Genomic DNA, 144179 nt, shown 5'->3' with positions numbered 1-144179 from the left:
CTGTCACGTAAAAAGGGTCCGGGCGAGTCCCTGTCCATCTTGCCTAGGCGAGACTGGCTCGCTTGGGCGAGGTTATCAGGTCTAGCTACTGTTTTTCTGCAACAGTCACCCACACTAGTCCAAAACAACAGATTCATGCGTTCATAGCTAACATAACATCTCACCAACCACGAAATCTCGAAATAACAGCTAAGCAACATGGAAAAACGGAATATGTGAGTAAGCCATAGCTTCCCTACCTGGACAATGCTAGCTGGAAACCTCGACACCCAAACTGTGGTGCACAAACAGTTTTTAGGAACAAACTCAGAGCTAGAAACAATGAGTAAAAGTGGGTCATTACGAAACCCTGACAACAACCACGAAAACAGACCAGAGAGGGAAAAACTATGAGTTGAAGAGCACTTACGTGAGCTAAGGATGGGGCCAAGCTGAACGCGAACTGAAAGTACTGTGGAACCCTAACAGAGATGACGGTTGCGGCTCTAAGCACCAAGAAAGCAGAAATCTGAAAGTGTGGAATGAGTCAATTAGGTTAGACTTGGGTGGTTTTATCTTTTGAACCAGCCCTTAAGCCCAATAGCTTAAGGGCAACCCTTAAAACTTTAGGGCAGAAAACTGGACTTTACACAGTCTGTGATCGTTTTATTTCATATAGTCAAAATAAAAGGCTTTAGGTTAAGAAAGATATATGAAGCTTTTTAACTTTACATGCTGCAGCAGAATATCAATAAACATATTTTAGAGTGGGTTCCACAAGTAAGCGAAATCAACAAAGATATAATGATATAAAATAAATCATAGAAAGAAATTAAAACCATTATTGAAATATCCATTTTGTGTTTAAATCAGAATGTTTGCTTCTGTACACACGACAATGCTATATTAATCTTTGCTGCATAATTGAGTCATCGAAGGTTCAGCTATTTTACGAGGATAGGGTCAGTATTTTGATGTAATGCACTAAGTGTCGCAGAATAGCTTCAAATTTAATTGAGACTTATGAATATTTTCCATGAGACTTGTGAAGATTTTCCACGGAAATTAATGATATTAGCATAAGTATTGATGGTTGATGATTAAATTTTGTTGAAAAATTTTATTAGTTATTTGTAGTGAAAATTTTCCTTTCAAAATTTTCATTTACAAAATTAAAACTTAAAACCTGATACAAAAACTAAAATACCCTCTGTTTAGAAACCTCATTCCCATGGGTAAATTCTCCCAGTTTAACTTGTGTTTTTGGATTTTTTGTTCCATCCTTGTCCTTCTTTTTTGTCTCTCTCCATGCATTTTATTCTCAGCCGACTTAACTATTTTCGTATATCTGACCTTAAAATAAGCAAAGAACAACTCTTTCTCTTTCTCTATTTGTCTGTTTTGAATTGTTCAGTTGTGCTAGACGTCTTATCCTTGAGTGTGGCACAGTTTTGCTGAACAAATACCAAAAGTGACATTCTTATTACAGTATTAGTGCAAGTGTTATGGATTATTATTTTTTATATTTGATATTTTTAGAGGTAATCCACTATTAAATTGACTCAAGCTCGGGTGATCATCATTTTTTTTATCAATTTTTAAAGATTCAATCCAAATCCATTTTAAATCTAAATAATTGGATTAAATTTTATATGCAAATTCATTTTTGCTGTAGAACTAGTTTAGATTTTTTAAAAATTGAGATCCAAAATATTATCAATATTATATAAAAGAAATTTAAATTAAATTATTTTAATGCCGTCAGGACCAACTTTGTCAAAATTGGTCGAATTTCAGCTCGGGTTGACTTGACCAAATTATAGTAGGGAACGATTCGACCCAATTTCGATTAGACTGACTAGGCCAAATTTCGATCAACGTCAACTTGGCTGAATTCAGCCGAATTTTTGGTTAGGGCCAACTTAATCAAATTCAGTTGAATTTCAATCGGGGTAGACTCGATTGAATACCGTTGGATTTCGTCAAGGATCGACTAGACCAAATTTTTGCACGTACCGACTTCGCCAGGGCCGACTTGGCCGAATTTTGATCGGAGTCGACTTGGACAAATTCGGTCGACTTTTGATTGTAGCGGACTAAGCTGAATTCGGCTGAGTTTCAATTGGTGCCGACTCGATCGAGTTTCAGTCGAAGTCGCCTTGGCCGAATTTTGCCAAATTTCAACTTGAGCCGCCTCGGCGAATTTGGTTAGAGCCTTCTCTATCAAATTTCGGTCAGGACTGACTTGACCAAATTTGGCTAAATTTCGACCGAAACTGACTCAATCGAATACAGTTGAATTTCAATCGGGCTGATTCAATCCAATTCGATTGGGACAAACTCGACCGAATTTGACCTTGAGCCCGGTCCGGCTTGACTCGACCTTCGTTCCGTGCTGACCTATTTCGATCTTGTGTCCAAACTGACTTGTCTTGACCTTCGGTCTGTATGCTAGTCAATCTCGATCTTCAGCCCAACCCAACTAAAACTTTGGATTGTATATTTTGTATTTTCCATATTTGTGAATTTGGATTCAAATAATGAATATTCAATAAAAAAATTTATAAAATATAGATCACATTAAAATTCAAATTTAATAAAATGGATTGAAAGTTTAATAAAATTTATTTTAAATTGATCGGATTACGACAAAAGTGTATCGATCAAGAAATTTGATTTTTTGCCATCCCTCACTCAAACTTAAAATAAGAAAAACAAAATAATGAATCTTAAAAAGTAACATACGAAAATTTAGTATATTTAAACAAATAAAAGCAACAACATTCTCATTATTTCACACTCTACACATATAACATTCCTCCCTCTCCCTAGCAACCTCTTCACACACCAAACTTCAACTAACCAAAATGGATTTGTTCCTTGCGAATACCCTAAACACCACTGTACTTGCACTCTTTTCTCTAACATTACTCTTAGCTTTCTCTCTGTTTCTCTTTCGTCCCTCCAAAACTGGTCGTAATAATCTGCGAGAACCTCCAATGGCCTCACGTGCATGGCCCATACTCGGCCACCTCATGCTTCTCGGGGGCTCACCAACACCCCACAAGACGTTGGCAGCCATGGCTGACAAGTATGGACCCCTCTTCACCATCAAGCTCGGTTCCAAACGCGCTTTGGTTCTCAGCAACTGGAAAATGGCGAAGGAATGTTACACCACAAACGACGTCGTCGTATCCTCTCGCTCCAAGCTCGTGGCCATCGAACACGTTGCTTACAACCAAGCAAGTTTCGGGTTCGCACCCTATGGTCCTTACTGGCGTGAGATACGGAAGATTGTGACCGTGTTCCTCTCCGACCGCAAAACGGAGCTTCTAAGCCGCGTTAGGGTTTCTGAGATTCGAAGTTCTGTTAAAGAGCTCTTTCATGTTTGGTCGGAGAAGAAGGGGAGTGATGAGTGCGTGGTGGTGGAGATGAAGCAGTGGTTCACTGAGTTGGTGTTCAATATAGTTTTCCAAACCATGGCTGGGAAGCGATTATTCGGTAAAATTCACACAAATTCAAGTTTTCAGTTTAATCTTTCTGTCCCAAAACAAGAATTAGAAGCACTTGTCTCTCAAAAAAGCTTATAAGACAAGGCATAATAAAAAGATTGTTGTTACCATTTTTCTTGTTTGAATTTAAAGATATATGATATCGTTGAAGAGGGGTTTGTTTTTGGCAATAGGTAAAAGCGCAGTGGTTAGTGAGAAAGAAGCAGAGAAGTGTGTGAAGGCTTTGAGGGAGTTCATGCACATGTTGGGAGTGTGCACAGTGGCTGATGCTGTTCCTGTTCTGAGATGGATGAATTTGGGAGTGAAAGCCATGAAAGAAACTGCCAAAGAATTGGATGTGATCTTAGATGAGTGGTTGGTGGAGCACAGCAAGAAGAGGGAAAAGGGTGTTGAAAGTGACGACCAAGACTTCATGGACATGATGCTTTCAGTGCTCGAAGGTGCCACCATCGATGGCTTCGATGCTCCTACTATAAACAAAGCCACAACTTTGGTATGTGTGTTGAATATAACAATTGTGCATGCACTTTTTATATAGCTAAAATTTGTCCTCTTCTTGCATCTCAAAAACACACACACATATATGCCACATAACATTCTTCTTAACTAGAGAACTTCTGCAGGCACTGATCTTGGGTGCCACTGATACAAGCACAGTTACTCTTACATGGGTGATATGTTTCTTGTTGAAAAATCCTCTTATATTAGAAAAGGTAAAAGAAGAGATCAACACTCACATTGGAGAAGAGAGATTCATAAATGAGTCAGATATGAACAAGTTAGTGTACCTTCAAGCAGTGGTGAAAGAGACACTGAGGTTGTATCCACCAGGTCCTCTTTCAGCACCTCGTGAATTCACACAAGATTGCATGTTAGGTGGCTATCACATAAAAAAGGGAACTCGATTAATCACAAACCTGTGGAAGATCCAAACTGACCCTACTATTTGGTTGGATCCGTTGAAGTTCAAACCTGAAAGGTTTCTCACTACTCACAGAGATGTTGATGTTAAGGGTCAGAATTTTGAGTTGTTACCGTTTGGAAGTGGCAGAAGAATATGTCCAGGAATATCCTTTGGCCTTAACATGATTCATCTAACTCTGGCTAATTTTTTACACTCTTTTGAAATATTTAATAAACCCAATGAAGGTATTGATATGAGTGAAGCCCTTGGAATGACCAACGAGAAAGCTACTCCTCTTGAGATTCTTGTTAAACCACGTTTGTCTTCAGAGTATTATGAATCCATGTGATGTGGTAGAAGTTGTGTCATCTGTTCCAATAAATCAGTTGAAACTGCAATTTGTAATCTTAAATTTGTAATGTAACACACTGTTAAAGATTGCCATTGGAATTTCTATATCAGCGGAAGTGAGTGAAGAATAGAGATTTTCTGTTGTGTATATGGTTTTGTATTGATTAGATATTTTTGTCTTATTTTTTATCGTATTTTCTCAGTGATAAGAATTAAATTCATAATCTTTCTTTTTTCGCCATTAAAAAACTCTTATTTTCAGTTATTCTTTTTTAATTTTTTCTAAAAGAATACTTATAAAAATTTTTATAAAATAAAATTTGTAAAAAAATTGCTGTCAATTATTTTACAAAATATTTTATATAAAATACTTTTCGTAACAAAGTTTATAAAAAATATTTGCAAACTTTATAATTTTATAAAAAATAATTATCAAAATTACATGTCAATTAAAATACTTAAAAAAATAATAAAAAGAAGTCTTTTCTTACGATTTTTTTTAACAAGAAAACTTTTATGTAATATAAAAACTTTTATGTAATATGAAAACTTTTGTAATATGAGAAATTTTAGAAATGTTTCATTTTCTATTTTTTCTTTCAAATCCATCGATATAAGTTTCAAATGTTAACGTAGAGAGTTGAACATATTTATGCTAACTTGTATGAATCATATTTTCATTTTAATTTATGCTTGTCCAAAACCGGTGATGCTTGCCAATTTTGACTATTTCATTATTTTTTCTACATATTTCCCAATTACAATTCAGTACTAGATAATATAAAAGAAAATCAAATTAACTTATTAGTATAATTAACTTGCAACATTATTTCCTTTGTTAATTTGTGGGCACAATTTAATTACATCAATATCATATCTTGAACTATTTTACGATTATTTTTTTTAATGAAATTTAGTAGAGTTTAGGTTGAACGAATATAATTTATGTTCTCTCATTACCACGTTATATTTTTATTTCCTATTTTTCCATCAAGTTCGTCGGTCAATGTAATGTGGTAAAAGCTTTTTGGATAAAGTTGTTCAGACACATTATTTTGTAATAAGAAATTTAATAGAAAGTGTTGATAAATTCAAAATAGTTGAATATTAATGGTATGTTACATAATTCCCATTTTAAAATGTATGTTTTTTCATAATGTTTCTAAAATATGCAATTAAAAAAATTCTTAATATATTTCAAATTGTATTTTTCACAAAATATAGAAAATTTCATTTTCATCTATAGTATAATAAAAAAATTAGACAAATGAATTATGTGAAAGATGCAGAAAGCAATTTCCACTTAACGAATTATAACAATTTTCCTACTCTTTCCTTTTTCTTTTCTTTCTTTCTTTCTATTTGATTATAATCGTTATAATCAATGTGAAAGATGCATGTATGCGTTGGTCTGTTTTTGGTCACATGAGTCAATGTCACTACTATACAATCTTATCCTTCCTGGTCAATTATCCTTGGTCACCAAGGTTATTCAATTATTCGCTTTAGCCACCTTAAAGTAAACAAGTGGGGTTTGGTCAATATAAAACTTTCGGAGATTCCAAAAATAAGTTTTATGTACAGTAAAAATAAATGTTATAAGAATAGAAATACCGAATTTTAGGTTTTTTAAAGAACACAAATAAAATAATATTACAGTAATATGAAAACTTTTTTAAAATTCTTTAAAGAAATGTATTTTTTTCATAAAAAAAAAATTCAATCTTTGAACATTTCATTATAACCCTTGTTCTGTCTCCTATTTTTGTTTCCATTATGCAGAACTATCCACTAATATATTCTAATACTTGCAGATCAAGTAAACAAAAAGTTGCCCAAAATAATTCATACACAACATTACAAAAATTTTGACTATTCCACAAAAGTTTCAACTCATTATTCTAAGCAAAAAACGACGGCATATTGGTCCAACCATGTGGCCATGCACAAACCCAGAGACCCATGCTTTCCTTATAAAAGCAGAGAGAAAAACAGTTTCAAGTCATTCTTCCACCATAACAAGCAAAAATGGACTTTCTCCTAAATTGCTTAACCTTAAACACCACCACTGTTATTGCATCGTTTCTTTCTCTAATATTCTTATTTTTCTGTCTATATCGTAGAATTTCTTCTGAGAAACGGGCTCCAATAGTGAAAGGGGCATGGCCAATACTCGGTCATCTTTCACTGTTGAATGGCTCACAAACACCCCATAAAACTTTGGGTGCTTTGGCGGACAAATATGGAGCCTTGTTCACCATCAAGCTCGGTGTGAAAGAGGCTTTGGTGCTCAGCAACTGGGAAATGTCAAAGGAACTCTTCACCACAAACGACCTTGCAGTTTCATCACGCCCTAAACTCGTCGCCGTGGAAGTCATGTCCTACAACCAAGCCTTCGTAGGGTTGTCTCCATACGGACCCTATTGGCGAGAGCTCCGAAAGATTGTGACTTTTGAGTTTCTCTCCAACCGCAGAATAGAGCAACTCAGCCACATTCGTGTCTCCGAGGTTCAAACCTCATTCAAAGAGCTCTGCAATTTATGTGTAGACAACAAGAAACAGAATGAATCTAGTTACAGTTGTGCTACTTTGGTGGACATGAAAGAGTGGCTTGAACATTTGACTTTCAATATAATAGTGAGGATGGTGGTGGGGAAGAGGTACTTTGGTGTGGTGCATGTGGAGGGCAAGGAGAAGGCAGAGAGGTTTATGAAGAATTTAGATGAGTTCATGAAATTGATGGGAACTTTCACTGTGGCTGATGGGGTTCCTTGCTTGAGGTGGTTGGATTTTGGGGGCTATGAGAAGGCCATGAAAGCAACGGCTGAGGAAATGGACAAGCTGTTGAGTGAGTGGTTGGAGGAGCACCGTGAGAAGAAGGGTTTGGATGGAAAGGTCAAAGGTGATCAAGACTTCATGGATGTAATGATTTCAGCACTTAATGGGGCTCCCATTGATGGGTTTGATGCTGATACCATTTGCAAAGCCACTACCCTGGTAAGTAGTATAATGAACCATTTATTAAAATGCTGTGAACATTGACATAGAAGAAAATTCTATAGATTGAGTATACGTAGTATTTCCAGTTTATTTGTTGATGAAGCTTGAACATGTTTGCAGGAATTGATTTTGGGTGGGACTGATTCAACTGCTGTTACTCTCACATGGGCACTTAGTCTGCTCTTACGAAATCCTCTTGCAATGGAAAAGGCTAAAGAAGAAATTGACATGCATATTGGCAAAGATGGATGGATAAAAGAGTCAGACATAAGCAAACTTGTTTATCTTCAAGCCATAGTTAAGGAGACATTAAGATTGTATCCACCAGCACCTCTTTCATCACCTCGTGAATTCACACAAAATTGCACCTTAGGTGGCTACCACATCAAAAAGGGAACTCGACTAATGCATAACCTGTGGAAGATCCACAGAGATCCCAGTGTTTGGTCAGATCCATTAGAATTCAAACCAGAAAGGTTCCTGAGCACTCACGAACATGTGGATCTCAGAGGTCGACATTTTGAGTTGTTACCCTTTGGAAGTGGGAGAAGAATTTGTGCTGGAATGTCCCTTGGCTTAAATGTCATACATTTCACTTTGGCTAATTTGTTGCATTCCTTTGACATCTCAAATCCTTCGACTGAACCTATTGATATGACCGAGTTCTTTGGATTTACCAACACCAGAGCTACTCCACTTGAGGTTTTGGTTAAGCCTCGCCTATCTCCAAACCATTATGAAGCTTTGTAATCCTTATGTTAGTAGTGTGCATGTTCTAAATTATTGTTGCCATCGAGGCTGGAGTTTGTCACTAAAATTTTACAGGTTTGTTTTGCGGCTACAACTGCAGCAGCTGATTGCAGTTTAAAAGTAGTGATCTGAGTCTTGATTTTTAGATATTTCATGTTGTCCATTAGAGTGATAGTTTACGGTCTATTTTAAGTTGATTAAAATGGAGTCTTCCTTTGAAAGTGTTATGTAACAATGTGATAGTTTTGTTCGTAGCTAGATGAATTTGGCACTCATTTAGTTGCCATGAAAGAATGTAACCCTCTGATTTCATTTCCCTGTTTCATTGTAATCGTGTTTCGCACTCAGTTTTAGTAGCCTGCTTCCTTTTCTTGTCATTCCTTCAAATAGCTCATATGCTAACAAGAAGACAATAACTTTAACCTTTTCTGATAAATTGGACAGATGCATAGAGTGAAGGGTGTACTCAGTTAGTAGCAGAGCAAAAAATAACTTAAGAATATATTTGTCACAACCACAAGCAGAATCTGGTTGTTATACCAATCTGAAGTAAAGAACTTTAGGAATCTATTTGTTATCCATACAGATTACTCTGCATCAGTCTCTTTCATTTCAATATATGATGTTTGATTCCAAATCCATCCGCTGACATTAATTTGAAGTTTTTGTAATGTATTGTACCTAAAAGTACTAGCCTCTGTTTTCTACTAGAGTGTGAATGATATATATATTGATCTAATTACAAATATTTTTGTGATTACTTAAAAGAAACAACATAGAAACAAAATAAAAATGAATATTTTTGAGAATTAGAACCAAAACTTTATAATATTGGGTTCTTAATTAAAAAAAACAAACAAACTGATAGAAATTTATGTCTCGATCTTCCAAAGTCACAGAAATTCAACCAAAATCTGAAATATTCATCTTTGACCTTTCCTGGAGTGACATTCAGACACTTAAACGTAAATGCTTGAACTTCACGGATTCAACTTCAGATTCACCCTCTGAGATTTCAACAATGAAATTACAGTACAAATTTCTTATTTCAGCCCATCCTGCAGTCAGTCAGGTTGCATGACACAAGTTTAAAAACATCAGGTTACATAAGCTTAAGAACATCACAGCATCAAGAAATACCAGAAATTAAAATAAATGTCAGGTAATATTCAAATAGTACCAAATTAAAATAAATTAGGGTTTCCAGGCTGGGTACAAAGGGAAACAAAAACCATGCAGAATCGATCAACGCTACGTTCGTCAGACGATGTATGGAATGAGAGAGGAAAGAAAGAACCGATGAGATCGGGAAAGGCGTTTTTCCCTTCTCTCACTCCATACACCTCTGCCAAATACTACGTTGAGACATTGCCGCCGAAGGAATATTCCGGTGCGAACTAGGGAGGCTCAGATCTATCACAAAGACAGATCGGAAGTCGAAAAACAACTCCACCACCGATGGCTGCAACAAGATCACACAAGCGATAACGTTGCCTCGCCACCGGCGAGCGATGTTTGACGGCGACCGATGCATCGGGTCCACACTCGCAAACAATCTTCACAGCCTCTTTTGGTTAGAGGAACAGAAGAGAACTGCCATAGATAGAAAAGAAAAAGATAAAAAGAACAAGTTCCTTGCCATTGTCGATTGAGAGAGAGAAAGAGAGAAAAACAGCCACACAGGACCAAAACATATTTAACCATTATTATTATTATTAAGAAATTATGGAGGTGCAGGAAGAAAGAAATGGAATAGCTACGAGATTAGGGTTTTGTTGAAGCATCAAAGCAGATACATCTCATTCAGAAAGCGAGTGTGACGGCAACAGAAACCCTAATCTGGTTGAACATCTGCAGTGGCTAATATTTATATAGGGAACTGCAGCAAAGGTTGTTCCGTGTTTTCCAATTCTACCCTGCCAGTGCCATGTGGTGTAGGGCTAGGGACGAGGTATTTTAGTCATTCTGCAAAAACTACTAGTTATATATTGTAAGAGTAGATGTATTTATTTATCATTGTTATTGTTATTATTTATTGTGAAAGAAAATATATACGTTGTGTCTTTAATTTTTTTTTTATCTAAAATGAATTTTAAATAAAAGCTATAATTATCGATTTAGTCTTTAAATTTTTTAAGTTTGGTTCAATTTAATTTTTTTATTTTAAATTTTTATCATCAAATTTTAATATAAATATTAAAATATTTAATTTTGTAAAAAATTTATATTTAATTATTTTTAATTTTACAGAAAAATAAATTAAAAATTATATTTTAATTATTAAAAAAAATTGAAACAAAATTAAACAAAGACAAAAACTAAATTAAATAAAAATATATATATGAAAACTAAATTAAAAGTATCACACCTTATAACAACAACAAAAATTTTGAAAAGAAATTAAAAATTAAAAAAAGTTTTAAAAAGAATTTAAGAAAAACAGAAGTTAACATATATCATACCAAACTTGACACATGCTAATAAAAAATTAAAAAATCAAATCAAATAGAAAAATAAAAAAAAATCAAACATTAACACGTTATACATAATTAAAAATGTTAATAATCCTTTTTCCTAGAAAGACCTAATTAACTAATTGAAATATTTTTCAAAAATTAATAAGCATCTGACATTTTTTAAAATGCGGATATCAAATAGATTTTCGTACCAAAATCAATATGATTCGAGTAATTTAACCATAATAATATAACAAAAGTATTAAATTAATGAGAAAAAAAATGGTTAGGTTTGCGTTTCAGATTCTTCTTTTCCTTCACGCCCCCTTCCCTCTGCAACTGCAAGGCCACCGTGTCTGCGGCGTGAACTCCACCTTTCTCTAGCGCTTTTTCCATGCAGACCGTGTCATCTCTGCGCGTCCAGAAACAAGGCCGTGTCAGGCCTAAATAATTGTATCCGACACCGCGTCGTGCACGCTTTCTACGCGTGTCCGTGTCGGCCACGGGACTCCGGCACGGAGGCGCCATGTTTGTGGCGTGTCGGAGCAACATAACTGCGAAGCTGCCAAAGCCGTGAAATCAGTGGTCGTCGTCCAGGTTGGCCCTCCGTTCTCTTTTCTCACATCAAATCAGTGACTTAGTGTTTTGTTTTTTTGGGTTGATTTTTAATGTTTGACACTTCGAATCCGATCCTTAAATTTGAGCTGAATCTGATTCGATATATTTATTACTGATTTGATTCTGAATTTTGGCAATAGGTTGGTGCTGAAATTTTTGATTTCATTCTGATTTTGTTTGGTGACCAATCTATGTCAGCTTTTGATCATGAACTCTCGCATATTATCATAGACTCATACTGTTATTGCATTGCAACTTGCTGCTTATAAGATTTGCCGTAGATTATAGTGCTTACTTATATTATAATCCAATTTCATGTTAGTCCAATCCTCAAGGTTCATCTATATTTGGAAGTGAAGAAAATGCAATTCTTATAGTATTTTTAAGAGGTGCTTTTGCATCGTGTGTAGTTAAGTTTGAGTTACTCTTCAGCAGAGAAATTGTCCTTTTCTCTCCAATTTTGCCGCAGGCTTGTGCAGGAAACGCCGTGAGTTCTGCTAACTGTATCATCAATATAAATCAAAGGATCAGAAAGCATTATTTTGGAATTGCTGTTTGCACGCATTTGGGAGTTTTTTTTTTTATTTTTTATTTTTCAATTGTTAAACGTGATGCACCGAAGGGCCCCATTTCCTCGTCTCCTCCTCCATAATGTGTCATGTATGAGAAATGCACAACAAGTTCTGCGTCATGTGAATGTGTCTCTTCATGATGGAGGGGCGCTTGTGCTAACAGGCGCAAATGGGTCGGGGAAGACAACTTTCCTGCGTATGTTAGCTGGGTTTTCTCGTCCTTCTGCTGGCCAAATCCTTTGGAATGGCCATGACATACAACAATCTGCAATATTCCATCAGTATAAGCTTCAACTAAACTGGCTCTCTCTCAAGGACGCCATTAATGATAAGTTCACAGTTCTTAACAATGTACAGTGGTTTGAAGTTCTTGAGAACAAGGAAGGGAAGGCTATGGCTGCTGTGGAGTTGATGGGACTAGGAAGATTAGCTAATGAAAAACCAAGGATGCTTTCTATGGGTCAGCGTAAAAGACTACAACTTGCCAGGTTGCTCGCAATTGATCGCCCCATATGGTTGCTGGATGAGCCTTCAGTTGCATTAGACGACGAAGGAGTAAAGTTACTTGAGTATATCATCGCAGAACACAGGAAACATGGAGGAATTGTGATTGTGGCGACTCATCTACACATTGAGATAGAAGATTCCATGGTTTTGAAACTTCCACCAAGGTTTCCCAGGAGGATGACCCATGTGGATATGCTTGATCGGGCAGATATCACTTAAAAATCAGGTTTGGATGTATAATTTGTAGGTTTTGAAAAAGTCCAAAGCTCTTAGCATAGCTCATGTAGTTTGCTTATTTGTTTTAATCAGGAGCTGAATAATGTGAACTTTGTGTATCTTAGCATATGTGCAGCATTTGAGAATGCAAATTAGATATGGTTTTCCAATAAGCAAGTTTTGCCTTGTTCATGCTTTCTTGATACATGTAGTTAACACAGTACACTGACGAACACATGTTTATCGGTCCCTAACTTTTTACTACTAGGACCTCTTTCACTTAGCATTTGGAATCCTGAACCCGCTCATTGAGCTTCTTCAACTTATCAACAGTACTAATTCAAATGCGAAAGCAATATAAATAGATATAGTAGTCACTTGTTAGAGAAAAAAACGATTGTAGGACATGAGAGGCGATGATGATGCCGACGAATCCAAAGCCGATAAGAGAAACGGCGAGAGCGATATCTTTTATCGGTTGCTCGGTGGCGTTGCTCTCCGTGAACGCTGTTTCCATCAGAAATGGAGAAGGCGTGATCCACGTACATTTTTTCCTCCACCTCTCTCTTTCTTTCTTTCGATGTTCAAATTTGGCTAAGGTTTTTCAAGATTGTTGGTAGAAATAAGAGTTTTGAATTTTACTTTGCTTTCTGTTGAAGTCCCACCTCTCTCTACACTTGTCAACGATGTGTTAATGGTTACGCAAATGTTCAATACTCATAACTAGTGATCGCCTTATATAATATTTCTCATAAAATCAACCTCCAATGTCTAATAAATTATAATTTGAATAAATTTGTATAATTTTTTTATTTAATTCAATTTTGAAAATTGATTTAGAGTTTGAATAACACTTATATGTATAAAATATTTTTCATGAATAAAAGTAGCTTATACATATTATTCCATTTTTTTTTATTTTCAACTTTTTTAAAAATAAAAAATTTGACGCTCACACTTAGTTTAAAATAAATACTTACCTGCATAAAAAAATATATTGCACCGATCACGTTTATATAAATATTTATATATTTTTTTGTTAATTTTCTTTGTGTGTGTGATTATTTGAATTTTATCTTTTTCTAAATTTATTAATTTTATTAATTCGAAAATTGATTTTTAATCTCTTGATCTTTATCATATTAAACATTGTTTGTTTTATATTAAAGAATATGGCATCATTGATGGTGGTTTATTTCAATATTTTAATGGTATAATGTGATTGCATCATTAAGAATTTATTTGAATTTTGGTTGGTTGCAGAAGAATATGGCATTGCTAAAGGTGGTTTATTCCGATATTTAATTGAAAAAATATAAATGTTTACGTTATCTTATTTCATGGATAATGTTTTCAATGGGGAAAATGATAAAAATTTGTTTTCTTTTTCTACTTTTACAATATTAAAAACATTACAATGAAAAAAAGACTGTATTTTAAATTACGAGAAAATGATTTAATTGAAAATCAAACAATGTAATTCTAAATTATTAAGTGGGTAAGATTTGTTCAAAGTTTGTTAAAATAAGAATTAAATTTTGAATATCTCACAAATTGGAATATGTTTATTTAAATTCTTATTTTAAAAAAATTCATTTATAGAATGTTTATTTTTTATTTGGGTTAAATATATTTTTAGTCTCTACTTTAATGCGAAATTAGTAGTTGTCACTGTTCTAAATTTTAATATATTTTGGTCTTCAAACTTAAAAAATAAATGGATGTGATCCTTTTAATTGTTTGATATGTTCTCATTTCAATGTCAGCTGAAAAATGTGTTTGATACATACAAAAATTAACGTAATTAAGTTAAATTGACTATATCCATCCATTTTTTAAATTTGAAGACTAAAATGTATCAAAGTTTCATGGACGTTCATATCAAAGTTTAGAAACTAAAAATCAATGTCAGCTAAGAGACGCGATTAACACGTCAAAAAAATTTAAGGTAATTGAGTTAATAGGACTATATTCATTTTTAAAGTTTGAAAACTAGAATGTATCAAAGTTTCAAACAAAGACAAATTCCAATTTTGTGTCAAATTTTAGGAACTAAAAACATATTACCCTTTTTTATTTTTATGTAATTAATTATTTATTTGATTTTGTTCATTGAAAATAAATAAAAAATATATGGAAACGCCCAACTTAAAGGGTGAAAAAGTTGTTTTTACCCAACACATTTGCTACATCACTTTACTCTTTTTTACACATTCTTCTCTTGTTCAAATGTAGAATAAAAAATAACACTATTTAATGTTTAAAAATACAAATTCTACCTGCACCAACACATCAATACATATTCCACCTACTTAATCAAACCCAAATGTTGTCTATGAAACCGATCATCACCATCATATTTTAATTAATCTCCTTCGCCCAAACTATTCATACCCATTTTCATCTCGTCAAAGTAATAGTTCGTACAAAACTTTAAATCAACTATTTGCAAGGAAGACTTGGACTTGCAAGGAAAATGAATCTAGAAAACACAACAATCTAACACATTTTCATCTCGTCAAAGTAATAGCTCGTGCAAAACTTTAAATCAACTATTTGCAAGGAAGACTTGGACTTGCAAGGAAAATGAATCTAGAAAACACAACAAGCTAACACACCTCACACACCATTTCAAGAAAACCCAAAAAATCAAATATGAACAAAACGCATCCAAGAATACCCAAAATGTAAAACCTAAAATCCATCATAAAACCCCAGATAAATAAGACAAATAGACATTACAATAAACATTTCGAGCACTTACTTTAACAAATAATTTTTTTAAGGGTTTATGCTTCCTCAAGATTAGGCTTTCTGCTTGGTCTGGTTCATGAAGGAGACAAGTATGGTTGGTGAAGAGTCCTAGTTTTGGTTCGTCAAGCTCGTTTGTGAAGGGGTTGACCTCAAGATGGTTGTGAATGAGCTTGGTTGTGGTTCGTAGGGAATGGTTCGTGAAGTAGTTGAAATTGGTTCGTGAAGTAGTGGCCTAGTGCTAGATGACCTTGTACTAGATGGTTTGTGGCAAGTTTAGTTGTTGGTGAAGGGCGAGAGCGACTTTGGTGGTTTCAAAATTAAAGTTGTGAATCAAGTCTCTATTAATATCTTTCCTAAATATTTCATGAAAGTGAATACTTGAGAGGGAAATAGCGTGAAATTTGGTAGGGTAATTTTTGGTAAGTTAAAAAAAAATAACATACAAAATAAATAAAATTGTAATCGATTTCATGACTGTTATTTTATGACTGAAAAACCAATCATTACATCAGTCACTCATTTAAGAAAAGAATATTTGGTTATTGATCCAGTCACTAATAGTCACAATCATTAAAATCAGTCACTATTTCCCATTTTTCTAGTAGTGTTTTTCACCCGATCTATTTTTCAAATAGAGTAAATGCCTATTTGCTAGGAAAACTATTGATTTTTCTTTATTTCATTTTAAATTTGTCATAAATTTTGATGGAGTTAGTTGAACAAAGTGATTCTCTCAACTTGGTTAAACTTGTTGTAAAACTCATATTAGTCATCATTACATACTTTGAAATATCAACTACCTTACGCTTTTATTTAGTTTTTGTTATGTTTAGATAATTTGCTTTAGGTCTCTAGATTTTCAATAATTATCTTGCTTGAGTCGAAAATTACTTGAGAGTAAGAAATTATAAGCAAAAAAAACTATCCTTAGAGATCTTTTGAGGATGAATTTAGAATATGATTTGGTTTATTATATGTTATTTGACTTTGAAATTAAATTGAATTCTTATATTGTAGTTTGTATGAGATAAGGTTGTGTTTTAGAGTAAGAATGCCATTTTGAATTGAAATATGGAATTGATTGTATGTTTAATTTAGGCTTAATTTATAATTTGGTTACTATATTTAGGTCTATGATTCACTTTGGTCTCTATATTTTCTTTTAATTCAACTATGTTTCAATGTTTTTTAAATATAGTTGATTTAGCCCATTCCGTTAAATTCACATTAACGTCGTTTGAAATGTGTCAGCTGTCAAAATCTATAAAGTGTCACACATCAAAGAACAATTCCAAGATAAAAAAATGACTCAGAATTTGAAAGTTAATCACTATAGTGACCTTTTGTATATATGTTAATGAATTTTGATAAAAAAAAAATTGAGGACTGATAGCAATATTTATATTTTAATTACGATATTTTTTTACTTACTTTTCTTGGAAGCTTTTAAGTTTCATTTACTTTTGATACACTTTTCTCTATGATTCCTTTTTCTTTGAAGTTTTAATGTGAATACTAACACTTAATATTATATTTGAATCGTCTCCTTATTTATTTAACCTTTCAAAATTGAACAAATTTTCTTTCAATTTTTTTAATTTTATTAAATTTAGATTTTATTTCAACTATAATTTTCAATTATCTTTAAAATTGTTGAAACACATTGTAAGTGGTTCTAATAGTCTTAACATATTTATGTTTATCTTTGAAAGTTATTAGTTTTAATATTAAGTTACATGCGTGAACGTGGTGCAAATTATTCAACGATAAACTAAATACACCAATGCATGAAAAGGTTTTGGCCACAATTATTTTTGTCATTTTGCCATGGTTCCAGAACCGAGACATATTAATGCGAGATAAAAAAAAAGGGTTAGCTTTTGTCTTCGGTTGTGAACCGAAGCCAGAAACTTCATATTCTACTTCGGTTCAACAAACAACCGAGACCATATGTGTGGCGATTTGACTTCAATTAAGGGTGGAACCGAGACCATATATCAACTAATTTAATATCTTATTTAAATTTAGATGATGCTTTTGGTTTCAGTTTTCTTATAAACTGAGGCCAAAAGTTGGTTTCTCGACATACAACTTCCAAGCATAATAAAAAAAACAGCATAAGCGCTCATTAAAAATTCTATAATGTTCTCAATAGTATACCTCTAAACTTTCATTGTTTGAGCTCTCCACTATGACTTCCATTTGTTATATGCTCTACAGGTAAGTTATGTACTACTTCAATGCTTTTTTTATCAATTGTGTTAATGTTTATGTAGTGTTTGAATAAATGCCTCATTAAGCATTGTGACTTTTATGTAGTATGTGTGGTCCATCAACATGAGTTTACAATTGCAATGCATTATTTTTTTTTCTTAATTCTCTGTTTGCGAAGTTGTGTAAATAGGTTCCCTAATATTGATTTCTTAATTCACCCTCCTTTTGTGTATGTACTCATATATGTAGCACTTTTGGTCATCGATCGAAGTCTCGGTTGACAGTCCTACTCGATTCTTCTTGGTCATCGATCTGAACTTATTCGTCTCAATTATCAACTCGAACCAACCTGTCTCGACCGATGGCTTGGGCTAGCTCATCTTAGTCGTGGGCCCTAACCAACGTGTCTAGGATGTCAAGTTGTCTCGGATGTTGTATCGGTCCGACTCGGCCGTATGCATGGCTTAACTCTTGTCGGTCATCAGCCCAACTCGACACGTCTCGATTATCAGACCAAGTTGACCTGTATGGACTGTCGGCTCTGTAAGATCCGGGAAAAATTAAATAGTTATTTAATTAATTATTTAAATAGGACGGGTAATGAGAATATTTAAGTAATAAATATGAGGAGCTATGATGTGGAAAAGTACTAGCTCAAGTGGTTGAGAGTACTTTATTGTGTGTGAGGACTTGGGTTCGAGTCCTATGTGTGTCACGTGGATGTTATTTAAATTATGTATTTTTATGTAATTATATATTGGATGTGTGGTGTGATGATAAATTCCTAGAATTGTAGGAGTTATCATGAAATATGGATTGGTTGAATGGTTTGGCCTTGGTTAGGTATGTGTGCATGAGTGTGGGTTCAAACCTTGATGAGAACTAAATAATTTCTTTTTGCCAAAATTTCCTTTTGCATGAATGTGAAAGGGCTAGAAACTTAGCAGCCAAAGGAGAGGTAACCTAAGGGCTGGAAAACAGAGGGTTAATTGAACATTGGACTAGCATTGGTGTAATTCTTAATTAAAATTCGTGTAAGGCACTAAAAGGGTAATAAGTGAGAGTGATTGTGAGAGAGAAGGTCATAAGAAGAGAAAGAGTGCACTGTAAATTCGTACTCACCATAAGCAAGGGTTTTTCAGAGTTTTGGGGCTGATTGAGAGAAGTGGTGGGGCTGAAATCACCAAGGATTGGACTGGAAACAAAGGCTAAGAAGGTTTTGTGAGGGGATAGGCATACAGATTCGAATTTGGCAAGGAATCCAAGTAAGGGGAGTTGTTTTGTTGATATTTTGATACATGTACGTTGTACTGTGTCATAACTGATTGAAATTGCATGCTTCCACCTGTTTTCTACACTATTCGATTGGGTTTCTGGGTTTTTTTCCCAGAAACCGCCTGGCGGTTTAATCCCTACCGCTAGGCGGCTCATCAGAGGTGGGCGAATGTTCTTGTTTTGGTTTGAGTCGCCTGGCAGCGATGAGTTCCTGCCCGGTGGCGCAACCTTGGTTGCGTTCTGGTTGATGGTTTTTATGCTAATTTGGGTGAATATAACAAACTGCGGAGTCGCAAATGATTTTTATATAATTGTATGATGGATGATTGCCCTGGATTTCTTGCTTGGGATGTTTGTGATCATATTGGAATTTCGTATATGGGATTGTTGGGATTGATTAGGGAGTAACTGGAATTTAGGAATGCGAAGAATATAATTTCGTTAAGATTGGGTGTTGAAAAGGACGTAAATGTAAGTATGGTGATTATCGGGGAAGAAGAAGAGTGAGATAGGTTCGTGGAGAGTGCAGAAACGCATGCTGGAGGCCTGGTGCTGGTATGCCGCCTGGCGGTTCCGTGTTGTCCGCCAGGCGATGGGGTGTGGCAGTTCTGGTTGGGTGCTATATTGGGAATTTCTATGAGAGAGAGAGAACCTTGATGAGCGAAAAGGTTGGTGTAGTGGAAGGGAGAAACTTATGGGTGAGAAGTTGGGAAGGAGAGATAGCTTGCGAGGAGGCAAGGTCAAGAGATAGGAGATGGATATTGTTTGGGTGTAAGGTAATGAGTAAGAAGAACACCACTGGAACGTTTTGTTGTTGAATAGAAACTGAACCTGACGCTAAAGTGTTAGTGGATATTGTGGGTTAATGATAGTGAGGAGGAGTTAGCTGTGAAGAATGGTAGATAAGTTGGAACTAAGAATTCTAGTGAGATGGTTAAGAGGAGTGGGAAGATAGGGTGAAGGATGGATGAATACATGTACTGTTGAGTTAGCATATGGGGTTTATGAACGAGTGAAATTGTGAAAATGGGGAGGTATGAAAATGGGGTCTGTCATTGGTGAATTGAGACTTGACGTCATGACTTATGTATAAAGGAATCTCTAGTTGAAATGTGCGAATGATAAAGATGGGCTATAGCGACACCAAAATGTATTGGGGTTGGCAATAGATTAGGATTGAGTACTGAGACCCAAAGGGGAATTGGCCTTAGAGGAATTTGAATTGTAGAACCAACCAAATCGAGTGCCAAAACCAGCTGCAGAGTGCTTCTGGTATGGCGCTTGGCGGTCCACTGATAACTGCCAAGCAATAGACTTAGCGTGAGAGAACACTGCACCGAGGAGCGCCTGGCGGCACGATGTGCTCCGCCAGGCGGTGACGAGAAAACAATGACTCTAGAATGACGCTGGCGCCGGGCGGTCGGTGGTTACCGCCAGGCGGTCTGGAACAGTTTAGCCTGGCGGCGTGTGGGTCGAGCCAGGCAGAAATGTTGTTGTTCTTGCTTTCTTGGTGTGTTGCTTTTAATTAACGATGTTGCTTCGCTTGGATCGGGAGATGCTGTGCCATGAGCGGGTAGGTTCATGGATGGTGGAGGACAAGTGATGATATGAGCGGGGAGGTTCATATCCAGTTACTCTCACGTGGGGATACGAGCGAGGTAGGTTCGTATGTTTCGTGCTCACGTTGAGAGATGCCACGTGCGGGGAGGTACGGGGCTGGTGGATCACATGTGTTGGACTACGGGCGGGTAGGTCCGTAGAGCAGGACTACGAGCGGGGAGGTTCGTAGAGGCAGGACCACGAGCGGGTAGGTTCGTGTGAGCATCGTGTTCCCGAGTCCAAGGCTAACAAATTGTATGATTTGAAGACTGATAAGTCTTGGGGTTAAGGTCTTTGCCAAGAATTATATATAATGAATAAGATGGGTATATGATTTATCTTGTGTTGTATATGCTTGTTATTTTATTTTCTCAGCTCACCCTTTCTGTTTGTGTATGACGATGATCGTGTAATTCGTTACACGGGAGCAGATGTTGATACAGGTGGTGCTGAGGATGTTCAGATGGCGGAGTGAGGGCTAGCATGGGATTAGAGCTAGGATTTTCTCTTACATGTATTATTTTACGTTTTTACTATAAACACGAATAATGGGAACTTGAAACATTTGACTAATTATGTTATAAGTTTTGGCGCATGCTTTCATGAATTTAAATTTTCCCGCGTTGAGATTTTTATCGAGACGACTATTAATATAATTATTTCTTTTATTATTTATTTTTTTTAAGTAATATTCCCTTGGGATGTTACAGCCTCGACCCCTCTTAGTTGTCGACTTGGATCGACTTGTCCAGGCTGTCGGTCAAACTCGTGTTGGCCCGACCCGACTCAACTCTGGCAACGGGTCGACTCGTATTAACCGTCGATCCAGGCTAGAAGTTATGGTCGTCAACTTGGGCAGACTCATCTCTACTAGAGATGGCAAATAAATTTGTACCTGTGGGTATCACCTGAACTTGTTCCCGTTTTGACGGAAAATTCCTGCATTGACTAGGTATGAGTATGGGTATGAATAATACCCGAAGTTTTCAATTGGGGATGAGGATGAGAATATACATATCCCCGCCCAAATACCCATCCTCGTTTTAATTACTAAAATATTTATTTAATTACTGTAACGCCCCATTTAATTTAATGCGTAAAATTAAAGGGAACGTCACACAGAGATGATCAAAGTAGCGTAGTCCTGGGGTTTTAAACACAACCCCTACAACACTAGGGCATACCACGATGCCAAGGAAAACTGAATACAAGTTTCACCAAGAGCGTAGAGTAGAAATGCATAAAGAGATACAAGGGCCATAACCCTAAAGAAAACATGAAGAAAACTCCAGCCCAGATGGCTAAGCAGCGGAATCACCATTCCCTTGTTGGCCACGAGAACCTCGCCTATCTGCTCCCATCAATCGAATTGATGACCATCGCAAGAAAGAAGTACCACATACAAGACAATCATACAATAAACAGGGTAAGCTAGAGCCAACACATTTTCATCATACAGTCAAATACAGTATCATCATCCCATATCCATATCACAACCAAGCATGTCATGACTCTTCATTCAATACACTACGACTCGACTCGACACATCCGGATAAGTATAACTTAGTCGGATTCAGCGGATGCTTGCACTTGTGGTGGATACCCCTGCTCGACCCTGACCTGCTAATCTCCGAGCTATGTGTTACAAGTGTTACGATGAATCAAATCTCCCTCACCACAAGGTTAGCCCTTAATGAATTTCAGGCCTCCTGCTACTCTCACCACAGGAGTCAATCTGCTCTAAGTGAGACTAACTGGCCCCTTAGAGCGTCAGGATGCAGTCCTTACCTTGAATCCTTACCTAGTTATACAGATGGGGCACCACCATGGACACCCACTAACAGGGGCCATGGAATTACGTCCCGACCACTGAAGCGCGACCTCGGAGGTCTCACCTAGAGACCCCAAGGACTTACGCACTGACACTGACCAAGCGTTCTTAATTTATCAAACAGATTCGGCATGCATACACGCAATATACATATACATATACATCTCATACAATTTCTCATTGTCCACATCTTTCATGTTCCCGACCAAACCTTGCCAACTCGTTATTCTCGAGCCCAGAATATGGAGCTCTGTCTCATACCATTACCATGTCACATTGATACCCACCCTTTCATATCTCATGTTGAACTCATACCAAACTCATCATTTCAATTTCATGAATCATTTCATACAATCATCATGCTCACATCATGTTAAAGCCCACAAATCATAACTCATACACCACCTCATTCACAAAGGCCATCCAGTTCATAAACTTAAAAGAATACTCATACAAGCATGCTGTCCACTTTTGAAATCAAAGAAAATATCAATTCCAACCACATTCTCGCCCAGCATCTCGCTCAGGCAGAAGGGTCTCGCCCAGGCGAGGAAGACCCTCGCTCAAGCGAGCTCCCTTCGCCTAGGCGAGAGCTCGACCTCCAGAATTAGAACCCTGCGCGCGTTCTCGCTCAGGCGAGACCCTCCTCGCCTAAGCGAGACGTTCGCTCGCCCAAAAGTGCAGTGGGTCGCCTGGGCGACCCTTCGTGGAAAAATACACAGGCGAGTCCCTGTTAATCCCGCCTGGGCGAGGCAGGCTCGCTTAGGCGAGTTTAATAGACTCCGCCACTGTTCCTCACTGCTATCAATACAGTTCATGCCCAAACAACAACACAAATCATGCCATATAATCGCAACCACATATAAGCACGAAAAATCACAGAACACCATCAAAATCACCATCATTTCACCAGACAAAAGGGTTCTAGCTTCCCTTACCTGGAGATAAGCTAGCAAGACAACCCTACACGCCCTCGACACCGAAGGTAAGAGCACAACAGCTCAAGGAAGGAGAACAACGGCTATAAGGAACCCAAAGAAAATATAGCAGAAGGGGGTCATCAAAAAGAGTCTCACGGAAATGCCACAGAAGAGTTAGTAGAAAATACAACGAGCTCGGAAATAACTTACATGGAGTGGAGAAGTTGGAGTTCGCTCGGAGGGGTGACGACTAACCCTAGCAGAGCTCTGAAACAGGAGGGACAGTGTTTAGGTACGAATTTGCAAAAAGTGAGGCTGACAAAGGGAACCCTAGCAGCTTTAGGGCTTTTGCACCCTATGCGCCGGCCCTTAGGCCCAAAAGATTAAGGTCAACCCTTACACATTAGGGCAGAAAAGAGAAACTCATTTTAATGGGCCTTACAATTACTAAAATATCTACAATTTATTAGATAATCTAAAATATATTTAATATATATATATATATATTAAATATATTTTAGATTATCTAATAAATTATAGATATTTTAGTAATAAATTACGCATATACATATAATATATATTTTAATAATCTATAATTTATGTATATATATTATATGTATATGCGTAATTTATTACTAAAATATTTATAATTTATTAGGTAATAATATATATATATATATATATATATATATATATATATATATATATATATATATAACCTATTTATTTGGTATGTCTAGTTTATTTTTCAAGATTTAATTATGAAAGAATGGGTGGAAAAAATTCGAGAAAGTGTAGCATATTGGACAACAACTCCTAAAAGGATGGAAAAATTTGAGGAAATAACTAGACAATTGCGAATTTCTTTCACTAAAAAGTTAAGTTAGGATAGCCCAACTAGATGAAATTCTACTTAAAAGATGCTTAATATTGCCATATGTTATAAGGATGTGTTTTTTAGGTTAAAGCAACGTGAAGCTCAATACACTTCTTTGCCAACTGATATGCAATGGGAATTGCAAAGGATGTTTGTTGAAGGCTAAAATTGTTTAGTGACATCACAAAAATCATTTCTGGCTCCACATACCCAACTGCCAACATCTTTTTCCCAAAGATTTGTGAGATCAAGCTTGCAATAAATGATTGTGTTAAATCTCCCGAGACAGTGATTCAAAATATGGCAATACAAATGTTAAAGAAATTTGAAAGTTACTAGAATGTTATTCATGATATATTGGCAATTGCTTCAATTTTAGATCCAAGGTACAAGATGGACATGTTAGAATATTATTTTTATAAATTGTATGGTATTGATTTTGATCTAAAACTTAGTAGGATTCGTCAAATGTGCCATGATTTAGTTTTGGAATATCAATAAAAAAAGAATGAAACTTCTTCTTATAGAACTACATTGTTGGAGTTGGGAAAGGTTTTTGATAATGATGTAAATGAATTTTTAGAGTTTATGGCAAAAAAGAAAAAATCTAGAACTACAATTATGAAAATAGAGTTGGATTGGATTATTACTTGGAAGAAGATAATTTACCAGTTACACAAGAATTTGATATCCTATCATGGTGGAAAACAAATGGGTTAAACTTTCCAAACCTTCAAGCAATTGTAATGGATGTTTTAGCTATTCCAATAACAGCTATAGCTCTTGAATCTACTTTTAGTACTGGTGGTCAGATATTAATTTCTTAGCGTAGTCGACTTCATCATAATACTATAGAGGCTTTGATGTGTACAAGAAGCTAGATATGGAACTCAAACCATTTAGGTAAGTTACTCAAATTTATTAATATTTATTGTTAGTATTTTTTTATGAATTGTCATTTAATATTCTACATTTGGTCGTCGACTCGGCCAAGCTAATCTCGTCCCTTGGCCCGACCCGACACTTATCGACTATCGGGTTGGCTTGTTTTAGCCGTCGATCTAGACTTTCTGTTCTTGGTTGTGAGAATAAGGCGACCCATCTTGGCCGTCGGCTAGCCTGTCTCTATTGTTGACCCTATCGGGTCTCTCTTGGTTGTCGATCTGGGTTGGCCCGTCTTGGCCGTCTACTAAACTTTCTAGGTCTTTGACCCGACCAAATCCTTCTCGACTCTCAGCCTGACCCGTTTCAACTGTCAACCATCCTGTTTTGGTCATCGGCCCGACCCAATATGTCCTTGTCTCGGATGTCGGTCTGTCTCGACCCTCAGCCCTGCTCATCTTGGAAGTTGGCATGAGCTGTTTGTGGTGGTTGTCGGCCCAGGCCAGCCTATTTCGGTCATCTAGTCTCGACTTTTGTTTTGGGTTGGTCCGAGACGGCTTGACTCAATCTTTGACTCAAACTTAGTATTGCTTTTAAGAATTAGTTAAAGTAATTTAGTGGATCAAACCCACCTTAATCCTAGTCCTAACCCACTTATGAGGGGCCTTTGGGGGCTATGACTTTTTTTTGCCCCCTTCATTTGGAGACGCCCTTAAAGGAAGGCTTAATGAAAAGTGGGGTAGAACTGGTCCATAGACCATTGGCCAATTTGATAGCTCTACTAGCTATATCGTGGTTGAAGCGTAAAATTCCAAACTAATCCAATATCCATAGTTTTTCTAATCGGATGAAATTGTGAATTTTCAATATTTAGATTATATCTTAATTTGCATATTTTTTTTGGTTCAATTAGTAATTTGCTCTCTTTATTTAAGCCTTTAATTTATTTTATTTTTTATATATTTTTTACTTTATTGAGTCCTTATTTTTTGAAAAGGCTAACTGCAACAAAACCTAATACAATCCCTTACGTTAAATTAATGTTAACATAATTTGGAAGTGACACCTGAGACCAAAAGTCATTCCCTTTTGACATCGTCCCAATGTGCCTCGATTCTAAAACCGAGAGAGAATAATGAAAACAATCGATGCCAAAAGTCCTTATTCCATTGGTTATATGTCAAAATCTTGGTTTGTCATATATCAAAATCTAAGTCATATTTTATTTTGAAGATGTCACATGTCAAAATTAAAAGAATTCTAAGATAGAAAATTATCCATATTTTGATACATAACAAATCTAGATATTGACCTACGAAATCTTTAACTTTTAAATGATGCTAACATCAATTTAATTTAACATAAGTGACATATGAGTCATTTTATAAGAATAGATGCACCAAATTACAAAGTATTTTTATTTCTTAATTTTCATAATTTTTTTATTGGTGGTTATTCCCCGTCTAACGTATTGGAAGAATGGCAATCAAAGTTTTGTTTGATCATGAATTTCTTAATTTGCATATTCTTTCATTTGACAGATTATTTTTCTTCTTTTAGCATACATGGAAGAATGACGATGAATATTTGGTTTCATCGAATATCATTAATTTCTTAATTTCCAGATTCTATCATTTGAAATTGAAAGATTATTTTGCAAAGAAATAACTTATTTGGTTTCACAGTATCATACTTCTGAATTTAAGCATGGTCATGTGATTACTCTTGCGTCGTTCTCATATTATCACGTTTATTTCACACTCGGTTGCCCTACCTTTTTCCATTTCGCTGATGTAATAAAAATATCTATAACAATATATAAAAAAATTTATTTTAAAATATTAATTTTATTTTTTAAAATATAATTATTTATTACATTGACTGTTATTTTTATAAATATTTTTAATTTTTTTTATGTTTATTTTTTTTATTTTTCTTTATTTATTAATAATTATTCTCTATTTTTTTAATATATTTTCCTTTATTTTTAATAACTATAATTTTATTTTATATATTAACTTAAAAATATTATATTATTATTATTTACTAATGTAATATAATATATATTTAAAAAATTATAAACACTTTGCGAGAAGTATCAGTAACAAAGTTTGTTATGATTAATGTGACTGTCTCATTCATGTTGCGATTTTTTCTTCCAAATTCATGTCCATATAATACAGAATGCTTCGTCAATCCTTACCTCTCTTAAAGCATTGACAGCAAATATCAGAAAAGTTCCAAATTTGGACAAAGGACAAATACTTTCAAAAGTCATACACAACTTATATTTATGTTTTATATCCAATTTGATTATTTTATCTTAAATTTGATCTCCATTTGATTCAGAGTTTTAGATATGGATATAATATACAATATTCAAAATATCTTAATATTTTTGTAAACAAAACTAAATTTTAAAATTGTTGTTAAATTAGTCCATCTTAATTTAGGTTAGATTTTTAAAATTTGAATTCCAACACAATTTATCTATTAGGTATAAATACACTTTTGGTACCCAAACTTTTTCGGAAAGTTCAATTTGGTACCCGAACTTTAGAAATGTTCAATTTAGTACCCAAACTTTTTAAACGTGTTTATTTTGGTACCTTCCGTTAAAGACTACATAACGCTGTTTGCCTTCTGTTGAGGTGGCACTGTGCATGGCATACGTGGCAGAAAGAATTGTTCAGATAAAATGAGTTGGAATCCCCTTTATTGGTAAACTTTAAGTGCACTATTTTTTGGAACCCTAATAGGTGGTTTTCTCTTCTTCTCATTTTTCTCGACATTGAAGAAATGTCAAGGGCTCAATCATCTTCCTCTTGCTCTCACAATTCATGGTTGATGCGAAATCAAAGCTTGTCCTGTAATAGTGGTGGGTGTAGAGGGTTGGGTGAAGCACCCACATGCAATTGCGGAGTGGAAGTTGTGTTGAGAACGGCTAGAACTGTGAAGAATGGTGGGAGAGAGTTTTGGGAATGCCCTAATTTCAAGGTCAGGCTTCTGTTTTTGTGTTTAGATAAGTTTATGTTTGTGTTTCCATGTAGTTGCATAGTAAAGTAATTTTTTGTTGTGTTATTTTTTGAATAACAGGGTGGAAGTGGAGCTTCATATGGGTGCAATTTCTTTAAATGGTGCATTGAAGATGGTGATGACAAAAAGGATGCAACTATTCTGAGGCAAAGGCAGAAGATTTATATTCTAGAGAAAGAAGTTAAGGGATGGAGAAAGTGGGTCAACTTGTTAATTGGAGTGGTGTGCCTGTTGGTTGTAGTTAATGTGATTTTAGTATCCATGATGTTGATGTAGAATGATATGATATTGTAGAGAAAGATTAGCTGGTTCAAGTTGTTGGATTTCAGTTCAGGTGTTTGAAAGGTTATTTTGTAAGATCAAATTTAATGAAATGAGTTAAAGTTTGAAGTTATGAAAAATGTGAATCACCTGTGAAAGTATTGCATTTATTTTTCTGCTATTTGAAATGTTACATGGGCTGTAATTACAAGAAAGGACCTAAAATTTGAACACAATCTGTCAAAGTTGATAGAAATTCATTGATAATGGAGTGCAGGGCTGCCTTGCTATCATATACAACAGACAAAAGAATGATAGAAATTCAAAGTTGATAGAAATTCATTGATAACACGAAATATGATATAAAAAGGACATTGTTCATAACCTTTTACAGCAGACAACAGTATTGGTAACACAATACCAATCCAAAATAACAAAATCGTAAAGTCATTACAAAATGTGCAGCCTCAAAATATTGGTAAAGTCATTACAAAAGGTGCAGCTGCATTGTTAAAACTAATCCTACAGTCATGGTTTCCAAACAGCTCCACGCCTATGCTGCAGATTTTGCCTTGAAAAAGGTCTACCACGTGTTGGATGAGGAATGAGATTTTGGTGGACTGGTTGGGATGATTCAGCTTCATGTTTATCTTTCTTCTTCGTACACCTGATCTCTTCACAGATATAACATGTTTATCTTTCTTCTTCATTTCCCAAGCTTCTAGACGTCTTTTCTTTTTTGGCCTCCCTGGTAGAATTCTTTTTGGTGGAGGTAAAACATCTGGATATTCTGTGACATCCCACTGGTGCTGTCCATTGGTTGGGTATATTATTGGTTGATAAGTTTCCTCATATGTTGACATCTTGAAGCATAGAGGTATGAACTCTTCTTCATCCAAATTCAAGAATTTCATTGCACCCAACGAGTGACAGCAAGGCAACCTTGTGATACTCCATTTTCTACAGCTACACTCCCTGGTATCTAGGTTGACAACAAATTTCTCCCTATTGAATGTGTGCCTAACCTCAAAATTTTTTTCTGCAGACCACCTGGTATGATAAAAGCAAAATTGATTCTAAATTAACCATTGAAAATGTAAAGATTACATGATACTAAAAAACTAATTACAGGAGCAAATACCTTGGTAACCAGTTTTTGGTTTCTTTAGATTCCTCTTTCATTCTTGATTTAATTCTTGGGCAGATTGGCCCTTCTGTTGTAGACACCTTTGATCTATTGCTGGCCCATCTATCCATCAAATAAACTCTAATTTGTTCCATCATAGTTATGATAGGCTTGCTCCTCGCCTCAACAATCACACCATTGAAAGCCTCACTCATATTATTCACTAATGTGTCAGACATAGGCCTTGGGCTGAACCTGGACCTAGACCAATACCTGTTTATGCAAAACAATGAGAACATGGTAATGGAAAATTGGGTACTGAATAATAAATCATAGCAATATCGTATAAGTTCACTCACCTAGATGGTATGGCTATTAGATGCTTGAATGCCTCCAAGTTAACTTCTTTAATCATTCGCATAGTAGTTTCCCATTGTTGTGGATAAGTACTCACTGCAGCCTTCCACATCAGATTCTTCAGATTTTTCCCTGGGAATTTTTTCCTAAAGTTTGCATACAAGTGACGCATACAAAAACTCTGATCAACTCTTGGCAAAATGTCTTGTACAACAGGCAACAAACCCTATTCAACAAATCAGTGCATAAGTGTTTTATCCATGTGGTTGCTAAACAAAAAACAAATAACTTTTAACATACTTTCTGTTGGTCTGACATGAAAGTGATGGAAGAACATATATTGGGCCCACCAAGATCGTCCACTAACAATTCCAAGAACCAAGTCCATGTATATTTATTTTCTACTTCCACCACATCCCATGCAATTGGCATCATTTGATCATTTGCATCCCTCCCAATAGCTGTCAACAATTCACCTCCATATCTCCCTTTGAGAAAACACCCATCCAAACCAATAATAGGTCGACAAAAAAAAAACTATCTTTGCAGGCTTTAAGACACATATAAAATCTCATAAAGTATGTTTTCCCTTCAATTGTATCAACTTTAACCTTTGCAGTTGATCCCAGATTAGATCTCAGAATTTCATGAGCATAATCATATATTCGTTTAAATTGTTCATTAAAAGAACCTTCAACTTCGTCATTGGCCAATGCCCTTGCTCTACGTGACATTGACTTAGTCACATTCACATTCCACTTTCTTGAGATTTTCTTACGAATATCCACAGCCCTAGTACTTGGATTATCTCTCATTGTGTTTTTTAACTGCCCACTTAACCACTTTGCATTTATTACATTCACATTGAATTCTCTACTACATGTGTGCTTGTCAACTACTTTCCTTAGTTGCCAAATGTTTTTAGCAGGGACATATCCAGAATATGCAAACCACTTGCATTTTCCCTTAGCTCCCAAACAAATAACTCTAAGTCTGCGGTTATCATTTCTTTGAATTTTCAACTTCAAACCAGAATGCACACCATACGTCCTAATTGTATCTACAAATTGGGCCTTATCTATGAAATATGTACCAATTTCCCACTGGTAATCTTCCATGTTTATGGGCATCCGAAAGGTCATGAACCTTGACTTAGTGTTGTCTTCTTTCTCCACTGACTCCTCACTTTCTTCACCATTGTCCAAGTGGTCTAACACCCATTCATTTTCAGATAATCCCCTATCATTAATCTTAACTTTACCAGTTTCATGACTTCCCTCACTCAAATACACATCCACTTCAACACTGCCCTCACACAAGTTATGGTCATCTGTACCATTTCTATCATAAGCAATGTTGACATCAACTAAATCTTCGAAATCCTGATCTCGTGTTGCATCAGCAATATCAGCTTCTGAATCAGTCCAACTCCGGACTTCAACATCTTCAACTCCCTCATCACATTTCTGATTATCATGTCCCTCCTCCTCACCCTGAACATCATCCTCCCTTCCATCTTCACATGTCTGATTTTTACCATCATCCTGTAATTGAGGATCAACTACATTATCCCCTTTGTCCACCTGTTCATTATTACCATCATCTTGCAATTCAGGATCAACTACATTATCCCATGCATCTACTTGTTCATTATTACCATCATCCTGCAATTCAGGATCAACTACATTATCCCCTGCATATGGCTGTTCATTATTACCATCATCCTGCAATTCAGGATCAACAACATTATCCCCTGCATGTGGTTGTTCATTATTGCCACCTATACAAACACTATCACAATCCATCTGCCCCTGTACCTCAACATTTCCATTACCAGTTTCATTGTTGTCATCACCTAAAGGGTAATATTCCAAAAAGTTATCAACTACTTCAGCCTCAGAAACTGTGTGAACTACAAACAAATGCACATTCCCATCTCTTCTCGCAATATTTACCATGTGCAATGCTCCCTTATCATCACTCAACAACTTCAACTTATTCTCTAACATTGACCCTTTTCCAACTTTATACCACAATTCCTTCACAAGATGATAACCCATCTCTTTAAGTTTCCCTATAATCTCAAAGAAACTCCACCAATCCGGATCACATACCCATGTACTTGTTAACCCATCACTATAAATTAAGCTACCATTCTGTATAAAATGGCCACCATGGTGGAGCAAACTTCAAAACAATCATCAGACATCACAACCTATAAAGTAAAACCATTTACCCAGTTTAAAAAGAATACCCAAAAAAACGCCACAAATTACAGCCCATACCCCAAAGAAAACAGTATAAAGTCATAGAGGGGACCACAACCGACTCACCCACCGCATACTTTACTTTACACTTTACACTTTACAGAACCCCACAACATTTATGAAATTCAATCCCTCACCCCACAACATTTATCAAGTATATCACAACTTCGCACACACAAGGACCCCTACAGCACAATCCCCACAACAGAACCCCCACATTTACGCAATATAATACAAACCCCAAAACGAAAGTGCAGCTTCGAAAATCAAAACAATCAGAACGCATTCATCAACTCAAATATAAAAAGCAGAAAAGAAAACTCACCTTCCACTCGAAAATCAACGCTTTGTCTTCCACTGCCAAAGCTCCGTCTTCCAACGAACGGAAGTAAATCGTCGCCCTTCTTCTCCGATCACCGAATGTAAATCCACCACCGAACCCTAACTCCCAAATTGACCCTCTGCCCTAATTTTCCCTTCTGCAAAATTTTCAATTTCACTTCCCTAAACTTCCCTAATTTTGCCCTAAATCCACAACGATGCTCTTCTCGCGCAATATTTACTTCAAAAATTATTTACCTCGTTCGATTTTTTTTTACCACAAATAACACGTGCCAAACCACTCTTTCTGCCACGTATGCCATGCACAGTGCCACCTCAATAGAAGGCAAACGACGTTATGTAGTCTTTAACGGAAGGTACCAAAATAAACACGTTTAAAAAGTTTGGGTACTAAAATGAATATTTCTAAAGTTCGAGTACCAAATTGAACTTTTCGAAAAAGTTTGGGTACAAAAAGTGTATTTATACCTATCTATTAATATGAGGTTTCCTAATTTTAATTATTTCTCTTTATACTTTTCAACTAAGTTTTAAAAGTCTTGTCTTTTCAATCTCTATAGTAATATAATAATGTAATACATATTTATGGTTTTGGTACACCCAGTGGCAGACCATCGTTTGCACAAGGGACCATGGTCCCAATAATTTTTTTTACACTTATATAATTTAATATTTGATTTTAAATAATTTTTTAAATTTAATATTTTTAATATATTTTATATATTTGATATTTTAATAAAGTTTTATAAATTTATATTTATATATAAGGAAAAGTTTTTTTTTACATTTATTTTTCAATTTTATCTCTTAAATATTTTTTAAATAAAAATAATTATTTTTTTAATTTAATATTTTTTATTTTTTAAAATTTAATCATTATAAATAAAAATTAATTATACTAAAATTATAAAAATTATTTATATCTAATTTTATAATTATAATAATAACAATAATTCTAATTTTATTATTTTTTACTATATAAAAAATAAATAGAATGTTTTGACTAGTTTATATAAAAATTCTCTTTTGATTCCTTTTTCGTTCAAAAGTATTAAGTTAGTTCTTCAATTTTTTTAATCTCAATTTGGTCCAATTTTTAAAAAATGATGTAATTTTGTGTGTTTTTTTAAATTTATTGAATCAAATCAAGAATTTTTCATCAAAATTGAAGTTGTGAATTAGAGGGGTTTGATTCGTTGGTGTAATTGACATAGTCCTAATACTAATTTTGATGAAAAATTCTTGTTCTGCTTCAAAAAATTAACAAAAAAGATAAAATTACATTAATTTTTATAAAATCCAGATCAAATTAAAACTAAAATAATACTGAAAAACCAACATAATATTTTCAAACAAAAAACGAATCAAAGAATAGTTCAACAAAAAATTTTACATTTCAAAATATTACCTAAAGATGTGCCACTGAGTACACCTAATAAATCTTCCACTATTCAGGTCAAACACAATTTATGTACTTCTTTATCCTTCTAAAGTGCTTTTTAAAAATAAAAAACGTGACGGAACACTTTTACCCCATTCACTACTTTATTGTTTGATAAAATCTTATCGGGAACAATAATTTAGTGGTGCACTTATGGTGGATTTTTCCTAACGTGGGGTAATTGTGTTTTTCAAATTATAAAAAATGGAATAATTTTTTAAAAGTTTTGAAGTTAGATAAGTCCTATCATGTTGGCTCAATTTTGTAAAGATGTTGTGTATGTTTAAAATGATTTCACTAAATTTGACAACACGACTTCTTAAATTTTATGAAAATAAAAAAACTATACTATGTTATCACTTGAAGGTCAAATTTAACTAAATCGTTTTAAATTTATTTATTTTTTAAAAAATCGTGTCGACATTATATAACTTATTCATTTTTCTTTTAAATTCACCGTTTTATTAAGTAAAAATTCCCACTTGTGCAATTTGTAGAATCTCTCTGTCCCACTTATCTTATGTCAATTAACATCACTCAAAAAGCCCCGCCACTGTTTTCAGTTCCCAGTCTAGTGGTTTCCATTTCATTATCAATTAAAATCAAACTGGTAGATATTTTGGGCTCTGAATTTTCTGCTCACTTTTTTATATCTGCTGAGTTGTTGATAATATCTTTTTATTAAATCTTTAAAATATATTTTTTAATATATTTTAAAACATCAAATATTTTTATTAGTATATTTAATTTTTTTTTAAAATATACTTATATCAGTATATTAATTTTTTAACATATATTAAGATATCAAAACAGTATTACATAAAACTCAATTCAGATATCTAGTTGCCATAGTAGAACGGAGTCAAAATATGGAAGGGACCACTCATCAATACATTTTGTTTTACGTATACTTAATAGGACAAATTAAATTTTGACAATCTTTTTATAACATTAGATAATATTTTTTTAAGTGATTTTAAAATTTAAAAAAATAAAAAATAAAAAATAATTTAAAAGATGCTGGCTAAAGATATGTAGAAAAGATATCAAAATTTCTATAATAAAAAGGTTTATCGTAGACGGGAAGTAATGTAAAGGAAAATGACTTTTTTGATTATTAAATTTTAATAATTTGTGGGTTTTTCTAAGTGGTTTTATATTTTTATATTTTTAATATTTTAAAACTATTTAAAAAATGATAGTTGTCAAAATTTATAAAGGGTGGCAGAGAGAGAGAGTGAGACACTATTAAAATCCAATTTGTGTAGCCTCAAGTATACTACGCATACACAATCTTCTCTTCGATGGATCTAAATGTCTCTGCAAATGCACTTGTTCCTCTGATAATTCTTTTCTGTTTCTTTTTCTATCGTCTCTTCAAATTTTCTCGAGGAAAAGAAACTCCCACAGTTGCAGGTGCATGGCCAATACTCGGTCACCTTCCATTGCTGAGTGGCTCAAAGACACCCCATAGAACTTTGGGTGATTTGGCTGACAAATATGGACCCATCTTCACCATCCAACTTGGTTCCAAAAAGGCTTTGATAATCAACAACTGGGAAACGGCAAAGGAATGCTTCACAACAAACGACATTGCCGTTTCCTCTCGCCCCAAGCTCGTTGCCATGGAACACATGAGCTACAACCAAGCCATGTTCGCCGTAGCACCATGTGGTCCCTATTGGCGAAAAGTTAGAAAGATTACAACTTTAGAGATCCTCTCCCCTCACCGGGTGAAGCAGCTGCGTCATGTTTTTGAGTCAGAAGTTCGAGGCTCCATCAAGGAGCTCTTTAACTTTTGGTGTAGCAACAAGAACGAGTGTGGCTATGCCTCGGTGGAGCTGAAGCAATGGTTTTCTCATCTGATATTCAACATTGTTCTTCAAATGGTTTTGGGGAAGCGATATTTCAGTGCAGGAACCGTGGATGATGAGAAGGCACGGAGATGTGTGAAGGCCGTGAAGGAGTTCATGCATCTTTTCGGGGTGTTCACAGTGGGAGATGCTGTTCCTTGGTTGAGATGGTTCGATTTTGGAGGCCATGAGAAGGCCATGAAAGAAACTGCGAAGGAATTGGATAGTATTATAGCTGAGTGGTTAGAGGAGCATAGACAAAGCAAGCCTTCGGGTGGAAAGGTTGATGGAGTTCAAGATTTCATGGACGTGATGATTTCAATGCTTGATGGACAAACGAGTGATGGGGTTGATGCAGATACCATGATCAAATCCACTGTACTGGTATGTGTATATGTTCATGCATGAATTTCGGTTTGTGTAATTGCTACTTATACATTTCTTTCATTGCATATTTGTTTTTGCAGACAATAGTTGCAGGAGCCACTGACACAATTAGCACTACTCTTACATGGGCAATGTGTTTGATATTAAGAAATCCTCATGTATTAGAAAAACTTAAACAAGAGCTTCACATAGTTGGTAAAGAGGAATGGCTAAGTGAGAATGACATTTCTAAGTTAACATACCTTCATGCTACAGTTAAAGAAACGTTAAGACTATACCCTCCAGCTCCTCTCTCTGCACCTCATGAATTCACAGAGAATTGTACTGTAGGTGGCTACAATGTCACAAAGGGAACCCGTTTGATTACAAATCTTTGGAAAATTCAGACAGATCAAAATGTTTGGTCATATTCATTAGAGTTTAAACCAGAAAGGTTTCTCACAACTGATAAAAATATTGACATGAAGGGTCATGATTTTGAACTGTTACCATTTGGAGCAGGTAGAAGGATTTGCCCTGGAATATCCTTTGGCCTTCAAGTTGTTCATTTAACTCTTGCTAGTTTTCTGCATTATTTTGAAATCTTAAACCCCTCAACTGAACCTCCTGATATGTCTGAAACCTTTGGATTAACCAACACTAAAACCACTCCACTTGATATTCTGGTTAAACCATGTGTATCTATCTCCTAATTGTTATGAAAGCAATGAAGAGGTCTTTGCATAATACTACAAATTAGGAGATGAACATGTGTTTCATTTTACGACATATAGTGATTAATTTTCTATTTTGCTATAAATTAGAAGATGCAGTCTTTATTGGTATGTCTTGTAAAGGCTCTATATAAAAGCCACTTTGATTCAATAATACGTTCTGGTTTGTTATCCATTGTATAACCGTTTTGTTTTCTCTGTATAAACGTTACATGCAATGCATGAGGTCATCATCCAGTGTATCAGCTTAGTGTTTCCAGATTTTTTCGTGACAATGACGTCTTTTTCGAATTTCATCCTTAACACTGTTTTGTCAAACAGCAGACCAATAGGGAAATCCTTTGTTAGATTATAATAAAAATAAAATGATCATAAAAACCATATTGAACCCTCTCGGACAATAAATTATCTCCAATAATAATATTAAGAGGAGTTTCTAATACTAATAATAGGATGCAGAAGTTACAAACAATGTTTCCCCGTCCAAGTTGGAAGTGCTGAAAGACGCATGTCTGAAGGACAAGGCAGCTTTGTACATCTTGTATCAAGTTGTGGACGAGTCTGACTTTGAGAATATTGCAAGTGTCAAATCTTCAAAAGAAGCGTGAGACATATTGGAGAAGGCGTATAAGGGAGATGAGAGAGTAAAGCAGGTGAGAATTTAAACACTTAGAGGTGAATTGGAGAGCATGAAGACGAAGGAGACAGAAGGAGTAGCCAAGTACATTACTCGGGTTGAAACTGTGGTGAATCAACTTAGTAGAAACAGAGAGATGTTGCCCGCTAGCCGAATTGTTGAAAATATTTTGAGGTCTTTGACAGATGATTTTGAAAACGCGGTGTGCACGATTGAAGAGTATGAGGACCTATCAATGCTCACGATTGAAGAGCTTGCTAGGTCACTTGAGGCACATGAGTAGTGGAAGAAGAAGAAGAAGGCGGAGCCACTTGATCAACTACTCCAAATGAAGGGAGAGGCTCAGAACACTCAAAGCAAAGGACAATACCAAGGTATAGGAAGCGATCCTGGTAGTCAAAGCCGAGAACAAGAAGAGAAAGAACAGTTTGCTCAACAAAATTGACACGGAAGAGGACGAGGTCCATGGAGAGGAGGTCGATCGAGCAACTCAAATGTTGAGTGCTTCAAGTGTGGCAAGTATGGTCATTATGCAAATGATTGTTACTCAGGCAAGTGCTTCAATTGTGGTAAGGTCGGACATTTTGCAAAAGATTGTCAATTTGAGACTAGAAAAAAAGAGACGATTAACCTCACAGAAAAAGGAAAAGAAGAAGTGACATTGTTGATGATGGCGCGTAGCTCGGAGGATGAGCATAAGCAAGTGGTGAACTCGGCAAGAAGACCGAATAACATGGAGAATTCAGCAAGAAGGTTGAGTATAGTTGATAACTCAACAAGATAATTGTGTAGTGTGGATAGCTCGGCAAGACAAGCAAGTAGGGTTCATAGGATGGTGAGATATGCAGATAGCCCATACAGGATGGTGGAGCATGTAGATACCCCAAACAACATGGTGGAGCATGTAGATACCCCAGACAACATGGTGGAGAATGAGGTCAACTTAGTTAACTTGGTGGGGTGCCTACATATAGGGATGGCAACGGGGCGGGGCGGGGACGGGTTTCGCTATCCCATACCCATCCCCGCATAAAAAATCCATCCCCATCCCCATCCCCATACCCAAACCCAACGGGTATCAAACTTTTTTCCCATCCCCATCCCCACCGGGTAACGGGTATAATCTCGTACCCATACCCGTACCCGTATTCTAACTACTTCAATATTAATTCTTATAAAAGAAAAAAAATTACGGTAAAGAAAACATAATATTATGAAATATTCAATATTAGGAGGATTTTCTTCGATGCCAAATATCTTAAAATAAATTATAATTGTTTACATTTTATATTAGAATACCAAATAAAATTTCATGTGAACCAAAACATTTATTAAATTTGCAAACTACAACATTGATGAACTTAGTTGATAAAATTAAAAAATATTTCAAAAAAATATAAAAGGAAAACAAATATTCAAATTAAAATATATTTTAAATGTTTGTTTACTTCATTTTTTTTAAATTCTAATGAATCTCTTTTTTATACACTAATAAAAGTTATAATATATCACTTGATCAAAATGACACAAAGAACAAATAATGAAAGGAAAACAAATATTCAAATTAAAATATATTTTAAATGTTTGTTTACTTCAATTTTTTAAATTATAATGAATCTCTTTTTTATACACTAATAAAAGTTATAATACATCACTTGATCAAAATGACACAAAGAACAAATAATAAACATAATAATAAAATTTTGACATAGATTTTGTATCTTTTGAACTTCAATATATGTTGGATAGTGACAAAAAAATATTCATAGAAATTACATTAAATTTTTATATTGTAGTAAATAAAAGTTATTTATACAATTAAAGTGAAAAAAATTACAGTATGATTAATAGTAAGTTATAAAATAACAAATAGTTAGATAGAATATATCAAAATATTATTCTACATGATGAAAATAAACAATAAATAAAAATATTAAAAAACTAACAAATGTGTGTTTTAGAAATAATTTGAGAGACTATCGAAAGAAATCACACAAAGAAAATCAAATGTATAATTAAGGTATGATAAAATGAAAAAAACCTTAGAGAACTAATTATTAAATTATGTTTGAAGTGGTTAAAAATAAATAGAAATATCATTAGTGACAAAAAAATTTGTCATTAAATTACAAATAAATTAGTAATTAAATTGGTCACTAAATCAAGTACCGATTCGATCATTGAATCAGTCACTAATTTAGTCATTGATTCAGACAATAAATCAACTACTACCACCAATGACGAAAAATAGTGACTGATATGGGTTACTGACTAAATCAGTCACCATTTCATGTTTTTCTTGTAGTGAATTATCATATACTATTCCTAAATATCATTATATATATATATATATATATATATATATATATATATATATATATATATAAAATTTTAACCACTTCAAACAGAATTTAAAATGAAAAAATTACATTATGATTAATAATGAGTTATAAAATAAAAAATAATTAGATAGAATATATCGAAATATTATTCTATATGATAAAAATAAAAACAATAAATAAAAATATTAAAAAACTAACAAATGTGTGTTTTAGAAATAATTTGAGATACTATCGAAAAAAATCACACAAAGGAAATCAAATGTATAACTAAGGTATGATAAGACGAAAAATATCTTAGAGAACTAAGAAAACTTTTCAAATATCAACATATATACTTAATGGTTGAAAAATAACGAAAATTATTTTAATAAAACAAAAGAGTTCTTCAAATTAAACAAAAATTAATAATAATAATAATAATAAGTAAATAATTTTTTTTATATTACCTTAAATTGAGAGTATAAACATTCTCATGTGAAAGGAAAATTTATAATAAATATAAATATTAAAAAATAATATAAATATTCAAATGTGAGGCATAATTTTTTTTATTAACATACATCATTTTAATATAATTACATAAAGGTTATGGTAAGATAAAAAATATATTGGAGATGAAAATGAGTTTCATGACAAATGAAATAATTAAAAGAAAAAAAAATAGAAAAAATATATATATATATATAGGGGTTACTTGATTAATTGTGAATATTTTAATAATTTAAACGAGAATGGAGATATGGCGGGGACGAATATTATGGCGGGTATATGTACATCCTCATACCCATCCCCAAACCCAACTAAAAAAGTCGGGGATTGCCCATACCCATACCCATACCCAGTCAATGCGGGGATTCCCCGTCAAAACGGGGACGGGTTCGGGCAATACCCACGGGGACGGGTTTATTTGCCATCTCTACCTACATAGCTCGGTTAAGTCGATGAAGCAAGTAAAGTACTCAAATAGCTCAATGGAGCATGTGAAAAGCTCAAGTAGTTCAAAATTTGAAGAAGAAGCGCATGTAATTCAAAGGTTAGATATTGCAAAAAGAGATTTGCAATAGAGAATTGAAAATGAGGTTAGAGACAATTCAATTCTACAAGCAAGCATAGAGAGAAAGAAATAGGCTTTGCAAAAGCGGCACTTGAAACTTGAACAAGATGTTTCAAGTTTGCAAGAACAGTTACAAGTAGAGATGGATCTGAGAGTTGCATTGGAGGTGCAAGATGAGGAGTGGCAACTTGCAATGGATGAGGAGATAAATGCGATTGAGCGCGACAATATGTGGGAATTTTTTGATCCCTCAAAAGGAGGTAAGCCTATTGATAAGAATCTGGTTAAGAACAAGTTGGCTACTAAGATAGCAAGGAACCTGGTGAGTAACAAGTCAACCAAAAAGAGAAACAAGCGGGCTAAAGAAAAGATCAAGTCGAGTACGGAGAGAGTAGAGAACAAGCAAATTATAATGAAAGAGGAGTCGTCCAAGAAGAAAGCGAAGAACTTGACTATGAACTTGACTATTCATTAAAGGGACAAGTACAATGTGAGAAAAGTTATTGAACATGGGAAACCGGGATGAAAAATAAAGGAACGAAGACGGAGAATAAATGAAACATTTAAGTTTATGGGAAAGTTTTGTTGGGTTTTTAATAAACTTAAATGTATTAGCCATTATGGGTAACTAGCCTTTGTGGAGGAGTTAATGCACTAGTCGTTGAAGTCTAGGTAGTTAATAAGTTAGCCGTTTATAGCGGTTGAGAGTAGAGATGACAAATAAACTCACTCCCGTGAGTATTGTCCGAATCCGTCCCCTTTTTTGACGGGGGATCCTCGTATTGAATGGGTATGGGAAATCCCCAACTTTTTCAATTGGGTATGGGGATGGTTATGGGGATGTGCATATCCCCGCCATAATATCCGTCCCCGCCATATCTCCGTCATTGTTTAAATTATTAAAATATTCACAATTAATTAAGTAACCATATATATATATATATATATATATATCAATTTTTTAATTCTTCTAATTATTTGGTTTGTCATAAAACTCATTAACATCTCTAATATATTTTTCATCTTATCATAACATTTATGTAATTATGTTAAAATGATGTATATCAATTAAAATTTTTTTATGTCACATTTTTGAATATTTGTATTATTTTTGAATATTTTTATTTATTGTATATTTTCCTTTCACATGAGTATGTTTAATACTCTCAATTTAAGTGTTTAATATTATAAATCTTTCATTTACTAGGCAATATAAAAAAAATTTACTTATTTTTATTAATTTTGTCTCATTTGAAGAACTCTTTTGTTTCGCTAAAACAATTATTTCTCAATCATTGAGTATATATGTTGATATTTGAAAAGTGTTCTTAGATGTCTAAGGTATTTTTCATCTTATCATACCCTTAACTATACATTTGTTTTCCTTTGTGCGATTTCTTTCAATAGTTTCTCAATTGTTTCTAAGACACACATTTGTTCATTTTTTAATATTTTTATTTGTTGTTTATTTTCATCATATAGAATACTATTTCAGTATATTTTATCTAATTATTTTTTATTTTCTAACTCATTATATCAATTATACTGTAATTTTTTCACTATAATTGTATAAATAACTTTTATTTACTACAATATCAAAATTTAATGTAATTATCATGAATATTTTTATATGACCATCAAACATATATTGGAGTTCAAAAGATACAATATCATGTCAAAATTTTATTATTATGTTTATTATGTGTTATTTGCGTCATTTTGATTAAGTGATGTATCATCATTTTAATTAGTGAATAAAAAAAGAGATTCATTAGAATTTAAAAAAGTTGAAGTAAACAAACATTTAAAATATATTTTAATTTGAATATTTGTTTTCTTTTAAATTTTTTTAAAAATATTTTAAAATTTTATTAACTAGGTTTCATTAATGTTTGCAGTTTGCAAATTTAATAAATGTTTTAGTTCTCATAAAATTTTATTTGGTATTCTAATCTAAAATGGAAACAATTATAATTTATTTCAAAGTATTTGATATCGAAGAAACAACCATCCTCCTAATATTGAATATTTGATAATATTATGTTTACTTTACCCTAATTTTTTATTATTTTATAAAAAATAATTAAAATTTATATTGAAGTAGTAAGGAAACGGGTACGGATATGGATGCGGGATTATGCCCGTTACCCGGTGGGAATGAGGATGGAATAAAAAATTGATACTCGTTGGATTTTGGTATAGGGATGGAAATAAATTTGTTCTACGGGGATGAATATGAGATAACAAAGCCCTTCTCCGTCCCGTCCCGTTATCATCCCTAATTGAGAGTACAACAGTCAGGAAATATGAGTATATAAATTATATTATGTATCATATGAATGAATAACAACAACAAAAAGTAAATAAAGTTTTTTTACACGTAGAGTTGTTGTCTACACAACCTTTACAGTTGATATATATATATATATATATATCGATGTTTGGGGCTGCTTCTGTTTCTTCATCTATTGGTGCGAAATATATTGCTTTTCTAGACAGTTTTTCACGGTATACATGGTTTTATTTGCTAAAGAACAAATCTGAAGTCTCCATTATTTTCAAATCTTTTCATATATTTGCAGAAAAACAGACTGGTTTTTCCATAAAAGCTATACAAACTGACAATGCTAAAAAATTTCTTGCTTTGAAACCATATCTTAATTTGCATGGCATTCATCATAGATTAACTTGTCCTCACACGCATGAACAAAATGGATGCATAGAAAGAAAACATAATCATATAATAGAAACTGGTTTATCCATGCTTGCTACTGCATCTTTACCCATGAATTTTTGGGGTGAATCGTTTACTGCAACTTCTATTAGTCTTCTTCCCACCCTTTGCTACATTACAAATCTTCATATGAAACTTTTGTTTACAGTGAACATCTCCATACGTACTTACTAAAATAGTCATTATTATAAATAAAAAATTAAAAAATTATCATTAGTCGTTAAATAATTAATTAGAGACTAATTTAAAAATCAATTCTTTTAATAATAAAAATTTTAATAATTAATGTTTAGTGACCAACATCATTTGGTAGTTAAAATCAAACTGACCTAATACATTTTTCTGCACTATTCCATAGAACTAAATAGGATCTGAGCAACTAACCCACAATTAAAATCCAATGTCGATCTTGGAATGAAGATAAACGTATTGCAGTTGATGATCTAGATTTGGAAATTGATGCATCAAATTTATCTAATTTTCTGCAAAGCCTTATCATCAGGACAAAACTTTAATGGTGTCATTACTGATAATTAAGGAACCTTTTGGTAGATACAGAACACAACATCGACAGTTCCCTAACAACAAAAGTTGCATCGTTATCTTTCTGTTTCAATTTCTACTTTCCTCTTTCGCACTCACTTCAAACAATTTAAGACTTATGAAGCAATTAAATGTCGGTTTCGACACATCTTTTAATATAGTTATTATCAAAGTTAATATGTAATGTATTTGGATTTATTTATGTTGAAGTTATGTTCATCTCAATTCATGTCTCCTATCACAATTTTTTAAAATTTACTTGGGATGCATGGATGCAAATTATGAACTTAACAAATGCACGGTAATTTTATGAATATATATATATATATATATATATATATATATATATATATATATATATATATATATTCTTTTTTTTTTCTCATTATAAAATATACATTAGAAATACGATTATTAAAATAATTATCTCTATGGTTGTTTTCAACTAAAAAATAACTAACTAATTTTATTACACTACTAGAAATTTCCATATTACATGGAAATTTTCTTGCAAATTTGTTAAAAAAAATTGCAAGAAAAGACTTTTTTCTGTCATTTTTTGTAAGAATTTTAATTGGCAGGTAATTCCTTCGTGGGTAATCATTTCCTACAAAATTATAAAATTTGCAAGTATTTCCTACAAAATTTTTTGCGAAAAGTGTTTTATACAAAATATTTTGCAAGAAAATTGGTAGCAATTTTTTTTCACAACAAAATTTGTAGGTATTTCCTACGAAAAAATTTTCAAAACAAAATTGACAAGAAATATGAGTTTTTTTAATAGTGTTATAAAAAAACTTTTCATCAATTGATTAAATCATTCGTCAACTTGATTTTTCTTTTTTCATTTCTCTTTATCTTTCTTTTTATCTAAACAACTTCATCATTTTTTTTCTCTTCAAAACATGGATAACAATATTTTTTTTCTGTTTGGGTAAAAAATTGAAAAAAATTACCAAAACAAAAAATTAGTCTTTCTTTCTGTTCCTTGATTAATTTCAATTTTACTTTTCCAATCGAATTCTAGCGCTATGTTTGGTTGTACTGAGGACGAGAAGAAGCAGCATAAGTGAAAGTATAGAAATATATTTTCTCATTTGATTTGCATATAAATAAGTAAGTAATACTTTAGTCTAATATTTATATTTGTTTAAATAATAATAATATAGTTTAATTTTTATTTTAAAAAGTCGTTAACATTACATTAAAGCGGACTTAACCTAGTACATTATTATTATATTAACTAGCATAAACATGCTATCGCGTATGTGTGTACGTATTTTTTAAATATATATGATATTATATTAATAGGTGATGATTTATAAAATATAAAATAAATTATATTTATTAAAAGTAAAGTGAAATATATCAGAAAAAATGATAAATAAAGAAAAAGAAAAGAAGTAAAGATAGACGATTTTATAAAAAGCTTGTAAAATTAACGATCAATTTTCAAAAATTTAATAAATAATTATATTTTAAAGGATAAAATTGATATTTTAAAATGTGGGTACAAAAGAGGGAATCTTTTTTATATATTGTTAGATATTGATTTAGAGTTTGTCAAACCATTCTTATAGCGTTCCGTATTTGATCATTGCTTTTTCATTGCAACTAATTTGCTGCATTCTTGTAGTGACTTAAGGTCGGAATAATGACAAGGTTTCTGAAAATAAACATAATGTTCCAAAGATGGATCCTTCTTCTCCTCCCTTAACTGGAATATTTGTTTTAATACATCCAATAGATTTTATATTACTTAAAACACTACAAAAAAATTGATAATTAGTGGAGGTTTTTTTTGCAATCTGTGGGGGTTTTTACCCTCTGCAAATTAATTTGCAGAGGTTTTTTAAACCTCTGCGGTTAGAGTCCCCACAAACTATTTGCAGGGGTTTTAGACAACCTCTGATATCTAAATTATATTGCAGAGGTTTTTTTGTGGAGGGTTATAACCTCTTCTATTGGTGACTATTATTTTGTAGAGGGTTTTAACCTCTTCTATTGGTGGCTATTATTTTGTGGAGGTTTAAAACCTCCTTTATTTCAAGCTATTTTATTGTAGAAATTTAAAACCTCCTTTATTTATTATCCATCTACATTTATAGTTTCACAATTCAATAAAATCTACTTTTAATAATGACAATTTGAAATATATAAAAGAAATTATGACACCACAAAAAATATAACAAATATTTTATTACATGATCAACATAATAAAATAATTACATCAAAGTATCTAAATGTTCAAGTATAAAGAAAATAACATTAAAAGTTCATAAGCCAATTATGCAACTAAAATCGTTATCCTAATCCTAAAATATTTTGCTTTCATCACTTCACGTTCTTGCCCTTTAAGAAGATTAACCACTTCATGTTGGGTTGTTTTTTGGGCTCACTCTTCACGCAATTAACTTTGTTTGCTCTCCTTTATGCTATTTCCAAATTTAACTTTTTCAATCTGTGTATAAGAAATCAAAAGTTAACCGCATTTGAGATTGTTATTTTCATCATCCAAAATAATATTGTAATAAGTAATATAATTTCATAATTAGGATTTAAATTTGAAACTAATGGATAAAATAAAATATAACTATATGAATTGATTTACATGCATGTGATTTAAGCATGTGGTTATTCGTTAATAAAAAAAAATCCTAACCATATGATTTCACCAATCACTAACCACACAAAATTATCCAATTAACCATTCGATGCAGTAGCTCACACAATGCATGCACCAATGTATTAGAAGGACAATTTGTAAAAGGACAATTTTATTTTTAAATATAATAGTAAGCATCACATTTCAAAAGACTAATTAATATAATAAAACGTTACTTTCAAAAGGTTATTCACCCTGCAACCATCTCATAACCCTTCTGCAAACCCAAAAGCATCTTCCATTTCTTTTAAAAAGGCATTACCACTCTCTTCATTCCCACCTGGATTCGCACCATAATCATTCGATGCAGACAACACCCCTATCGGCAAGAACCATTCCCCAACCTCTAGCCGTCTTTCCCCTGAGAAAGAAGTAAGAATGTTTTCCATACATATAATAATAGAATTATGCATAGAGGCCATGGCAATGATTGTTTTTATCATAAAAAGGGAAGGGAGATCAAGCAAAAAACACGAGCCCATGACAATTGTAGATTGGTGCATTAACCTCTTTGTTGAGAAGAAAACATTGTTGGCTATGAGCACATTCATATTAACCTGCATAAATCATTAATATGCACGTTCAATAATCATGATAAAGAGTTGAGAGGGAAAAAGATCAGTGAATGTGACAAAATCATTAACTCACTTAATCACACACCTTTCGGGGCTTCCTTGCTAAAACCAATCTTGAACATTGCAGCAACCTTTTTCGTTAGCATGCAAAGCCAATAATACATCAAGTCAACACATAAATTAAAACCAGAAATATTATCCATGCTTTATAAATGATAATAATAAACTACATAAAATAATAGTGGGGAAATAGAATATAAAAAAGCTAGCTAAAAGTTCAAATATATTGACATAAATTACTGACTCCAACAACCTCGTGATGCTAAAATTCTTGATAGCCAAGAATACAACAGGTACCCTGGGCAAGCAAAATGTATTGCATTCAACTTAGGAATTTCATCAAACACGTACTGGGCAGCAACAACCACTCACTCCCCGCCGTTATGAGTCGACCGGAATCTCCTGCACCATTAAAAATCAGTGTGAGAATCTTCGGTTAGGATTTTATGGTGTCACGAATTTGAGAACAATGGTGAAAGGTAGAGCCTCTAAATCGTGAAACTAGAAGAGGTTTTTGAATCGAAAACCGAAAACCTGGAATCGAAAATCGAAAACCCATTCGAAAATCCATGACCATTCACTGCCGACAAGCTACAATCAGTGATTTTTGTGAGCTAACACACAGGCGCGAGAGATGGAGAAGAGATAAAGAAGTGAAACAGTGCACAGAGAACTCACCAATAGTGAAGAGATAGGAAAGAGATATAGTGAGAAAAGATAGAAAAACAGCAATATCGAATGAAGAACCGCCAAAAACAGATGAGGAGCAACTGAAAAAAATGAGGGAACAAAACTTTAGATAAGAACAAGAGGGAAAGGAAAAAAAAATGTATTATAACTGTGGAGGTTATAAATCTCTGCAAGAAAGAACTAAAACCTCCATTATTTTCTGCGCTCCAGACAATTTACGAATTATGATAATTTGTAGAGGATTTTTCTGACCTCCATAAAATAACCTCCTCTGAATATTAATTTTTTTGTAGTGAAAATAGACCCCTTTTTCTTTGTTTTTAGACAGGAAAGGGATTAATGATGTAAATAGTACATGATGGAACTCGAATTTATTCATTTCTCAGGAGCAAGTATCTAAAATTTAATAAATTCTAAAAAATTTATAAGTCTGTTTATTTTATAAAAATAGAAAGAATCTTATTTCAGCCAGGTTCAAAACAAAATGGTTGAAATTTGTAAAATTACTTTTTGATCAAAAAGTTTATCCACGTGAATTAACTTTTTTTATGATTCTTTCAGAGAAAAACAAGTATGTTGCTGCCATTTTTTAAGAAAAATTTAAATAAACATTATTTTTTCAATTCAATAAGATGTTTTTTAAAAACAAAATTTATGACAAACTTTCGGACTCCAAAATAAATAATACTTCGAACACCATAATTAATTCTAACAATATTATCTCAAATACTTAAAATAAAATAAATAATATTTTCTATAAATAATTTATTAATCTTAATCGAGCGTTGAAAGTTGAAAGTCATGTAAGCACCGAGTACACTTTTTCATTAAAATGAATTGACTAATTCTTATAAATTTATGATAACCTATGTCTTATTTAATCATTAATTAGTTATGTAAACTTAGGTCGAAGACTCAACCTTAAGAATCTAACACATTTTTTAATCTTTTTTATATTTTTTTTATTTTCACCACATTTATTCAATTTGATCCTCATTTAACTCCAGTGTTTAATTAGGTCATAATTTTTGTCAATTTGATTATTTTTATTAACAATGGTTAAATAGTTAATGTTTGTGAATACTACATATCATGTATCAGTCCATGATTTATTTAATTTTTTAATTTGAAAAAAATTGTCAACGTATTAAGTGATGGGTTAAATAAGTTTTTGGTCCCTCAAGTTTCAGTAAAATTTGGAATTAGTCTATATTCAAAACTTTTTATCAATTTAGTCTTTCATCTTTAAAAATGCATGAATTTAGTCCTTTTAACCAAATTTTCGTTAACAACGGTTAAATAGTTAATGTCTTTGAATATTACATATCATGAATCATTTCATGATTTATTTATTTTTTTAATTTTTTAATTTGAAAAAAATTGTCCACGTATTAAGTGATGTGTTAAATATGTTTTTGATCCCTCAAGTTTCAGTAAAATTTGGAATTAGTCTTTCTTCAAAACTTTTGACCAATTTAGTTATTCATTTTTAAAAATGCATAAATTTAGTCATTTTAACCAAATTTTCATTAACAACGGTTAAATAGTTAATGTTTGTGAATACTACATATCGTGTATCAGTTCATAATTTATTTAATTTATTTAATTTTTTAATTTGAAAAAAATTGTCCACATATTAAGTGATGGGTTAAATATGTTTTTGGTCCCTCAAGTTTCAGTCAAATTTGGCATTAGTCCTTCTTCAAAACTTTTGACCAATTTAGTCATTCATCTTTAAAAATGTATGAATTTAGTCCTTTTAACCAAATTTTGTTAAGTTTATCTGACATTTCAAACCCATTTCATAATTGTATTTGAATTATTTACACCGTTTGACACATTTTCTCTTCAATGTTAACTCAAATATTATAATAAAATACGTTTAAAATGTCAAATAAATTTAACAAAATTTGGTAAGAAGGACTAAATTCATACATTTTTAAAGATGAAGGACTAAATTGATATAAAGTTTCGAAGAGAGACTAATTTCAAAATTCACTAAAAATTGAGGGAGCAAAAACATATTTAATCCTTAAGTGATTATTGTGTCACACGTCACTTCATGGTTGTGTCATTACCTTTTATTTAGTTTCTATATTAATTATTTATTTTTTCGATTTAGTTTCATTTTTTTTAAAATGAGGTAATTTTGTCTCTTCCAAATTTAAACAAAATTTAATTTTTATATAAATACTATATTAATCTTTGTATTAAAATTGATATTTTAATTAATATTTTTAAAATTAAATTATAAATTATTAGATTTAATTATAAATTAAAAATTCAATTATTAAATAGAATATATAATTATTAAAAAAAAGTTATTTGACAATATACTGTCGCATGACGATAATATATTAATATTTTAATTATAATTTTTCTATTTTGTTAAATCGTTAATATTATTAAGTCATTAAAATAAAATTCTTAAGTGGTTGCTTATTAAAAGATTCTACAACAGTTATAAATCACACTCTCATTTAAGTTGCAGTTGCAGATAATCATTACTATGTATGTAATAACATGTGATTATATATATAGTCTGTGTGGGAAATGAATAACAACAAGTGTATCTTAATGGAGTTCATTCTAAGCTATCTTAATGGCAGTGCCATTACTATTCTTTCTCTAGTTCTCTTGTATCTGTGTCTGTATAATAATCCCTTCAAATTTTGTAATCAAAAGAAGAAAGAGGCTCCCAAAATTGAAGGTGCATGGCCAATACTCGGTCACCTTCCATTGCTGAGTGGTTCGCAAACACCTCACAGAACTTTGGGTGCTTTGGCTGAAAAATATGGACCCATATTCACCATCAAACTTGGTTCCAAGACGGTTCTGGTAATCAACAACTGGGAAGTTGCAAGAGAATGCTACACCACAGCATAGAGAAAAGAAGAAGGGTTTCGGTGATGAAGTTCAAGATTTCATGGATGTGATGATTTCCTTGCTTGATGGAAGAACAATTGGTGGGGTTGATGCAGATACCATGATCAAATCCACTGTATTGGTACGTACTTTCAACCTTTGATTTGGATTAATTTTGTTGGAAATTCAAGTGTGAGTTTAATTCTCACATTGAATAGAAATGAAAAAGTAGAACGATATAATGATAAAGACTCGTAAATCTATTCTCTTAAGATTTTAGGTCGAGAATGGTATCAATATTTTATGTGGTTGAGTTTAGGTCTTAGGTCGAGAATGGTATCAATATCTTATATGGTTGAGTTTAGGTCTTATTGGTATTTGTTCTCTCTAGTAAAACTCTCACTATAAACCTAACAAATTTAGAGTTAGAATGTTATTGGATTGTCCTAGAAAGAAAGATCACATATATATTAACACATGAGCGATCACAAACAAAACTAAACATATATATCTTTTATTCTATTTTCTGCATCTCATTCTATATCATGGTGGTATATAGTTCATATCACTATAATGCTGCATAGTAGAGTGGATTGTATATATAATAAATAATGTATCACGCACATTAAGGTAACTTTAGATTTGATTAGAGAAAACTATAATATGAAATACTATTCTATAATCCTTATTGACAGTTTGTTAAAAAAAAAAAACTTATCGTTATAAATACTTATGTAAGAAATTAATAAGATGAAATAAATAAATATTCTGTTATGATTAATATTGCGCATAAATTAATTTAATATGGTGTGTTTTTTTTCGCAAACAACAAAAAGTTATATAAATAGAGTAAAAAGTTAAACTAACCCTTATACAAGGTTAAGGTTTAAAAAAAACATAATTGGTACTATGACATGGACGATATATACCATCACCATGGAGATATTCAATTACAATTATAAACACCATTAGAATACAAAAATGTTAACTTTTTAACTAGCATTCTTTAGTCTTTAACGTGACTTAGTATGAATTATTGATTTTTTAAAGAAAAAGATAGTGGTATATATTAATCAATGACTTACATTAAGTCATGTCAAAGAATAAGAAATGGAGGTCAAAAAATTAGAGTCATAATATCATTATCCTTTCCTTTATAACTAAATGGTCATCGGTTCTATTACGATGTATCATAGAATTCCTGATACAAGTATCACACAACTTCCAACCAAATTTGGCTAGTTGCCCTACATAATTATATATGATGAATTTCTCTTTAGAAGAGCTTGTGAGAAAGATCATATCCTTAATTTTACTTAGTTTTCCATTTGAACTAGCACTCATATTTTTAGTTTGGATTATATATTTGATTTGCAGGTGGTGATGGTAGGAGCAGCTGACACAAGTAGTACTCTTCTTACATGGACAATATGTTTGATTTTGAGAAATCCATTAATATTGGAAAAAATAAAAAATGAACTAGACAATCATGTTGGAAAAGAAAAATGTGTAAGTGAGTCAGATATAAGTAAGTTAATATACCTTCAAACCATAGTGAAAGAAACTTTAAGATTATATCCTCCTGCTCCTCTTTCGGGACTTCGTGAATTCACAGAAAATTGCATTTTAAGTGGTTATAACATAGAAAAAGGAACTTGTTTAATTACAAATATTTGGAAGATTCACACAGATAACAATGTTTGGGAAGATCCATTGGAGTTCAAACCAGAAAGGTTTCTAACAACACACAAAGACGTTGATGTCAGAGGTCATCATTTTGAGCTATTACCATTTGGAGGTGGTAGAAGAATGTGTCCAGGAGTATCTTTTGGCCTTAAAATGGTGCATTTCACTCTTGCTACTTTTTTGCATTCTTTTGAAATTTTAAGTCCATCATCTGATCCTATTGATATGACTGAAATCTTTGGATTAACAAACACCAAAGCCACTCCACTTGAGATTCTTATTAAACCATGTTCTTTCTTTTAGTTGTTGTTAGAGCAACTTGTGCTTGTGTTTAGCAAAGTGGTCATAGTGTATCTTTGTAATTTTTCTTTGCCATCTTTGTATTTTCGTTAAAAGTACTTGTTTGATGTGTATCTTAATAAAGTTTGTAGCTCTTTCAAATATACATTAATATGAAAGTATAATTGCAACGTATATTCTCATCTTTTTGACTTCTTTTCTATTCCTTTATTGATATTTTGTTTATATCCATGTCATTATTATTTTTGTGTTGTTAAAATTTAGGTTTTATTTTTGCATGTCTCTCTGTATAATTCATTTTCCTGTACTAAATATAATGGTCATAATTTGGTTACTAATCATTTCAAACATCAAATTTTATTTATCCACACATGACATCACATATCTCAATCTTATATTATTCTATTTATCAAAAAATCAAATTACTACTTTTGAAAATTTCCAAACTCTTCAACCAATCAACCTAATTTATCGCATATCAATATCCAAACATAAAAGTTTTCGTCATCTCAACATCTAATAAAATTTTGTGTAATTTATAACAATTCCATCTCATTCTTAGAAACTCTTAAATAATTTTAATGATTAAAAATATGTTTAGAAACTAATTTAGAAATCAATTTCCTAATTAGAGACCAATTTTTTTATAGTGAAAACTTTGGTAACTAATATTAATGACCAATTTATAGTAAAAACCATTGTAGTTACTAATTTATAAATCAATTATAATTATTTGAAACTATTTTAATTACAAATAATTTTTTAGTTTATAAATTAGTATCTAAATTAGTCATTATATTGAAAATTTATTTTTTCTCATTAAAATTAATTATTATTTAATGAATTTCTTGTAATGTAAGAGTTGTACTACACCTACAATAAAAAAATGTTGCGATAGATTTTTGTATTTAACATCAAATTTGTTATGACATATGTAAGTGCACTTATCATAATAGATTACTTTTTATGTTAGTTTAATTTTTTTAACTAATAAAAATAAAAGTGAGGTAACAATTTTTGTAATAGACATCATCTTTTATTATGTGGGTTGAAATTAGAAGTGACATAATAATATATACCTACTGTAAGCTTGTTCAAAGTAGAACCATCATAGCAAATTATTTACTATATTAGATTTAATTACATCTCAGAAATCTAACCTCACATCTTTGTTCTCTCATCTTTAATAGAAAAAATAGATAAAAAACTTGTAACTATTAGTAACAAGTATATTTCGGTAATTAGGGTAACTCTTGTTATGGTTCTGGAAAAAGGAAAATTTCTTCTAAAACTCATATAAAAAGACTTTGGCTTAATGTGATTTATGTGATATTTTTTAAAAGATTGAGATCAAAATTTCATTTGAATATTACAAGATTCCTATGAAAAAAAAATTATTCGTATAGAGAATAACTTTGAGATAAAAAGATTTGTTTATATTTAATATTTTTGAAGTTGTTAATGAATATCCCTATCCTTGGTTAAATTAGTGAGTCTTACTACGTGCAACATACATTAAATTCGGATGTGTAAATTATTTATATGATATTAAATTGCAACTATTACTATTAATTGTAATGTGTACGGCAAACATGAAATGTGATACATGTGTGTGTTAAACAAAATATGATTAAAAAAATGTCATTTAGTGCAATGTCAAACTATAATCTTTAGTCATGTCATTTTCCAGTCACGGATTTTAAAAAAATATTTTGCAGAAATCAGTATTGATATACAAAAATTTTAAGATACTACATATATAAAATACCACTAAAATTAAAATGTTACTTTTATTTATAACTATATATATAGAAAAATTGGGGTGTCAAAGCTCCTCAAGATACACCGAGCTCCACCACTGGTATGCATATGAGTGGTAGTGAAAATATCTCTGTGAGCTGCAATATTGAAATATCATTTTTATTTGATTTGATATATTTGAATATTACTAAAAACTTTAAGGTAAAATATTCTTTTAATAATTTTTACTGTCCAATTTTTAAATGAATAAAATATCACTTTTATTTTATGGAATCTGTCCAATTTGCAGTATAGACAGAGAATGATGATGAGGGCCCCTTGGCCCTTTTGTTTGTAGCTAACTTTTCTTTTACAAACCTTATCTTCGTAAAGTAAAAATTGAGGACACAATTTTTTACCTCATCGTTAGAATTAATGGTTAAATATGTTTTTTTTTTTCAAGTTTTAGTAATTTTGAAATTAGTTTCTTTTCAAACTTTTTGATTAATTTAGTTTTTTATTTTTAGAAATACGTGAATTTAGTCTTTTTAATCAAATTTTGTTGAGTTTATCTGACGTGTATTTCATGATAATATTTGAATTCTTTATATCGTTTGACACATTTTTACTTCAATATTAACTCAAATATTATCATACAATGCATTTAAAATGTCAAATAAATTTAATGAAATTTTGTTAAAAGGACTAAATTTACGCATTTCTAAAGATGAAGGACTAAATTGGTATAAAATTTCAAAAAAAAACTAATTTTAAAATTTACTAAAACTTAAGGAACAAAAACATATTTAACCCTTGAATTTATTCATCACAGATAAACATAAACACGAATTAACCTACCCCATTTATAATTCAATTATTAAAATAGTTGCGAAATGCTCAAGCTTGAGAGAAAAAAATATCAAGTTATTAATACGGTAAATATATTCCATGTTTATAACACTATAAAATTTTATCAGGGCATAATAGAAATATCCGTAATTATTTATAATAATATAGTCAGAAACAATTTTCTCACTAAAGTCACAATTAGCATTTGTAAAGTTCTTCTTCGTATATATACACATTTTGAAAAAAAAAAAAGTTGATTACTAAATCTTAATAACTTTATTTTACAATTTTAGGTATTACTTTCTAAGTAATTTTTTATTTTTTATTTCTTTTATTCTTAATATTTAAAAAAAATGACAACTCTAGAGAAATTGTAAAAATTTAGTAGTGAACTCATTTTGTTTCTTTTAAGCCATGTTTTATGCTTTTTTTTAATGGAATTCATCACGTCCATTTCTTTTAGAGTAATGATACATTGACACCCCATTTTTACCACTTTCATGACCACCTGACGTGGCAGCAGCATTTGGGTTTTATTTTTTTATTTTTGAACAGAAAAATGAAATTGGCATTCAGAGACAACATTTCCCGCACAAGCGCGTGTTGTCACAGCCTTCTCCCACTCCTCACTCCAGCGCAAACGTTAACATTTTTTGGTTTTTGAAAACTCTCCACCGCGCTCCACCGCTTCTCCACTCTCCCCAAATTTCGCAGTTCCTTTCCCCAGTTCGTCGAAAGCTCCCAGTTCCGCACCACACAGACACGAAGTCGGCGCCCCACAACCATCGTCTCGCACACCCACACACCTCTGGAACCCTTCCCGCACCACACACAGTTCTGCTCCACGACTTCAAATCCCTTACCGCTCCACAAATCCCCTCCCGCACCCGAACCCCTTCCGGCGTCATTGTTCTCACCACAAAACCCCTGTGTGCGAGAAACCCTAACCCGAGAAACCGCAGCTTTCTTCTTCGTTTGTCAATCCCCGAATCCCTGTCCACAATCCCAAATCCCCAATTTCATAACCTAACCTAAATTTTGCCCCAATTTCAACGGTCACCACCGCTGCTCCCACCGGTGAGGCTCACCTGCCATCTTCCCGAGAGAATTTAGTTTGGAATTATTATTGTGTCCAATATTTTGAATTACAAGTTTTTTATGACCTTATATATGAAGAATGTTGTTTACAAAATTATATTTTTTGTTATTGGTAATGACAGGGTCGTACTGAATGACAAATTCATTTGTTTGTGTTCATTTCAGTATACAATTGTGTGACAAATGCTGCTCCACTCAAACTATATTAATCTGTTACAATGTGTGTGTCCGAAAAGTCTATCATGGGTTACAACTTATATTTCACTGGGTGGCATGATAAATTCCAAAAAGGTCCACCAATGTTTGGGGTTCAGTTATAACATATGCAATGAGTAAAAGAAATTAAATATTGTCTGCCATCAAAGGGGGAAACAAACTGGGGTCAACCAATGCCCTGGGATTATTATTTTATTAAAAGAACCCTACAAGTAATTTGTCCAAAAAGTCTATCCTGGGTTACAACTTATATTTCACTGGGTGGCATGATAAATTCCAAAAAGGTCCATCAATGTTTGGGGTTCACTTATAACATATGCAATGAGTAAAAGAAATTAAATATTGTCTGCCATCAAAGGGGAAAAGAAACTGGGGTCCACCAATGCCCTGGGATTATTATTTTATTAAAAGAACCCTACAAGTAATTTGTCCAAAAAGTCTATCCTTGGTTACAGTTTATATTTGACTGGGTCGCATGATAAATTCCAAAAAGGTCCACCAATGTTTGGGGTTCACTTATAACATATGCACTGAGTAAAAGAAATAAAATATTGTCTGCCATCAAAGGGGAAAAGAAACTGGGGTCCACCAATGCCCTGGGATTATTATTTTATTAAAAATACCCTACAAGTAATTTGTCCAAAAAGTCTATCCTGGGTTACAGCTTAGATTTCACTGGGTCGCATGATAAATTCCGAAAAGGTCCAGCAATGTTTGGGGTTCACTTATAACATTTACACTGAGTAAAAGAAATAAAATATTGTCTGCCATCAAAGGGGGAAAAAAACTGGGGTCCACCAATGCCTGGGATTATTATTTTATTAAAAATACCCTACAAGTAATTTGTCCAAAAAGTTTATCCTGGGTTACAGCTTAGATTTCACTGGGTCGCATGATAAATTCCAAAAAGGTCCAACAATGTTTGGGGTTCACTTATAACATTTGCACTGAGTAAAAGAAATTAAATATTGTCTGCTATCAAAGGGGGAAACAAACTGGGGTCCACCAATGCCCTGACATTACTATTTTATTAGAAAAATCCTACAAGTAATTTGTACAAAAAGTCTATCCTGGGTTACAGCTTATATTTCACTGGGTTGCATGATAAATTCCAAAACGGTCCACCAATGTTTTCACCCACTTAAAAAATATGCACTGAGTAAAAGAAATTAAATATTATTTGCCATCAAAGGGGGAAACAAACTGGGGTCCACCAATGGCCTGGGATTATTATTTTATTAAAAAAATCCTGCAAGTTATTTGTCCAAAAAGTCTATCCTGGGTTACAGCTTATATTTCACTGGGTCGCATGCTAAATTACAAAAAGGTCCGCCAATGTTGATGAACACGAGTGCGTGAATAAGAAAATGGCAGGTGAGGATAACCAGTGGGGGCAGGTGGTCGTGAATAGTGAACGTCAATGGAGTGTGCAAGTGAGCCTCACCGATGGTGATTGTTGAAATTGGGGCAAAATTTAGGTTAGGTTATGAAATTGGGGATTTGGGAGTGTGGAGAGGGATTCGGGGATTCACAAACGAAGAAGAAAGCTGCGGTTTCTTGGGTTAGGGTTTCGCGCGCACAGGGGTTTTGGGGTGAGAACAATGACGCCGGAAGGGGATAGGGTGCGGGAGGGGATTTGTGGAGCGGTAAGGGATTTGGGAGTGTGGAGCAGAACTGTGTGTGTGGTGCGGGGAAGGGGACTGGCCTCTCCTTTCAGTGTTCAGTGTCAGTGGCCAGTTTTGGGGAGAGTGGAGAAGCGGTGGAGCGGTGGTGTGTGAGGAGTGGGAAAAGGCTGTGACAACACGCGCTTGGCAGGGAAATGTTGTCTCTGAATGCCAATTTCATTTTTCTGTTCAAAAATAAAAAAATTAAATCCAAATGCTGCTACCACGTCAGGTGGTCAAGAAAGTGGTAAAAATTGGGTGTCATTGTATCATTACTCCTTTTTTTTTAATGGAATTCATCACGTCCATTATTACCTTTTTTAATGCACCGATCACCGAGCCATCAACTTGGTGCTCGTACTTCTCTGTATCAATCAATGATCTATTTAAGGAAAGACTCCCACTCAATAACACACAACAACAACGAAAGTTCAAGCACAAATGGATTTCGTTCTAAATTACATGAATTCCACTACCATTGGATTTCTTTCTCTAATCCTCTTCTGTTTATTTCTGTACAATCCCTTCAAATTTTTTCAAGGTAAAGAGGCTCCCACAGTTGCAGGAGCATGGCCAATTCTTGGTCATCTTCCACTGTTGAGTGGTTCAAACAAAACCCATAGAACTCTGGGTGCTTTGGCTGAAAAATATGGACCCATCTTCACCATCAAACTTGGTTCCAAAAAGGCTTTGGTAATCAACAACTGGGAAATAGCAAAGGAATGTTTCACCACAAACGACATGGTGGTTTCCTCTCGCCCCAAGCTTGTCGCAATAGAACTCATGGGCTATAACCATGCCATGTTTGGGTTTGCACCCTATGGTCCCTATTGGCGCGAGCTGCGAAAGATTACAACTTTAGAGATCTTTTCCCCTCGTCGAGTGAAACAACTGGAGCATGTACGTGTCTCAGAAGTTCAAACCTCGATCATAGAGTTGTATAATGTTTGGTGTAGCAAAAAGGGTGAGTCTGGGTATGCCTTGGTGGAGCTGAAGCAATGGTTTTCTCACTTAATATATAACATGGTTCTTCGAATGGTCCTTGGGAAGAGATTTTTTGGCTGTGAAAACGTGAAAGATGAGAAGGCACAGAGATGTGTGAGGGCTGTGGAGGAGTTCATGCGTCTGTTGGGGGTGTTCACAGTGGGAGATGCTATTCCTTGGTTGAGATGGCTCGATTTCGGAGGCCATGAGAAGGCAATGAAGGAAACTGCCAAAGATTTGGATCGTGTTTTAGTTCAGGAGTTAGAGGAACATAGACAGAAGAAGAGTTTGGGTGAGAAGGTTGATGAATTTCAAGATTTCATGGATGTGATGATTTCCTTTCTTGATGGAAGAACTACTGATAGGGTTGATGCAGACACTGTGATCAAATCCACTGTGCTGGTACGTATATACACCAGATTTCCCTACTTTATACATCACTCCCCTTCGGTGTAGTATAAGTTTTCAATATGTAATCTTAACTTCCTTAGTTGTTCATTGAAATACTTCTTTTACAATGTATATTTGATTTGCAGACAATGATCGCAGGAACTGACACAAGTAATACTGTACTTACGTGGACAATATCTTCGATTTTGAGAAATCCTTCTGTATTGGAAAAAGTAAAAGCTGAATTAGATATTCATGTCGGAAAAGAGGAAAAAGTAAAAGCTGAATTAGATATTCATGTCGGAAAAGAGAGAAGTGTATGCGAGTCTGATATAAGTAAGTTAACGTATCTTCATGCGATTGTCAAAGAAACTAAGATTATATCCTCCTGCTCCTCTTTCAGCACCTCGTGAGTTTATAGAGAATTGTAATTTAAGTGGTTATAACATAAATAAAGGAACACGTCTAATCACAAATCTTTGGAAGATTCAAACAGATATCAAGGTTTGGGAAGATCCATTAGAGTTCAAACCAGAAAGGTTTCTAACAACTCATAAAGACATTGACATGAGGGGTCATCATTTTGAGTTATTACCATTTGGAGGTGGTAGAAGAATATGTCCTGCAATATCCTTTGGACTTCAAATGGTGCATTTCACACTTGCTACTTTTTTACATTCTTTTGAAATTTTAAGTTCACCCGATCTTATTGATATGATTGAAACCTCTGAATCAACTAACATTAGAGTCATTCCCATTGAGATTCTTATTAAACCACGTCTATCTTTTAGTTGTTATGAAAACAACATGTCCTTACGTTAGCTACATGGCCATATGTTAACTACGTGGTCATGTCGCATTTTCGTTGGAAGTACTTTCTTTTCATTTATTTCAATGTAGTTGTTATCTATGTAGTTTCTCTCATAAATTATTTCGAAATAATGGATATATTCTTATTATCTTTCCATTTTCCATTTTTCTTCAAAGCATTTGTTATATTTATAGTTTATTTTTGTAATTTCAACTTTGTTTTCTCATAAGCTTTCTGACTTAAAAATTTTGGGTTCAAAGTAAATAACACTATAAAAACTACTTGTTATCAATATCGATGAACTAATGATTGATGATCAATTATTAGAATGGAGAAAAACCGAATTAAATAATAAAAGATACGAATGGTTTTCTTTTCTAGAGAAAAAATTGATGTAGGACATTTCATGAAGATATATAAAAAAATTAGTTTATGACATTGAAAGAAGATTCTATGAAGAAATCCGTAAGAAAAGAAGAAATGAAGTATGATATCGTAGTTATAGAGTTCCAATAATTTAAAAAAAAACTCAAAAAATTACATAATACAATGAAAATCTAAACAATTATTATAAATTTGAATATTTTCAAAAAGACAACTTGTTATACACATGCTTGTTATCGATATAATATATAATGATACAAATTATATTTCTTAGGAATAAATAATTGTCTATCCATATATAAATAAGGACTTATGACTTGGTACCATTTTAATTAAGGTGACACATATGTGTTACATTGTTTTTATTTTTATCACCAAAACAAATATATTGAAAGTAATAACCGGATTGCCTCAACCCACTTAAAAAAGAAACTTGTACAATAAAGAAATAGAAACATGTTGGCACCATGAGAAAAATAGTTCCTCAACCCATATACATTTGTTTTTCCTCCTAATTTTAACTGTTCTCTAATATTGGACTCATCTAACTTAAGAACTAATTATTTAAAATTGTTTTATCCTTCCTAAATTTGTGTTGTCATCCTCAAAGCTCTCAAGTTATATTCTATTGATCCATATAAATGTGAGTTAAATGTAACAAAAAAATCTTAAAGTGTGTTTGAATAAGATATTTCAAGTTTTGTGACAAAAATATATTGTTTGAGTAATGAATTTTGAAAGAAATTGAAATCCTAGAATTTCAATAGAATAATTGGTTTAAGTAAAGAATTTCAAATTCTATGTAAAAGGTAAGAATTTAAGATTCTTCACATTCTTATATTTATATTTTGATTTTCGTAGTTTGGATCGACCTAAGTCTTAGTAGTCTATTCGACTTTACTTAGGTATAAGTAGACTAGGCTCGACTTGATGTGGAATCGATCCAACTTATTTTGACATGGTCCCGATCTAATGTCCTACCACAACTCACAATTCTATTTGGACAAACTTGACCTGATATGTCCAAGTCTCACTTGTACCCAACTAGAGCTCGACTAGACTCGAGTGGTTTTCAACCAAACACGACAGGTCCTAGCCCAACTCGACTGAATGTGATCACACCCTGACACGACTTAAAACTAAATCATTTTTCTTTCAAATTTTTTATCTTATTTTATATTTAGATTTTGTTTCAAATATGTTTCTGAATTGTCTTTTGGGTGGAACATTATAAGTGGTTGTAATAGTCTTAACATATTTATATTTAGGTTAAAATACTAATTTAGTCTCTATTTTTGTTCGATTTTGTCAATTTAATCTTTTTTTTTGTTCAATAAAGTTTTAATTTTCATCAATTTTGTTCAATTTAGGTCTTGTTTTACCATTTTTTAAATAATTCACAACCAATGAACAATGTATGTCACATGTAAGTTAGTGGTTTTTTGTTTAATTTTTTATTTTTAAATTTTTCTTAATTTAAAATAAAAGGTTTAATCATGTCGTTAGTCCTCATTTTGGAGGCAAAATCTCAATTTGGTACCCGTATTTTTAAAAGTCTCAATTTGGTCCCATTTTTTGTTAAAACGTCTCAAATTTGCCCTTTCTGTTAAGTTTGGCTAAACGCCGTTTGTTGTTGCTGAGGTAAATTTTTGTTATTGAAACATGTCAATAACACATGGAATGGCGTGCAAAAATATTTTTATTTAAGGCAACATAAGTGTGTGGTAGTGAATCCCTAAATTTCTTTTCTTCTTCTCCTATCTTCCCTCATGAATCCAGCCAATTGTGGTTCCTGTTCAAGTTCAAATGTTGAAGGAAAGCACAAGCGTAGCGTGAATTTTTGCAGTGGTCGTGGGTATAGAAGCATCAATGTAACGCCAGTTGTTATTGTGGTGATAAGGCTGTGTTGAGAACTGCGAAAACAGCCAAGAACAAAGGAAAAAGATTTTGGGGCTGTCCAAACTTCAAGGTAATGTTAATTTGTAATTTGTGTATGGTTTTTGTGTAAGGTTTTTTGTGTTTGTTGATAAAGACGTGAATGGTATATTTGCAACAGAGTGGAGGTGAAGAGTGTGGTGGGTGCAATTACTTCAACTGGTTTGTTGAGTATGGGATCAGAGAAGGGGGTTCTGCAAGCACGATTGTGATTCAAAATAAATGTTGTGGGGATGTGAAGAATGAAGAAAAGGTTGGTGGCAATGTGAAGATTGAAGGAAATGTTGTTGGCAGTGGCACGAATAAAGCGTCTGTTGGTGGCAATTTCAATTCCCAAGAAATGAGAAGGAGTTGCATGATGGCCTAAGAAGTGGTTGCTGATATCAAAATATATATTAATTCATTAGAAAAAAGGATTAAGGTGTTGATTGAAGTGGCCTGTGTTTTTGCCTTGTAGTGAACATGATTAGTGTGTTTTTGTTGTTGAATTAAAATTAAAAATAATATTAAGTATTTTTAACCTTTTAAGATTTTAAATTAACGGTGTTATTCCCTACTTTTAAATTTTTCGTTTTAATTTTAAACCAACTTTAATTCTAAATTAAAAATATTTAATAAAAATATGAATTTTAATAATAATATCAGTCTAACATTTATATAAAAATTAAATTTTGTCTCAATTTGAAGAGTGATAAAATTGCTTAATTTAAAAAAAAATTAGGTCCAAATTGAAAAAAAAAATAACGAATATTAGGACTAAATTGAATATAAAAACTGACCCTGACATGTGGTAAATATTGGCGTGACACGTAGATATTTTTTTTAAATTAAAAATAAAAAAATGTATTAAAAAATCACAAAATGACATGTTACATGATATGAGCTTGACAATTCCAAATTTTTTTAAATAAAAAGATTATTTTAAAAAAAATAAAAAAAAATCACAAAATGACACATAATAATTACTATTTACACTCCATTAATTATTTTAACAATATTAATGAAAATGACCAAATTAAATAAAATTGACGAATATTAAAACCAAATATATATATATACACACATGTACATGTATATGGATATATATATATATATATATATATATATATATATATATATATATATATATATATATATATATATGACCAAATTAAATATAACGAATATTAGGATTAAATTAAATATAAAAACTAACTCTGACATGTGGTATAATATTGACTTGACATGTAGATATTTTATTTAAAATAAAAATTTTAAAAAATATAAAAACTAACTCTGATATGTGGTATAATATTGACTTGACACATAGATATTTTATTTAAAATAAAAATTTTAAAAAATATATTAAAAATCACAAAATGAAATGTGACATAATATGAACTTGACACAAGAATATTTTTTCTAAATAAAAATATTATTTTTAAAAAAAATTAAAAAAAGTTACAAAATAATACATAACAATTATTATTCATACTTGATGAATATTAAAACTAAATTAATATATATATATATATATATATATATATATATATATATATATATATAAAACCAAATAAAAAAAGTCGAACAAATACCGAAACCAAATAATTATTTAAGTCTTCAACCTTATATATATCTCCCAAAGATATTAGTTTTAGGGTTAGGCTACATGAACATTTATTCAATGATAAATTGAATGCCTATTTTCATAGATTTGGTGCATGTGATCCCTGTCGTACTTTTCGGCACATGTGATGAATTCGTTCGTTTCGGCAGATGTGATCCTGTGTTAGGTGCATGAATTCGGTATGGTACGGTCTAACTATCCATGTGAGCCACATATATTATTTATCAAAATGATATTTTTATTTGATTTGATGTATTTGAATATTATTAAAATTTTACATAATTATTTTATATTTATGTTTTTTCACTTTTAGTGATTAAAAATTATTAATTAATATAATAACAAATTTATATATTAATTTATGAAATAAAATATTATTGATTATTAAAATTATTATTATTGTGAATAAAAAATTGTAATTAGTTTCTAAATTTATTTTTAAAATTTAGTTATTAAGAATTTAATTATCAAATAAAAATGTCATTAAATATTAATTATCAAAATTTTTACTAAAAAAAATTAATTTTTTGTGTGAAATTTTAATGTGAATACTAACACCTAATATTATATTTGAATCGTCTTCTTATTTATTTAACATTTCAAAATTGAATAATTTTTCTTTCAATTTGTTTTTAATTTTATTAAATTTAGATTTTATTTCAACTATATTTTCTAATTATTTTTGAAATTGTTGAAACATCGTAAGTGATTCTAACTTCATATTTATGTTTGTCTTCGAAAATTATTAGTTTTAATATTAGGTTCTTACATGAACGTGGTGTGAATTATTCAATGATAAACTAAATGGTCTATTTTCATAAAATTGGTGCATGTGATCCTTGTGTTAGTTGTGTGACTTTGGATCGATAAGGTTGATAGTCAAACTATCTAATGTGAGCTAATACTAACCATTAAAATATAGTTTTTATTTGATTTGATTTATTTGAATATTATTAAAATTTTACATGTAAGATATTTTAATCTTTTCTACTGATTTTTAATGAGCATTTCCAAGAAAAATAAAATGTAGTTAACAATATGTTTTAAGAAATCAAATTGATACAGGGCCATCTTTCAATTACTAAAACAATACAAAAATATCTATGTTCATAATTTTTCTTACTAAAAATAAATTTGCATATTTTTTAAAAGAAAATATGTTTGTCGAGTACTTTATTATGTTTGCAGTCACTTTATTTTTTTCAAACCTTATCTTTGAAATTGTGGACAGAATCTTTGTCTCATTGTTCAATTTATTTGCCAGAGAAGAGTCGACACAAATATCTTCAGAAACATTGAAAAGTGTTTCTTCAAACACGTTTTGAAAAAATCGAACTCATTTTCTTTCTTTATAAAAATATCACTTCTTTAACTGAGTTCATCACATCCATTCGTTAAGCCATCAACCTGATCCTTTCACTTCTCTCTGTAGCAATCAATGATCTATTTAAGCAAACATTCCCACTCAACGACACACAACCTTAACAAAATCTCAAAATGGATTTTGTTCTAAGTTACATGAATTCCACTACCATTGGACTTCTGTCTCTAACCCTCTTCTGTTTATTTCTGTACAATAACTTCAAATTGTTTCCATGCAAAGAGGCTCCCACAGCCGCAGGAGCATGGCCAGTACTGGGTCACCTTCCGTTGTTGAGTGCTTCAAAGACACCCCATAGAATGTTGGGTGCTTTGGCTGAAAAATATGGACCCATCTTCACCATCAAACTCGGTTCCAAAAAGGCTTTGGTAATCAACAACTGGGAAATAGCAAAGGAATGTTTCACCACAAACGACACGGTGGTTTCCTCTCGCCCCAAGCTTGTCGCCATGGAACTCATGGGCTACAACCAAGCCATCTTTGCCTTTTCACCCTACGGTCCCTATTGGCGCGAGCTACGAAAGATTACAACTTTTGAGATCCTTTCCCCTCGTCGAGTGGAACAAATGCAGCATGTTCGTGTCTCAGAAGTTCAGAACTCGATCAAACAGTTGTATAATGTTTGGTGTAGCCAAAAGAGTGAGTCTGGCTTTGCCTCGGTGGAGCTGAAGCAATGGTTTTCTCACTTGGTATTCAACATGGTTCTTAGAATGGTCGTAGGAAAGAGATATTTTGGCGGTGAAAACGTGGACGATGAGAAGGCACAGCGATGTGTGAAGGCTGTGGAGGAATTCCTGCGTCTGTTGGGTGTGTTCACAGTGGGAGATGCCATTCCTTGGTTGAGATGGTTTGATTTTGGAGGCCATGAGAAAGCAATGAGAGAAACTTCCAAAGATTTGGATATTGTTTTGGGTGAGTGGTTAGAGGAACATAGAGAAAAGAAGGGTTTGGGTGAAGTTCAAGATTTCATGGACGTGATGATTTCCTTGTTTGATGGAAGAACTTTCGATGGGTTTGATGCAGATACCGTGATCAAATCCACTGTGCTGGTACGTATATGTTTAATTTACATGGAGAAAGATATTTTGAGTACTAAATATCGATAACTTTCTCTTCTAATATAAGGTGTTATTTTGTAAGTGATTTTGAAATATTGATTATAAAAAAAAATGAAAAATCATTTAATGATACCTGAAATTATAAAAGAAAGTTGTCAAAATTTAGTAGTCAAAAAATCATTTTCCATTACATATTACATACATTTGGGAACCATAAAGAACTTTATTTTGTATATTAATAAGTTAATCATATTATAAAACGTAGCCTTAATTTCCTTAGTTGTTCATTGATATATTTCTTTTGGAGTATGTATTTGATTTGCAGGCAGTGATTGCCGGAGGAAGTGGCACGAATAATATTATTCTTACATGGACAATATATTCAATTTTGAGAAATCCTTTGTTGTTCAAAAAGATAAAAGCTGAACTAGACATTCATGTGGGAAAAGAGAGATGTGTAAGTGAGGATGATATAAGTAAGTTAACATATCTTCAAGCGACAGTCAAAGAAACTCTAAGATTGTATCCTCCAGCTCCTCTTTCGGCACCTCGTGAATTTACGAAAAGTTGTACTTTAAGTGGTTATAACGTAAAAAAGGGAACTCGTTTAATCACAAACCAATGGAAGCTTCACACTGATATCAATGTTTGGGAAGATCCATTAGAGTTCAAACCAGAAAGGTTTCTCACAACTCACCAAAATATTGACTTTCGAGGTCATGATTTTGAGTTATTGCCATTTGGAAGTGGTAGAAGAATGTGTCCTGGAATATCTTTTGGTCTTCAAATGGTGCATTTAACTCTTGCTACTTTTTTGCATTCTTTTGAGATTCAATATTCATCGTCTCATCTTATTGATTTGACTAAAACCTCTCAATGGATAGGCACTAGTATTCCCCTTGAAATTCTTATTAAACCACATCTATCTTTTAGTTGTTATGAAAACAATAAGTTATGTTAACTACATGGTCATACTATATTTTCATTGAAATTACCTTTTATTTTTATTTAGCTCAATGTCATAATTATCTTTATAGTTTCTCTTCCAAAATTATTGATACCTACTACCATTGTATTTTTGTTCAAATTACTTGTTAATTTTATAGTTTATCTTTTGCAATTTCAAATTTGCTTTCCCATATGCTACTTAATTATAAAAAAAAAAAAAATTGGTTGAAAGAAAATAAGAATATAGAAACAAATTGTGATCTATCAACCAATTATTCATGGTCTATTATTGGAAGAAAAAAAAATGGACTAAGATAATAGAAAATAAGACATAGGTTACCTTTTATAGAAATTTTTTTTGTAGAAAAAAAATTGATGAAAGATATAGTAAATATTTGTTTAAGTCCGTATTTTGATCTTAAGAGTTTGATGCGGACTTAATTGAGATACAAACTTAATTGAGATGCAGATTTATGAAATTTTAAGAGTCTATAATATAAAATATTATTAGTGTTAAAAGTTTGTAAAGATTGTAAGAATATGATAGATATAAAAGATATGTTACAAGAAATATTTGTTATCTCTCTCTCTCTATATATATAATATATATATATATATATATATATATATATATATATATAATATATATATATATATATATATATATATATAATATATATATATATATAACAAAATATAACAGAATATAGAGTCAAATGATTATACATGATTTTTTTTCTAAAAATAAATTCACAAAATTATTAATCCAAGAATTTTCCTTTTTCAAATACGGATTTTGACAAAATACGAACTTAAATAAGTAATACAAACTTAAATGAGTACGAACTTAAATGAGTGCAAACTTAAGTGAATGTTTACTGTACTTCATAAAAATATTTAACAAGTGATTATGATATTAAAAGAAAAATATCTTAAAAGGATCTCAATAAGAAAAGAGGAAATAGAATATTATACCTTAATTAGAAATTTGAATATTTTAAAAAGACAACTTGTTATATACATATTAGTTATAGACATAATATAGAATAATGGCATATATTGTATCACTTCAAAATAAATAATCAACAAAAAGATAAAAAATTAATGTATAGACTATTTTAATTAGGGTTTGAAACACATATGTATTACTTTGATTTTTTTTTATAAACAAAAACAAATATATTGACAGAATAATTCGGTTGCCTCAACCAAAAAAAAAATGTAAAATTTTTTACCATTACTTCTGATTTCCTTCATATTAATTATTCTTTTGATATTGAACTTATTCAACTTGAACTAATTATCCTTCTTGAATTGTATTGACATCTTTAAAGTTCTTAAACCAAGTTCTTCTCCATTAATTCAGATAGATAAGGGCTAATCTCCTATCAAAATCATTTAGCTTTCATTACGGCAAAGGAACGTGTTTTGAAAGCCCTCTTATTACAGATTTTTATACCTGCAAAATTGATAACAAAAAATAAAAATAAAAAACAAATAATTTGTACAAGTTCCATATAAAAGCAATTATGCGTTCTTCTTCGTTATCTATGTTTTGTTATCTTAGAGACAAATATATTGCTTTACACTAAAATCGTATCCAAGAAGCTCACTACAAATTTATAATAATTCATCCACTCTAAATTTTCACTAAAAACCAACCTCACAAACTACTAGAAATTTGTTGAGTGGCTAAATTTTTAGTCACAGAAAATCAATCACCCAATCGGTAACCAAATATGTAATTATTATTATTGTTTTATTATTTTACATTTTTTTTTCCACACAAATCTTTTCCCTCTCCCCTAATTTTTTCCAAATCAAAATTTTTCTCTCAGTTATCTATCCCATGATGAACGTTAATGTTCCAACATATTACTATTTTTATTTTGATGTTTATAAGCAAAGTTTACTCGTGCATGGGAAGAAACATCTCAATCAAATCAGAAGAAACATCTCAATCAACATCTATTATAGGAGTATCTACACATGATGAGTTATAATTTTGGTGTAAAGTTGTTAGAATTATCAAAGACAACATGTATGAGCTTGGATATATGAGTCAACCAAAGCAATTGGAAGACAATCCTATTACGGACATGTGATACTAACACTAATATGTGTTATTGACCCTGACACGTGTTACTATTACTGTTACGTGACAAAATTTAGCTTGACATGTAAATATTTTTTTAAATTAAGAAAAATAAAAAATATTAAAAAAATAAAAAATTACGAACTAACACGTGATATAAATGGCTCACTATCCGTTAAGTATTTAAACAGCTTTAACAAAAAGAATTAAATTAAACAAAAATTGACAAAAATTAAGATTTTATTGAATAAAAAGCAAATTATTAAGATTGAATTGACAAAATTGAACAACAATATGGATTTAGTATTTCAACCTTAGGCTTAAATAATGATTTGGTCCTACTATTCATTTAGTTTTTTTCAATGTGGTCCAATTTTATTTTTTTTTTCAATTTGGTCATAATATTAGTCAATTTTATTCAATTTAGTTCTTTTTGCTAACACCGTTAAAATAATGAACGGATTGTAAACAGTAACTGCCACGTGTCATTTATTTAAATTTAAAAAAAATTATTAAAAAAATATGTCTACATGTCAATGTCACGTGTCATTTTGTGATTTTTTTTTTCATTTACTTTTTAAATTTAATTTTTTTATTTAAAAAAGGTTTCACGTGTCAAGTCAAGATCATGCCACGTATTAGGGTCAGTTTTTTATATTCAATTTGGTCCTAATATTCGTTATTTTTTTTTTCAATTTGGTCCTAATCTTTTTTTTTTTTAAATTAGCATTTTTGTTCATCTCCAAATTGAGACAAAATTTAATTTGTATGTAAATGTTATATGGATATTCTTATTAAAATGCATATTTTTATTAAATATTTTTAATTTAGAGTTAGAGTTAGTTTAAAATTAAAATTAAAATTTTCAAAGTAGACAATAACACCATTAATTGAAAATTTTAAGAGGTTAAAAATACATAATATTATTTTTAATTTTAAATCTTTATTTTATTTTTAACCTCTTAAAATTTAAAAATAATGGTGTTATTCCCTATATTAAGTATTTTTAACCTCTTAAGATTTTAAACTAATGGTGTTATTGTCTACTTTTAAATTTTTAGTTTTAATTTTAAATCAACTCTAACTCTAAATTAAAAATATTTAATAAAAATATGAATTTTAATAAGAATATATATAAAATTAAATTTTGTCTCAATTTGAAAGGGATAAAATTGTTCAATTTTAAAAAAAATTAAGACCAAATTGAAAAAAAATTAACGAATATTATGACTAAATTGAATATAAAAATTGACCCTGACATATGGCATAATATTAGTTTGACACATGGATTTTTTTTTTAAATTAAAAAATTAAAAAAATATTAAAAATTACAAAATAACATGTGACATGATATGAACTTGAGACGTGGATATTTTTTTAAATAAAAAAAAAAACTATTTTTTAAAAAGAAATTAGAAAATAAATATAAAAAATTAAAAAAAATCACAAAATAACATGTGATAATTACTATCATTAATTATTTTAACAACATTAAAAAAATACTAAATTAAATAAAATTAACGAATAATAAAATTAAATTAATATATATATATATATAACCAAATTAAAAAAATCGAACTAAATAATTATTTAAGTCTTCAACCTTATAGTTTTATCTCCAAAAGTTGTTAGTTTTAGTGTTAGGTTACCGACATGAACATTTATTCAGTGATGAATTGAATAGCCTATTTTCATAGATTTGGTGCATGTGATGAATTCGTACTTTTCGGCACATGTGATCCTGTGTTAGGTTTATGCATTCGGTATGGGTACGGTCAAATTATCCATGTGAGCCGCAATATTATTTATCAAAATGATATTTTTATTTGATTTGATGTATTTGAATATTATTAAAATTTTATATAATTATTTTATATTTATGTTTTTTCAAAGTGATTAAAAATTATTAATTAATATAATAACTAATTTATATATTAATTTATGAAATAAAATATTATTGATTATTAAAATTATTATTATTATGAATAAAGTTTTGTAATTGATTTTTAAATTTAATTTTAAAATTTAGTTTTTAAGAGTTTAACTATAAATAAAAATTGGTCATTGAATATTAACTATCAAGTTTTCACTACAAAAAAATTAATTTTTAAATTAGTGTCTAATTAATTAATTTTTTGTGTGAAGTTTTAATGTGAATACTAACACCTAATATTATATTTGAATCGTCTTCTTATTTATTAAGCATTTCAAAATTGAATAATTTTTCTTTCAATTTTTTTCAATTTTATTAAATTTAGATTTTATTTCAACTAGATTTTTTAATTATTTTTGAAATTGTTGGAACATCGTAATTGATTCTAACTTCACATATTTATGTTTATCTTCGAAAATTATTAGTTTTAATATTAGGTTCTTACATGAACGTGGTGTGAATTATTCAATGATAAACTAAATAGTGTATTTTCATAAAATTGGTGCATGTGATCCTTGTGTTAGTTGTGTGACTTTGGATGGATAAGGTTGATAGTCAAACTATCTATGTGAGCTGCAATATTAACCATTAAAATATAGTTTTTATTTTATTTGATTTGATTTAATTTAAATATTATTAAAATTTTACATGTAAGATATTTTAATCTTTTCTACTGATTTTTAATGAGTATTTCCAAAAAAAATAAAATGTAGTTAACAATATGTTTTAAGAAATCAAATTGATACAGGTTCATCTTTCAATTACTAAAACAATACAAAAATATCTATGTTCATAATTTTTCTTACTAAAAATAAATTTGCATATTTTTTTTAAAAGAAAATGTGTTTGTCGGCACTTTATTTTTTTCAAACCTTATCTTTGAAATTGTGGACAGAGTCTTAATAAGGTTTTATATTTAAATAAGTCTCAATTTGCATCAATTTTGTTCAATTAAATCCTTTTTTTTAACACCATTTAAATTATTAGTGATCATAAATAGTGACGGTCACGTATCACTTTGTATTTTTTTAAATTTTTTTTAAATGTCCACGCGTCAACCCAACAACATGTCACGTGTTAAAGTCAATGTTTTATATTCAATTTAGTTTCTATATTTGTTATTTTTGTTCAATTTAGTCCCAAATTTTGTTAACATAAACCAATTTGGTTCCTCTCCAAATTGAAACCAAATTTAATTTTTATATTAAAATTCACATTTTTTATTAAATATTTTATATAATATATTAAAATTCACATCATTATAACTTTGATATAAAAATTAAATTTGGTCACATCTTTCATAGGGATAAAATTGGTCAATTTTAAACAAAATTTGGACTAAATTGAACAAAAATAACAAATATAAAGACCAAATTAAATATAAAACATTGATTTTAACACATACATACTACTGGATTGACACATAGATATTTTAAAAAAATAAAAAAAAAATTAAAATATATGAGTCAACCAAAACAATTGGGAGACAATCCTATAATGATTCTACGTCTTCATCTGTACAGGTCACGAAGAAGGATATCGAACAATTAAAATATAAGTAGTTTGTTGTTGAAATTGAGAGGAATATACTTTGTTATAGAATGTTCAACAACAAGCAAAATAACAAAATGTTGGATCACTTAATGGTAAAAAGAGAAATTTTCAACCTCCTCAAATGTGATTTTAAACTTTATTCTCATTACTTACATTTTTATGTTTTTATTACGATTTTGTATCGTTTACATCGACTCTTATAATAACATTATCAACTTTTTGTATGATTGTATTATTTTAAAAGATATTTATGTAAAAATAGTCTAATGATAAAATTGTGCAACATATTATATATATATATATATATATATATATATATATATATATATATATTTCGTTGTGTATTTGTATTCCATAGTCTAATATAGATTCTGGTCATTCTACTCTTATATTGTGTTTGGATAAAAAATTTAAACAATTTTAAAAAATTGGGATACATTTTTTATATGAAAAAAAAAAACAAAACAAAAATTGATTGAATAAAACAAGTATATTGGATCACTACATAAAATTTCTAAAATAACAATCAGTTTTAGAAATAAAAAATAATTAATCATTGTGTTAACTAATGTAGATATTAATTTCTAAATTTAGAATTATTGATATCTAACATAGTCTGAATTATAAATAAATTGATACCTGCTCTAAAATAATCTCTAATATTAGCTACTAAGTTTTGTTAACCAAAAGAAGTTATATCTAAATTTATATTTAATTAATTTATGACAAATTAGTACGTTTGCTTACTTTTTCCTTTTTCTTTTACACATTATTTTATTCATAGATCAAGATAACCCAATTATTCTTATTTAATATATTTATTTTTCTGATAAAAGAAATTAAAACAATATAAAATTATACAATGTTTATATCGTTTTTCTTGCTCAAAATCAATTTGGATTTTCTGTAAAGATGTGCACGGTTTAGCTGTATTTGTCCAATTTGCAGTATAGACAGAAACAACATGGACCTCTGGCCCTTTTGTTTCTACTCCCTTATTTTTTTCAAAACTTATCTTTAAAAATGAGGACACACAATCTTTTATCTCAGGAAATTTTTTCTTTTAACTCCAAGATTTTTTCTGCATCTCCAAGAATTTTTAAAATCTTAAAAACTTCCTTTGATAATTTGAGAAAAGCTATCCAAATCGTATCTCCAAATTTATTTTCAGATGTTAACTTTCAATAAAGATATTTCTAGATATCGACGTCCGGTGAAAGAATTTAAACTGCCATATGTAGAAAAATATATATATCAAAAGTCAACTTCCGGAATAATATATATATATATATATATATATATATCATTTTCTATTTTACTTGAATTTATTTTAGTTTTATTTAAATTTTAAATTTTAAATATTTAATTTTAATTATATTTTCTTTATTCTTTTATTATATATTTTTATATTTTTGAATTTAAATTTACTTTAATATAATTTGTTAAAAAATTAATAAAAGTAAAAATTAAATATAATTAAAAAAAATAAACTTCAAATTTTGAAAGAAAAAAAAAATAATATATATATATATATAATTTTTTTTCTTTTTTTAATTTCACGTTTTATGATCTTTTTTCTGTGGGTAATTATGTGTGGATAGTTCAGTTTTTTCTTATAGTGCATGAATCTTGTTTGGCAAAAAATTCCAACACAAAATTTTCATCCTTGACTTGATTCATTAGCAATTTTTTCAAAAATATTATTATATTCGAATCACTTCTCCTTTATTAACCTTTCAAAATTAAATCATTTCTCTTTCAAACTCGTTGATCTTATTATGTCTAAATTTAATTTAAAATATAGTTTAGAATTATTTTTTTAACACCTACAACATTGTATTAAGTTATGTTTGTTATTCCTACATACTCAATAGTCTCACATTGATTAGAAGTTGAGGCTTAAGGCGGTTTAATAAATACCCATTCTTCCTTTCACTCACCAATATTCTTTTTAAGGATAGGACTGTGATGGAGCACATGTTCCAAAGAGGACAATACCTCAAATATATGATAATTGACAATAACTCTATCATTAGACTTGAGATTGGAACATTAACACCCACCATGGAATCGATAACCGAATATATATATATATATGTATGTATGTATTTATTTATATATATATATATATATATATATATATATGTATGTATTTATATATATATATATATATATAAATACATACATATATATATACAAATACATATATATATATATATATATATATTAGATCGATTCTGGAATGCATATTAAATCGGTTCCGTAACCGATCTAATATACAGTGATGCAATATGTCTAAGAGATTTTATATCGGTTCTAAAACAATTGATCTAATACTTTAAACTAGAAAGGAAAAACAGACGTGCACTCACACTCCTTGTCTCAACTTGAATGACTGAAATTCAACAAGTATACACAACAATTAAAGACAAATGAGCAATACAAATTACACACGAATAGAAAACAACTCCACAAAATTTCAGATTTTCATTCGCAAATCAAAATGAACACTAAAAAGAAAAGCAGCGGAGGCGCGAGAGAGAAGAGAAAGAAGCTTTCAGTGAACGAAGCAACGACTCATTGACAGCGATAACGATGGTGAGCAACGGCGATGAGGTCTGGTGGTGAGCAGCAATAGCAAGGAAGAAGAGAAGTTGTTGTGACAATTAAAAGAGTTTTCGCATTTTTGTTAAATTTGTGAAGAGTATTAGATCGGTTGAATTTTTAATTGATCTAATAAGTGAATATTAGATCGGTTATATAAAGAACTGATTTAAAATTCACATATTAGATCGGTTAAAAATTCAACCGATCTTATATGTTTCCTAGTATTTATAAATTTGCTACCACATTATTTTTTAGATCGGTTTTCACATAATCGATTTAATATCCTGTTTTAGAGTGTCCTTTTTGCACTGGTGTGTAGACTTATGTTCCTACTACCAAATAAACTAAATAATCTATATCTTTTGTTTAATATGAATTTCGTATGTATAATAGTAAAACTATCTACATGGGTGCTGGATTATTAACTATTAAAATATCATTTTGGCTTAATATTTGAACAGTATTAAAATTTGCATTTAATATATTTTACTCGATTAACTAATTTAATGAGTATTTCCAAGAACGTAAAACTATAGTTTACAATATGTTTTTAGAAATCAAATTGATACAGGTTCATCTTTCAAATCTACTTCTACATTAAAGATAAAGTTACTAGAACAATATAAAAATATCCTGTGTTTATAATTTTTCTTGTTAAAAATAAATAAATTTGATTTTTTTTTTCAATATATATACTGTTTAAGGTTTTACCTGTAATTTTATGGATGATTTTTATCCCATTTGCAATACTGAAGAATGATGAAGACAGAGTCACCTTAGTTCTTTCAAACCTTATCTTCAAAATTTGAGGACAAACTTTAGCGGTGCACTTTTTTATTTGTTTTGTTTGATATTTTTGTTGTGACACTAGTCAACAAAACAGACTTTGTTGTGTATTTTTTAATTATTATAAAGATTTGAGTTAAAATTAATAAAAATTATATAATTAATTTTTAAAATAACGGTCGTATGTTTATTAATATATATATATATATATATATAAATTTTTAAAATTATTGTTATATAAAATTTTTTTAAAATAACGGTTAAATTTTTCTTTCTTAAAAAATGATTAAAATAAAATATTTATAAAATAATTAATTTTAAAATAATAATTAAAGATAAAAATAAAAATATGAAATGTGAATAAAAAAGAGATATATTTTTATATATTATTATAGATATAGAACAAAACAAATCAAATTTGACTCTTTCTCACATTAGATTGTGGTTGTTTATATAATCTATCGGATTTGGATTTGGAATAAAAAAAAAATCTTAATTGGAATAAAAGGTTTTTGCTTTGACAGAAATTAATAATTAATTAATGAGTTTATACTTTATATATTTGTTAATTACATGAAGTAAATAGAACAGTCTTTAATATTTTATGAAAAAAATACTTCAACTTTTTTAGGGTGAGAGATAAGTTTGAGTAATTTGAAATATTTTATGAAGTTAGTCTCCTAATAATTATTTTTTATCATTACAAGAATCTTCATTTACATAAGGCTGACGCTAGAAGATTCAACACAATCCAAATAAAGATAACTTTAAAACCTATCCAAAATTACAATTCAATTATTAACATCAGTTGCGTAATTCTTAAGCTTGGGAGACATAAAATATCGTTATTAAGGTTAATATCTAATATTTCATAAACAAAATATGTTTATCGTCGTAACACATTAAGTTTCAAGTCTATCTAAATTTAACTATTTTTGAATTGGGTTCTTAGTAAAAAAAAAATATTAAGTATTTAAAAATTTTAATTTTTTAATTAAATTAGTATTTGTTTTGTTTTTTTTAATGGTAACATGACTATTATTTTGTCTTTTCATCTTATTCAAGCACTACTAAAAAATTTCATATTTTTTATCAATTTTGTTTTGAAATCTTTTTTGTAAGAAATACTTACAAATTTTATTGTAAAAAAATTTATAAGAAATTATTACCAATTTTTTTGCAAAATATTTTGTATGAAATATTTTTCGCAACAAAATACTTGTGAATTTTATAATTTTGTAGGAAATAATTATTCACCTACCAATTAAAATTCTTAAAAAATGTAAAAAAAAAAATCTTTTTCTTGTAATTTTTCTTTTACAAATTTACAAAAAAATCTCATGTAATATAAAAAATTTTAATAGTGAAGATGTAGTTGTTAAAAACATTATTCTTTTACTTGATTAATAACCATAAAGTTACATTGAAAAATTTTATATAGGACATTCAAAAAATATAAAAGAAAGAGAAGAATTTCAAGAAATATGACTCTTTGTATGTTGTATGATGATAAGACTTTGACCTTTAAAATATAATAATTATTAATTATTTTAGTTTATAAATTAATCACTAAAATTAATTATTATTTAATGTTTTTCTATTAGCAAGTGTTGTAATAAACCTGCCATTAGAAAATGGTGCGTTAATATTTTGGTATTTAACATCAAATTTGTTATGATGGATGTAAGTGCACTTGTGGTGATAAATTATTTTGTAATAAATATCATCAACTTTATTATGTGATTTAAAATTAGAAGTGTGAAGTGACATAATATATACCTACTGTATTCTTGTTCAAAGTAGAAGCATCATAGTAAATTTATTTACTATATTAGATTTAATTACATCTCAGAAACCTAACCTCACATCTTTGTTCTCTCATCTTCGATAGAAAAAATAGATAACTAGGGTAACTCTGGTTCAGGGAAAAAGGAAAATTTCTTGTAAAACTCATAAAAAACTTTGGCTTAATGTGATCATGTGATGTGTTCTAAGAGATTGAGATCTTAAAACTAATATAATATGACTGGATTCTTAATCAAAGTGATCCAGATTTGTTTATATTAATATTTTTGAAGTTGTTTATGAATATCCGAATCTTCTGATTGTACTCTCATATATATTAAATTCGGATGTGTAAATTTTTTATATGATAATAAACTGCAACTAATTTGATTAATTGTAGTGTACGGCAAACATGAAAAGCGATACTTGTGTTGAATAAAATATGATTAAGAAAAATATGTCATTAGTGCAATGTCAAACTATACTTTTTAGTCATGACGGATTTTCAAAAAATACTTTACAGAAATCAATATCAGTGGCGGAGCATTGAAGGAGCACGTGGGGTCATGGCTCTCCAAACTTTTTAAATTTTTTTTTATTTTTTATTTTTCTTTTAATTTTTTTAACTTCTTCAATTTTTTTTTAAATTTTTGTGTTTAATTTTTTTTTAAATTATGTATATTTTTAAATTCTTTAAATTAAATGTATCTTTTTAAATTAGGTAGTAGTATATTGAAAAATTAATAAAAATTTATTTGATATTTTTTATTTTTTCCAAAATACAATATTTAATATTAATAAATATTAAAATATAAAATTAAATATAATAAAGAAAAAAATTATTAAGATAATTTTTATTTTCTATTTTTATTGTTTTTTTAGTTTTTCAAATGTTGTATTCATCTCTTATCCTTACGTGATTTCTTTTATTGTCAAAGAAAAAAAAATTAAACAAAAACTTATTATCTCTGCCCTCATTTTTTATATCTTCTAAAAAATATAATTTTCTCTTGTCTCACCTAGTAGTGAAATATTAATTTAATATTTAGTACTATTTGTTATCTCGGGACTCTTTTGTATATTCATTTTTTTATGAATATAGAAAAGTAAGTAATGTATTATGATATTTTTTTATAGACAGTTTTAGTTGTTAGTTGATTATCATAATTTTTTATAGTAATTATATCTCTCAATTTTTTATTATATTATGATAAATTATTTTTTAGTCTTAAACTTGTTTTTTAAATATGTATATTGATGAAAAACAAAAAAATAAATTCATTTTTTAAAATTGATAAAAGAGGAGTGAAGATCAAAAACATTACAATATGGTTTTTCATCATATAACAATGAAATGAAATGTTTGTGATGACTTTTGAATCGATCTATGCACAGTAATAAAATGAAAAATGAATATTTTGCCGATAATATGATTATTTATATTGGAAAAAAAATAGTTGAAAAATTTAGTTATGATTAAATTATTTGATAAGTGCAAGAATATGAAAAAATGATGGACAATTATTTAGATAGTGTAGTTTCTTTTATACAGATAGTAATGTTAAATATATAAATTCTAATTATATTATTTTGCCTCCTTCAAATTTTAGTAAAGATCCACTAAAATTAAAATGTTATTTTTATTTATATATTATATATATATATATATATATATATATATATATATATGTGTGTATGTATATATAATAATAATTAGGGTGCCAAAGCTCCTCAAGATACACCAAGCACCACCAATGCCCATCTTATCGATTTAAAAAAAAAACTTACATATGTTTAGAAATGGTAGAAATCATTTTGTAAGTTTTGTAGATTATAAATACATTAAAACATAAAGATAAAACATTTAATATATTTTTAACAAGTAGAAAATCAATTCAATAAATAAAAGATTAGACGGGATGGAAAGAAATAAAACAGAATAATAAAGTTTTAGCCATTATTTAGAGTATCTGAAAAACATTTTAACAGTACAAAATCAATTCAAAATCTACTTCTATACCAAAGATCGACAGAAAATGATGATGAGGGCCCCTTGGTGCCTTGGTCTATAGCTAACTTTTCTTTTACAAACCTTATCTTCTTAAAATCGAGGACAAAATCTTCACCTCATCCTTGAATTTAGAAGATTCAACACAGAGAAAAATATACACGGATTAACCTACCCCCATTTATAATTCAATTATTAAAATAGTTGCGTAATGCTTATGCTTGGGAGAGAAAATATCAAGTTATTGCTGTTCCTACTTCTCTCTGTAGCAATCAGTGATCTATTTAATGGAAGCTTCGTTCCTACTCAACAACACATAACCTTAACAAAAAGCTGAAATGGATTTTGTTCCAAATTACATGAATTCCACTACCATTGGACTTCTCTCTCTAATCCTCTTCTGTTTATTTCTGTACAATCCCTTCAAATATTTTCAAGGTAAAGAGGCTCCCACAGTTGCAGGAGCATGGCCAATTCTTGGTCACCTTCCACTCTTGAGGGGTCCAAACACACCCCACAGAACTTTGGCTGCTCTGGCTGAACAATATGGACCCATCTTCACCATCAAACTCGGTTCCAAAAAGGCTTTGGTAATCAACAACTGGGAAATAGCAAAGGAATGTTTCACCACAAACGACATGGTGGTTTCCTCTCGGCCCAGGCTTGTCGCAATAGAACTCATGGGCTATAACCATGCCATGTTTGGGTTTGCACCCTACGGTCCCTATTGGCGCGAGCTGCGAAAGATTACAACTTTAGAGATCCTTACCCCACGTCGAGTGGAGCAACTGCAGCATGTTCGTGTCTCAGAACTTCAAAGCTCGATCAAAGAGTTGTATAATCTTTGGTGTAGTAAAAAAGGTGAGTCTGGGTATGCCTCGGTGGAGCTGAAGCAATGGCTTTCTCACTTGACATATAACATGGTTCTTCGAATGGTGGTGGGGAAGAGATTTTTTGGCTGTGAGAACGTGAAAGATGAGAAGGCACAGAGATGTGTGAGGGCTGTGGAGGAGTTTATGCGTCTGGTAGGGGTGTTCGCAGTGGGAGATGCTATTCCTTGGTTGAGATGGTTTGATTTCGGAGGCCATGAGAAGGCAATGAAAGAAACTGCCAAAGATTTGGATAGTGTTTTAGGTGAAGAGTTGGAGGAACATAGACAAAAGAAAAAGAAGGATTTGGGTGAAAAGGTTGATGAATTTCAAGATTTCATGGATGTGATGATTTCCATTCTTGATGGAAGAACTATTGATGGGGTTGGTGCAGATACCATGATCAAATCCACTGTGCTGGTACGTATATGTTTAAATTACACTTTTTCTTTTGCTCGCAATTCCCTCCAGTATTGCTTTATTTTCCAATGTTGCAACCTAGGATTAGTCTCTGTTAATTGACGGTCCTTTTTTCAGCCTTACATTTTAGTTTGTGCCAGAAACCAAACGGTCCTGTTTTAAGCCAGATTTTAGGTTGTTGTCAGCCTCACATTTTAGTTTGTACCAGAAACCAAACGGTCCTGTTTTCACCCTTAAATTTTAGGTTGCAGTTAGAAGTGGACTTATCTCTACTCAAATATGAAATTTTTAATATATCCTCACGTATATTCATCTCGAAAATTTGTTTGGATAGATTTTAACTTAATACTATGTTAGAAGTAGGACTTCCAACCATTGTACCAGAAACCAAGTTCACATTGCTTTAAGTATTGCATATCTTTGCTTCATGGTTTCAGCAGCTTCCTCTTATATTTGAACCTATACTATTCTCCTTTGACAATGTTTGAAAACTGCAATTTTAGACCTCCAAAATCTAATTCTCGTTAGACATATTCACACACGCTTATCTCCTCCCTTATCTCCTCTCTGCTTTCGTCTCTTACAGCTTTGAATAAATCGTTATCAGCTATTGAACTACACCAGATTTCCCCACTTTACATTTTGTATTTGAGGGTTGATTTTAACTCCAATTTGTATAAAAGTTCCTCTAATTTTTTGTTCGAAACAGGTCAAGTCGTCATATGAAAGACGATATTAAAAATGAAATCGTCTTTCATCCAGTAAATTTTATATTTTTTTTTCAAAAAACAAAGTCGATAGGGACAAGACCGGTTTCAGTTCATGGGAACAGTGAAGTTATTATCACAAATGATGATTTCACTTTTATGTTTTTTCTAACAATAAATGGTAAAAAAAAATTGAAATAAAAATAAAAATTAATATAGTTTAATATTATTATGTAATTTTTATTATCTAATATATTTTATTAAATTAATTTATTATACCAATCAAAAATAATTATCAAAAAGTATATATAATCTCTACTCTTAACAAAATCTTGTAAAGAAAATATATATAAAAACTACAAGGTTGAAAAAACCGAAAAGTAAAAAATTTTAAAAAATAAAATAAAACTGCAACAACATTGAAAAACAAAAAACTAAGAGTGAAGTCGTTACATGAGACGACGACTTCACTCTCATATGTGCAGAAACCGTAGTTCGTCTTGACGACATTACTTTTTGAAAAAAAAAAGAAACTAGTTGGGGGAGGATGACTTCATCTTTTATGTTGTCCTTCCCCGTGACAACTTAACCCAATTTTGAACAAAAAAATTCATCGAATCCTATTTTACAAATTCATGGTCAAAACGACTCAGAAATACAAAAAAGTCCCACTATTCTCATATTTCGTGTGTTTTCCTTTTGTTTACATATAAGATTAACCTTCCATTTTCTATTTATAGTATAAGTTTCCATATGTAATCTTAAATTCCTTAATTGTTCATTGAAATACTTCTTTTGGAATACATATTTGATTTGCAGGGAGTGATTGCAGGAGGGAGTGACACAAGTAGTACTGTTCTTACGTGGGCAATGTATTCGATTTTGAGAAATCCTTTGGTATTGGAAAAAGTACAAGCTGAACTAGACATTCATGTTGGTAAAGAGAGATGTGTATGTGAGTCTGATATAAGTAAGTTAACATACATTCATGCCGTAGTCAAAGAAACATTAAGATTATATCCTCCTGCTCCTCTCTTGCCACTTCGTGAATTTACAGATAATTGTACTATAAGTGGTTATACCATAACAAAAGGAACTCGTCTAATCACAAATCTTTGGAAGATTCAAACAGATAGCAAGGTTTGGGAAGATCCATTAGAGTTCAAACCAGAAAGGTTTCTAACAACTCATAAAGACATTGATATCAAAGGTCATCATTTTGAATTATTACCATTTGGAGGTGGTAGAAGAATATGTCCTGGAATATCCTTTGGACTTCAAATGGTGCATTTTATACTTGCTACTTTTTTGCATTCTTTCGAAATTTTAAGTTCATGGCCTAATCCTACTGATATGACTGAAACATCTGAATCTAGTACCACTAGAGCTATTCCCATTAAAATTCTTATTAAACCACGTCTATCTTTTAGTTACTATGAAAACGACACGTCTTTATATTAACTACGTAGCCATGTCGCATTTTCATTCGAAGTACTTTCTTTTTACTTAATTCAATGTACTTCTATATGTATAATTTCTCTCTTAAATTATTTCAAAATGATGATATATTCCTATTATCTTTGTATTTCCATTTATATTTATAATTTATCTTTGTAATTTCAATTTTGAGATATAAACGTTTTTGGATTCGAAGTAAATAAAAGTATAAAAACTAATTGTTATCGATATACTAATGATTGATGGTCAATTATTAGAATGGAGAAAATCGATTGAGATAATAGAAGATAGGTTTAGTTTTTTTTGGAGAAAAAATGAAAGACATTTCATGAAGATATTTAACAAAATTAGTTACGATATTAAAAGAAGATTCTATGATGAATTCTCTAAGAAAAGAAGAAATGAAATTCGATATCATAATTATAGAGTTCCAATAATTGAAGAAAACTCGAGAAATTACATAAAACAATGATGAAGCATTTTTCTTGTAGTGATTAGCACAAAAAGCACTTGTCTCATGTCTATGTCTTTGAAGAGCCACACTGACGAGGGAATGTGAGCTTTTTCTCTCTCTCTTTCCTGTTCTTGATAATTTTCTTTTATCATCTTATTATGAATTTATTAATCTCATTTGTTTTGTTTCCCTTTTGTGTCCATGAAATCCCCATGGCAGAAGTTGTAACAAAATCTAGAAAATAATAAAAATAACCATTCTCTGCATTTCATCATAAACTTCATCTGTACAAAATTATACAAAACATAAAAACTAAAATATAAAATATAAACCTTCCAACAGCCTGAAACTATATCAAAATTAAATTTATAATCTCTTTGATGGAGACGCTCCGTCGCGGATCTTGTTGGACGTCCACTCCGATCGACATTTCACCGATCAATCGACGCAGAACATAACACAGTAGAAGGCTCATATTCTCTCGTTTAGAACTCAGATCTCTCACATTTCTGACTGATTTCGAAAACCCTAAAAAATAGACCTAACTAATGGCTCAAGCTATAAACCTTAATAGGATTACATCACTATTCTTTTGGATCAAGATAAATGTTTCTCATCATTAGTTTAGCTTTTTCATCTTCATCATCATTTGTGTTGGGAACTTCCTTATCATCTCGACAAATCTTGTAGTGCAGCTTATGTCAGAATTCTCTGAAGCATCATTCAAGAAAAACTAAGAGCAGATCAAACTTTTATGTTTGTGCAATTTGATTTTATGGCAAAACCCTCTTCAAGATACCTATGTGACAAATTTATATGACCTTATACAGTGTGTAACCAAAAGGGGTTTTTTTTTGCATGATTATTCCTTTCAAAAATCCACTCTTTGGTTTTTCTTTAGCAGAAACAACAGCAATAAAAAGGCAGAACTTCTTAACATTGAAACTGTTCGAACCAAAATAATGAGGAGACAATAACAGAGTTGGCTGCTGTTACTACCCTGCACTCAGCATTGCTCAGTCACTCAATATCAAATTCAGATTTTCTATTATTTTTTTTAACACCGTAATCTGATGAACATTAAAAATATAATATATTGATATTTTAAAACATTAAAATTAATAATAATTAATGTATTATAAAAATATAATAAAAAAATAGTACATAAAAATATCAGTAAAAAATCCAAATTTCTCTATATCAGTCTGGTCCTTCCCATTTAAATTTATAAATATGGTAATTTTTTTGAGAAAGGTGATTTTCTTTATTTTTCTTTTGATTTTTTTAAGCTTAAAAAGTTAAATAAAAGGGACAAAACTGATATGAGATGAGAGTTTAATGGTGATTGTAAGAAGAAACAGCAGACAGCTCTGTTACTGGCTCCTCACTGTTTGGGTTCGAAGAGTTTCAAAAAATCAAAAGATTTACCTTGTGTTTGGATGGAGCATTTCAACAATGCTTAGAAATTGAAATGCTTTGCATTTGAATTGTTTGGAATCAAATTCCATTCATTTTTTAAATAATTTATTTGGATAAGGAAATTAAAATACCTTACATTTCAATTTTTGAAAAAAAAATTGAATTTATTGTGAGATAAAATTTAATTTTAATATTTATTTTAGGCTTAATTATGTTGAGTTAATGATAAATTTGGAAACCCGACGATCAAGAAGGGCCCGACGACACGGAAAGGTCTGACAACCCGGACGGGCCCGACGACCTAGAAGGACCGACGACCTAGACGGGTCCGACGACTCGGACGGGCCTTCCAAACCGTTGGGTTCGTCGGGTTCGTCTGGATAGTTTGACCCGTCCGAGTCGTCGGGTCCATCTATGTCATTGGGACCGTCCATGTCGTTGGGTCCGTCTGGATCATCGGGCTTGACGGTTTGGAAGGGTCCATCCAGGTTGTCGGGCCCATCCAGGTCGTTGGACCTGTCCAGGTTGTCGTGCTTGTTTGGGTCGTCAGGCCCAAAGGTTTGGAAGGGCCCATTCAGGTCGTCGCGCAGTCTGTGTTGTAGGGCCCGTATGGGTCGTCAGGCTCATCCGGGTCGTCGGGCCCATCTGGATTGTTGGGCCCATTCGGGTCGTTGGACCCGTCTGAATTGTCGGGCCCGTTAGATCATTGATCTTGTCCGGATAGTCTGCCCCCGTCTGAGTCGTCTGGCCATTCTAGGTCGTCGAGCCCGTTCTGGTCGTAAGGCTCGACTGGGTCGTTGGGTCCGTCCGGGTCGACGGGCCTGTCCGGGTCGACGGGCTCGTCTGGGTCGACGAACAAGCCCGTCTAGATCATTAAGCCCATTCAGGTCGTCAGGCCCGTTTGGGTCGTCGGACCTGTCTGGATCGTTGAGCCCATTCCGGTCGTTGGACCTGTCTGGGTCGTCAGGTCCGTATGGGTCGTCGAACCTGTCTGGATTGTTGAGCCCATTCGGGTCGTCGAACCCGTCTGAATTGTCGGGTCCGTTTGTGTCATCGGACCTACCAAAGAGTCTAGAATGTGAGGTTGAGTGAGAAGAATTTCAAATTCCACCTATTTTGAAGGTATTTGAATTTCTACTAATTTAACCAATTTAAATTCCTCAAAAAAATGCTTGCATTTGAAATGCTTTTTAATTTCTATATCCAAACTAAGCATTTCATTACAAAGCAATCTAAATTCTTCAAAAAAATGAATTACTTCATTAAAATACTCTATCCAAACACATTCTTAAAGTTTTGTTGAAACTGTTACTGTAAACAGAAACCTGAAACTGCAGATTTTGAAAGAATGGTAATGCAAAAGAACATTTTGGTTACATATACTGTGTCAGAGATAAAGGTCACTTCATAATCTGCATGTACATGAGAGAGTATTTTGCTAAATAAATAAATTGCACAACCATAAAAAAAATAATTACTCAAGAAAAAAGCAATCACAATTATAATAATTATAATAAGTAAAATTAAAATGCTAACAAATACTTAAAGAACAATAGTGTAATTAATGAATATTGAATTTTGTAAAAATTTATAAATAATTATAATATTAAATAAAGTATAACTTTAATAATTATAATACATTTTTATTTTATTTAAATGACAAAAATACTCATTATATATTTATAATTAATAATTTATTTAATGAAAAAAATTAAAAAACAATAATATAATAAAATAATTATATTTTAATATCATTAAAAATTAAAATATAATTAAACATAACAAAATTAACAAAATTACATATTTTTTGTTTTTTTAAATATAGACAATATTATGTTAATTATTTAAAAACAATAATATTTTATTTTTTTTAATTTTAAAAAAATTTATGTTTAATCATATTTTAATGTTTGACAACATTGAAATATAATTATATTATTATTTAATTATTTTTTAACTTTTTTTATGTATATAGTAAATAAATCATTGATTATAAATACATAAAATTTATGAATATTTTTGTCCTTTAAATAAAATATAAAAATACACTAATAATTATCAAGTCAAAATTTATTTAATATTTTAATTACTTATAAATTTTTATAAAATTCAATACTCATTAATTATACTTTAAACACATAAATTAGCATGAACCAAATCAAAAAAATGTATGAATGATTAAAAGTGAGGCAGATACCAATTTCAAATGATAAAATATGATTTTGCTGCATTAAATTATAAAAGAAAAATAGGTAAAGTGCTCACTACTTTTACAGAAATTACACACACACACACACATTAACACTAGAATTTAGGACAAGAAAATTCATCAGAAACAAAAAATACAACACTCAAACTGAGATAAATAATAATAATAATAATAATAATAAATAAATAAATAATGATAGTGCAAGAGACTATAACATGAACCAAATCGTGTAGAAATGAAAAATCAGTAGTCAATAAATATGAAAAATCAGAAACCTGTGTAGAAAATTGCTTGAGAGATGAAAAAGAATATAATATAACAATTCAGTGCATTCCTAATTTGTTTATGAATGCACTTTTTCTATCAAAAGTGAGAAATTTGTGTGAAGCCTAAACTTTGGAGAGTAAAAAATTTTATCTTTTATGCACTGAACTTCTCCAAGAGGACCATGAGAGGGAGGAGAAGACTCTTCCCAGAAGAACCCTAATTTGAAGAATTAATGAAATCAAAGCCCTATTCCGGAGAAAGGGTAAAAAAAAAAAAACTCCTCAAAAAAGAAAAAATAGGAAAAATTCAAATTGCAACAAGTTTTGTTCAAAATATTGAGAGAAATTGCAGTATGAATATGAGATTATTAGGAGAAAGAAGAATGAGTCCCATAAGTTGGAGAAAATTTGGGATGAGTGAAAGTTATTGTAATTGAGAATGAAAATTAGCAGAAGGAGAGGAAGGTATTTATACTAAATTGAATGTGATGGGGACAAAAACAAGAGTTAAATATTTTTTTAAACATTTTTTGGAGAGACAGATTTATTAAATGAAGGATTGGAATAATTTATTTTTGAGAGAGAAAATTATGAATGTGAGCATGAAACGTTTTATTACAGAGAGAGAATGACAAATCTCTTGTATAAATAAATTCATTAATGTAGAATGAGAAATTCATAAATAGTTTCCTAATCTAACTGATATCTGACAACTTAGTTTTCAATTTATATTTAATGTAGCATACGTTAAGCCAGCTGTTAGATGTAAAAGATATTAATATTTTTTAAATAGTTAAATTATTGGTTTAATTAAATTTATTATTTGAATCGTTATTAAATTTTTAATTCATAAAAAAAAGAAATCGGTGGGTTAAATATGTTTTTGGTCACTTAATTTTGGAAATTAAAATTATCCCTTTTCGAAACTTTAAATCAATCTAGTTCTTTATCTTTAGAAACTCTATGGATTTAGTCCATTTAACCAAATTTGTCAGGTTTATATTTGCCGTTTCAAACACGTTTCTTAGCTAATATTGAAGCGGAAACGTGTTAAATGGTGTAAACAACTCAAATATTATCATGACATCATGCTTTTGAAACTTTATATAAACGTAACAATATTTGGTTAAAATACTAAATACACACATTTTTAAAAGAGTTGAGGATTTAAATTAGTCTAAAATTTTGAAGAGGATTATTTCCAATTTTCACTTAAAGTTAAATGACCAAAAACATATGTAACAAAAAAAAAAGTATTTCAGTTGAGTTTCATTTCAGTTAACTGTACAATGTTCAATTAATGTCACATGGTAGTATCCTGTACTAGGATGTATAGTTTAGGGTTTAAACTTCATGGTTTAGGATTTAAAAAAATGAATTTCCTTTGTTAGCTTATTTATAATTGTGTTAAATATGTTTTTTGTCCAACATTTAGAGAAAAATAAAATTTGTTTATCTTTGAAACATTGGACCAATTTAATCTCTCAAACATAGAAATGTGTGGATTTAGTCATTTTAATCCAAATTTGTTAAATTTATTTAGTGTTTCAAACGTGTTCCATGATAGCACTAGAGATATTTATAATGTTTGGGACATTTTCGCTTTAATGTCAAGTAAATTTAACAAAATTTAGTTAAAAAATTAATTTCTGGTATTTCTAAAATTAAGGAACTAAATTAGATCAAAATTTTAAAGATAAACTAATTTCAATATTAACTGAAAGTTAAAGATAAAAACATATTTAACCGTTTATAATTCATGTCACAAATACATTTACATCTTAACTTAATATATTTTAAATCTTTGTTATTTTTTTATTAACAAATAATAAATAATAATTAAAATAGAGCTATTATAGAGTGCTCTCACCTTTTATAAAAGATACATAATAATTATGTAAAAAAAAATGCAAAAGCAACTGACATCATGACCAAGAAACATACCAACTGACATCATGACAACTGACAACAAAAGCTTTCTACCGATTAAGGAAATTGTAAACACTTGTTCAAAATTCATTTCCTACCCTTGATACAAAAACATACCAAGAACCTCACAAATAACACCAACCAAAAGAAAGGAATAGACGAAAGCAGAAGGCACTAGCCTGCTAAACAATTCATAACATCATACCAAGAACATAAAATTAAAGCATTCATGTTCTTTCTTCTGCTGCTGTAACTGCAGATTCATTATTTAACAAGTTGATATACTTACGAAAATTATTAAATTTATAAATTTAGTATATATATATATATATATATATATATAAATATATAAATTCAGTAATATTTTTTATTATTTGATAACTAAAATGATCGAATTAAATTTTAAAATATTAAATTTGGATTATACTAAATTGAATATATTAGATCTTGAATCCGATCTAATCCGATTGTCATTCACCTTTAACTTCAGTTCAGTGATTCATCCCACGTCATGTACTATATGTGATTTTTTCAATTGAATACGGACTGAGGAATGACCCATTTTGGCAGTTGTATCTTTTATTTTGATCCATTTTTTTGGACGGACTAACCGGTTAATTTACTGAACTTGTTCCTTTCTATCATATATAAAAAAAGTATATATATATATATATATATATATATATATAAATAAACTATTACTAATTATTTTTTAAATAATAATTTGTAATTTAAAATAAGTTTTATTCGAGTTTTATTGAAGGTCAGAATAAAAAAAAAGTCATTGTTTTACTATCATAAATAAATTTATTGAAAAGGAAAAATATAAAACTAAATGTCTATCCAAACATTTATGAACATTTTCCTAGTACTTGTAGGATCACGATGGGAATCATATTAAATATTCAAAGCTTTAGAGTAACAATTTAACCTTCATTTCAAACTTTACGTCTCTTTTGACACGTTCCTTTTCAAAAATGCTTCAAAACTACTATCGATTCTCTTTAAGAAAACTCTTCACGTTTCACTCTCAGAATCATCGATAAGCTTTAGAATTGAATGTCTTACCACTATTCCAACTGAATTATTTATAGTGCAACTCAACCCAAAAATCTATTCACATTGATAGTTATAATTTTTTAAAATTTTATAAGAGATTGTAGCTTTAAAATAGAATTTTAGAATTAAAGTAATAATATAGTAAAAAAAAAGGTGAGATTGATACCGTGAAAATGGTGCAATGATGGACACATATGAGAAATTGCATAATACTAAATGCAAAGTACATGATATTATAGAATTGTAGAATAAGGTGAGAAAATGAATGAAAGCAATGCATAATTTACTAACCTGAAACCCTTGATTTTTTCAAATGTTGTGATCTTGTAGAGCAAGCCAAGAGTAGAAAACCCACCGAACCAAGCGAGCAAACTAAGGCTTCTTTCTTGACTATGTGAAATGAGAAATAAGAAAGTTAGTTTTGAATGTGAATGGGGAATAATGCGTGAAGAAGGGTGAGGGGGCACTAGTACTGTGTGGTAATTAAGGGTGACCATGAATTGAACTTTTAATGATCCAATCCACATTCATTTTGGATCCAAATAATTGGATTAGATTTTCGATCCAAATCCATTTTTTCAAAAAAAGTAGATTGAATTTTTTAAAAATCCAGATCCAAATATTTAGATCAAGTTTAAATCCATATCTAAATATTTGGATCAAGTTCAAAATCCAAAATCCATTTTTCATAAAATAAATTCAAATTAAATTTTTTTAAAACTTGTGTCCATAGGACTGACACCATAGAATTTGACAGATTTTTTATCGGGGCCAACGAGGCCAGATTTCAGCATGGGATGAACTTGGATGACTTTCGAACGAATTTTAGTCGGGGACGACGTGACCAAATTTGGGCTAAGGTCGACTTGACAAAATTTCAATCGAGATCGACTTAACTGGATTCGACTGAATTTCGGCCAGGGCCGATTTTTCCTAATACGACCAAATTTTGGCTAGAGCCAACTAGGCCAAAGATGGCCACATTTGGGTCAGGGCCTGATCAGTCAAATTTCGGTTAGGGTTGACTCCACTAAATTCTTCGGCCGGGACCGACTTGACTGAACATGACCAATTTTCGATTACAACCGACTAAGTTGAATATAGTCAAATTTCATTCGGGACTTACTCGACCGAATACGGCTAAATTTGGGCTAGTGACGACTCGACCAACTTTTGGTCATAACCAACTCGACTGAATTTGGCCAAATTTAGGTCAGGACCGACTCACCTAAATATGACCAAATTTCAGTCGTGATTGACTCTGCCGAATATGACCAAATTCAGGCCAGGACCAACTTAGTCAAATTTTGGTCGAATTCGGCCAAATTTCGGTCGAATTTTGACCGGAGTCGACTCGACTGAATTCGGCCAAATTTCGGTCGTGGCCGACTCAGTTGAATACGACAAAATTTCGATCGTGACTGACTCATTTGAATACGGCCAAATTTCATCTTAGGTCGTCTAAGCCGAATATGACCAAATTTGGGCCAGGGCCGACTCGGTCAAATCTCAATCGGGGCCAACTCGATTGAATTCGACCGAATTTTGACTGGAGCCAACTAGGCTAAATATAGCCAAATTTTGGTCGCGATAATCTCGGCCAAATACGGTCAAATTTTGTCTAGGTCGACTTAGCCCAATGCAGTCAAATTTGGGTCAGGGTGAACTCAACCGAATACTTCCAAATTTTGTCCAGGATCAGCTAGGCCAAATTTTGATCGGGACCGACTTGATAAAATTTGGCCTAATTCAACCAAATTTTGTATAGGGTCACACCAACTCAATCAAATACGACTAAATTTGGGCTAGTCCGTCTCAACCTTTAGCCTATCCTAACCAAAGATATAAACTGAAAATTTGGATTGGATATTTTGGATTATACATTTTGAAAATCTAGATTTAGAGTATGGATTCACAATCCATAAAATATATAAAATGTAGATCAGATTGATATCCAAATCCAACAAAATGGATTGGATTTTTAATAAAATGAATATTAAATGGATTGAATCATAGCAAAAATGGATTGAATCATGAAAATTAGATTTTTTACCCATCCTTAGTTTAACTTTTCAGATCATCATTTGTTTCCTTATGCTCATTTAAGAGTTCAATAAATATAAATTATTGTTGTTATCCTCATAATTTTTATTTTTATGTGTTAAATAAACATGAATTATTACTTTTACCCTCATATTTTTATTCTTTCACTTTTATATGTATTTAATCTCTTTTTATTAATACATTTTTTTACAAGAGTATAATTTAAATTTGTTAGTACAAATTTATGGATACATTAACAATTCTTTTATTAAACTTCTAAAATTTTTAATTAAATTGTAAGGTTTAAAGTTTATGAATATAAATTTCAAGGTTTAATGTTTACGGACGTCTAACGTCGCACGTTTCATGTCTCACATCTCACGTCGCACGTAGCACGTTGCACGTCGCACGTTTCACGTCTCACGCCTCACGTCTCACATCTCGCGCCTCTCGTCTCATGTCTCACGTCTCATGTCGCATGTCGCATGTCGCACGTCTCACGTCTCCCACATATCACGTCTCACGTACCACGTCCCACGTCCCATGTCTCTCACGTCTTACGTCCCACGAGTGACGTCCCACGTCACACGTCACATGTCCCACATCCCAAGTCTCACGTCTCACGTCGCACGATCTACGTCCCACTTCCCTCGTTCCACGTGCCACGTCTCACGTCTCGAACGTCTCACGTCGCACGTCTCACGTCTCACGTCCCATGTCTCACGTCTCACGTCGTCTCACGTCTCACGTCCTACATCTCACGTCTCACGTCCTACGTTCCACATCCCACGTCCTACGTTCCACATCCCACGTCTCACGTCTCACGGCTCACGGCTCACGTCTTACGTCTCACGTCTCACGGCTCACGTGTCACGTCTCACGTCTCACGTGTCACGTCTCACGTCTCGAACGTCTCACGTCGCACGTCGCACGTCCCACGTCCCATGTCTCACGTTTGACGTCTCACGTCCCACGTCGTCTCACGTTTCTCATCCCACGTCCAACGTCTCACGTCTCATGTCCTATGTCTCACGTCTCACGTCCTACATCTCACGTCTCACATTCCACGTTCCACGTCGCACATCTCACATTATTGCACTGAAATACTTTGATTCTTTCATAAAATAATGGTGCTTTGGTTTACTTGTTGCAGTATAGCTAAGGTTCTTCTTTGTTGTTTATTCTTCTTCAGATAATAGTTTCTTATTGATCAAAAAAAGGAAGAGAAAGGACATTATTTTACCGGAAATAGGAAAACTAACCTTATGCAACAACAGTAATTTGAATCTTTTGCAGATGTTTGCTATCATTCGAGTCGACCTTAGCCCAAATTTGGTCATGTTGTTCCCGACCGAAATTCGTTCGAAAGTCATCCAAGTTCATCCCATGCTGAAATTTGGCCTCAACAAAAAATCTGTCAAATTTTATGGTGTCAGCACTATCGAAAATCTAACCCACATCCATTTTGGATCCAAATAATGGATGTGGATCCAAATTTGTGACCATAGTGCTAACACCAAAGAGTTTGACAGATTTGGCCGAATACTTCCAAATTTTGTCCAGGACCAACTGGGTCAAATCTCGATCGGGACTGACTTGACAGAATTTGGCCTAATTCGGCTAAATTTTGTATAGAGTCACGCCAATTCAATCAAATACGACTAAATTTTGGTTAGTCCGTCTCAACCTTTAGCTTAACCTAACAAAAAATATAAAGTGAAAATTTGGATTGGATATTTTGGATTATCTAGATTTCGAGAATGAATATCCAATCCATAAAATATATAAAATGTAGATTAGATTGATATCCAGATCCAATAAAATGAAATTTTAAATGGATTGGATTTTTAATAGAATGGATATTAAATGGATTGGATCATAGAAAAAATGAATTGGATCAGAAAAATTAGATTTTTTATCCACTCTTAATAATAATGTGAGGGTTTAGTGAAGGTGCACCATTAATATGTAGTACCACTGACGAAGGAGTCAATAATATAATATAAAAGTGAGTTGGGCTTTTTAGTTTTAATTTAAGATAATGATATTTTGAATTATTATTTTTTATCCTTTTTTAATTCATTATTTTAATTAAATTATCATTGGATCACCCGATCATATATACATATTGAACCCTTTTTTTTTTATCCGTTTTCATCAAAATTCGACCGTGATGAATTATACTTTTCGGAATTTTCAGTTTGGGTGGGTCTCTCGCATTTTGCTTACCCCTGACCGAAGTTAGTAGAGTTGGTGTGCAAATTGAACTTTGGAGTGAGTGAGTGAGGCAAGGCATCAGAAGAAATTGACAACACTCTTCTTCTCTGCAACATCGCAAACAACAACACTCTCGCGAGCGAACACTCTCGCGTCTTTCTCTTCTGCTCCGTTCTCCTCCCTCCACCGTGACACCTCGACGGCGACGAAGGCAACGCAGCCGCCACAGCACGACAACGACTAGACGCAGAATTGAAGAGTCCTGGTAATGATCTAAAGACTTTTTATTTTCATAAGAATATGTGTAGTGTCGTTAAATCGACCCTTCAACCTAGCTTCCAAATTTTTCAGTTTTCTGAATTTCTAGTGAGAATTTAATTGGTTGGGTATATGATTGTCAGAAATTGAATTTACTCTTTTGTGTCTTGTAAAGAAATAATCTTTTTTGTAATATGTTTTGTGGGTGTTGACCTAACCACACTCTGCTTGTGAATGTGTGTTTTCTTGAAATATTTTGGTTTGTATGTTAACCAGCCAAATATTGTGGGTGTTTGAACTCTTTGTCCCCATGTCTTGAGGTGGGCCTAGGAGTTGAATCCATATTTTAATTTGCATCTAAGTCACATTGATCCCAGACAGGACGAGACAGGTTATTGCGGCCATACTGAAACTCATGGCCTTTCTTTCATCTTGCTTTCTCTGTTATGTTTTTTCCTTCTTCTCTTTTCTCTTCCCCTGTTTTGTGGGGATGCTGGGTGAAACCGAAAGGATCCATACTTTGCTTCCATCTTTCAACTGAATAAAGACTTCCTCAACACCATTTTAAAACTACTTGTACCATGGTTCATGGCTTAGTATGTATGTAGGGTCCGTGTAATTCTTAACTATTATAATAAAGTTTAAAAATTTACTGCAAATATAAGTTGTTATTAAAGTAAAATATAAAAATATTACTTTTATGTTTGATAACACCTTTTTCACTCTTGTTTCAATTAATAAATTAAATAAAAAAAGATGAGACATTGACCTTCACAGCTTTGGTGACAAGTGAAAAGTGATATACCCATTTGGAGTACATCAGGCTGTTAACAGTGTTTAGCAATTACCAATCCTATCACAATCTTGTATAGCAATTGTATAGTAAGATTACTATACAGTAAGTGATTATCTTATCATCTTTTGGTTCACTGGGTCTTTGGTTCAATTATAAATAAGTTTCTTATTGGTTGGCTGAACGGTATTTCACCAAATGCGTCTTTAAGTGTTTGAGCTACCAGTTATTCGAAGCCAGTGTAGTGATTGTCTGATATATGTAAATGTACTAACCACTGTCTCTTAACTGCGTATGTAATAGTTATTCCCTTTTAAAACTAGTTGCTTCATATGTATAAGGTTGGAGTTGTTGTATGCAACACTTTTTTGTTTATTGCCTTTTACATTGGCTTGTAAGGATTCTACTATGTTGCTTAATTTTTTTTTACCCTTTTCTATGCTTATTGCTGTGAATGGATGTTTATGTATTTTTGCCATGTTTACCTCGTCTGGTAATGATTGTAAGTGAAAGTTAGGAAAGAAAAAACGATGTTGTTCTTTTTTATTTATCTTTTTAACATGTTATGGTTCTGATAAACAAAAGTGCTAGCTGAACTGACATATTCAGCAGGTATCTTTGCAAATGGGTTTTTTAGTATCTTTGCATGTTTCCTTTTTACGATCCTGCATGAGAATTTGTAAGAATTTGGAAAATACTATAAACCTGATAAAGAAGAAAGCCATTTAAATATAATTTTTGCAAAGTTATCATTGAATTTGGATGGAAGTCAAAAAGGGGTTTAGGATCTTTGCACATGTTCCTGTTTGGTCTATTGCTGTACAGTGTTGGGTGAAGATTTTAAGAAATGGGAAAAGACTAAAAGACTGATAAGTTGAAATGCACATGAAATTTATTTAGAGGTTTAGATGGATAGTTCTCCACCCAACATGTAATAAATAGCAAAGATCTCCCCGCAGGAGGGTTGATAAAGCTGCTTTTTGGTTGCAGCATGTTTTAGTTTTGAAATTGTAGAAATTTATGGGAAGTTGGAGAGATTCTGGTCCCTTGTGATTATCATTTTGAATGAATGATTACACTGGCGGCGCTCAGAAATTTTTCCTCCCACTTTGGTTTCTTAGGCACTACTTTTCACTGATGGTTTTCCTTTTCAGTTAATTTTGATTATGCATGTGGGGGGTGGAAACCAAGGATTTAAAGATCACATGGACTTGTATCATTACATAGGGGTGAGTTTAAGAGGCTGAAAGATTAGGTTCTGTTCGAAGCTAGGAAGTGCTAATGTAGGTTGTTAGGACTTGTACTATTTTAGTCAGAGAAAACGGTGGGGTAGGGTATGTGCATGTACACACACTTCCTCAAACTTCGCATGGCTAATTTCTACCACAATTTAACTAATCTTTCCCTCACAACTAATATCATTAGGACTATGCTTTCTTCATGCTTGCCCCATCAGAACAAAAATAGATTTCCACATTAATTTTCTACACTTTTTCTGTTCTATATCCACTTGACAAAATATATGTAAGGCAAAAAGATTGATGCTCTTTTAAGTTTTATTGACTATAAATAAAATATAATTTTTAAAAGAAAAAAAATAGATGCATGTTATTGTTGTTCTCTGTTGAACACAAGTATTTGTGTTCATTCAAATGCTACCTTTATTTAAGTGTTCAATCTGCACTGTCAAAAAAGTTTATCCATGAAGAATTATAAACTTTTCGTGTATAAGTTTGAAGTATGTAAGAGAAACTTGAACTACTTTGACTTTTGAACCAATCATGAACAAATTTTGTTCCAGTAATTTTATTTAATTTTCTTAACAAGTGGTTTGTGTATTATTAATGTTAATGTTAATATTTATGATTAAGACTATATCCTGTGCAAGTGGTGGGGTTTATTGTGTCTTTATCTGATTACCATACATAGTGCAATTTATTTTATTTTACTTTGAAGACCCTAATTGGGAATCTTCATTAACTTTTGTGATCAAGCCTACTCTTGCACGCTAACTAACGACATATCTTCTTCTTATCTTATTGTTGCAGACTTTTGGATCATCATTGAGTCTGGTGTAGGTAAAGAAATTTTTGTTAATCTCTTGGATCGTTGGTGTTTGGTTCATTTGTAGTAGTGAAGTGTTTAATCTAAATTTTTTTTTAGCAATTCATGGCGGAACTGATAGACCAATAGACCCTGCTTGTATTGCTGCTCTAATTGTAGAAACTAGCTCTCACTCCACGATGATATAATTTCCAAGGCTTTTCATGGAAACCTTCTCTTTCTCTCTCTGCTTTACTTTTTTGGGTGATTTTGGGACCAAAAATTTGTATGGAATACTTTCTTATTCTGACATTTTATGTGAAAATTATGTGAATTTTTATCGCTGATTTCATAGTTGTGTATGATGGTTTGTTGACAATTGAAGTCATAATCTACCTTTTTTACTTTCCACCACATAACTCTCATGGTTCTTCTAAAGGGTAAGGGATTTGTTGAATATTATTGTTTCTAGGTGCCATTACTATACAAAGTTTTTCTTTTGAAGGATCTTGTTTTTATATGTATTTTTTTGCTTGTTGAACAATCGTATTTGATAACCCGAATGTCTGGAATTGTGATGCAGAATTGCGTGTTACGTAGGAATCCATGGAAACACAACCAGACGGTAATGAAGACCCCATAGCTGCTGTTAAAGATATGAGGCAACAGCTTGAAGCTCGCATAGAGAGCCAACACAAGGCTCACATGGAGATGCTTGCTTCTATACAAGCAGTAATACCTAATCTTGTTTCATCCCTTGACCTTTCTCTCAAGGTTGTGTCTTCTTTCAACCATCGTCCTTTTTATCCTACACCTGTTTTGCCTCTGCCTGATCCTAAATTGAACCCCAAAAAACCTATTGAACTAAATCATCGTTCCAATTCTGAATCCTACGCTGATGGCTCTACTGAAGCTGACTTGACAAATCCCAGGAATCAAAAACTCAAAACATCTATCGATTCAAACCCAGCATCTCAAGTAGATTCTGAGAAGGTTAGTCCATTAGCGGTGGTTCGATCACTGGTTGCTGTTTGTCTATTAGGGCGAGTATCCTTCTCACCAATTGATTCTTCCACTGTGTCAAGGAAATTGGAAAATGATCAGGCAGTAACACCAGCAGAAAAGGCAGCGCTTCAGGAGCTTGGAGGGGATTCAGGGGCAATACTTGCAGTGGAGATAGCTTTAAGGTCAATGGCAGATGATAACGGTGGTGTTGAAGTGGAGGAATTTGTGGTTAGTGGCAAGGCAAGAATCATGGTTTTGAATATAGACCGGACCAGACTTTTGAGGGAATTGCCAGAAAGTGCACAGTATCAACGGCTTGAATCAAGTTCTGGAGATGGGAATGTAAATCAAAATCAAGTTCAACAAATCACTAACAGTGGTACAAATGTGAATGGTAGTTTGCTTGGGATGGGAAGGCCAGTCTTGAGGCCAATGTCTGACATGTGGATACCCCATGGGGACCCTCATATGTCAGGGTTGCAGCCAATGTTTCCAGGTGCACCAAGGGGGGCACCCAGGGTAATGGGCATGATGGGGACGCATAGAGGTATGAGTATTCCTTCAATGCACAGACTCCCAATGGGGCCAAATGCACAAGGGAGTAGTCCTAATGCAATGGCACAAAAACCAAGAACTTTAGAGGACGATATGAAAGATCTTGAGGCTTTGTTGAATAAGAAGTCGTTTAGGGAGATGCAAAAATCTAAAACTGGTGAGGAGCTTTTGGACCTAATTCACCGTCCAACTGCAAGGGAAACTGCTGTAGCCGCTAAGGTTTGAACTCACTGCCTACATTAATAGGGTCTATGCTAATATTTCCCTTATGCTTGATTTCAGCTTTGGTGCAATTTTCTACAGTTTAATCTAATTCATCTCTTTTACTATGGATTGTTTCAGTTCAAAACAAAAGGTGGTTCCCAGGTCAGACAATACTGTGACTTACTGACTAAAGAGGATTGCCGACGTCAATCTGGTTCCTTTATTGCATGTGATAAGGTTTGTGATAATGACATTATTTTATTGTTTTTCCATCTTTTAGATTTTATTTCAAACTCTTTGTATCTCTGTTGGTTTAAACTAATATGCTGATTATTTGGTTTTAAATGGAATCTAACCATGAAGATTGGTGTTTACTTTTTCTGTTAGCCTTTCTTGACATGCATTAATCATCTTTCTTCTGCCAGGTTCATTTTAGACGGATTATTGCTCCTCATACTGACATCAATTTGGGAGACTGTTCTTTTCTTGATACTTGCAGACACATGAAGGCATGATTTTTACCCGACTCTTTTATTTTGAAATTATTTTCATTTTAGTAATCCTTATTCTCAGTTTGAGTTGTGTATTGTTCCTTTTGTCCTTTGACAGACATGCAAGTATGTTCACTATGAGTATGACCCTACACCTGATGTGTCTCCAACAATGATGGGTGCTCCTCCTCCTCCCAAACCACTAAAGCCTCAGCGTGCTGAATATTGTTCAGAAGTGGAACTTGGTGAACCACAATGGATCAACTGTGATATACGTAACTTTAGAATGGACATTTTAGGTCAATTTGGAGTAATAATGGCAGATCCACCATGGGACATTCACATGGAACTGCCTTATGGAACAATGGCTGATGATGAAATGCGCAGTCTTAATGTCCCTGCTTTGCAAACTGATGGACTTATTTTTCTATGGGTCACTGGACGTGCAATGGAACTTGGACGAGAATGGTATTGCTTTTGTGTTTCGTTATATGCTATTTGTTATTTTGCAGAAAAATCTATTACCTGATTTTCGTATAAGGTTGTCTTTTATTAATAATTCTTTTTTGGTTTCTAAATTCGATATGCTCCATCCAGCTTGGAACTTTGGGGATATAAACGTGTTGAGGAGATTATTTGGGTGAAAACAAATCAACTTCAGCGAATAATCAGAACTGGGCGCACCGGTCACTGGCTCAATCACAGTAAGGAACATTGTCTAGTTGGAATAAAGGGTGATCCTGAAGTGAACAGAAACATTGACACAGATGTTATTGTTGCTGAGGTCAGGGAAACAAGTCGTAAACCGGATGAGGTTTGTATAATATTCACCTATAACAATGTCATTCTTGTTCCTGTCGTTAAAAATAAATAATTCACATTCTTAACATTTTCAAAGTTGTCAATGTTTTCCTGTAGATGTATCCTATGCTGGAGAGGATAAGTCCAAGAACAAGAAAGCTAGAACTATTTGCTCGCATGCACAATACTCATGCAGGGTTGGTTTTCTTGACTGGTGTATTTTCCTTTGAGATTTTCTTTCATGCTATTCATGAAATAGTTTGATTGAGATTGAGGATAGTCTAATTATGTCATGGTTTTTTATGCTTTGTAAGCTGAGTTTACATGATAATGTTGTAAGGACCTAAACTGGTAGAAAGATAGAAGTAAACTAGTTGTTGGTTTAGGGCTTAAAAATCATCTAGGTAGAAATTATAGACTGTTGGTGTTATTGTTGATTGTTTGTGTTCTTCCTTGTTCTCCCTCAGATGGATGTCTCTTGGTAATCAATTGAGTGGTGTAAGGTTGGTTGACGAGGGGCTCCGAGCAAGGTTTAAGGCTGCTTATCCGGATGTGGAGGTGCAACCACCATCACCTCCCAGAGCTTCTGCTATGGAAGTTGACACTAGTGTTGCTCCTCACACCAGGAGTCCATTTGCAGCCACAGAATCTAAGTCCAATTCAACTCAGTTTGGGGAGACTGCACCAGCTCCAGAAACTAACTTTGCTTCAGAGGATAAGTCAATGGTTATTGATGTTGACATTGCTTAAGTTTCCACTTCTGCTCATGCTTACTTGGAGCTGTTCCTTGACAAAGCTGAAAGCAGAACAGTATTTTGACCTTTTCACCATTGTTAATTTTACTCTTTCACACCTCTTTTTAGGGAAGTTATTAGAGTAACAAAGGTATCTGGGAAGAAATATTTCCTCTAGGCGTAGATGCTTTTGTAAGTGAAATAATTATGAAATAGTTTTTGCTGATGAGTGTTGTAAAAGTCTAATTCTAGTTGTTCCTGACTACAGTTTTGTTTGATGTTCAAACATCAATCTTTTTAATTTATGGTCCTGACTAACCAGATAAGATTCATGAAAATTGAAAGCAACATGTTGCTGAGTTTAAAATTGTTCTGGTAAATGACCAGGCATAACTCGAACATGAAAAAGAAGACAACTTTCATTTTTAGTTTACCTAATGTCTCCATTTTTTACATTTTATTTTTATCAAGTTGTTGTATTTGTTTTAAAAACTTGGATACTTTTTAAACACATTTTAAGGAAGTATTTGACAATATTAATTTCAAATTAGTAGAAGCAAATGCATATTAATGCTTAATGCTCAAATGAGACTATTTTCTCCCTTTAAAACTTTTTGTTGAAAGAAAGCAAAAGGTCTATTCAACTTGGTATGTTAAGTGATGCATTTTTTTTTCCAATAGTTTATTACAAACTCTATGTATTTTGAAAAAAATTTAGATAATTGAACAATTTATTATATGTATATATTAAGATTAGTCATTTATTACATTTAATCACTATTCTTGAAAATCTCTTCATGTTTCATGATCTATTTTCCTTTTTTTTGTCATGTACTCATTGCAATTTGAAAATTAAATTAACTGAAAATTTTATTCGTAATCAAATTCACTTAAACGAATATTAAAACTAAAACATACTAGCACAATCAATTTAAAATTCAGATAAAATTTTTGAGTTCACATTTTAAAAATATGTTTAATGTTATATTTTTGAATTTATAATATTAAAATTTGATTATGCCAATTTATAAGTAAAATTATAAATAACATTGTTGTAACATCTCATTTAATAGTTTTCACACTACTAAATAAAATATCATATCATGATAGAATATAACAGATAGCATGAATAAGTCAAGATAACGTATTGGTACAGTCATCCACATAACCGTAAGAAATACCAACTACACGTACATCCTATTCTAAGAAAAAGCTAACAAAAGTTTCATGAGCAAAACGCAAACAAGGACTATTATCGAAGTCCCATTCTACTCTCTACTCCTATCCAAGAGAGGAGTATCTTCACTTGCATCTTTATCTCCTTACACCACAATGATCATTGCAAGAAAAGAACCAAACACAAAACACACAGAGAAAATAAAGGGTAAGCTAATTTGATTAAAAGAAACATGCAGCTCAATTATAAATACCATGCAATTTTTCTCATTTTCACCAGAATCACTTAAACCACCACATCACAACACATATATATATGACTCTAGACTCAATATCCGGATTATGTAAGCGACATTAGACCTCTTGGTGACATGCACCTGTGATGGTTCCTAAACTCTACAGAGTTTGGCCTCAAGGGGCTATCACCTAACCACTCACAGGGTAAGTCCCCTTCTAAGTCTAAGACTTGATCAAGTCCAAAGACTAGGACCTCGTGTTACTCCTCACGACATAATCCATTCTGCTCTATCTAAGCTCGAATGATTATTGGAGTTTTAGGATACCTCGAATAGTGAGTCCTTATGACTTTACATACACTAAAAACATACTCCTTATAGGATTTCCCTTGAAATTCTAGTTCAACCGCACCTTCTCATAATCAAATTCATACATTTCTGCTACACTCATTGCCAAAAGCACCATTCCAAACATATCATTATCAAAGCCACACTTTCACATTTCAGGTATAATTTCATCTAGCATAAACAGAAAATAAGCACTTAGCTACAGTGGTTCTCGCTCAAGCTAGAAGGTCTCGCCCAGGTGAAAGGGTTCTCTCGCTTAGGTGGATCATTCTCACCTGAGCGAGACTCTCTCTCGCTTAGGCGGATCATTCTCACCTGAGCGAGACTCGAAACAGAGAACAACCCAAACTCTGAGCGAATTCTCGCTTAGACTAAGCTGTCTCGCTTAGACTAAGATTACATTAGCTATTAGCTACCAAGATTTTGACTACCAAAAAAACAAATGGCCTATACAGGTCTTGAACCTGTGACCTTCGCGTTATTAGCACGACGCTCTAACCAACTGAGCTAATAGGCCATGCATTTCCCTATTCTAAATATCGGTTAAACTGGTTTATTGAAAAAAATAATTCGGTAAACTTTTTTATTGGAAAAATAATTGGATACTGACTAATTATAAAAGGAAAAAAACAAAAAACAAAAAACTGTATATTAACTAATCTATTACATATTAAGAAAAGAAGATATTATCAAAATTACTATATTACCCATTGTCTTTTATTGACAAGCTATGATGCACCGATACTTCAATTTGGATCACGTATCCGTGTCTGACACGTATCATGTCCGATACTTTAGGATATTTTATCAATACTTCAATTTGGTCACTAACATTATCTATTAGGTTTTGACTACAAAAATAGTTGGTCTCTAATTAGGAAATTTGGATTCACACAATAATAATCATATAATTATTATATTTTTTTAAGAATTGTTGTACATTTTTTAATATTCATATATCATGTATCATATCTTATTATTTTGAAAATAAATGTGTCGACATATCGCATACGTGTCGTATCTGATACACGTATCGCATAGTGATGATGAGTTTCTGGTATTTTCGCTCAGGCGAGAGCTGCTCGCTTAGGCGAAAACACCAGATTCCCAATCTGTTCTTACATGCAGAAGCACAAAATTGTGCACAATTTCAATCACACACTCAATTTCACAATTCAAGCACTTATTCAACACCCAATCATGTAATCTAAAGCACCAGAAATGATTATCATACGAAATTCAAGAAAACAAGATAGCTTCCCTTACCTTTAGACAACACTGGATTGCAGAGAAGAAAACCCCCTAACAGAAAAGGTCTCACAACTGCACAACACCTAATGAACTGGAATACAAAATCACAGAGAAGGGATGGGATCCTTGATTTAACTCATAAAGGGATAACATTCCAGAAATTGGAAATTAATGGGAATTGGAAACGAGAACTAATTTACATGAAGGGGGAGGATGTTCGGCTTGGAGGGAAGATCCTGCCCTGGCTTCAAACCTGCCTGCTACCACAAGACAAGAAATGGGTGGTTTTAGATGATCGGCAGAACTCAAGATTTTGGAGGAGTGGAGGAAGCATAGAGAAAGATGAGGAAAAAGGAAAGTGACTTGGGTGAGACTATTTTCTATACTTTAGAAAATAGTTAAAGAAAAAGGGTCTCACAATTACAAAATTTAATATACATTTGTTCTTCTATGTAATTTATAAAAAGTAAATTATTTTTTTAATGAATTTATTTACCAAAATATAACAATAATTGAGAAAATGTAGGAAATGTCAATTGAGTATTTTATTTATTTTATTAGAATATAAATTATATTTATTTATTTCTCATAAATATATGATCATAGTAGTCATAATATATACTTATAGCCTAATTCTTAAAAATTCTATCACATTAACTTATAATATTTTAAATTTATTTGTTTACATAAATTGATTTTATTTAGTGTAGTTATAATTGTTATAAAATTTAAAAATAATAGTTAAATTTTTTGAAAGCCTTGCATTAAATGGAAATTGGGATGTGAAATCTAGGGTTTTGTAATACAAAATTGGAAATGGTGCAGCAACAACATCAGGAACAAAACAAGAAGCAGGCCAGATGAAATTTTGATCAAGAAGAATGAAAATTGCACTCCAAAAGAAGAATGGATGGAGAATCATTGAAGTACAAAATCCTATTTCTTCTGCACACACTCTCTCTGGTTCTTTGCTCATTCATTCTCTTCTTCCAAACCAAACCTAAACTAAACAAAATCCTATTGCTTCCTTTTCAGTGGCTTCATTCTCCCAATCGAACATCGAAGTTTCCTCTGTAACCTTAGGCTTCCCTCTACCAACTAATCACGTACGTTTTATTCTCTTTTGTTTTTCCATTACCTATTTATTTTCGACAAAGAATATAGGGATTTTTATTTTATTTTATTTTTTTTCCAATGCAGTGAGTTCTGCCATTGTTGCTGCAGTGGTGCTTCGATTTTCCCCATGTTCAGGCGATTTTTCACCTTCGAGTGCTCTCCAGATCATTAGGAATCAGGGTTTTTAGTCTGTATTTTAAGGTAACTCTTATGCCGCCAACAAAGTCGTTTTTTTTTGGGTTCTTTTGCTTCGAACTTGTTTTCTGGGATGGTTCGGCTTATCTATTTTTAGCGAAGACTTGTTCCATTCCCAGAAAACAAGGTAATGTGGTAGGCTTATTTACTTTTTGGAGATTTTGCTAGATTTTCATTTAAATATTTCGAACAGAGATTTTCCTTTTAGCCTAAATTTTTATTTTTGTCTGGTTTCATTTCAATTCAGTCGTACTCGGATGGTTGATACTTCACTGTTCATGGACATGATATAGCAGGAGGCCTGTTCAACCAAATGCATAAGAATAAAACAAACTTGAAAATTGGAGGCAGCTATCTTGTGAACTAGCATTACAAGTGTCCAAACCATTTTAATTTTAAGTATTGTGATACAAATTGATTTTAATATGGGTAGTAAAACTCTGCTCAAGTGGCCAAAGCAAATCACAAATTCCCTAGTTGTGCAGTTAATTAAAGCAGAAAAGGACGTGCACAAAGCTGTTACTATATTTGATTCTGCAACTGCTGAATATATTAATGGGTTTCGTCATGATCATGAAACTTTTGGTCTCATGATCTCCAGGTTAGTTGCAGTGAATCAGTTTAGAACAGCAGAAGGGATGCTGGAGAGAATGAAGCAAGAAGATTGTAAGGTTACAGAGGATATACTTTTAACTATATCCAGGGGTTATGGACGTGTGCACAGGCCACTTGATGCCATCAGGGTTTTCCACAAGATGGAAGGTTTTCAGCTTAGACCCACTCAAAAGGCTTACCTTACAATACTAGATATTCTTGTGGAGGAAAACCATGTAAAGAGGGCTATTGGTTTCTACAGGGAGATGAGAGAAATGGGTTTTCCACCTACTGTTGTTTCCATCAATATTTTGATCAAGGCCCTCTGCAAAAACAAGGAGACTGTTGATTCTGCCTTACGGATATTTCAGGAGATGCCCAACCGTGGGTGCCAACCTGATTCATATACTTATGGTACATTGATTAATGGGATGTGTAGACTTGGAAATATCGATGAGGCAAAGGAACTATTCAAAGAGATGGAGCAGAAAGGTTTCTCTGCTTCTGTTGTTACTTATACTAGTTTGATACATGGCTTGTGTCAATCTAATAATTTAGATGAAGCAATTGGATTGCTTGAAGAAATGAAAAGAAATGATATTGAACCAAATGTTTTTACTTATAGTTCTCTTATAGATGGTTTGTGCAAAGGTGGCCATTCATCACAAGCAATGGAGCTATTAGAAGTGATGACGAGAAAGAACCATTTACCCAACATGGTTACTTATAGTTCTTTAATCAGTGGACTGTGTAAAGAAGGAAAGCTTTGTGAGTCTGTGCAGATTCTTGACAGGATGAGAATTCAAGGTTTGAAACCAAGTGCAGGGTTGTATGGAAAAGTCATAAGTGGCCTATGTGCTGCAGGCAGCTTTCAAGAAGCTGCAAACTTCATTGATGAGATGGTGCTAGGTGGTATTTCACCAAATCGAGCAAGTTGGAGCCTTCATGTTAGGATGCATAACATGGTAGTCCAGGGTCTTTGTAATAATGTTGATCCACTTCGTGCATTTCAGTTGTATCTGAGTATGCGTACTAGAGGCATCTCGGTTGAAGTTGGCACTTTTGATTGTCTAGTCAAATGTTTTTGTAAGAGAGGAGACCTGCACAAAGCTGCTCGAATTATTGATGAGATGGTGTTAGATGGGTGCATTCCAGATGAACAAATATGGAATGTTGTAATTGGTGGACTTTGGGACCGAAAAAAAGTGAGAGAGGCCACTGAGCTGTTGCTGGTTGAGCTGAGGCAGAAGTTTGTTGAAACTGAAAGTTGAAGTCCGTGTTTCTCACATTATCCACATGCATTGCATTCTTACTGAAAACCTTTCGTATCCGGTGGTCTTTTTCTATTCTAGAAGGTTGTTATTAGTTGCCGGTTAGGCATGTCAATCTTGCTTGTTTTTTATTTAGTCTCGATTAATTATGTGCTCTGTCCCTTAATGGCTTGCTTGTTATTTGCTAGTATAGTTTAGCTGTCTTTAAATGCAATGATTCATCACGTCATCCACCATCAAAACATAGAAAAAGAAGAGATTCTTCGGTATTGTTGAAGAAAAAAGCTTTCTCGGCTCGGCAATTCCTGTAGCTTTTCAGTGAATTCTAGGATTCTAAATTACCCATTTCTTTTGATCTGCTTCAAAGAACTTCAACCATTTATCAGTGGAAGCAACAATTAGATGCTTTTATGAAAATTTTGACATTATTATCATCTGAACCTGGATCTTAGATGGACAACCAAATATCCTCTAGTAAGTGTATACTATAACAGACAGGAATTCAGTTCTAGTAATCCTTTGTATTTTTGGAGCTTCATAGTTCATGCCTAAATTGTTGCATCGTGAAATTTGAAGACTTTTCTTGAAAAAATAGTTTTATCTTCAATTTTGACTTTGCAGATCCAAACTAACATTTTTCCTTTTCTTTGTGACTGAAGATGTGCTGCCTTTTCAATTCATGATCTCACTTCATCTCAAAGGGTTGACATTTTCCAATGATCAGTGTCTCTGTGATCTGATGGTTTGAGCTTCAAATTGAGGAAGTAAACATGTGGTGTAAGATTTAAAACTAAGCTTTCCTTGGGGGGCGACTTAACATTTCACACAACCCTGCTCTGTCTGGGCAAGGTAAATTCAGGTAATTGCAAAATTGATTTGTTTTGGTCGAACCCATTGCTCGTTGATGTTGTCAGTTCCTAGAAAACTTGCTTCTCAGTCAGTTTAACAAAATTTTAAAAGTATTCTTTAGTGCTCTTATAGTGTAATCATTAAGATTTTAGTTGACATTCTTTATTTGCAGATCGCAATTATATAACCTCAGGCATTAATATATTGGAATTTCATTTAATGTTGGATTCAAAATCGCACATATGTTAATTAAAGGGGAGATGTTCATTACTAGATAGCCACTTAACGAGGATGAGTTATCATTATCACTGGCTTGGTGAATGATGGCTCTTGAATATTTATGAATTCGAGCTGAATACTATCAAGTTTTTCTAGTTGTATACTTCTATGTCTGAATTAATCAGTAAGCCCAAATCAAATATAAGACAATTTGTTTTAGGTAAGATTCAAGTAGTTGAGAAGTTGCTCAAGCAATATATTCTCCGTTAAAAACGAGGACTTGGTGTAAGCTATTGTTTACCTGATCAACAGAGTACTTATAAGGTTTAACAAATGGATTAATCAAGAACTTCTAATGCTTGGTTTAAGTCAGCTTTAAATATATTGAACTTTTTTTGTTTAATAATATATGATTTAAATAATGAATTTCGATAGATATATATGGATATGTGTGTTTGTGTGAATAAGTTGTTCTAGAAACAAGACATAATCAATCCAATAAAATTATTGAAATAGGTAAAAAAAAATTGAATATAAACAGAAGACTATTAATTTGGTAGAATGGGGAAGTCAGTTCCATGTCTCTGTTTAGGAAATGCAACAAAGAACACGATGCCCAAAACGTCAATTCCCCTGGCAATGCTGTGAGGATTTCCTGTATCTCAGCTGGGATGTGGAAAGAGACTATTCATCACATTCTGATCAAACACAATTACTGCAACCACCAAAACTGTCATCACTGCATGCATGAAATGTATGAACTTTATTCGATATTTTTCTGCGAGATGGGGTGGAGTGGAAGGGTGGTTGATCCATCAATGACAGATATTCCCCTTGCTGTCTCTGAAGTCATCAGTTAAAACATAAGCATGAGTCACCAAATAGAGATACAAGTGCAGCAATCAAGGCCTTGCTGACAGAGTCACAGTAGCCACTATTTCTGAAGATTGGAGAGAGAAGTTGGAAGGCAAGGACTGTGTCAGCTGGTAAAAGATTGGCCAAATGGGCAGGCTCTAAAATGTTTGGCTACTGACTTTCTTATTTTTATGGATGATAGTGCAGCAGTCATGACATTGCTGGCAGTGTCACAGTCGCCAATATTTGTAGAAAGTGGATTGCTACCATCTGTTCTCATGTTCTATAGCTTCTCTACTTTGATATACTTTTGATATCATATATATATATATATTCTTGGACATGTTTTCACACAGTTCTCTACCAGTGTTTGGAGAAACTCAATTTCTTCTAAAAGGAAAAAAAAAAAGGTTAAGAAGGATCGGGTACCTAGTGCGGCATGCATTGGTGTGGTCTATTTGGTCACTTTGCTCGACTTTGTTAATTTTCAGCAAGCTTGATCTTTATTTGGTGGATTTGTTAGGGTTCATCTTGGTCTTGGTTAAAATTGTTGGTTGGCAGAAAACTAATTTCTTTTTCAGATTGGTACATCAATCCTATATCTTGGTGCCTTGGTGTTACCAGTTATGGAAGGTGGAGGATAACAGTGGGGCCTGTGGCATTACTAGTATGATTGCATGATGTTGATTGTTTGGATTATTCTGTCTTGTGTGTAAGGATATTTAAGTGGAAGGGCCTCAAGATTTTCTGTGCTAAAGCAGCACAGATTTCCATGTTATGAACATAATTATTATTTGATACTGCATTAGCAAGTATAAAATCATGCACCCTCATCTTTTAGACACTGCACACAACACATCAACATGCTTTAATTAGTAACATCAACATCGTTGCCAACTAGCCAATTACCAACCACTTAAGAAAAAGCCAGCTGGGTTATTTTCATTGCATTTCAATCTCTTCATAGAAGTATGTTAATGTGATATAAAATTTATGATCTGAATCTTAAATAAGACTTTGTATTGCCCTTGTATTGAAATAATTAAAAGCGATGTAAACTAATTAAAAAACAGAGAATCCCAAATATTAAAATGTTTTTTTCTTTTTTGATATTTTTAGGGTTTTAATCAATTTTTTATTTTTTATATTTAGTTTGGTTTCAAAAACATCTAGTATTCACCCATTTAAGAGACAAGTGATATATGATGATAAACTTCTGTTATTTGTGTTAATAGTATTATGTAGTAAATGTTAAACGCAATAAGTCAAACAGTTTCACATTTCTTTAACATTTTTATCTCTAACCCTAGCTATGTTGAGTTTCTTTAGACCTTCTTAGAAGGCTAAAATATAATAATAATGATAATAATTAATTAATTAATTGTACGAGTGATATTGATTGTGAATACACCCTTCCTTATGGTAAAGAATGTGACATTTTATAAGATTGTATTTCTTATAAAGCTCTTTATATTATTACCGACAAAAACACATGCATTGTCGTGTTTATATATTCGTATTTTTTAATTTTTATTGAAATTTGAGTTAAAATCAATAAATAATATATAATTAATTTTTAAAATAGTTATTAAATATAAAATTAAAAAAATAAAATATGTGTACAATTTTTTTAAAAATAATTGTTAAAAGATAAAAGAAGGTGTTAGAATAACGGTTTAAAGATAAATTATTTATAAAATAATTAATTTTTAAAATAATAATTAAGGATAAAATTAGAAAAATGAAATGTGGATAAAAAAATGATATATTTTTTATATATTGTTATAAATATGGTAAAGAAGGCTGATTGAAAGAAATTGTTGAGATATTTTTATTACAATAAGTGAAAATACCGTTACGTATATGATTGTTTACTTTTTTTTATAATAATAAAATTATTAATATAATTATAAAATTAAATTTAAATAATTTTTACAATTCTATTATAGGTAATGCTTATTTTTTAGATAATTTTTATTATAATAATTATTTGTTTAAAAATAATTTAATTTAAAATAAATAATCAAATTAAAAAATGATTAAATTTAAAAATATAAAAGATAAAATTAATAACAATTACTATAATTAAAAAAAAAAACTTCAAAAATAGAATTGGATTAGAAATGTAGATTCTCTCTATATAATATTAATATAATAGTATACATAATAAGCACGCCACACCTATGATCGCATGCAGAGAAAGTGGCATTGATATTAAAAGAAGAAAAGAAAATGTGAACCTTCTCTTTTTGTTATGGTAACATTCAAACAAACCAAACCAATCAATCTCTTCATGTGCCATATTTGCACTACAAATCTAGGATAGCATGTACACATATGTCGCCTCATCATCATAAAAGTGCAAATAGATTATTTAATAAATGGTCCAGTTTTTCTATTGGGTTTTGTTGATATTGTCTTTTTATGTTATGTTTGGATGTGGTGTGTGGATTTCTGAAAGTGAATTTGTGTTGATTTGCAAGTAAAGATAAGATTGTTTGGATTAAAGGAAATATGATATGATTTGAGTGGATATGAGTGAAAATTGAAAAGTTTATGAAAGTCTGTGTATGACGTGATTGATAAAATTTAATAACTTAAAATAATAATTATTATCAATTATAACTTAAAATAATTTATAATATAAACAGTTTAATTTTAACTCCATATTTATTTATTTAAATATATTTTATTTTATAAAATTAGTTTATTTATGAAGAATGCATCACGCACCGGTGAACCACACAAGTAATATGCAGGAACCACTTATGCAGGGTATGCAGTTTGGAATCTTTACTACAGGAAAAAAGAAACTAATAAATATAATAATAAATATAAGTAAAGTAAATTGTTAAAAGAGAGGGTAATAAAATAATTTTAATACGATGATTTGGTTTTTCCTACACTTCTCTTCATTTTAGAGAGTGTCAAATTCTGCAATCACTTACAAATCTACACTCTCAAATCAGCGGAAACAAACAAATCCAAATACGTTTTCAAATCACTTTCCATTTGCATGAATAGTACTCATGTACATCCAAACACAGCATTATTGAACATTAAAATATACCACTTTGATATTTTAAGGATATTTTTAATATATTTTAAAACTTTAAAATAAATGATCATAATTAATAAATTTTGAAAACACACAGAAAAAATAAAGAATCGAAATTCATAAAGAAAACAGGAACATATCATATAAAGATAATGAGTTTTTGCATCATCTTTGATTCAAATTCCATTCATCTTTTTATGCATGAACGATTCCTTCAATCAGAAGCAAAAGCATCAGAAAAGCAAATGACATCCACTGTTTAACTGCACGTGTGAAGACAAAAGATTTTCATATGCCAAATCAATTTTTTTATTATAATCTCAACACTTTTTGTCTGCAAAACTGTTAACTTTGCCTAGACAATGCAAGCAAAGCATGTAACGTGGCAACTCATACTACACTTTTTTTTAATCTGGTTATAATTGCACGTACATGATCCTAAACAAAAGTTATTAATATATCTTTATAAAGGCATGCATGCTTTGTTTTACAACATATTTGCACATATACATAATACATCTACGATAATGTGTGAAAGTATAAAAAGAAGAACAGATGAATTGTTTGTAGAGATACCTAGTTGTTGTTGTTTGCACTTTAAATAGAGTTAGATTCAAAATATAAAAAAAAAAATCAGATTTTTATTTTTTTAATGTTTACATATAACCAAAACAAGTTCTGTTCGCATAAAGCAAAATCAGAATTTCAAAGACTAAGAAAGCAAAATCAATATATATATATATATATATATATATATATATATATATATATATATATATATATATATATATATATATATATATATATATATATATATATATATATATATATATATATATATATATGCGCATGTGTATATGTTTTCAATTATAGTATTCTCATGTTTCTAAATGTTAAAATCGATTCAGACGAATGTAGTATGGTTCTTGAATCGAAAGTCTTTGTGGCAAGGGTTTCATGTAAGCATGTCCCGTTAAGAAGAACGATGATACATAAAAGGTAGAAAAAAATACTCGTGGTTAGAAATGCTTCTGCTGGAGGGGATGTACCAATGTGGTTGAAGAGACTCATCCTTGAGGAATGCAAGTGTGAGTCTAAGTCTCACATTGGCTAGAAATGAGAAAGTAGAGAACTATATAAAGATAAAAACCCATAAATCCACCGCTTTTAAGATTTTGGATTGAGAGTGGTGTTAATGCCTTACTTAGTTGGGCTCAAGTCTCATTGGTGTTGTATCTTTCAGTAAACATCTTCCCTCCTTAGACCTAACAAGTGGTATCAGAATCAAGATCGTGAGTTCTTTTGACCTAGTGGTAAGCACTCGATCCAAACAAAATATATATATATATATATATATATATATATATATATATATATATATTCTCATGTTTCTAAATGTCAATATTCTCACATCTCCAACCTTGTAGTTTGAACTAGGTTTATTCTCACGATTTCCCTTAATTAATATTCTTTCATAATCGTTTAAGTTTCACCCATCTGTTACAAACTCATAAAATTAATTCACAGACAATTAGGAGGAAGAGACATAAAAGTTTAGGATACACTTATCATTAATCAACTAATAATTTTATTAAGTAATATATGTGCTACTCGAATATCTTTATAAAACACTGTTACAGTTTCATGGTAGTAACATTGAGCCTTTGATCGATTAGATGTGAGCCTTCATCACTTGAACATCAAAATTCTTCAATATATCTATCTTTTTTTTTATTTTTGATTATTCTTTTATATTCTCTTATTTTTAGCCAATTCTTTCTTCATCAAATTCAAAGCAAATCTTTTGTTTTTCATATGAATTTTGAATATTTTTAGGTTGTTATTATTTTTTATTACACAAAGTTTTGTTTTCAATTGAGACCTTACAACCTTTCTCTGACATTTGAGCAACGTTTAACAAATTTTGTATAATCTTAAGAACATATAAGATATAAAAAGTTAATTTTCATAATCAGTTTTAATCCCACAAAACTGACTTGTAAGGTGAGGTTTACACCCACATATATACTCTAAATTGACCTTATCTCTAGTCGATGCGGAACTTACAACCATCCATCCTACAATCTCGACATCTTAAGGATCTTGTATTTGTATATCTTTTCCACACGTCCCAATTGACTACATTTGTGACATTTTGCATTTGGTCTACACGAACACTTGTTGTCTTGATGATTGTTTTTCTTGAAATAGGGACAAGATGGAAAAATTCATTTGTTGTTGTATTTATTCCTTTTGTTGTTCTTGAATTCCAATACCTTTGCTAATATAAAAGTACCTTTTCCAGTATAAAAGTAAAGTATCTTCAACCACATAATCTTCTCTCATTAGTTAGCATACATATCCATGTATATAGTTGACATTAACTCAAATATTTATTTAATATAAAATTAATGAAAATAATGTATTTTTTTTTCAAATTAATCTTTTGAATTGTGTTATTAGAGTTGGTTAACCCAAAGTTTAGAACACCGTAACCAACACTAATATTTGGGAGCTTATTTTATGTTTTTTTTATAGTAAAATAATTGAAAACACAAGTAGGAATGTGATGAGTTTATGTTTCATATGGGTTATGCTCATTGAGAGAGTGTGATTATATATATATATATATATATATATATATATATATATATATATATATGACATTAGATTTAGGGTCAAAAAATGAATATATATATATATATTTGATACCACTCAAAAAAAATGAATTTTAGCAATCACCCACTTTGATCACTAAAAAGTATAAAATTGGTCGCTAAAATATTAGCGACCGGAATAGAAACAAAAGATATGTAGTTGTAATAATTTTAGTGACAAATCAATTAGCAACCAAATTATAAATCGGTCGTTAAATAGTAACCAAAATTTTAGTCGCTAATCCATTGCTAAAAGAATTTATCACCTTCTTTAATGAGACCAATTTAATCTATGTGAGAAAATTTTATAAATTTGAAATTTGAAATTTGAAACATAAAGCTAAAATTTAAGCAATATAGTTGATAGTATATAAGTATGTATAATTAAAAAAGGACTAACATTTTTTTGATAGAAATGAATATTTCAATGCCGAACTTTTACGTTTAACTTCTTTTTTTTAATCAACCACTAAAAATTTGAATTTTAAGACATTCAAAACTACTACTGTGTTCAACCCTACTCTTTAAATTACTATATATTTAGTGAAAGTGCGTGTGTTATTATATTAGTCACTCAACTAAGTTACGACGTCTGGACAAACTTTTTTATATAATCTTATTTCTAGTAGAAAGCATAAATAGATTAATATAAATTAAAACTAGTTATACAAATTAAAAATAAAAACTATTATATCATAAAACGTTTACAAATTAGCTTATTTGTAAACCAATTCATTTTATTTTTACATAGAATTCCAAACTAAATGTTGGAAATCTAAATTTGAAGCTAAGTATCAGATTTGGTAGAAATGAAGAAATATATATCATAAGATCGAAGATTCGTAAACTTATTTACTTAATATTTTAGGTTGAAAATGATGTTAATATTTGTCAAATGATTTATTATTATTGTTATTGGAGTTATAAGATAGTTTACTGATAAAGTTGGAAGAGAAGATGTGAGAGATTGTCCATTCAATTTCTCCTACTAACTATCGAGAGTAACAAAGAGAGGTTAGGAAAAATGGGTTCAAATCTCTCCACCAACAACTAACATTTACCCATAAAAACTTATTTTTATTATCATTCTAACATCTTATGTTGGTTGAACTCATATCAAATTTAGGTAATTTCTTCTTAATTTCTTGGAGAAAAAAAAAACTCAATGATAATGGTAAAAAAGATTTATCAATGATTTTAGATTAAAAGTGGTGTCAATCTCTTTATATGAATGATATTCAAATCTCATTTATGTAATATCTCTGTAACGAATCTTTTCAAAAGATATTCATCACTAAATCATGTCTTGGACTCAAATGGTGAATGAACATGTTCCAATGCAGTGGATGGTATAAATATCTTCATTTCATGGCAGCAATTTATCTCCAAATTAAGGGCAAAAGTTTTAGTGTTTCCTTTGTTCTTCTTCTCTAGTTTCTTTGTTTGTGTAAGATCTTGCTACCACTATCCAAATGGCCCCAAAGATAGACATTCAGCAGATTCTATCACCCTTCCGAAAGCCACCAAATGGTGCAAGTGGAACTGCGACTTCTTCATCTTCCACTTCAGCCTCTTCTACTTCCACCTCCACTTCCAATGAGATAACAATTCAGAAAATCTTTGGCAGAAAAAAGAAGTGATGCTAGCTTCGTATGCTTCTTTCTTTTCCTAGTACTTTGTTTTTCTCTTTCTGTCTTGGATTGAAAGTGTTGCTCCTTCCTTTGTTTCCTTCACTGGGTGATGTCCGAATTAAATCATGGAATACATGTACTTTCTGGTTCTACATTATATATCAAATATAAATAGTGTGTGTTCCTCTTTCATTGATTGTGTGTTTAGTTGGATTAATACATACCACGATAGAAGTAGAGTTATGCCTAATTCAATCTTATTTCAGTCCTACAAAACCTGTGTGTCCGGTAAAGTTTGCATCCCACTTATATATTATGAAATTGTCTTATCTTTAGTCGATATGAGATTTCATATATATATATATATTATAACAGAACACCATGTTGGGAATAGTCTAAGTGTGAGTCAAAGTCTCACATTAGATAAAAAAGACAAAGTTAAACACTATATAAGAATAAAAATTCATAACATTATTATCTTAAAGTTGTAGTATAAAAGTGGGGTCAAATACCTTATATATATATAAAGTATATATATCTAAAACCATAATCTCTCTGAAACTATAAATATATAGGAGAAAATATATAAATCCAACACAGCATATATACAATAGATGTGGATAAAGCAAAATCTAGTCACGAAGGAGTAGAAGCAGTACCCTCCTAATTACATGAAGATCGTATAAGGAATTGTTGTAGTCCTTTGATTCCATCAGAGATTTTTTTTTTTTCTTTTGTGATTTGCTTATGTAATTAGAGTACAACGGGAATTACTGTTTTCTTATTAATATAAAAAATGTTTGTATATTTTAGAAATTGGCTAATTAATTAGTGATGTATATAATGTTACCTCGCACAAACATAACATATATACCCTTTATTCTTTGTTGTTATTTTAATCGAAAGAAAAAGTGATTTCAACATTATGTCATATGTTGCTTTAAATTTTGACGATGCTATTTGATAATAATTTAAAAATATAATTAAATATAAACCACTAAAAATATATTTGCATATATTAATCCTTCACTTTACTTAACTCTCGTGTTTTGGTTCAAGATATACTACTTTTACCTTTAGTTCTTTCTTGCATATGAATGAATCATTATGAAGATGTTAAAGTGATAAAAACAGTGGGAAACACATTGTTTGGTTATATATACATTCGTGTGATCTCCGGTTGCGAAAAACTGAAAGATGAAGCAAAACTTTTTAAACTAAGTGGATATATAATAGAAAGAAGAGGTGCTTATAGTTTACATATCTTTGAAGTTCATGTGTAGTCTTTGCAGAGAATGTTTAATTTTCTTAGTCTGAGTCAGTTTTAACCATCAACTCTGATACCACTTGTTAGATTTATAGAGGGAATTTTACTGGAGAGAACAGAAGATGGATTTATGAGTCTTTATTTTTATATAGTGTTTTACTTTCTCATTCCAAATCAATGTGAGACTTAGACTCACACTTCGATTCTTAACAATAATCATTATTGCAACTTGGAAAATGCTACATTAGGTTGCATGGCTTTGGAAACAAACTGTGATTCTTGTCAGCACCAATGTGTTTTTTATGACGACAATATTATGCATTCAAATCACATATGCTACATTTTCCTTTTCCTCTTTATCTAGGATCACTACAAAATCAATTGAGCATGTGTGTTTGGTCTAATTATTACATGAGCTTTTCTTTTCCTCAAAAGAAGAAACCAAGACAAACAAAAGATATAGATAGATACAGTTCTTCAAATTCCTATTGTCTTATTCATCTTGCCCAACAAATTTAAGGTACAAATAAATCTACCAGCACAATTCATCGAATCTGCTTTGTAAATAAAGTTAAATGTTCCCATGTATTTTTAGTGCGGCATTCGAATATATGATGAACTAGGGCATATATATATATATATATATATATATATATATATATATATATATATATATATATATATATATCAATTTACTGAAAATATATTCTTACTGGTACTTTGATTTTACTGCTTATGTTACTCGAGTTATCCTACTCAGAGCTGTCATATACAAAATCAAAATCGAAACAAAACTATTATTAATAATCTGAAAAAGGGCTAAATTTGATTATGGATTAAGGCCAGATTTCAAATGTTTTAGTATTGCATATCATGTAAATGGGAGTTGATATGTGTTATCTTCTTTTTGCTGAGTTGTTGTACTATAATATTTGACATGATCCTCCTTCTATATGATTTTGCATGTAATATGCCCCTTGCACTCCATCATCATCATCATCATCATCAATCCATTTTATTTAATCCAAGTAACAATTCTCAAAAGGTAGGTGATATAAGACTATCCCACGACTTCATACAAGAAGAACTTGAGAATGAGTCATTATTTAAAGGACATAAATACATGAAGGTCATGATCGGTGACAGATTTTGATCAAAAATTTTGAAATGACCAAAATATTATATTTAAAATTCATGTATTTAATCATTATCCACTAATATAACAAAAGTATATATAATTTAGTATGTGTATTTCTTTGTATATTTCTTCTTAGAAAAATAATAATTTTGAAGTTGTATTTGATATGACACTCGTTTTAAATAAGATTTCTAATTTCATCTCTTTCACTCATTGGATATTCTTATATTTGAGATTGTTTTTCTAGAATATGAAATAAGTTTCAAAGGATTAATATGAAACTTCTCACTTGTGATTTTTTGAATCTTAAGAAAGAGTTCTCTAATTCAACCATTACATCCTTAGTATCAAGCTTGTTTGAAAATATGTGAAGAAGAAAGTAGATATGTATTGTTTTCATCTTCACGGATATCTTTTCTTTTATTACTAGAAATGAATATATTATTTTATTCTTCATTGATGTGCCTATTTTAAAAAAATAAGACTATAAAATAATTTATCTCTATTATTATTTCTTATCAAAGAGTGATCTCTTCGGGGTGAATTTTCCTTTATTTATTATAAATTTGCTAAATTGTGACACAAACCATTTCGGTCTAACTCTATGATATTTAACTTATTTTCTTATTTAATTTTCAAAGAAATTCAAAATCAGAAACGATTGTAATCTTTCCTTAATAAGATCATATTATTTTGATATCTAGAGCAAGATTCTTAAATTTCTTATTCTATCTCTATCTTTTAATTATATAAAGAAAATCCTAAAATTCTTAAATGTTTATCTTAAATCTTATTTTTCATTCATATAAAGAAAACCCTAAAATTATTGAATGTTAAGTCGTCAAGCCGGTGGTGTTAATAACAAAAGTAGATATAACAAAAACGCTTAAAAAATATTTAAAAAAAATATTGAAGTGAAGTCGTTATGAGTCCTACCAACTTCATTTTTTTATACAATGAAATCAATCTGTATCATAATAATTTCATTTTGTAAAAAAAATAATAATAATTTATATTATGAGGACTTCATTTTTAATGTTGTTATCGTTCTCTGACAACTTTATCTGTTTTTTAAAAAAAAAGTCAACCAATCTTGATTTAAAATTTTTAATTCAAACCAATCTTGAAATACAAAAAAACTCACTTCACCACTGTCACTCATTAATCGAAAAAACAATTATATTTTTGTTGTCTTTTCAATTTATTCAAACAATCACATACAAATTATCTGTTTTCTTCCTTTCTTTCTGTTCCTCTAAACAAACTAAATTTTTTGTTTTCGTTTTCCTATTTTCTCTTTATTTTCTTTTTTCATCCAAACATGATTCTTTCAGACACAAAAAAAAATCTATGAAATGGGGATTGGCGTAGGCTTAAAGGGAAAGAAGAAGAACTAAAACAGAGACGTGAGAATTCCAATAAAAGAAAACACTATGTCTTGGATGCAACTAAATGAAACCTCGGACGCAACAGATACAGTATCATTCTTTTGGTACATCATGGCTCCTTGACTATGTTTGTATCCTAAGGACATTAAGGTTTGGGCAAACCTTTAACTCTTATAAAAATAGAAAGTTGAGTATTATATAAATTTATCGTCTTAAAATTTTAAATTAAAAATTGTGTCAATCTTTTATGTGTAAGTTAGACTCATATTTCATCAATGTTAAAATATTTAATAAATAATTAGTTTCCATTGAACAGATACCAATAAATAATCCACTATAGGATTATTTGTTTTTCAGGATCCACATCCTTACGAAGAAGATTGAGTATGGTCACTCTCTGCACGATATGGCAGGTCTTTCAAAGAAAGCATGAAGGACTGAGAAAGGAATTTGATATCATTGAAGAACCGACCAACGCCAAGAAAGATATTAAACCGACCACTACAAGGATTGGTATGGGCTTGGGCCAAGATATAACGATTTTGTAACATTTTGTTATTATTGGGAGTTTTATTTCTTAAGGTTATTATTATTTCCCCAAGTTGTTAATATCTTAAAGGATATTATCTTAAAAGATAATGATCTGATAATGATTTGGCTATATAAAATGCTAACTCCGATGGTTAAGAGACATTACTATTTTGATTTCAGTGTTCTCTATTTATTTTAGGTCAAAAGAATTCTTCATATTTATTTTCAAAAATATGAAAATGGTGTGTACTTATTTATTTTCAAAGATTTCTAAAGTTTTTTTTGGAACATAAAGTTATGTTTGTCATCGAAAGTTAGTAATTCTTGTGGTGTGTCACTTACATGAATATGGTGTGTACTTATTAACAATAAACTAAATAATCTTTATTTTGGTGCATATGATAACCTTGTGAACTTCGTATGTATATCGTTGATAGTAACAGTATCTATATGGGAGCTGGAATATTAACTATTAAAATATCATTTTGACTTAATATTTGAACATTATTAAAATTTCCATGTAATATATTTTATGTTAGAAAGTGATTAATCAAATAATATTATTAATAATAAAAATATGAAATAATAATTATTAGAGTAATAATAACATTAAATCATATATATAAATCAATGAATATAAATCAAACTCAAATGATAATAAAAAATAAACCAGGAAAGGAGTATAAATATCTTGGGTTGAGGCATGCATAGACTATCCTTAGAGAGAAAAGGCCTTGCATAGGGCACAACAAAATCGTACGCTCTTCTCTCCCAAGATACAATAATCCGTCAGATCGATTGAGTGCAACGAAGGATCTCTGAACCTTATGAACACCATTGTTTTAAGAGATTGTATAGAGGAGAGAAGAATAACACTTTTCAGAGAACTCTAGTGTTTGTTGTGTCTTTTTCCCCATGCACCTAGGGATGGCAACGGGGCGGGGCGGGGACGGGTTTCACTATCCCATACCCATCCCCGCATAAAAAATTCATCCCCATCCCCATACCCAAACCCAACGGGTATCAAACTTTTTTCCCATCCCCATCCCCACCGGGTAACGGGTATAATCTCGTACCCATACCCGTACCCATGTTCTAACTACTTCAATATTAATTTTTATAAAAGAAAAAAAAAATTACGGTAAAGAAAACATAATATTATGAAATATTTAATATTAGGAGGATTTTCTTCGATGCCAAATACATTAAAATAAATTATAATTGTTTATATTTTATATTAGAATACCAAATAAAATTTCATGTGAACCAAAACATTTATTAAATTTGCAAACTACAACATTAATGAACTTAGTTGATAAAATTAAAAAATATTTCAAAAAAGTATAAAAGGAAAACAAATATTCAAATTAAAATATATTTTAAATGTTTGTTTACTTCAATTTTTTAAATTCTAATGAATCTCTTTTTTATACACTAATAAAAGTTATAATATATCACTTGATCAAAATGACACAAAGAACAAATATTCAAATTAAAATATATTTTAAATATTTGTTTACTTCAATTTTTTAAATTATAATGAATCTCTTTTTTATACACTAATAAAAAGTTATAATACATCACTTGATCAAAATAACACAAAAAACAAATAATAAACATAATAATAAAATTTTGACATAGATTTTGTATCTTTTGAACTTCAATATATGTTGCATAGTGACAAAAAAATATTCATAGAAATTACATTAAATTTTTATATTGTAGTAAATAAAAGTTATTTATACAATTAAAGTAAAAAAAATTACAGTATGATTAATAGTGAGTTATAAAATAACAAATAATTAGATAGAATATATCGAAATATTTTATTCTACATGATGAAAATAAACAATAAATAAAAATATTAAAAAACTAACAAATGTGTGTTTTAGAAATAATTTGAGAGACTATCGAAAGAAATCGCACAAAGGAAATCAAATGTATAATTAAGGTATGATAAAATGAAAAAAACCTTAGAGAACTAATTATTAAATTATGTTTGAAGTGGTTAAAAATAAATAGAAATATCATTAGTGACCAAAAAATTTATCATTAAATTACAAATAAATTAGTAATTAAATTGGTCACTAAATCAAGTACCGATTCGATCATTGAATCAGTCACTAATTTAGACAATAAATCAACTACTACCACCAATGACGAAAAATAGTGACTGATATGGGTTACTGACTAAATCAGTCACCATTTCATTTTTTCTTGTAGTGAATTATCATATACTATTCCTAAATATCATTATATATATATATATATATATATATATATATATATAATTCTAACCACTTCAAACAGAATTTAAAGTGAAACAATTACATTATGATATATTATTCTACATGATGAAAATAAAAACAATAAATAAAAATATTAAAAAACTAACAAATGTGTGTTTTAGAAATAATTTGAGAGACTATCGAAAAAAATCACACAAAGGAAATCAAATGTATAACTAAGGTATGATAAGACGAAAAATATCTCAGAGAACTAAGAAAACTTTTCAAATATCAACATATATACTTAATGGTTGAAAAATAACGAAAATTACTTTAATGAAACAAAAGAGTTCTTCAAATTAAACAAAAATTAATAATAATAATAATAATAAGTAAAGAATTTTTTTTATATTACCTTAAATTGAGAGTATAAACATTCTCATGTGAAAGGAAAATTTATAATAAATAAAAATATTAAAAAATAATATAAATATTCAAATGTAAGGCATAATTTTTTTTATTAACATACATTATTTTAACATAATTACATAAAGGTTATGATAAGATAAAAAATATATTGGAGATGAGAATGAGTTTAATGACAATTGAAATAATTAAAAGAAATAAAAAATAGAATATATATATATATATATATATATATATATATATATATATATATATATATATATATATATATATATATATATATATATATATATATGGGTTACTTGATTAATTGTGAATATTTTAATAATTTAAATGAGAATGAAGATATGGCGGGGACGGGTATTATGGCGGGTATATGTACATCCCCATACCCATCCCCATACCCAACTGAAAAAGTCGGGTATTCCCCATACCCATACCCATACCCAGTCAATGCGGGGATTCCCCGTCAAAACGGGGACGGGTTCGGGCAATACCCACGGGGACGGGTTTATTTGCCATCTCTACATGCACCTAGGTGGTATTTATAGGTAGAAAAAGAAGACACAAGAGTCAATTGTAATAAAAAAATATAATCGTTAACCATAAATAACATTAACCCATCAAATTAAACGTTTATAAAAACATGATAATAGTAGGATGTTTATTTTAATTATTTATTTTTCAAATTATATAAAAATATTTCTAACAATCCCCCACATAATTTAAAAAATAAAATAAAACAAAATATATTATCTTTTAAAACAAAATATTGTAGTTCAACGTAAGGAACCTTTCGGGTTTGAGTTTTACACCTAGTGTTTATAAACTTTCACCCGAGAAAATGCAAAAACTTAATTGTCTTGACCTACGTCCCCTATGACCGGGTTTTAGTAAATAACACATACAATATCGGTGTTCATTATAGGTTCTAATCAGTGGGTGAATGTTACGGTCTAGTGCATATATCTTGTTTCATGAGTGTCACTTAGAGACTTGTCCATGTCTAACACTGGTGATCCCACCATCACACTCACTAAGTAAATCCTCAAAGGGTGGTTTGTGACTCACACCCTTACAATAATTGTCATTGGATTTATTAAGAGGTATGTTATAAGATAAGCATAATAATGCACATACCTCAACTTTATTATTGCCACAATTTATAATACACCTCGCCATAAGAATAAGATATAAAATTTAATCAAATTAGTTGGTATACTTTAGTCAATAACAACTTCATTGTTACCATTGAACTCCATTTTAATGGGATCGCCATTCATGTGGAAATGGGTGTCTATTATTGCAACTAATTTATGGGCTATAGTTTCATTCCCCTCGACGACTCAAGTAATTGTTGATGCATCAACCTTTTGACAAGTAGATCTATAATATTTCTTTCTGACCTAAAAATGTAGAAAAACACTTGTAAATTCTACATCATCAGTTTAGAAATTTTAACCTTTTACACGACTGAGGCAAGTATTCCCTAGAAAATAAATAAAATTAAAAAACTTTTTTGTAAATTAAAATTAACTAATTAATTTTTAGTAATAAATTTTCCAAACATAACCTTGATTTCCTAAGTTTCACTGACTTATTTCTTTGGATGACTTATTTGATTTGTAGGCAATGATTTTTAGAGGAACTGACACAAGAAATAATGTTCTTATAGTGACAATATCTTTGATTTTGATAAATTCTTGTGTATTGGAAAAAGTTAAAAGTGAACTAGATATTCAATTTGGAAAAGAGAAATTTGTGAATGAGTATAATATAAGTAAGTTAGCGTACCTTCAAGCTATGGTCAAAGAAACTTTAAGATTGTATCATTTTGCTCCTCTTTTGGGAACTCGTGAGTTCACAAAGAATTATACTTTAAGTGACTATAACATAAAAAAAGAAACTCGTCTAATCACAAATCTTTGGAAGATTCACACATACAACAATGTTTGGGAAGATTCATTGGAGTTCAAACCAGAAAGGTTTCTAACAATTCATAAGGACATTGACATTAGAGGTCATCATTTTGAGCTATAAGTGACCTTTGCCCTTTAAATGGTGCATTTCAATCTTACTATTCTTTTGCACTCTTTTGAGATTCAATGTTCATTACTTAATTCTATTGATATGACTGAAACCTCTGAATTAATCGTCACTAGAGCTATTCTCCTTGATATTCTTATTAAACCATGATTATCTTTTAGTTGTTATGAAAATAACTTATCGTTGTGTTAACTATATGATCATGACGGATTTTTGCTCCAAACATTTTCTTTTTATTCAGTAGGATATATGTGCTATCTTTGTAGTTTCTCTCTTAAATTATTCCAAAATGATACCTAGTATCATTGTATTATTTCAAATGATTTGTTATATTTGTAATTTCAACCTTTTTCTTTCTCATAAGTTATTGGTCAATCATAAGTTTAGGTTATATATATATATATATATATATATATATATATATATATATATATATATATATATATATATATATATATATATATAAACTAATTGTTATAGATGAACTAATGATCGGATTAATTATTAGAATGGTGAAAATTGATTGAGAAAATAAAAAATAGGACTAGTTTTCTTTACTAGAAAAAAAAAATTGATGATAGACATTTTCATGGTGATATTTTACAAAATTAGTTATGATATTAAAAGAAGATTATTCTAAAGAATTCGATAAGAAACGAAGAATGGCATATGATACCTTAATTGGAGATTTGAAAATTTATGAAGAGACAACTTGTGCAGATTAGTTATCGTCATAATATAGAGTACTGCTGTAATGATATATTTTGTATCCCTTAAGAAATTAGGATACATAATATTTTAATTAGGGTGTAAAACACATACGTATTACATTTATTTTTTTATCAGAAAAAAATATATTAAAATGAACTGTTGGTTGTCTCAACCAACATAAAAAAAGCGTACAGAAAAGAAAAAGAAAATTTTTGGCACAAGCTGAAAAAAACGTCCTTCAACCCTGCCGAGGCAATTGCTTCTTGCACCCTCCTGTTTTCTTCTTACACCACCATACTTATCAGAATACCAATATTGCGCTAATGGTGTATTTGTTGTGGTTGTTGATAGTTGGTGATTGGTGGTGGTTCCGATAGTGGTGATGAGTTGTTTCCATGTTTTTTTTTGAATACATTATAGATTATGTAATTCGTAACATATTTATAAATTTGGAAATATCTTTAGAATGTACAATCACTAATACATTTTAAAAATATATTTTTAAATTTAAAAATATATTTTTAATCGTACAATATAGAATATATTTTATAAATTGAATTTTGGATTATATTTTGGAATGTATTTTCAAATTTAAAAATATATCCAATATTACACAATCTAAAATATATTTAATAAAATATTCTAGATTGTGCAATTCACAAGATGATCTCAAATCTAAAAATACATTCTAAATTACATAATCCAATATATATATATATATATATATATATATATATATATATATATATATATATATATATATATATAAATTTATTTAGGATTGTGTATCCAAAAGGTGTTTCCATATTTAAAACTATATTTTAAATTATATAATGTGAAATATATATTTAGAGCTGTCAAAACGGATAATTCGGCCCAACCCGGCTCGACCCACCACGGGTTGATGATTTAGTGAGCCAACCCAACCCAACTCACCTTTTAGCGAGCCAAAAAAATTCGAACTCGGCCCGACCCACCACGAGTTGGCGGATTAAACAGGTTGCCTCACGGGTTCACTTAATTAAAAAAGATTTTATTTTTTTATTTTTTTCAGTCAAAACTAAATTGTAATTCTAATTAAAATCTAAATAAACTTTAATACAATTCAAATACAAACCAAAATAAAAAAAAATACAAATTATTTATGTGTTGGATAAAAAAAATAACCTAACATGACCCAAATGTAAAGCCCAACTTAATAAAAATAAATAAAAACACTTGTGTGACCCTTTTATCTGCCAACCCGGCTCACCACGAGTTCAACCCGGATGAGCCAGGTCAAAAATCAACCCGTATTGAAATTTGTAAAAAAATTTCAACCCAACCCGATTCGAACCCGTGGTGAGCCGGATTGACTCACGGATTTCAACCCATTTTGACAACTCTATATATTTTAAAAAGTATCTTTCGAATTTTGTGTTTCAGAAAATAATTCTTAATTAAGCATTCTCTTTCCATATTGACTTTTTCTCCACCCAAAATGTTGTTACCCCTTTCATTTTCTCTACCCTCACCAAACCTTCATTCTCATATGAAAGAAAGAGGAATTTTGAACCTATCACCAAACCCCATTATGCAAGTGAGCCCAATCGTCCTGCATCGCTGTTCCTTCATCACCACCTATGTCACCATCTCTGACAACAACCCCACCCCCAATCCAAACCACAGGCCAAACCTTTAATCCTTACTCTCTCAGTCCACCAACATGAATCTGGTAAGAACTAAAAAACTAATTAAAATTTCAATAAAGGTATATATATTCATTTTATTCCATCTAGATTTCAATTTGATTTATGTTTTATATATTTTTTTAATTGATTATTCATTCTTTCGATCCAAATTTTTAAATATGGAAAATTCAAAACATCCACTCCAAAAAGCTCAATCTGAAGGATGCAACGGACCGATCCAAGTCAAAGGCCAAAACAGGTCGATCGTGACTAGAATTTGGTAGTGTCTGTCTTAGTTAAAATTTGACTAAGTCAGCCCTGACTAACATTTGGTCGAATTTAGTCGAGTTGACCCCGATCGAAATTTGATTAAATTCACTCGAGTCAATCGCGAACAAAATTTGGCCGAATTTGGCCTTGACTAAAATTTTGTCATAATCGGCTGAGTTGGCCCGACCAAAATTTGACCGAATACAGTCCAGTCAAGCCTGGTTGAGACTCCACTGAATTAGCCTCGACTCAAATATGGACGTATTCGACCCCGACCCAAAATTGGTCGTACTTGGCCGAGTCGTCCCTGACCAAATTTATTTGAGTTAGCCCCGACTGCAATTTGACCGAGTCAGTCCTGACCCAAATTTGGTTGTATTTTGCAGAGTCAACCTAAAAAAAATGGTTGTATTCAGCTAAATTCAGCCGAGTAAGTCGTGGCTGAAATTTGGTCGTCTTCGACCGAGTCGGACCCGGGTAAATTCAGTCGAGTCGGCCCTAACTTAAATTTGGCCGAGCTAATCCTAGACCAAATTTGTCGTATTCGGACGAGTCGGCTCCAAGCGAATTTTGGTCGTTTTAGGCTTAGTCGGCCACAGTCGAAATTCAGCCGAATCCAATTGAGTCGATCCCGGGCAAAATTTGGGCGAATTGACCCTAGCTCAAATTTTTCATATTTGATTGATCGGTTCTGGTCGAAATTTCGTCGTATTTGGCCGTGTCAGTCCTAACCGAAATTTGGTTATGTTTGACCAAGTTGACCTCAACCGAAATTTGTCCGAATTTGGCCGAGACGGCCCAAACCAAAATTCGGTCGAACTCGGCTATGTCGACCCCAACCAAAATTAGATCACGTTGGCCATGGTCAAAATTCGACCAAATTGTCTCAGCTGAAATTCGGTCAAATTTGGTTGAGTCAACCCAGTTAAAATTTGGCCGAATCGACCTCGATCGAAATTCTACATTATTCGATCATATCGATCCCGACAAGTGTTATAAAGTTTAATTTAAATTTCTTTCATAAAAACTGGATTTACATCATTATCCAAATATTTAGATGAGTTTTAAAAATATCTACACTAATTTTGTCACAAAAATTTGATTGGGATCCAAAATTAATTTAATTATTTAAATCTAAAATAGAATTAGATCCGATCCATGATGACCCTCCTATAACTATTCATTCGTACGTGTGAACCAAGACATTTTTTCTTCTTTTTTCTTGCATCCAACGTGCAATAAAAGTCTCATACTCATAAATGGTCCCAAAATCCATATACAAACAATAAGTAAAAACAAACCTAAAATCAATTAGTTCAAACATATCACAATCATCCTCTTAAATCCAACTTCTCAAGAGACATAAATTTAGAAATAGTAAATAGAGAAAGGGATGCCTTTCAACCTTTTATTCTGTACGCAGGTAGCGAAGTGCAAAATAGTATAAACTCGATACAAAACATCACATTTTTATTTATTTATTTTATATAAAATTAGGTCTTGAAAATTCAACGTGTATCACTTTTGTTTCTAGCAAATATTGGTTATAGAGATATTTCTAGGAAATATTAATTAAAAAATTAAATGAAAAAAATAGAAAATAAAAACTTGAATGAAAAGAAACGAAAACAGAGCCGAAAGTCCCATAACCGAAAATATCATTTTCAAACTTAAATATATCCTTAATGTACGAATATAATATAAAAAATCAGATAAATGTAGAATATGAAAAAAAGTTGGACAAAGTAAAAAAGAAAAAATTATAATAGATGAAAAAAATTAAGAAAAATGAACAAGTTATAAAAAAGGATTGCAAAAATAAAAATGAAAAAGTAAATCATAAATTTTTAAAATAATCTGATTGATTGTTGACATAAATGGTATTATTAGATGTTTTTAAACCTTTATATGAAATTGCGAAGGAGTTCATCTATTTTTTTTATAAGAAAATATTTAGTATCTAAAATAAGCTCTGATATAAATAAAAATGTATAACTAATTTGTAAATTATACTCTAAATTGATATCTAATATTAGTTACCAAAAATTATTTGATCTCTAGTTTAATTATAAAATCTTGAAGAAAAAACGTTTCAATAATAAGCATCAATGAATTGAGATATAAATCCTTGATATTTGCATATAAGCTCTTTACTTTATTAACAAGTTGATATTAGATTCGCGTTCTTAATATAAGCTATCGAATTTGGATTTTGAATATAAAAAGACTTAATTGGAATAAAAGGTTTTGCTTTGACAGAAATTAATTATTAATTAATGAGTATATTATATATTCTTAATTACTTGAAGTAAATAGAACATAATATTTTAATAAAACAATATTTACTTCAACTTCTTTTAAAGGTGAGAGATAAGATTGAGTGATTTGAAATATTGTCTTAAGTAAATTCAGCATCAACCTATGATTTTTTAGTAATTAGACTCTAATAATTATTATTTTTTTATAAAAACTTCATTTATTTTAGTATAGGGCCAACGCGAGCGGAACTTTTAAGGGCCGAGTGACGTGGTCTCCAAAATTTTGAATTTATATATATATATATATATATATATATATATATATATATATATATATATATATATATATATCGTAATTTTACAATTTATATTTATTATATAAATTATATTCTTAAATATACTTACGATTAAATATATTTCACAAATATATTTATGATTAAATATTTTGATATATATTATAATAGGGTTAAATATGTTTTTGGTCCCTCAAGTTTCAGCGAAATTTGAAATTAGTCCCTTATCAAAACTTTTGACCAATTTAGTCCCTCATCTTTCAAAATATGTGAATTTAGTCTTTTTAACCAAATTTTGTTAAGTTTATCTGACGTTTCGAGCGCATTTCATGATAGTATTTAAGTTAACATTGAAGCAAAAATGTGTCAAACAGTATAAATAATTTAAATACTATCATGAAATGCGCTTGAAATGTCAGATAAACTTAACAAAATTTGGTTAAAAGGACTAAATTCACGCATTTTGGAAGATGAAGGACTAAATTGGTCAAAAGTTTTGATGAGTGACTAAACCCAAATTTCGCTCAAACTTGACGGACCAAAAACATATTTAACCCATTATAATAAAATTGATTAATTTTTTATTTTTTATTCACATTACCAAACTCTGCATTTAAATATTATATTTGTGTATAATTACACATGATTATAACATTTAAATATAATTATATAAATAAATTATTTTTTTAAATATAATAATAATTATCTTAATAAAATTTAAAAAAATAAAAAACAAGAACCAACGAACACGGGTCTCAATAATGTTCTTAATAAAAAACAAGAACCAACGGGTCTTTTTAACATCTATATTTATTATTGAAATTAAATTCCTAACTAAAGTCATTATTTTAAATATTATTCTCAACATATAATAACAATTTCATTTAACCATTTATTTCAACCTTACAAAATATTTCCATATAATAACATTTAATTATTATACATCTTACTATTTATTTAAAATTAAATATTTAACTTTATTTTCATATTGTCAATTTCTAATTCAAATAGTATTAAATAAACAAATTATTTATATAAATATAATAACAATAATTATTATATTAATTATTATAATCAAAATTAAAAAATAAAATAAAACACAACGACCCGTACGTAAAACACGGGTCACAAACTAGTCTTTGGTAAAAGAATTAATAAAACTTCAATTAAAAAATATTAAAAAGATACGTCTAGTATAATTATATCCTCATAAATATTTTTCTCACTACCATCATAAATAGCCCATGACAAGTTCTTCCTCCCCATACACGTGTTTTGAAAAATCACCGATTTCACTTTTGTTTCTTATAAACTTCTCTGACGTCTTTATGTGAGTTCATCACATCCATTAACTTTTTCCGCCAAATAATGCACCACTTCACTTAGTCATCAACTTCGTCTTTTCCTTATCTCTGTACCAATGAATGGTCTATTTAGGGAAGATTCTCACTCACCAACACACAACCTCAACAAAAGCTCTAATGGATTTTGTTCTAAATTACCTGAATTCCACTACCATTGGACTTCTTTCTCTAATCCTCTTCTGCTTATTTCTGTATAATCCCTTCAAATTTTTTCAAGGTAAAGAGGCTCCCACAGTTGCAGGAGCATGGCCATTACTCGGTCACCTTCCACTGTTGAGTGGTTCAAAGACACCCCATAGAATGTTGGGTGCTTTGGCTGAAAAATATGGACCCATCTTCACCATCAAACTCGGTTCCAAAAACACTTTGGTAATCAACAACTGGGAAATAGCAAAGGAATGTTTCACCACAAACGACATGGTGGTTTCCTCTCGCCCCAAGCTTGTCGCCGTTGAACTCATGGGCTACAACCATGCCCTCTTTGGGTTTGCGCCCTACGGTCCCTATTGGCGCGAGCTACGAAAGATTACAACTTTAGAGATCCTTTCCTCTCGTCGAGTGGAACAACTGCAGCATGTTCGTGTCTCAGAAGTTCAGAACTCGATCAAAGAGTTGTATAATGTTTGGTGTAGCCAAAAGGGTGAGTCTGGGTATGCCTTGGTGGAGCTGAAGCAATGGTTTTCTCACTTGGCTTTCAACATGGTCCTTCGAATGGTCGTTGGGAAGAGATATTTTGGCGGTGAAAACTTGGACGATGAGAAGGCACAGCGATGCGTGAAAGCTGTGGAGGAATTCATGCGTCTGTTGGGTGTGTTCACAGTGGGAGATGCCATTCCTTGGTTGAGATGGTTTGATTTTGGAGGCCATGAGAAAGCAATGAAAGAAACTTCGAAAGATTTGGATATTGTTTTGGGTGAGTGGTTAGAGGAACATAGAGAAAAGAAGGGTTTGGGTGAAGTTCAAGATTTCATGGACGTGATGATTTCCTTGTTTGATGGAAGAACTGTTGATGGGTTTGATGCAGATACCATGATCAAATCCACTGTGCTGGTATGTATATGTTTAATTTACACATTACAGTCCTTTCAAAATGTGAAACCTCAACAAAATTATGCATACAAATATAACATAAATATAACATAGTTCTCCAATTAGAGATTTTATATATTTACTAAATAACTTACTTTAGGAATAAAAATATATATTTTAAATTCGCCGGGTATGCCGTAAGTAGTATGAAAAATCGGTGTTAAAATATAATCTGTGACACTTTCGTTAATAATATGGAGATATTTGTGTTGTAGTTATTGTGTTCATCTTTGATATGGAGATGTGGGGTTGAGTTGATGCTGTGTTTATTTCTTTCTCTTTTTGGGAGAGTGAGGGTGGGAGCAAGGGTATTGTGGGTTCGGAGTGGAAATTTTGGTGTTGTGGAAAGGGACATTTGTGGTGTTGAAAGAATGAAAATCAATGGACCACTTAGAATTTAATGTCTACTTTTCTACTTTGATTTGGTTTTTGAGAAGAATAATGAGATTTGAAAATAAATAAAATCAAGTAAACTTCTTGTAAATTAAAATTAACTAAGTTATTTTAACTAATAAGTTTTACAAACATAATCTAATCTTAAGTTCCTTAATTTCACTGATATATTTCTTTGGGATGACTTATTTGATTTGCAGTCGTTGATTTCAGGAGGAAGTGACACGAGTAATACTGTTCTTACGTGGATAATATCTTTGATTTTGAGAAATCCTTCTGTATTGGAAAAAGCTAAAATTGAACTAGACATTCAAATTGGAAAAGAGAAATTGGTGAGTGAGTCGGATATAAGTAAGTTAACGTATCTCCAAGCTATAGTCAAAGAAACTTTGAGATTGTATCCTCCTGGTCCTCTTTCAGGACCTCGTGAGTTCACAGAAAATTGTACTTTAAGTGGTTATAACATTAAAAAGGGAACTCGTCTAATCACAAATCTTTGGAAGATTCACACAGACCATAATGTTTGGAAAGATCCATTGGAGTTCAAACCAGAAAGGTTTCTAACAACTCACAAAGATGTTGACATTAAAGGTCAACATTTTGAGCTATTACCATTTGGAAGTGGTAGAAGAATGTGTCCAGGAGTATCCTTTGGCCTTCAAATGGTGCATTTTACTCTTGCTACTTTTTTGCATTCTTTTGAAATTCTAAGTTCATCATCTGATCCTATTGATATGACAGAATCCTTTGGATTAACCAACACCAAGGCTACTCCACTTAAGATTCTTATTAAACCACGTCTATCTTTTAGTTGTTATGAAAGCCATTAATCCTTGTGCTAGCTACGTGATCACATTGGATTTTTGTTCAAAGTAATTTTCCTTCTAGTTTGTTCAAAGTACTTGCTATCGTTATAGTTTCTCTAATAAGTTGTTTCAAAAGGATGTATTCATACTATTTTTGTATTTGTGTTCAAAGTCTTTGTAATATTTGTGGTTTATTTATGTAATTTCAATTCTTTCTCTCATAAACTCTTGTTTTTGCAAATGAAAGTATAAAAATTAATTTTTGCAAATGAAAGAACAAATGGACAAAAAATAATAATGAGTAAAGAATCGGTTATAATTTTAATGTATATAAAAAAATATTCTCTGAGAGAACTATGTAGAAAAAGAAGAAATGGAAATAAAAGTTTTAATCATAAAGTTTCATTATTGGAGAAACATTAACAAAGCAATTACTTAACACAATGAACAATTATGAGAGGTCCAAATATTATAAAATCAAAACTTATATCATACAAATAGAAGGTTCAGTTGAGTTAGTCAAGCCGAATGTCGAGACAAATTAATCAAGCCGAAATTCGAGCAGAGTCGGTTCAAGGCGAAGGTCGACCCGAGTTGGCCTGGGCGAAGGTCGACCCGTTGAAGGTCGAGCCCAATCGACTTAGAGTGAAAGTTGAAATTAATTGACCATAGTTAAAGGTCGAGAGGAGTCAACCCCAACTAAAGTTCAGGCCTAGTTGGTCCAAGTCAAATATTTTGGAGTCGATCGAATGTCTAGACGAGTCGTTCGGTACTCAAGGTCGAGCTAACTCAACTTGGGGTTAAGGACTTAGTTATATTTGCCTTAAAATAGAAATTCAATTACTTTATCCAAAAAAAGAAAGTTGAAATCTAATATATTTTAATTATTTCATCAAAACAAACTATTTAAGAAATGAATAATTTAATTGTAAGAAATTCAAATACTACGTATTTCAATTTCTTGAAATTATTAAAATCCCTTATCCAAGCATAAGGTTAAAGAACTCTATAAAAAAGGATTCGGAAATAAAAGCTTAAATAAAAAGGTTGCAATGATCGGAGTAAAGGTCCATAACACCATTGCCTTAAGGTTTTGGGGGTAAATGGTATCAATGTGTAAGACCAATTTCATATATATAGAACCATAGTCTCTCGATGACTATAACCCATATGAAAAATAAATGGTTAAGTATGTTTTTAGTCCTTGAACTTAGACCCAAAATTGGAATTCGACTTTGTCCGAAACTTCGATACATTTTGGTCCCTAAACTTCAAAAAATGAATGAATATAGTCTTTTTAACCCAATTACGTTAACATTTTTTTAGGTCTTGAACGCATTTCGCAATAGATATTAAACCAGGAACGTGTCAAACGGTGTAAACAACTTTAATACTAACATGAAACGTGTTTGACACATCAAATATAAATACTTAATCGGGTTAAAAGGACTATATTCATTCATTTTTAAAATTTAGAGACCAAAATGTATCAAAATTTCAGACAAGAACGAATTCCAATTTTTGGTAAAAGTTCAGAGACTAAAAACATACTTAACCAAAAATAAATATAAACCGAGCACATATCCATTATTGGAACTTGGAAAATGCTACATTAGGTTGCATGGCTTTGGAAATGAACCGTGCTTTTTTTCAGCACCAATGTGTTTTTTACGACGACAATATTATGCATTCACATCACATCTACTACATTTTCCTTTTCCTCTATATCTAGGATCACTACAAAATCATTTCAGCATGTGTGTTTGGTCTAATTATTACATGAGCTTTTCTTTTCCTCAAAAGAAGAAACCAAGACAAACAAAAGATATAGATAGATACAGTTCTTCAAATTCCTATTGTCTTATTCATCTTGCCCAACAAATTTAAAGCACAAATAAATCTACCAACACAATTCATCTAGTCTGCTTTGTAAATAAAGTTAAATGTTCCCATGTATTTTTAGTGCAACATTCGAATATATGATGAACTAGGGCACATATATATAGCAACTTACTGAAAATATATTCTGGTACTTAGATTTTACTGCTTATGTTACTCGAGTTGTCCTACTCAGAGTTGTCGTATACAACGTCAAAATCAAAAGAAAACTGTTATTAATAATCTGAAAAGGGCTAAATTTGATTATGGATTAAGGCTAGATTTCAATTGTTTCAGTATTGCATATCATGTAAATGGGAGTTGATATGTGCTATCCTCTTTTTGCTGAGTTGATGTACTATAATATTTGACATGATCCTCTTTCTACATGATTTTGCATGTAATATGCCCCTTGCACTCCAACATCATCATCACCATCATCATTAATCCATTTTATTTAATCCAAGTAACAAATCTATAAGGTAGGTGATAGAAGACTATCCCACGACTTCATACAAAAAATACCTGAGAAGGAGTCATTATTTAAAGGACATAAAGACATGAAGATCATGGCGAGTGACGGATTTTGATCAAAAATTTTGAAAGGACCAAAATATTATATTTAAAGTTCATGTATTTAATCATTGTCCACTAATATAACAAAAGTATATATAATTTAGTATGGGTATCTCTTTGTATTTTTCTTCTTAGAAAAAAAATAATTTTGAAGTTGTATTTGATATGACACTCATTTTAAATAAGATTTCTAATTTCATCTCTTTTACTCATTGGATATTCTCATATTTGAGAACGTTTTTCTAGAATATGAAATAAGTTTTAAAGGATTAATATGAAACTTCCCACTTGTAATTTCTTGAATATTAAGAAAGGGTTCTCTAATTCAACCATTGCATCTTAGTATCAAGCTTCTTTGAAAATATGTGAAGAAGGAAGTAGATCTGTATTGCTTTCATCTTCATGGATATCTTTTCTTTTATTACTAGAAATGAATATATTATTTTATTCTTCATTGATGTATATATTTTAAAAAAAATAAGACTATAAAATAAGTTGTCTCTATTATTATTTCTTATCGAAGAGTGATCTTCTTGAGGTGACATTTCCTTTATTTATTATCAATTTGCTAAATTGTGACATAAACCATTTCAGTCTAACTCTGCATTCTTTATCTTATTTTCTTGTTTAATTTTCAAAGAAATTCAAAGTCAGAAACGATTGTAATCTTTCCTTGATAAGATCATATTACTTTGGTATCTGGAGCAAGATTCTTGAATTTCTTATGATATCTCTATCTTTTTATTATATAAAAAATCTTAAAATTCTTAAATTTTATCTTATATCTTATTTTTCATTCATATAAAGAAAACCCTAAAATTATTGAATGTTAAGTCGTCAGGTCGTTGGTGTTAATAAAATAAATAAATATAACAAGAACGTTTAAAAAATATTTTAAAAAAAATATTGAAGTCAAGTCGTTATGAGTTCTAACGACTTCACTTTTCTGATACATTGAAACCGGTCTATATCATGTCGACTTCATTTTTGTAAAAAGAAAAAGAAATTGATTTGTATCATGACGATTTCATTTTTAATGTCATTATCACTTCTCACGACTTCATTCTGTTTTATAAAAAAAAAAGTGAACCAATCCTGATTTAATATTTTCACTTCAAACTAATCCTGTAATACAACAAAACCCAATTCACCACTATCACTCGTTAATCGAAAAAAATATTATATTTTTGCTGTGTTTTCAATTTATCCAAACAAGCATATATAAATGATCTGTTTTCTTCCTTTCTTTTTGTTCCTCTAAACAAACTAAATTTTTTGTTCTCGTTTTTTCTATTTTCTTTATTATTTTTTTTTTCATCCCAACATGATTCTTTTAGACACAAAAAATTCTTTGAAATGGGTGAGCAATAGTGGGGATTGGCGTTGGCTTAAAATGAAAGAAGAATACCCAATAAGAGACGTGAGAATTCCAATAAAAAAAAACTATGTCTTCGATGCAACTAGGATTGAATGAAGCCTTGGACGCAACAAATACAATATCATTCTTTTGGTACATCATGGCTCCTCGACTATGTTTGTATCCTAAGGACATTAAGGGTTGGGCGAACCCTTCAAATTATTGTTTAAGTCTTACATTGAATAAAAATGGAAAAGTTGAGTATTATATGAACTCACCGTCTTAAGATTTTGAACTAAAAGTGGTGTCAATCTCTTATGTATGAGTTGGACTCTTATCTCATTAGTATTAAATTTCTCCATAAACAATTAGAGTTACCATTGAGCATAGCTCTATAAAGCATGGGCACGAATACACCTCGTCATAACAATAAGACATAAAATTTAATCAAATTAGTTGGTGTACTTTAGTCAACAACAACTTCATTGTTACCCATTGAACTTCATTTCATGGGATCGTCATTCATGTGGAGATGAATGTCTATTGCTTCAACTAATTTATGAGCTATAGTCTCATTCCCCTCGACGACTCAAGTAATTGTTGATGCATGAACCTTTTGATAAGTAGATCTGTAATATTTCTTTTCGGCCTGAAAATGTAGAAAAACACTTGTAAATTCTACATCATCAATTTACGAATTTTAACCTTTTACATTGTGGAAATACACATTAATATACGACTGAGGCAAGTATTTCCTAGAAAATAAATAAAATTAAAAAAGAATTGTAAATTAAAATTAAATAATAAATTTTAATAATAAATTTTCCAAACATAACCTTGATTTCCTAAGTTTCATTGATTTATTTCTTTGGGTGACTTATTTGATTTGTAGGCGATGATTTCTGGAGGAAATGACACAACAAATAATGTTCTTATAGCGGCAATATCTTTGATTTTGAGAAATTCTTGTGTATTGGAAAAAGTTAAAAGTGAACTAGATATTCAAATTGGAAAAAAAGAAATTCGTGAATGAGTACAATATAAGTAAGTTAGTGTACCTTCAAGCTATAGTCAAACAAACTTTAAGATTGTATCCTTTTGTTCCTCTTTTAGGAACTCGTGAGTTCACGGGGAATTGTATTTTAAGTGGTTATAACATAAAAAAGGAATTTGTCTAATCTCAAATCTTTGAAAGATTCACGGATACAACAATATTTAGGAAGATTTATTGGAGTTCAAATTAGAAAGATTTCTAACAACTTGTCCTTATGTTAACTAGGTGATCACGTATTTTTGTTCGAAGCATTTTCTTTTTACTTAGTAGGCTATACTTGCTATCTTTGTAGCTTCTCTCTTAAATTATTCCAAAATGATAACTACTATCATTGTATTATTTCAAATTATTTGTTATATTTGTAATTTCAACCTTTTTCTTTCTCATAAGTTCTTGGTCAATAAAAAGTTTAGGTTCAAAGTATATATATATATATATATATATAATTAATTAATTAATTAATTGTTATAGATGAACTAATGATTGGTGATCAATTATTATAATGGTGAAAATTGATTGAGAAAATAAAAAATAGGACTAGTTTTCTTTTCTAGAAAAAAAAAATTGATGAAAGACATTTTGGGCAAGTTAAAATTGCCTCGAAGGAAAATGAGTATGGTATGTAGTATTTTGTTTTCTGTTATATCTTAGGAATTGAGTATCACGAAGGCATTAAGATTTTTTATTTCCATGTAAACATGATTCCCATATATTTATGTACAAATGTCAATGAGGATTGAGGTAACTTGGCTTTGTGATTTGCTTGAAGGTGATGGTGTGTTTGAGTTATAGGTAAAACTTTCAAGCATGTTCCAGAAGAGTATCCATACAAAGATGAGAATGAATTTGTTTTTACAGTGCCATAAATTCTCGAGGATTTTATTACTTCATTGTTGCAGTATTATATTATCATATTCTAACTTGTCCTATGTGTATTTTGATGAAACACTAAATACAACAGAAAATCTTTAATTAAGAGCACTATGCTTAGGCCTAATTGATTTATACTTTGGTGTGGATTAACAATTTTAAGAGTGAATAATGTTTTTGTAATACTTGGTATGTTACACGTGATAGCAATTGGTCCATGGCATTTGGACGATGACAACAAGAAGAGACCATAGTCCATGACTCTAGGAATACCATTTGGCACTCCAAATATGTTGGAAATGACATCAAGGGAAAATATGATGACAATATTAACTTGAGGGTCTCAGATCTCATGACTTGGTACATAAACCCGATTCTATAAGATTCTTTAATGATGCAAATTCTCTCACATTGGATTGGTGTTTAACGTGAAGGAATGGTTATTCAAATTCATCTTTAGTCTTTATTTACATTTTTTCACTGATTTTTTGTATTTACTTGCAGCATGGGTTTCTTAAAAGACCATTATGCATTTATATGCATTCTTCAGATTTTCCTAAGCACCACAAGTTGTGTTGGATACTTAACTGTTAATCTTAAAATATTTTAGGACATGGTAAGGTGTTAGCTTCCTCCTCCTTCTGGAATTTTATATTGTGCATCATGGATCAAACTCAACCTGAACCTCAATATTACTCTTTTCACATTTGAAATCCAATCCTAAGAAACACCTCATTCCTAACTATATTGTCTTGGTCATATAACTAATCAAATTATTGACTAAGAATTTGTATGGATTAAAAGAGAGATGCTAAATTTATGTAGCTTTTAATTTTCTGTACTTCAAATATAAGCTTGGTTTGAGCCATGTAAACAAAAAATTATAGCAAGCATTATTTCTGAATTCAACTTTTGGAAATGCAATTGAGATGATCATATCATTATTAGCACTTCATCAAAACAAAGTAAATGTTGTAAGTTGTCCTTGCTTGGTTCCATTCTCTCAAATCTTCCTTTGGTTCTTGGAAGCTCACACCTTTGTGGTGGTTTAGCTAACCTCAAGATAGAGAAAATATATGACACAATATTCATTACTTCTTAATCTACTATTTCTTTATAGCAATTATATTACCAATTAAAGTTTTGAACTTTTGAGTATGCTTAGGTATGGGTTTGTTTGTTTCACCGAAGGAGGAAGATGAAGAGAAGGCAGTGATAAGATTTGGAGTGCATTTAAGTGGTTGGTAGGTATGACATTGGTCATATCTTTGCTTTCGGAATATGTACTTTTGACAATCGAGGTATATATATATATATATATATATATATATATATATATATATATATATATATATATATAATTAACTATAATATGGTATGGTTTGTCAATTTAATAAATATAAGCTTGAGTTTAAGCATAGATTAAAGTTAATGAATGGTATTATTTGGTGAATAATATTATGCAGGACATATATTTGGAGGTGGATATGGGATCTACAACTCAAAGTTAATGAATGGTATTATGTCATTTTTTTTTTCATTTTTTTTACACATATAACTAGGCATTGATCCCTAAAATATTACTTGAATTATGTAAAAGAGTAGTTCGAATTAGTAGAATTAGAGCTCCTAATCCTAGGAGCATCTAATGGTTGCTATTAGAACGGGAAAGAGTTCAATCTTGAAGGAGTGCACACTTCCATCCAAGAAGAGTTCCACCACAGATGGAGGCAGGTGCCAATAGTGAGATCTTTGAGGTATCTTTTATTTTAATTTAATTGAAAAGGGTGGAATATTTTCATACATATCACATTATAGAAAAATAAGGTAGCAATTATCTTTCAACAAATAATGACCCCAAAAGCATGTGCTAACATCCAAATGAATCAAACAACACTTAAGAAACTATACTCAATGCTTATTATAGATTATATTTTCATTCTCATTTAAGACCATGAAATATTGTGTTGTGTTATTAGTCTGTAACGTTTTGTGGTGTTCTGTTGACATAGGAGACACTAGACTCAGTGGTGAATACCGAGTTTTGGTATGTTTAGGAAGGAGGCTGGTCAGAAGGGAGGAACACAACTGGAAGACAAAGCAAAATATGGTGGCTTCCATCACCCCGAGTACCAAGAACTGGACTTTCTTAAGTTGAACGAAAGAGGTTAATTCATCAATAAAGGATAGTTC

The 144179-nt window shown here is 31.1% G+C and overlaps 9 protein-coding genes, 1 long non-coding RNA gene, 1 other non-coding gene and 4 pseudogenes across 20 annotated transcripts; 11 read left to right on the top strand and 4 right to left on the bottom strand.

The window, feature by feature from the left end:
- Positions 1-2622: 2622 nt before the first annotated feature.
- Positions 2623-4856, top strand: LOC114180341 (cytochrome P450 82A3-like). Its single transcript, XM_028066637.2, has 3 exons — positions 2623-3480; positions 3665-3984; positions 4115-4856. Exons 1-3 carry the CDS (start codon positions 2847-2849, stop codon positions 4742-4744), a joined length of 1584 nt encoding a protein of 527 aa, XP_027922438.2. The 5' UTR covers positions 2623-2846; the 3' UTR covers positions 4745-4856.
- Positions 4857-6733: 1877 nt separating this feature from the next.
- Positions 6734-8843, top strand: LOC114182098 (cytochrome P450 82A3-like). Its single transcript, XM_028068855.2, has 2 exons — positions 6734-7743; positions 7867-8843. The coding sequence occupies exons 1-2, from the start codon at positions 6775-6777 to the stop codon at positions 8494-8496; spliced, it is 1599 nt and encodes a 532-aa protein (XP_027924656.1). The 5' UTR covers positions 6734-6774; the 3' UTR covers positions 8497-8843.
- Positions 8844-11287: 2444 nt separating this feature from the next.
- Positions 11288-13038, top strand: LOC114182317 (ABC transporter I family member 1 pseudogene; annotated as a pseudogene). Its single transcript, XR_014994269.1, has 2 exons — positions 11288-11549; positions 12040-13038. The product of XR_014994269.1 is annotated as an ABC transporter I family member 1 pseudogene (transcript).
- A 15943-nt stretch (positions 13039-28981) lies between these two features.
- LOC146887308 (uncharacterized) lies at positions 28982-30109 on the bottom strand. The gene is made up of 3 exons (XM_085672093.1): positions 30000-30109; positions 29656-29913; positions 28982-29564 (listed from the first exon to the last, which is right to left on the bottom strand). The coding sequence occupies exons 1-3, from the start codon at positions 30107-30109 to the stop codon at positions 28982-28984; spliced, it is 951 nt and encodes a 316-aa protein (XP_085528219.1).
- A 5182-nt stretch (positions 30110-35291) lies between these two features.
- Positions 35292-37175, top strand: LOC114181645 (cytochrome P450 82A4-like). Its single transcript, XM_028068154.2, has 2 exons — positions 35292-36284; positions 36368-37175. Exons 1-2 carry the CDS (start codon positions 35352-35354, stop codon positions 36977-36979), a joined length of 1545 nt encoding a protein of 514 aa, XP_027923955.1. The 5' UTR covers positions 35292-35351; the 3' UTR covers positions 36980-37175.
- A 13702-nt stretch (positions 37176-50877) lies between these two features.
- LOC114180909 (cytochrome P450 82A4-like) lies at positions 50878-53279 on the top strand (annotated as a pseudogene). Its single transcript, XR_014994690.1, has 2 exons — positions 50878-51307; positions 52543-53279. The product of XR_014994690.1 is annotated as a cytochrome P450 82A4-like (transcript).
- A 5861-nt stretch (positions 53280-59140) lies between these two features.
- LOC114181703 (cytochrome P450 82A4-like) lies at positions 59141-61040 on the top strand (annotated as a pseudogene). The gene is made up of 2 exons (XR_014994344.1): positions 59141-60104; positions 60239-61040. The product of XR_014994344.1 is annotated as a cytochrome P450 82A4-like (transcript).
- A 5183-nt stretch (positions 61041-66223) lies between these two features.
- On the top strand, positions 66224-68354 carry LOC114181604 (cytochrome P450 82A4-like). Its single transcript, XM_028068106.2, has 2 exons — positions 66224-67258; positions 67593-68354. Exons 1-2 carry the CDS (start codon positions 66326-66328, stop codon positions 68226-68228), a joined length of 1569 nt encoding a protein of 522 aa, XP_027923907.1. The 5' UTR covers positions 66224-66325; the 3' UTR covers positions 68229-68354.
- A 12860-nt stretch (positions 68355-81214) lies between these two features.
- On the top strand, positions 81215-84556 carry LOC114182401 (cytochrome P450 82A4-like). The gene is made up of 2 exons (XM_028069270.2): positions 81215-82272; positions 83799-84556. The coding sequence occupies exons 1-2, from the start codon at positions 81322-81324 to the stop codon at positions 84438-84440; spliced, it is 1593 nt and encodes a 530-aa protein (XP_027925071.1). The 5' UTR covers positions 81215-81321; the 3' UTR covers positions 84441-84556.
- Positions 84557-95977: 11421 nt separating this feature from the next.
- On the top strand, positions 95978-103182 carry LOC114181972 (putative N(6)-adenosine-methyltransferase MT-A70-like). 2 transcript variants are annotated; one of them, XM_028068688.2, is made up of 9 exons: positions 95978-96298; positions 99133-99162; positions 99711-100906; positions 101030-101128; positions 101317-101400; positions 101501-101850; positions 101980-102196; positions 102301-102380; positions 102651-103182. In XM_028068688.2, exons 3-9 carry the CDS (start codon positions 99734-99736, stop codon positions 102931-102933), a joined length of 2286 nt encoding a protein of 761 aa, XP_027924489.1. In that variant the 5' UTR covers positions 95978-96298; positions 99133-99162; positions 99711-99733; the 3' UTR covers positions 102934-103182. The 2 variants fall into 2 exon arrangements, with proteins under 2 accessions (XP_027924489.1, XP_027924490.1); XM_028068689.2 differs by lacking the exon at positions 99133-99162.
- Positions 103183-104024: 842 nt separating this feature from the next.
- Positions 104025-106303, bottom strand: LOC146887307 (uncharacterized). Its single transcript, XR_014994193.1, has 2 exons — positions 106129-106303; positions 104025-106019 (listed from the first exon to the last, which is right to left on the bottom strand). It is a non-coding gene; the product is annotated as an uncharacterized LOC146887307 (long non-coding RNA).
- TRNAI-AAU (transfer RNA isoleucine (anticodon AAU)) lies at positions 105121-105194 on the bottom strand. Its single transcript has one exon. It is a non-coding gene; the product is annotated as a tRNA-Ile (tRNA).
- A 401-nt stretch (positions 106304-106704) lies between the features above and the next one.
- Positions 106705-111825, top strand: LOC114181957 (Pentatricopeptide repeat (PPR) superfamily protein). 6 transcript variants are annotated; one of them, XM_028068653.2, is made up of 6 exons: positions 106705-106854; positions 106964-107034; positions 107129-107245; positions 107487-109188; positions 109764-109963; positions 110765-111825. In XM_028068653.2, the coding sequence occupies exon 4, from the start codon at positions 107665-107667 to the stop codon at positions 109102-109104; it is 1440 nt and encodes a 479-aa protein (XP_027924454.1). In that variant the 5' UTR covers positions 106705-106854; positions 106964-107034; positions 107129-107245; positions 107487-107664; the 3' UTR covers positions 109105-109188; positions 109764-109963; positions 110765-111825. The 6 variants fall into 6 exon arrangements, with proteins under 6 accessions (XP_027924454.1, XP_085528862.1, XP_027924456.1 ...); XM_085672736.1 differs by having other exon boundaries at positions 107153-107245; positions 107841-109188; positions 109764-111825; XM_028068655.2 differs by having other exon boundaries at positions 107153-107245; positions 109764-111825.
- Positions 110721-111307, bottom strand: LOC146887306 (protein DMP4 pseudogene; annotated as a pseudogene).
- A 22111-nt stretch (positions 111826-133936) lies between the features above and the next one.
- On the top strand, positions 133937-136476 carry LOC114181209 (cytochrome P450 82A4-like). The gene is made up of 2 exons (XM_028067595.2): positions 133937-135013; positions 135646-136476. The coding sequence occupies exons 1-2, from the start codon at positions 134024-134026 to the stop codon at positions 136273-136275; spliced, it is 1620 nt and encodes a 539-aa protein (XP_027923396.1). The 5' UTR covers positions 133937-134023; the 3' UTR covers positions 136276-136476.
- The last annotated feature ends 7703 nt before the right edge of the window (positions 136477-144179 follow it).

This window comes from Vigna unguiculata, chromosome 4 (genome assembly GCF_037176805.1).
Source record: "Vigna unguiculata cultivar grain cowpea cultivar isolate G323 ecotype 2 chromosome 4, ASM3717680v1, whole genome shotgun sequence".
In the NCBI taxonomy this organism is placed as follows: Eukaryota; Viridiplantae; Streptophyta; class Magnoliopsida; order Fabales; family Fabaceae; genus Vigna; species Vigna unguiculata.
The sequence above is the reverse complement of the archived record's forward strand: the minus strand, read 5'-3'. Positions and strand labels throughout refer to the sequence as shown.

Coding starts and splice junctions, on each gene's coding strand:
- LOC114180341 (XM_028066637.2), top strand. CDS start 2,847: ATGGATTTGTTCCTTGCGAATACCCTAAACACCACTGTACTTGCACTC. Junction 3,481..3,664: donor GGCTGGGAAGCGATTATTCG/GTAAAATTCACA, acceptor TTTTGGCAATAG/GTAAAAGCGCAGTGGTTAGT. Junction 3,985..4,114: donor TAAACAAAGCCACAACTTTG/GTATGTGTGTTG, acceptor GAACTTCTGCAG/GCACTGATCTTGGGTGCCAC.
- LOC114182098 (XM_028068855.2), top strand. CDS start 6,775: ATGGACTTTCTCCTAAATTGCTTAACCTTAAACACCACCACTGTTATT. Junction 7,744..7,866: donor TTTGCAAAGCCACTACCCTG/GTAAGTAGTATA, acceptor ACATGTTTGCAG/GAATTGATTTTGGGTGGGAC.
- LOC146887308 (XM_085672093.1), bottom strand. CDS start 30,109: ATGTGGAAGGCTGCAGTGAGTACTTATCCACAACAATGGGAAACTACT. Junction 29,914..29,999: donor CTAATAGCCATACCATCTAG/GTGAGTGAACTT, acceptor TTGCATAAACAG/GTATTGGTCTAGGTCCAGGT. Junction 29,565..29,655: donor ACCAAAAACTGGTTACCAAG/GTATTTGCTCCT, acceptor TTATCATACCAG/GTGGTCTGCAGAAAAAAATT.
- LOC114181645 (XM_028068154.2), top strand. CDS start 35,352: ATGGATCTAAATGTCTCTGCAAATGCACTTGTTCCTCTGATAATTCTT. Junction 36,285..36,367: donor TGATCAAATCCACTGTACTG/GTATGTGTATAT, acceptor TTGTTTTTGCAG/ACAATAGTTGCAGGAGCCAC.
- LOC114181604 (XM_028068106.2), top strand. CDS start 66,326: ATGGATTTTGTTCTAAGTTACATGAATTCCACTACCATTGGACTTCTG. Junction 67,259..67,592: donor TGATCAAATCCACTGTGCTG/GTACGTATATGT, acceptor TTTGATTTGCAG/GCAGTGATTGCCGGAGGAAG.
- LOC114182401 (XM_028069270.2), top strand. CDS start 81,322: ATGGATTTTGTTCCAAATTACATGAATTCCACTACCATTGGACTTCTC. Junction 82,273..83,798: donor TGATCAAATCCACTGTGCTG/GTACGTATATGT, acceptor TTTGATTTGCAG/GGAGTGATTGCAGGAGGGAG.
- LOC114181972 (XM_028068689.2), top strand. CDS start 99,734: ATGGAAACACAACCAGACGGTAATGAAGACCCCATAGCTGCTGTTAAA. Junction 101,401..101,500: donor ATACTTGCAGACACATGAAG/GCATGATTTTTA, acceptor GTCCTTTGACAG/ACATGCAAGTATGTTCACTA. Junction 102,381..102,650: donor ATGCACAATACTCATGCAGG/GTTGGTTTTCTT, acceptor GTTCTCCCTCAG/ATGGATGTCTCTTGGTAATC.
- LOC114181957 (XM_028068655.2), top strand. CDS start 107,665: ATGGGTAGTAAAACTCTGCTCAAGTGGCCAAAGCAAATCACAAATTCC.
- LOC114181209 (XM_028067595.2), top strand. CDS start 134,024: ATGGTCTATTTAGGGAAGATTCTCACTCACCAACACACAACCTCAACA. Junction 135,014..135,645: donor TGATCAAATCCACTGTGCTG/GTATGTATATGT, acceptor TTTGATTTGCAG/TCGTTGATTTCAGGAGGAAG.